Source organism: Megascapheus bottae, chromosome 16, assembly GCF_031878675.1.
Source record: "Megascapheus bottae isolate mThoBot1 chromosome 16, mThoBot2.hap1, whole genome shotgun sequence".
Taxonomy (NCBI): Eukaryota; Metazoa; Chordata; class Mammalia; order Rodentia; family Geomyidae; genus Megascapheus; species Megascapheus bottae.
The window spans coordinates 13,962,107-14,103,441 of NC_143524.1; the positions used below are offsets into that span (position 1 = coordinate 13,962,107).

Sequence of the window (141,335 nt, forward strand, 5' to 3'; positions counted from 1 at the left end):
TCGGCAGCACCCAGCCTTCTTTCTCTTGGGCTCCACGACTTCTGCCTTTTGCCATCACTGCATAGCTGCCAGTCTGGTTCTCCTACCCCAGATATCTTGTTTATTATTTTTCAGGCCTTTAACGTTAGGTCTTTTCTCCTCCTCTTTTTCAATGAGCGACATAATCTCTTTTCTTTGTCCGCTGAATGTTTTCCTAGTTGCTCTGGTTTTCGTGCCCCATGATGTTCTAGGTCTGGTGGCTGAACTGTGAAATGCTCCAATGCTGTTTGCCATTGTTTCCCACTAGAGGGCAGCAAGAAGTCGGACCTGCGCATTCCCTGCTGTGCTGTGTGATTCCATTGCACTGTTCCCTCTATGAGGCATAAGGGAGGTCATACTTCAGCCTTTTATTCGCTCAGCCTGAGTTTTCCAGTGGGCAAAATGAGATCCAACATGGGACAAGTTGTAGCCACAGAGGCCTAAATCACTTAACCAAAGACACTGCTCCCCACACCCTCACCGTCCGCGTCCCTCCCCCCCCCCCCCCAGCCTGGAAGGAGCCTGGCTGGAGCTTGAACTTGAATCTGTCTAACATCAGCCTTCAAGCTGGTCTTGACAATTGGAATTGACAGTTCAATTGCAGGATCTGGTCTTCCCCACCAGGAGCCCCCCTGCCCCTCTCCTTCCCGCAATGGTCCGAGAGAAAAAACAACTATTGTCATATCCTAGGTCTAGGATGAGGCAGAAGTGAAACAGCAAACAGGAATGCCTTTTCTAGTCATCAATTCCTAAAGGCCCAGAAGAGAATTCCCAAAAAGCAAACTCATATGAACCACTGTCCCCTGAATAACAGGCTGTTTAGGAGAACGTGTGACATTCTGACCACAAAACAGACTCCAGAGAAGGGATGGCAGCCATCCGAATGGGGTATCACTGTCTCCAGGATGCTGGAGCTGGGGATCACTCCAGCATTGTGAGTTGCATTTGTTTCCTCACTGTGCAAAGACTCACACCACAGAGAGGAGAGTGTGTACCCTGCCTAGACCAGAAGCCGCCAGTCTTACAGCTTCTGGGACTCTGGTCCCTTGGGCCTACTTCGGCAAGGCTGGCTTTCTTGTAAAGGCTCACTGTTGGTTCACCTAGTTTAAAAGAAAATAAGGCTGGAAATGTGGCTTAGTGGTAGGGTGCTTGCTTAGCATGCATGAAGCCCTAGGTTTGATGCCTCAGTACCACATACACAGAAAAAGCTGGAGGTAGCACTGTGGCTCATGTGGTATGGCACCAGCCTTGAGCAAAAGAAGCTTAGGGACAATGCCCAGGCCCTGGGTTCAAGCCCCGGGATTTGCCCCCCCCCCAAAAAAAGGAAAACCTTGAATTGCAAAGCAACTGAGTAAGAATTCCTTGTATTCCATGGGCTCAGAATGCCTTTTATTCCCTCTTTCAAGAACAGTTCCCACTTTCCCAGTGTAACAGTTTCCTCTTGAAGTGAAAAAGTGGATACCCCTACAACCAGGCCTGTGTGAGTCTGCAGAGCAGCAAATACAGAATACCCTGAAGCCACTAGGGAAGAGAGATAAGCACTGGAAAGAAATGAGAGCAACAGGTAGCTTTCATTCTTCAAACCCTAATGGACGTGAGAGCCTCCCTAATGGAGGCTCACTTGTCCTGGAAGAAGTAACTGACACCCACAAGGTTCTGTTGTCAGGTGTGATGGGGGAGAAAGGAATCTTGCAAGCACACAGCCTGGAACAAGATGGTATTGCTACTAACATGCCCAGAAAAAAAAAAAAAGAGAAAGCTTTATTCTTTCTTGCTTGCTTTGATTCCTTTTATGTCTTTTTCTTGCCTAATTGCTTTGGCTAGAATTTCTAGCTTGATCCTGAAGAGTAGAAGCAAAATCAGGCACCTTCTCTGGTTCCTGATCAAAAGAGCAGCATTCCATCTTCAGTCTCAACTCTGGTGGGAACTGTGGGTAGGGGGTTTCTAAGTGCCCTTTGTGGGGTTCAAGAACTCCCTTCTGTTGGATGCTTATAGCTCACACCTGTAATCCCTAGCTACTCAGAAGGCTGCAATCTGAGGATTATGGTTTCAAGGCCAACCTGGACAGAAAAGTCCCTGTCGGGGTGTGGGGGGGGGAGTGTCTTATCACCAATTAACCACTTTAAAATAAAAAGAGGAAGTAGTGCTGTGACTCAAAGTGGTAAGGAACTACCATTGAGTGCTTAGGCCTGAGTTCACGCCCCACAAATGAAAAAATAAACATAAAAGATTCCCTTCTGCTCTTGGTTGTCCAGTGATTTTTATCACGGATGGGTGTTGTATTTTGATCAGATGATTCCTTGTCTCAATGGAGATGATTGGGTTCTTTGCTTCTTTGCCCTAATGATGTGTTAGGTCGGGTCCCACATCCCTTTGTTACAGTGTGTATTACCTCTAATACGCTGCTGAGTTTGCTTTGCAGTGTTCTGTTAAAGTTTTGTTTTTGTTGTAGTTATTAGGCAACTTCTCTACCACTTAAGCCATATGCCATCCCTTCTGTGCTTTAGTTTGTATTGCACGTAGTTTATTGTACTTTCTCCTATGAACTAGCCTCAAATACAATCCTCCTACCTCCACCTCTCTTGTAGTTGGGATTATAGGAATGAGCCACTAAGCCCAGCTTTCATGGAAGCTTTCTGCATTTCTATCTCCAAAGGCAAACTGATCTGACATTTCTTTTTGTATGTGAGAGATCTTTGGTCTCTGGTATCAGGGTGATACTGGCCTTTTGAAATAAGCTAAGACATATTAACTCCTCTCCTATTTTTTTTTGCCAGTCCTGGGCTTGAGCTCAGGACCTGAGCACTGTCCTTGGACTTTCTCAAGGCTAGAGCTCTACCACTTGAGCCTCAGCACCACTTCTGGCTTTTTCTATATATGTAGTACCGAGGAATCGAACCCGGGTCTTTGTGCATGCTAGGCAAGCACTTTAACCACTAGGCCAAACTCCCAGCCCACTCCTCTCCTATTTTAAGGAAGACTTCCACATTGGAAATGGCAGAGTATTGCTGGAAGACGTTAATGGATTCTGGAACGAGCAGGAAGATGCTGTGTTATGGATTGGAAGATTCGTTTTAAGATAGCTGCAATCCTCCAAAAGGATCAAGCCGAGGCAGCCAGAAGCAAAATTCTATCTGTCTTTATATCAGCAAAGAAAAATCTTGTCCTAAAATCCATTCAAGTCACAGGACTCTCAAATACCCAACAACCTTTGTGTAATAAAGAACAATTTTCCCCATTCCTAGAAGCTGCTACAAAGTTACAGTAATCCCTGAAGGCGATGGAGTGTGATGCTGGGTAAGAGGCTCAGGAGATGAAGAGTCCAGGCAAGTCCCCTGCCCTGCTGTCAGCAAGTGGCCTTCGCAGTCCAGCCCGGCTGACCCTCAGCATGTTCAGTGATGGAGCTGCCACCCTTCCTTTCTTTACCCAAACCTGCAAACTCTCTTCTTTTTGCGCTCTACCATTGAAGCTAGGCCTCTGGCTTATTTGTTTGTATTTTATTTTTGCAAAAGGGTCTCACTGACTTTGCCCAGGGCTGGCAAAGTTGGAACCCACCATCCTCCTGCCTCCACCTCCTGAGTAGCTGGGATTCTAAGGGAGAACTCCACACCTGGAGATTCACTCTTTTATGATTCATCTATCCAGGACCTTCTGAACATCAGGACTGAGGGAAGAGAAGCACCTACCTCCACATGCCCAGAAATGACAGACAAGAAGGAAGCATTCACCCTTACAGCTTCTGAGACACCGAGGCCCTGTGCCCCCCAAGGCCTTTGAGGGGAATCTGGAATCCTCAGGAGACAAAGGAGCAGAGGTTGATGGGAGTGAGCCTTGGTTGGAGCTCTTGTCGGTGGGGGGAAGTGGGCGAGGTGGGGATCGAGCCCAGCACCTTGAGAAGGACGTGGGTAGACTTCAGCAGTGGGTTCTGCCATGTTGCCTGGCACCTGGCTCTGGAGTGGCCAGAGCTGGGTGCTCTAGGGGCTGCTATGGTGTGGATGTGCTCTTCCCCAGCCCCTCCCCACCCCGCGATGGGAGTGTGGCAGTGTTGGGGGCCAGTAGGGCCTTTAAGGGTGGGACCTTTCAGACTGTGGAAGGAGGAGCATGGCTCTCAGAAGTGCCTGAAACGGTTCTTGAGTTAGTTCTTGGGCAGCTCGTGTCAAGGCAGCCTGACTCCCAAATCTGCTTGGGCCTCGTCTTGTGATGGGATGTCTCCTTCCTTCCCACATTCCTGCCATGCTGTGCATACCCATTAGGAGATCAGCCTGGGCTCGCGGCGTGTGGACACCTGACAGTGGAACTTCTAGTCTCCCAAGAAGCCTGCCCTGGGTATTTTGTGACAGCCACAATAGGCTGAGTGATAAAGAGGAGGAGAAGAATCTGGGACCCTAATGAGAAGGGTGCCATGTGGTGAGAGAGGAATGGAGCCAAGTGAGGGGCTGACTGGACCTGTGTGGGAATAGAGGCCTGTGTTAGGGAATGCCCTGGCCCAGGAACTGTGTGAGTCCCCGAGCACCCAGCACCTGCAGCCTCATTACAGTCCCCCCAAAGCTCACATAGTCACTCGTGACCCACGGCTTGCAGCAAGGATCTTCCCGCAGCTGTAGAAAAAGCTGCCCATCCTAGGCCTTTGCGAGGCAGGAAGCACAGCTGAAGAGACAGGAAGAGTTGACACCCAATGCCTCACTGCCTCTTTAATCCTCTATCCCAGGACTCACCCTCCCTGAGGACTCCTGTGCCCCCCCACACACACTGCAGCCCTGGGCTTGCATAGCCATGTACAAAAGAGGGTTCTGGAAGAAAGAAATGAACCCCTTTTCTTTAAGAGAAATCAGGGCCCACACCACCTCAGCTTCTGGGCCACTTCTGTAAGGCAAAGCCTGGGCAGACCTAGTGGAGTCAGGGACCTTCCAGGAGACACATGAAAAAGATTCTTTTCAGGGGAGACTCCTGGAACATTGGCCCCTGAAATCCCCAAAAAGCCAGAAGTGGAACTGTGGTTCAAGTCGGACAGAGCTAGACTTGAGTGAAAAAAAAGTGCTCGGGGACAGGACTCAAGCCTTGAGTTTAAGTCCCAGCGCTGGCACTCCCAAAATAAAACATTTCCATAGATGGAAAGAAAGTACTTCCTGAAATGAATGAAACATAGAAATGCCAAACTTCATTTGGAGAAGGAAACATGATTTTTGTGTTCAGAAAGAAGAATGAATATTTAAGAACAGCATATACAAATAGTGAGCAGTACTGAGAGGGAACTTGCCCAAGCCAACATTAAAAGTTAGATCTTGTCAGGCTCACTTAATCCTTAATCCTAGCACTCAGGAGGCAGTGATCTGAGGATCACTGTTCAAAGCCAGGAAATCATTCAAACCCAGGCAGGAAAGCCCATGAAACTCACCATCAGAAAACCAGGAGTGGAGCTACGGTTCCAAGTGGTAGAGTACTAGCCTTGAGCCAAACAACTCAGGAACAGCACCCAGGCCCTGAGTTCAAGCCCCCCTATAAGTGGAAAAACAAAAACACAGTAATAATAAGTCTGCTTTTGGCACAAAACATAAAAATATACCACTGACCAGAAGAGAGTCCATAAAATAGGCAGAAATATACATGAAACTATTATACAGGACAGGTGATATCTGTTCTGTGAAATAATTCATTTATTTACTAAACATTGCATACGTGGCTTTACTCCTAGATCAAACAGGGTTAGATCCTTTTTGTGCAGTGCACACTGTAGCCATTTCCAGGTGAATTAGAGATTCAATGGAACAAGCAAAGAATTTAAAAGAGCAAAAGGCTAGTTCTCGCTACCTGAGGCCTAAGGCCGCTTCTGGCTTTCTGGGAGTTAATTGGAAATAAAAGTCTCATGGACTTTTCCTGCCTTGTCTGGCTTTGAACTGTGATCCATAGATCTCATCCTCCCAAATAGGTAGGGGTATAGGCATGAGCCACTGGAATTGGCTTGAGAGCTAGATATTTTAAGGGCACAACAGGCCTCAGAGAAAAGTGTTTCTGGGAAATGGGGTGAAGGCTCATTTCCCCTCACAGCCTCTAGATGGCAGCAGCTCCTCAGGTGTGTTCACTCCATTAAAAAAAGAAAGAAAAAAATCCCAACCTGTACCTCAATAAGAAGTCAAAATGGCACCCACACCTAATGTACACCACATTCTAAGGCAGAATTTTCAATGTCTTGCCCAACTCTTGATGATTAGAGTTCAATGTCGACTTTATTAAATACATTAGCACCAAAAAAAGAAATCTCCCAGCTTGATGGGCAGGAAATAAATGTCATATTAGTGCTATCCATACCCACAGTGCCGCCTTTATGGTTTCTAATCCTGTGTTCTTTTCAATGGAGGAAGAACTAGATATTTGCCTAGCCATCTGACGGTGTCATCCTAATATCTTACCATGTTCCCCACAACCTTTCTCATATACCTTATTGCTTGCCAACACCAGCATCTGTGCCGTCTACAAACAGCCACGAGCTTTGCAAAACACTCAGCTTAGTAGCCATAAAACAACTTCATTCCCACCCTTCTATTTCATATGTTGGCTTACCAGTGAATTGAAGTTCATACTTCAATCGTGAGAGCCATGAAATGAGAAACAAGGAACTGAAGTGACTATGAGACTCTGCTGAAGGGGAGAGGGCTGAGGGTAGCCGGAGTGCAGGCCTGGGTATGGTGGGCATTACCAGCCTATGGGCACAAGGCCAGTGCCCCACGGGTAGTGGAAAGCTGGGGCTACACTGGTTGTTTCGGTGGAGCACCGCTCAGAGTAGATACTGGCCACTTGCTGGGCTCTCCCAGTTCGATCCCTACACAGAGGCTCAGGAGTTGCTGAACTCATCCATCATTGCTGCTTGGGAGAATAGAAGTACCAATTAAAGCCATCTATTGTATACCTTTGAGGGCCTACGCTGGGTGCCTTACAAAGGCTAACGTTACCAACCTGTACAGTAATCCACAAAGACAGAGGCAGCACCTCCCTATTTGGCATGGAACGAACACTCAAAAACTTTGTGGCTTAAAATGACCCAGCATTGAAGGTAGCTCAGAGTTCAGTATATCTGCACTTGTCTGGGCTTGGCAGGGTGATTCTTCTAGGTTGGGCTGGGCATGGCTGGGTGCTGTGTCCACTGTGAGATTTCAGCCCACTGAGTTTCTGGAATTGGGTCTCCTGACAGTTGAGGTCACTGGAACCACTGGTTGGCTTGATCTCTCTCCTCCCCTGTGCAATAGTCTGGGATTCTTCCAGTGGTAATAAGCAGATTTTCGTGGTGGAAAATGGAAGCTGCTAGGCTAGCTTCAGGCACAATGCTATTTCTGCTCTTGTCAGCAAAATTAAGGCACAAGGAAAACCTACATCAAGGAGGGAAACAATAGATTCCACTTCTTTCTAAAGTCACATTGCAAAGGTGCCTGGACAGTGGAAAGGGAATCATTGCAACTGTGTTTGCAAACAACTTCCCCTGCCCTTCAACAAAAGGAGAATCTGACTTGTCGATTCAGGCTCTCCCAGACAGTCAGCCATAGAGCTGGAGCCATGGGTGCTACAAAACTTCTAAAACAAATCTGTTCACTAGGCTAAGTTGCCTCCTTAAAAATATTAAAAGATCCAGGTGCTGCGAGCTTACGCCTATTTATTCTAGCAATCAGGAGGCTGAGATCTGAGGATCATCCAATCCAGCTTGGGCTGAAAAGTCTGTGAGCTCCTTATCTCTAGTTTACCACCAAAGAATCAGAAATGGAACTGTGGCTCAAAGTGGTAGTGTGCTGGCCTATGAGTAAAAAGGTTCAGGGACAGCACCCAGGCCCTGAGTTCAAGCTCCATGATCGACTGAAGATGGAATTAAACTAAAATGAACGTGTATGAATTAAATGGGGCCATTTCTATTTTCTAATGACCATTATTTGAGGAGGGTTTTTAAGTGTGCATCTGTGCTTTAGGTCATCCTCACGGAAAAGGAAGCTGAGGCCCAGAAATGCCTAAAGTTGACTAACTCGATGTGGTCACAGTGTCTATACTGACAGAGGATTTGACAGAGGGCAGAGGGAGATTTCTAGTTGTTCTGTTAAATAAGTCTAATATTCTTTCAAGCATGCTAGAAACTCCTAAATCTGGGGTCCAGAAACTTCCAGAAGGCATCCTAGAGTCCTTGAAGTTGTACAGAGACCTATTGTAGTACACAACACATGCGGCATTCAAGCATTTTTACAGAAAAGGAAATGGCTTTTCTTAGATTCTCAGAGGAGTCTGTCCCTTCCATGAAACCAAGTAGCACATTTCTAGAAATGCCTTGACCTTGCTAGGCGCTGGGTGGCTCACACCTGTAAGCCACTCCGGAGGCTGAGACCTGGTACTCACAGTACAAAGCCAGCCCAGGGAAAGAAAGGCTGTGAGACTCTTACCTCCAATGAAACACCAGGAAACCGGAAGTGGCGCCCTCAGGTTACCTGAAACGGGGGCCCAGCACTGTGAACCCCAGTTTGGAGAACACACCAACCAAGGCAAAGGCCTCAGCAGTGCATAGGCAGGAGTGCGCTGTGCACCCCAACACCAACTTGGATCTCTGGGTCAGGTCCCCTGGGATCACCCTTTTCTCCTTTTTGCTCCCCTGTCATGGCCCCAGTATTTCCCGGCACATAAGTGACCTCTGTCCCCAGACTGCCCTGACTGATCCCACAGCCATCTCAGCCCTCCTGGGCTCTGCAAAGCCCTGCAGTGGGACCCCGAGTCTCCCCCAAGTCCATCCCAGGAATTTCCTCCCCGCGAGCTGCTTGCTTTGGGGCTGGAGGAACTTCCCCTTACCAGGGGTGATTGTAGAATTCCTAGACAACCTGCCAGCTCTGTGCTTGCCCTCTTCCCGGTCACCACTATGACAGCCCCAGACTCCTCCAGGGAGGTTTCTGATGCACCTGGCTGCCCGGTCCGCTCTGTTCTTCAGACCCCCAGCCAGCCACTTGTAATCGGGAGCCAGAGGGGTGTTCTCAAAGCACAGATTGGATGGAATCACTCCATCCCACCTAGAAATCTCCCAGGGCTTCTCCACCACCTCCTGTCCTCGCCTTGGGCTTCTCCAAGCACATGGCACAGCCCCCTCCCCCTGGTTCACAAAAGCCAACAAAAACACTTATTTACCAGTTGTGGGTTGAACTTGGGACTTTGCCCTCAATAGGAGTTTATTGGGAGCTAGAAATGGACTATGGCGGGAATATTTCCTATCAGAGAAGTCAGCAAATGCTAACAGTCAGAATTAGGGGAGAGAGGAGAGTCACTGGACCATTCCCCATGCCTTGCCCCTTATACCAGGCATCATAGGGCCCTTGCACATGCCACAGCTCTGCCTGATACCTGGTCTTCTCCTCTGGCAACTGTTCTTTCATATCGCAGCTCCATTGTTCCTTCTTCTGGGAAGTGTTCTGGCATCTCCCAGTCCGTGACGTTCAATCCTTGTTGAAACCTCTTTGCTGCTTGCATCAATTAATCACACTTAATTTCGCACCTGTGATGCACAATTATTACCCATTCCCCTCCCAGTGCCAAGGGGCCTGGTTTTGCTCACTACCAGTGCTCCATCACTGGCACAGTACCTGAATGAATGAGTGACTGCACTCACTAACATTGCCTGGCTGGCCATAATTCTCCTATATTTGCCTTCCCAGATCCAGGATTACAGGTGTGATCTACCATGCCCAGGTGGACTCTTGTTAACTTTGTTTTGTTTTGTTTTTTGGCCTGGACTGCCTTCCAACTGTGACCCTCCTGTAGACGCCACTATGCCTGGCCCAGAGAGTACTTCTGCACATGTCTTTCCAACTTGCTGTGGTTTCCCTGCCATTACTACATGTGTCAGCAGATTCTGGCCTGGGAATGGACTGTCCCGTCGCCTCTGTTTCTACAATGTGTGCTCGTTGGTGCTCCTTCTGGTTTCTGCACCGCTGCAACCTAAGGAGTCTCTGTAGAGGAAAAAAGTCCAGATTCCTGAGGCGCTGATGGGAGAAGGGCTAGGTGAGTCACCTGACCCTTTCTGAAGTAAGAAGGGGGAACAAACACAATCACTTAACTAAGCCCTCAATAAATAAGTTTAAAGCCTTGCTTATCACTGCAGCAGTAACTCACCGAACCCTGATCTAAAACACCTACTCAACTGTCACTCAACGTTGCTTCTCTGGGCCTCAGTTTCCTTTTGGGGGAGGGGAATGAAAGGATTACATGATATAATCTCTAGAATCCTTCCAGGAGTGAACTTGATTCAAATAATCTGATTGACTCCCTCTCATCTGGCAACAGATGCCTATACTATGGATATATGCTAACCTCCAGACTCTTCTATGGAGTCTGGGTACCACATAGACAAAGGTGGTCCCTGGGATTCTGATGTCATGGGGTGATGTCATGGTAATGCTGCTATAAATGTGCCTACCATACTGCCCCTTCTATCAAAGCATAGCAGTATGTATGCACAAGATAGACAATGCTTTCTCCTTTATTGATTTATTTTAAAATATTTTTGGCAGTACTTTGGGATTGAACTCAGGACCTCAAGCTTGCTAGGCAAGCACTTTACTAGTTGAGCCACATCTACTGCCCTGTTTCTATTGGTTGCTTGCTTGCTTTAAGCCCTGGGTGGTCAGTGCTGTGCTTCCCTATGGTGTGCTTCCCATAGCTGGCCCAGTAGTTGAGACAGAGTCTCTTGAGAACTGTTATGCCCAGACCAGCCTTGAATTCAATCCTGCCTCCCAAGTAGTCAAGCTAGCACTACCATACCGGGCTTCAGATGTGCTACTTGAAAATGAAAATAAACAACTGGGTTACTGGTTCATGTATTCACTATACTATAATCATTAACCTTAGAGTTCAGCCCTTTTATGATGTATTAAAAGTGAGCGCAAACAGTAGTTGTATTCACCTAGCAGAGGGCCATGGGTGTTGAGAGACCTGTTGCAGGTCTCTTGGTTTGTGAAAGTACATTCTATGATGTTTGCCCAACACTGAAATCTTAAGAACACACACCGTAGTTAAGAGACATTAGCTGGAATGGGTATCCTTTCTCCCAGCTGAAAGCATTTAAATACCTCAGGAATTCGGTGTGATTCTCTTTCAGACTATGTAGCCATGAACAAACACAATATCCATCAAGATACCAGCCTTACAGGCCTGCCCAGAACTTTGTCCTTGACTGCCCTTGGAAGCTGAGCAATACTAATATTCCCAATTATCACCAGGTCTCTCCCTCAGACATTCTCCACAGTTGCCCTCAGTAGACTCTCCCAACCACCTTTCTCAGTAGACCCATCTCATTTCTCAAGACTCCAGTGATACCTGTTCTGAGAGAAGTGCCATGAAAGACAATGACCCCCACATCAATAGTAAGAAGGGATCGTAGCCACTTTGATGAACTGTGTAAGGGTATCTTGTTGAGTATCAAGGACTCCTCAGTCCTGATCAGTCTGTTGGGGTCTGGCTCTTCTGGGGTCTAGTCCTGGGTCTGCCATGGGTTCTTTGCATGTGAAATGAAGGCTGCTGCAGCTGCTAGCATCTTAGTAACCATAGTAACCACAGAGCATGTGACAGGTGTCTGATCTCCATCAGACATTTTCTGATGGTAAGTGGTGTTCATCCTTCCCTGTACTCCAGCACCAGATCCTGTTCAGATTGGGGACACTGAGAATCCCAGGGGATCAACTTAGGCCTGGGAGCCCTGGAACAAATGGCATTCATGAAACTTCTTATTGCCCAGGAACATTTTGCATTGCCAGGTCTGGGAACCAAGATGTCTCAGGGAAGCTCTCCGGAGACAGATTGCTAAATCTCACACCAGAGACTGAGGTGCTTCCAGCTCCATACTTAGCAGAAGATGGAACATCATAGGAAGACATGCCTGGTGTACAGCAAGCACATAATCAATGCTGGTGAAAAAGAGTCAGCTTAATCAAGTGGAACTCCCACAGCAAATGAGATTCCTTCATAGAGTCATGTGAGTCACTCAACAACTATGGAGTGCCAGCTGGATGCACCTGGTGGTGGTGGTGGTGGGGTGATGGGATGAACTTCCTGAAAGAGTCCCGGCTACCAGGAGCAGGTGAAGTGCAGGGCATGCTGGGAAACATGCACAGAGAGTATGGAAGGGTTCACAAGGACTTTGCGTGAAAGCTTCGGATCTGACCTGTCCCTTGTGTTTCTCCCTGGAGAAGCTTAGAAGACTGCTGTTCATCCAACTGCCAGGATCACCTATGCATTCTAGAAACATCCTTTTCCCCGTGTTGTAGAGGAAGGGTGGAAGGGCTGGGACATATGAGGCCCTTTGTGTTTAGTCCATGACAGAACTGACATTTATGTTTCTTGCTGGCTTCTCATAGCCTGTCTTGCCGGTATTGATAATTTTGTATGGCCCTCGAATGAACAATGTTATAAATACCCAAATAGCTCTTGGCAGAAAACAAAAAGGCTCCTCACCCCTGGAGAGGAAGATATCACTTTAACCAAAGAAACAATGGTTTAGAACTTCTGGAAGCAGCCTTTGAAGGAACAGGCTACTTCTGATTCCTTTTTGTTAGAACCTAGTCCAGCCACAGAGAAAGCCCACAGGAGGGGACCAAAGAGTGCATGTTGACTGTCCCTCTGTGTTTCCTGATTGGACAGTCCCTGCTCAGGTGACTTATAGCCCTGGGAAACATCAACCTGAGCAGAAAACCCAGCCAGCTGAGCCCAGCCAGACTCTAGAGTCGAGTCAGTAGGAAAAAAAAGTCATTATTCTAAGCCATGAGGTCATGGTGACATTTTATATAAGTATAGGGAACTGAGACCCTAAATGGGAAGGAAGGAAGGGATACGGGTTACCATCAAACCCTCAGCTCAACAGAAAAACTTCGCTGGGGACCATAGACTTGAAGTTGTCACTAGCATTGGGGGTTGGGGGATGAGGGTGCTGAGGACCAGGATGAAATCCTTGCCACCCCTCTCTCCAGTGTGCAGCTCCCCTAAAGCACTGCCAAGTTGTAGCCAGTGTTCATGGAATCAAACACTCCACATAGCAGGGCACCGGTGCTTCACGCCTGTAGTCCTAGCTACTCAGGAGGCTGAGAGCTGAGAACATCAAAGCCCGCCCAGGCAGGCAAGGAAGTCAGTGAGAGTCTACTTGTTTGTTTGGGCATGGGGCTTGACCTTAGAGCCTGCATGTCGTCCTTGAGCTCTTTTGCTCAAGGTTAGCACTCTACCACTTGAAGTCACAGCCCCACTTCCAGTTTTCTCACTGCCTTTGGTGGACCTGGCTGGCTTTGAACCGTGATCCTCAGATCTCTGCTTCCCGAGTAGCTAGGACTATAGACGTGAGCCACTAGCGCCCAGGTGAGTGAGATTCTCGTCTCCAGTTAACCCCTGAAAAGTCGAGGGGTCCCTCAAGTGGTAGGGCGCTAGCCTTGAGTCCACGTCCCAGGATGGACACACATACACACACGCCCACAGTCTCGGGCCAGCGGCTGGGTCCAACCCTCTGCCTGCCCTGGTGGGCAGCGCCACCCAGGTTGGTGATCACAAAGCCCCCAGCGCACCCATTTCAGGCGCTGCTTCCAGACCTTGGGCCCAAGAAGAAGGTGAGCAAAGGATGTTTCCTGGCCTGATGAAGTGACGGGCTACCCAGAGGGAGCCCCAGATCCAGGGCGAACCCACTGCGTGCGCTCCACGGGCTCCAGTCCTTCCGGGACACCCACATCCATCTCGCCAGCAGGTAGAGCCCAGCCATCGGGGTGGAGGGGGGGCCCAGGCCAGGCCGGGCTCCGGAGGGGTGGGTCACGTGCTGGCGGGGAGGGGGGGGCCGGCTGACGTGTCTGGGGTCAGCCTCCTCCTCTGACGTCCTCCCTTCCCTCCTCCTCCCCTGCCCGCCCCTCTGCCGGCGGACGCCGCCGGCTCCGGTGGGGGGGGATCAGAGCGGCGGCGGGCGGCGGGACGGGGCCTCGCGGGCGCGGGCAGCGGGCGGGCGGGCACCGCGGGCGCGGGCAGCGGGCACCATGGTTCTGTCGGTGCCCGTGATCGCGCTGGGCGCCACGCTGGGCACGGCCACCAGCATCCTCGCGCTGTGCGGGGTCACCTGCCTGTGCCGGCACCTGCACCCCAAGAAGGGGCTGCAGCCGCGGGACCGGGAGCCCGACCCCGAGAAGCCTAGGCCGGGCGTGCTCGGGGCCGCCCAACAGGTGAGCGTCGGCGCCCGTGCGCGCCTGGTGGGGTCGCCGGAGTCTGGGCGAGGACGCGGGGCGAGGGCGGTGGGGACACGGGGGCCGCGGGGCGCGGCGGACTCCATCAGGGGTTCGGAAGGCCTGGGCGAGGGCCGTGGAGGAGAATTGGGGGTGATGGGGTGAGGGAGGCTTGGGTAGGATGGGCCTGATGGGGTGCGCGGGCTGGAGGAGGAGGAAGGGGGAGGGGACGGAGGGAGGGGAGCAGGAAGGGCAGAGGAAGGGGGGGAAGGAGGGGGAAAGGCTGTGACCCTAACGGGCCCTGGAAAGGGATGTGGGGGAGAGGGGCGGGGGGGGGGACTGCGGTTGGGGCGATGGTGAGCCAGGTGGGGGAGAAGCTTTGCTCCCGATTCCAATCAGGGTGCAGGGCGGTGGAGGTCGGCCAGAGAGGAGGGAGCTGGGGTAGGGTAGAGGAAAGGAGGGGGGTGTAGCTGGCTCCCCTCCCCCCACACATGGAGAGGGGCCCAGCAGCCAGCCGCTCCAGTTATGGGGGAGGGGGCTGTGGCAGCCACCTTGATGTCTCTGAAGATGTCCGCAGGGAACAGAAGGCTTTTATCCCTTCCATCTGCGCCTTCCCGAGCCCCTTGGGGGCAAAGCATGGGCTGGGATGTGAGGGGAGGGGGGAATACCCCCCTCAAGCTATGACCTCTATGATGCTTCTCAGCGGGGTGAAGTACCATCCCTGGAGAAACCTAAGTGGCTTGCTGGAGTGATTTGAGGAAGGTGTGTGAGGACGGCTTAGGCGACCCCTTCCTCCCCCCCCCCCACCGCCCTCTCTCAAGTCACCATAGATCTTAGGGTCCTGGGAGCCACACTGCTTACTGAATCCACCCTTTCCCTGCTGATGGTTCAGTAGCTTCCAGTGTGTGGACCTGTGTCCCTCACCACGCAGAGACAGCAGGAAGAAAACGGCACTTAGAATCCAAGGGAAGTGACATAGACCCTGGTAGAAAGGGGCTGACACTGGAGATGTGCCTGGGGGTCTATGTGGGAGAAGGGGCTCTCCCAGAACCAGGGGCCCTCCATGGAGGTGACGTGCTCCTATCGAGAAATTGTAGCCCACTGCCTTGAGTGCCTCAGCCTTCTCTCCTGCCCTGGACACCTGAGGGACAGATGGCCCCTGCTTGTGTTCAGTGGTGGCTCTCCAGGCGCTGTTTCCACCCACTTCCCAGAGTGCCACAGGGAAGCAGTGGGTAAGCCTGGCCTCCAGAATCCCTTCCAACCCCACGGCCGCCGTCTGTTAAACACACACCAGACTGAGGTTCTTCTCTGCCACCGTGCCAGGCTCTGTTCTAACAACCCACAGAAGAAGTTACAGGCTGATCAGAGACAGCCAGGGACGTGCCCAAGGCCACACAGAGAACGTCTGAGTTTTTTGGATCCTTGCTAGCAACTCTTCCACTCTATTCCCTCACCCAAAGCGTCCTGCCAAGCTCACTCCAGTGTCCCCTTCTGCAGTCTCAGTCCCTCTGGGTTTATCACCATTGTTCCAAGATACCATACTGTTTCTGTCCCTCTCTCTTCACCCACTGAATATCCCCACAGATGGCTTCTTCAGTTGAGGACCCTTGGAAATGACAGTTTTTCAGGGGAAGATTTTACTCTGTCTATATACTAAAGACACCTCCCCCAGTACACTCTCCATCACCATTCCTTCCAAACTCTGATAGCATTTGTTACAAACAGACATGACCTTTTCTATCCGCTTTCTCACATGGTCACTCCCAGTACCTGTTTAGCATCTGTGAGCTAGAAGGTGTCCTGAGAAATGTCTGACAAAGAAAGAGGTGTGCCACCATCCAGCTGGCCAGGATGAGATGATTTGTGAGTTAGCTCTTCACAACCCAGCACTACCTAAGTTAGAACACCAGGACGATGCATTGATACAGAATACCTGTCTGTCCATAGTTCCTCTCCTGGACCCTTGGGGAAGAGGAATCAGGCCTCCTGTGCTAGATGTATGGGTGTAAATGTAGTGACTGGAGATCTCACAATGGCTTGGTGGCCACTGTGCTCAGATTGGCTCAGCTCCTGACCCAGATAAAGCAAATAGAGGAAAGTCAACATGCTGATCCCAGAGGCAAAGGAGGTGGCAGGCAGGGTGGCAGTGGAGGGGTGTACATGGTACATGGGGACAAGAGGACCAGGGAAAGGCTCTCTGAAGATGTGCCCTAGAGAGGGAGGAGGGCAGTGAGGTGGAGAACAGACCTCTGGATGGTGTTGGTTCTCTGGTGGTTTCTGGGGCTTCTTTGCTCCACTGAGAATTTGGTGTTTATGGAGTAGAGAACCCCTGCTTGTCTCTATGCTTGTCTTGAGTACCAGCTCCGGTACCTTCATTCCGTCTGTCTGGCCACATGCAGCCTTTGAGAGAGGTGGCGATTCATTCTGTTATCCCTGGATCCTTTCTGACTCGGGCTGGATCTCAGAAGACACCCTATCGTCAGGCCAGTTCAGGAAGCATGGCTGCCATTACCGCTAGTGTGATCCAGTGGCTTGAGCAAGGACACGGGAAGGGAGGTGAATCCAGTGATTTGCAAGGGGCAACTGGACCTCCACCTTCCTTCCTTCAACTTTCTCATTCTGCCGCTCTTCTCTGAGAAGAAGCAGAATGGCTTCCCAGCCATTCTTGGGCCTTTCAGGTGAGATGGGCATTCAGGAGCGTCTGGCTGGGGGTGCTCCTGCTCCCTTCAAAGTGGGTCTCTCTCACCCCCTGTAAAACTGTCAAGAGGGATCTTCTCTGCCCACAGCTCAGGACCCTGAAGCCCCCTGCCTAGCAGGAGTTTGGATCTGTTCTCAGAATGCTTTTGCTTTGGGGTCCTGTTATTTTCTCCCCACATGGAATTTACGTGGTTGTGCATGGACCGTATCTGGATCAAGTTTGCAAGAGGTCTCCAGGGACCTGGGGCTGCCCTCTCATAACTAAGGAGTCATCAAAGGCTTTGATGAAGTCACTTGGCCCTCTGTGGTCATTGCACCTTCTCTCACCACACAGTCAACATCAACTTCGTTCTAACAAATGATAAAACCTTGTCTCTTCAATGGGGTTGGGATACAGAACCTGGTAGAGGGTTCCCAGTTGCTTTGTTTCTGTGGTATTGAGGTTTGAACTTGGGGACTTGGGCTTAATAGGAAGGCATTTGATCATGTGATCTATGTCTCTGGAACTTTTGACTTTAGTTGTTTCTCATTTAGTGTCTTGTGCTATTGCCTGGGACTGATCTTGGAATGTGATCCTCCAATCCACATGTTTGGCCTCATTTTATGTTGTTGGTTTGGTTTGGTTTGGTTTTTGTTTTGGGGGGAATCAAATTGGCCTTGGACTATCATCTTCTCAGCTCTACCTCCCAAGTAGCTGGGTTAACAGGAGTGAGCCACCGGGCCAAAGTCTTTGTGAAGTCGTGTAAATGTTAAATCTGTTTTCAACAATACCTATGGAGTAGAGTCTGTCTCCCCAAGGTCAAGAGTATGTCCTTCATGTTCTTTGTATGCCTGATAATTGTGGCATGGCTGGGTGAATGATAGCCCTTGAGTGCATTCTGAATAGCTCCTCACAAGGTGTGGGGCATTGAAGAGCAGGGAGGAGACACAGGAGGACTTACAGTTGAGGCCAATGTGGGGAGAAGGTTGAAGACTGAAGGGGGTGGATTGGGGCTCAGAGGGGTTCTATCTGGTCTTTGGTTCCTGGTCTTTTAGTGTGAGTGTTGATCATACTTGAGTATTCCCTTTGTGAAAATTCATCCAGCTTTTTATGATTTGTATACTTTTTTTTTCCTATGGAGTTATAATCAGTGAGGTTCTTTAGAAAAGAATCTATTGTAACTTACTGTTTGTGAATATAAATGAAGTATTAGGCCAGTATTTTTATGACAACTTTTTGATTATTCCAGAAGCTTAAGAGGCTCTCCTCTTGCTCTATTGTGAACTGCCTTCCAGGCTGTCTGGTTTTCATTGTTTCTCCTGTGACCACCTGCTGTGCCATAAAAGACTTGCCCTGGGGTCAGGGGACCCTGAGAATACCACACCTGTCCCCTTCCTGCTCTCCAGAGAGCACCCATCTCTAGTCTTTATTTTACCTGTGAGACAGACTGGCTGGGTGGAGCACAAGTACTGCATCTCACATTAATTCATTTGCTCATTAGAGGCTCTGGGCATTTAGTGTTATGGACAGCAGATATCTGCTCTTCCTAGGAGATGGGAAGACAGACAGCAAAGCAAGCAATTGCCATGAAGTGTGCCCTGGGGCCTTTCCCCTGCAGCCTGAGATGTGACTCTTCCTCTTGTTGTCCTGAGGGCCTCCTGTCTGTCACGGGTCATAGGAGGCAGCAAGACATGCCAACCCCATGCCAGGAACTGGGCTGCTGTAACGTCTCACCTCTGTGGAGCTTCCACTTTCTTGCCTTTTTTTCTCATTAGGGAAGTTTGTTTGTTTTTTACCTCAGTACCTAGGATATCTTTCATTTTATTTTATTTTATTTTGTCAGTTGTGGGGCTTGAACTCAAGGCCTGGCAGCTATCCTTGAGCTCTTTTGCTCATGGCTAGGACTCTACTTCTTTGAGCCACAGCTCCATTTTCAGTTTTCTGGTGATTCATTGGAGATAAAGAGTCTTATGGACTTTCTTGCCTAGGTTGGCTCAAATCTCAGCCTCTCTGAGTACCAAAATCTTAAACTCATCATCTTCTTGCCTCTGCCTTCCAAGTGCTGCGATTACAGGCATGTGCTACCAGACTCAGCTCAGACTTTCCCCTTCCCTCCCTCCCTCTTTTCCTTCCTTCCTTTCTTCTTTCCTCCCTTCCTCTTTCCTTCCCTTCCCTCCTGCTCTCCTTCTCCCCTTCCCCCTGCTTCCCTTCTTTTCTCTCTTGCTATTTATTTTGATTTTGGCCTGTTCGCTGGGGGTTGAACCCAGGTCTTCATATGCTAAGCACACGCTCTCCTGCGGAGCTACACCCCCAGCCCAGGTCTCAGCCTTTTAAACTATTTACTTCCCAGATTGCTATTAGTTGATCTTCTGCTGGGCAGACACTCCCATTTGTATGAACACCAGCAACGGAAGATCCATTTCATAGACTAGACAGTAACTTGGATAATACAGTTCATGAGATATGTGTGCTACTCACACTCACACTCACCCACATTCACTTTAATCCTCACAATAACCCCTATGAAATGTGGCTATTTGTTATTCCTTCTTCACAGATGAAAAGGAGTGAAGCAGAGAGAGCTTTAAGTAACTTGTTCCGTGGTACCACTGGGAATCAGGTTGAATGAGTCTGGATCCAGGCCATGTTTGTTTGTTGTTGTGGTTTTCTTTTTCTGGTTCATTGTAGGACTTGAACTTTGGGCCTGGCATTGTCCCTGAGCTCTTCAGCTCAAGATAGGCCATGTGGTTTTTTTTTGTTGTTTTTTTGACTACTGGGGTGGTACTCATCAAAATAAAATCCAAAAACCCAAAGCAATTGTTATTGGAACTGTCACCAGATGCAGGTAAGTGTTTGTGGAGTTTCCCTCTAAAAGTAGGGACTCTTCACTTAGACCATAACATAAGCATTTCTGGCTAGGAACAGGTGACAGCTGACACCTCTAATCCTAGCTACTCAGGAGGCTGAGATTTGAGGGTCACAGTTGGAAGCCAGACCCAGCAGGAAAATCCACAAGGCTATTAGACTCAATAACCTACTCAGAAAATGCTGCAAGTTTTACTGTGGCTCAAGTGGTAAAGAGCTAGCCTTGAGCACAAAGTTCAGGGACAGTGCCCAGGCCCTAGAGTTCAAGCCTCAGGACTTGCAAAAATAACTAATTAAGTAGACAAGTCACCGTGGTAAGAAAACTTGTCAGGGCTTTGTTGAGTAGACAAACAAGCAGGCAAGCAGAAAGGTAGGAGCGCACTCTAACAGAGCATGAGTGCTTTCCAAAGGAGAGAAAGATACCACACCACTCTTTGGCTATCAGTGGTATTCACATGATAAAGGAAGGGGGTCTGACTTCAAAGTTCTGTCAAGATAGGTGTGTCTTATCTTTGCTCTAATCACCCTTGGTGGCACACTTTTTGAGTTTCTGGATGTTTGGGGGGCATTTTTCCAGGTCAGAGTACATCCTGCCCTAAAATGGATGCTTATCCTTGAGATAAGGAAAGCATCCCTTCCTCTACATTTTGGGTGGGAGATTGCTTACGTTTTGAGGGAGTTTTTCTCTCAGGAAAGCATACATCCTACCAAACATGTTAATTTTGGGGATGAGAAACGCATCTGTCAGGAAGGAATGCATCCTGTTGCTTTTCTGTGGAGCATAGATGACACTTCTATGTTTCTAAACACCAAAGTTTCTGAGTTGCCTTCACTAACTCTCATTTTCCTCAATTGATCCTGCCTCATTGTTCCCTAAAATGACTTTGGTCCCTTAATTTTAAGGGAAATAGATAGGTGAATATCTTTTATATTTCCTCTGAGTTTGTGCTTTTGAATTCCTGCCAGTTGTTTACCAGGCCTCACTTTCCCTGATCTACCCTGCCTCAGAACCACTGTATTTCTCCAGATGTGAGCGCCAGTTCTTCTTTTGCCTGTCAGCCTCAGAAAACTCCTCCGACAAGGAGGCTTCTGTGTCTCCTTGTGGGTCTGACACGTTCTGCTCCAGGCCCTCCAGAGAAATTTTACACAGTAAACTTGTTTGGGCTGGTTGCTTAGCAACAGGGGAGCCAGTGTGCATTTATTATTATTTTTTATCATAAAATTAGCATAGACTATTTCAGGAAGATGAGCACACACTGACAATATTAGGTGAAAGAGGACAATGTGGCACCTTTGTCACTGTACCCTGTGTCCCTTCCAGGTCTGGACTGTCACATCTGATTACCTCCCCCAGAATGCCACCTTTGCTTCCTTACAGCTTAATGTCTTAACTTCTCTGTCAGAGCACAAATGAGGAATTTGCCTTTATGACTGATGTGTCCATGGCAGGGGGCACACATCTCCTCCAGATGTGGTTCATGAACAGCTGGTTTCACCGGACCACGGGCTGTTCTGACATTCTTGTACCAGTATTTGCCTGGTTCTTACCTTGATTCTCTTGGGTGTGTTTCCGAGTGGGATCCCCTACTCTCTTGCAGCCATGCTGTCTTCTCATAGAAGCACTGTAAGCTCCCCATCCCCCAGGAATGAGGGTTCCAGCTTCTCCTGCCCCTTCCCCTGCTCTTCTTGGTCTTGGTTGTGGGCCTCAGTCTTGCACTCAGGGCCTACATACTATCCCTGAGTCTTTTTTTTTTTTTTTGCCAGTCCTGGTGTTGGGCTCAGGGCCTGAGCTTTGTCCTTGGGTTTTCTCAAGGCTAGAGCTCCAGCACTTGAGCCTCAGCACCACTTCCAATTCTTTTCTATGTATGTGGTATTGAGGAATCGAACCCGGATCTTCATTCATGTTAGGCAAGCACTCTACCACTAGGCCAAACTCCCAGCATATCCCTGAGTCTTTTGCTCAAGGCTAGCACTCTACCACTTTGAACCATAGCATCACATCTGGTTTTCTGGTGGTTAAGTGGAGATGAGTCTCAGACTTTACTGCCCGGGCTGGCTTTGAACCATGATCCTCAGATCTCAGCCTCCTGAGTAGCTAGGATTACAAGTGTGAGCCACCAGTGCCAGGCTACTTCATTATTCTTTCCCTTATAACCATCTTAGTGGACATGAGAGACATGCTTTCTGGGTGTCTTTTATGCTTTCTATATTCAGATGTTTTAACTCATTTTAAAATTATTCCTATGCATGTATTCTGATATTCCTTTCCCCAGGTACCTAAGAAATATTTATTGAAAAGCAAAGTAAGTGACCACCTGCTGCTTCCCTCTCCAAATACCCTGCAGGTTGCCACATGCTCCTACCTTTTCTCCCATGCTTCAGCTGTGGGTTCTTGTTCTCTGAAGCAGCCTAGAAATAAAGGGAGGAATCACAGAAACTTGAACAGGAAAAGGTTTATTGCAAAGCATAAACCAAAGTCCATGCAGAAGAGCAAGTAGCAGACTAGAAACTACATTCTTATCCATTTAGGCTTCTGGTGGTAGGGTGGGAGAGGGAGAGTGCCTCCTTTTATTCCCTCATCTGAGTTGGAGACCATCCTGAAGACCTCTTGCTCCATTTGAATTAGGGCCAGGAACTCTTTTAAGCAGGCCCACAGGCAAGAGGTTTATTGGGTCATTTGAAATATAGAGAGGGGCTCAGCTGGGTTGGTGGGTAGTATTAGGTAGTTTTCCAGGAATTGAAGCCTTCCAGGGACTTCTGGGAAGGCTGGGTAGGGAGGACTGGTGAGCCTCCAGAACTGTTGATGGAGCCCCCAAGGACAGGGCCCAGCTGCAGTAAGGGTGCTGATGTGTTCTTCTCTGTCAATGGGGTTGGTCCCATGCCCATACTTGCCCCCAGAGCCCCCTGAGGTGGTATTTAGTACCTCTATGTTGCTTCCTCTGAATTACACTGCTGTGCTAGTTCCATGTCCAGTGTACCTTGTGTCACTGTGGGGTGGTGTGCATGCAGCCTCTTCACCCAGGACTTTGGCTAAGGTCTAATTCACTAAGCCAAGGGTTCCCACAGTTTGGACAATGCAAAGAGAATAGGGAGATACTCTGGGAAGTCGACTGGGGATTTGGATATTACAATTTTCCATGAATATTAATAGAACACCACTGACTGCCTTTGGAGACTTACCAGCCGTTACGTTTCCAGGAACGCATTAGAGTCAGGTAGTAAGGGTGCTTGAGGATATGAATAAGAGAAAAGGGCCAGGGCCCTGCGGGAATTCAGTGAGTGGGTCTGAGTCCACAGAATTGCCTGGCACAGACCCCAGGGCATTGTGATATACTTCATTGACTTCTCTGCCTGCTTCCACTCATTACCTTCAAGGCATCCCTTTGCTCCTTGGAAACAGTGCAGGATGAGCACAAAGCAGGAACTGTGGGGGCCTGAGTGGCTGAGCAATTACCCAGTATCTACATGGGGAGAAAGAGACCCTACACAGCTATCTCTGCTTGCAGCCATAGAAAAGAGCAGCAGGGAAGAGAGAAGGGCACTGAGTTAGCTTGCTGACCTCTGCCTCTATCTCTGGACAAGCATCCTGAGCTAGGAAGTTTGACCTGGCTGCTGATACAAGCATAGCAAGAGAGGTGTCCATTAGTTGAGGCAGGAGAGCAAAGACTTTACTCTTCCTATAGGGTGAAGAAGAGTGTCCTGGAAGAGAGGGTGTTTGAGGAAGAAGGGAAGATTAGAGAAGGAAGTTTGGTGAGGCTGGGAGAGATGCTGGCAGAGGCAGCTTCAAGGCCTCCAGTCTTTAGCTTTCCAGCCATCTGCATCTCACACAGTTTATCTTCTTCATAGAGCATCACCAAGGTTTTCAAATGCACTTCCATTTTCAGCCCAGTCTCTACATCTGGAAGGAGGGGGCTGGTGGGAGGAAGCACTCAGGAAATACTCTGATAAAGGCAGTAAAGCTGGTAATGTTACTTTGTGGGGTGTGTGTGTGTGTGTGTGTGTGCGCGCGCGCACGCATTTGCACGCTCCCTGAGCACTTCCCCTTAGATTTTCAAGGCTGGCAATCTACCCCCTGAACCACAACTCCATTTCCTGCACTTTGGTGACTAGTTGGGGATAAGAGTCTCACAGACTTTACTGCCTAGGCTGGCTTTGAACCATAGTCCTCAGACCTCAGACTCCTAAATAGGTAGGATGACAGGAATGAGCCATCAGCACCTGGCCGTTGTGATGTTACTTTAAGAAGAAACATCAGCCTGGGTTGAAGGACATTTTTTTTTTTTTTGCAGTCTGCAAATGCATCATCTAATGAGCGCTTGGAGCAGATGCTTGAAGCAGCCACATGACTGCCACCTTTTGTGTGGCACCCCAGAATACACACACACACACACACACACACACACACACACACACACACACACACATTCACGAGATAGGAATGAAAGGAGCCAAAGGAGAGCAAGGATCCTGACCTAATGCCATCTATCACCTTGTCTTGCATTCAAGTTCGGGTATCCACTAGTATTAGCATTAGCTTTCAACCTTGAAAGGACTGGCCACTGTTTAGGTGTGCCCCAACGATTCAGATGTGGGGAGCTTGCTCATCTGTGTAGCTGTAGTAAGAGGTGGTGACATTTTAAGAGGTAGGACCCAGTAGAAGGTCTTTAGGTCTTTGTTCTGAAAGGGTTGAAGCTATTCTGTGGGAGCCCAGGGAAATCTTCATGAGAGGGTCTCTAGAGAAGAATGGACCTGACTCTAAGCTACTCTCTAGCTTCTTGTCTTGCTCTATGGCCTGTCCCACTCCTGCATGGTGCCATTGTGATAGCTTCTGTTACAGGGGCCCTTGTGAGAGCTCAGAGAGGATGAGAGGATCCAGGTGATCCTTCCATTCTCAGGGAGGCAGGTAGGGGTAGGGGACAAACTGCATACTGAGAAAATACTGAATGAATCAAGCTGACAATGGCAGAGGAGTCAATAGCCTGTAAGCCTACAGTGTATGTGCTATGCAGCGCTACTGAAGCCATCTTTGCTTTAGAACTTTTCTAGATTTCCTTTGAAGAGGGCACCTTGGCTCTGTAACCTCAGAAACCCATGGTGCTGTCTGGCAGGGCCACTGGCACCTGGCCACTTGGCTTTTTGAGACTACTTTTAGGCCTAGGTGATGGTGGCTCAGGTCTATAGCCCTAGCTACTCAGAAGGCTGAGATCTGAGAATGGTGGTTCAAAGCCAGCCCAAGCAGGACAGTCCATGAGACTCTTATTTCCAATGAACTGCCAGAAACTTGGAAGTGCACTGTGGCTCAAAGTGGTAGAACGTTAACCTTGAACAAAAAAAGTTCAGAGATAGCACCCAGGCCCTGAGTTCCAGACCACACCCCTCAAAAAAAAAAAGTTTTAGAAAGTAGGGGTATGGCTTAGTGGTAGAGTACTTGCCTAGCACAGGGGTGGCTCTGGCTTCAATTTCTGTGGGTTTTTTTTTGCCAGTCTTGGGCTTAAGCTCAGGGCCTGAGCACTGTCCTTGGATTTTTCTCAAGGCTAGAACTCTACCACTTGAGCCTCAGCACCACTTCTGGCTTTTTCTAAGTATGTGGTACCAAGGAATTGAATCCGGGTCTTCTTGCATGCTAGGCAAGCACTCTACCACTAGGCCAAACTCCCTGCCTATCGCTAAAGAAAAAAAGGAAGATTACTATCTATACTTTCTTCTACTTATCTTTTTTATGTTTATATCAGAAATAACAAATCATTTTTTTCTTGCATATTAGTTTTTATCCATTGTTAGTGGCTAAATAAAACCGTGAGCTGGAAACACAGTGTCTCAGCTCAGGGGGAAACAAGTGTTTGATTGACTAGACATGTCTACCGTGAGCACACAGTCGAGGAGTTACATCAGCAGTGCTTCCTCCTGCCCACTTATGGACTGTCGTGCCTCTCCATGGGACAGAACCAATGCTGAGGGCAGGACTTACCATGGTATAAGAATTGAGTGAATCCATCATGGGCACCAAATGTGTGCTGGTTTCTGGTGGACTGAATAGCAATTTGGTGTAGAGAATAAAAGGAGAGTCCAGTGAGAGAGGCTCGGACCTATTTTGAAGCCACCCTGCAAGCTGGCCACTTGCTAAATCTGGGGTGGCTGTGGCTCTCTAGGCTTTCTCCCATCCCATGTGGTCTCTGCTCAGTCATCTCCAGGCTTCAAGAGTCTGTAAAACACACTGACAAGAGCTGTGCAAATGTGTAAAAAGAGGTATTGTTAAAGGGGTGACCTTGAAAGTCTCCAATCAATCTGTCTCTGAGTAAAAACAAAGCGATTTCAGCCTTTCCCCCGGCATTTGAAAGAAATTGGCACAATGACAGGGGCTGAAAATTATTACCTTAGAACAATCATCAATTAACTGAGCATGAAGGAATCAGAAAATCTCACAGCTGCTTTGGGAGAAGATTCTAAATTCAATTTTAAAGAAAGCAGACCAATCATCAACATTTTCAGCTTTCAGCGCCAACATAATTTTCTTAGGAAACCCAGCACGAAACCTACGACCATCACAAGTAAGAAATGGGGACAGAAATTTCTGAAGGATTCAAGTGAACACTGCTGGTCCATCCACCCAAAGAGGGGCTCCCCAGGCATCTCCCCACTTGTCTCTGTCTCCCCAACCTGTCTGCTCCCTTTTCCTCTGGGCCATGTGTGTAGTGGGAACCAACTGTATCTTGATTGCTGGCTTTGAATTAGTCATCTTATTTTCACACTGCCCTGTTGTGCCCCACCCCTCCCACATGCACACACACACTGTGTGTGTAAACAGGGATGAGCATCTGCAATGCTTTTGTCACATGGGGAAATGACCAGGCTAGAAGGATGGAGGTGAAGGCTAGGCCCCTTCACCCGGCCTGGCTTCACTCTACAACTGTCCTGACTTCAGACAGATACCAGCACACTGACTCTTCCATGCTTTGTTCTTTTCTAGGGCACCAGCATGTTAGGGCTCCAGATCCATCTCAGTATCTTATTAAGCTTGTGATATTGCACTAAAGCCCTCTGTGCCTCAGTTTCCTCTTCTGTAAAGCAAGGATAAACATGGTGCTGGCCCTACTGCATGTGATGTGATGAATGCTGGACGTGATCATTTGGGTTGGTGTTTTAAGTGTTCAGCTCCAGGGACCTAACTTCCCACCCTTCCATCCCAGACCGCTAGCCTCATTGTAATAGGGCTGATTTCATTCCCACCTAAAGCAGCCTTTTGGAGGCTTGCTGATTTTGTGTTCTGTGCACTGGAAATGTCCACCTGAAAGGACAATAATTAGACAGTGACGTTCCTATGGCTTGGAGATGAAATAAATGACAAACAAATGGCTGAATGAATGACTTAGGGCTGAGGCCTTGGCCTGAGACTGGCCGTCATTCCAGCGGTGTCAGTTTTACAGGGGCAGCAGAGGCTCCTTCACTGGGCTGACAGCCGCTGACCCTTCCACCGAGTCTCCTAGTCTGTTGCACTGATAGAGTAGGGAGGGGGGAAACCCGAGGTAAGGGTGGGTCCTGGGTCTACCACAGATGAGTCTTTGGAAGTCACAGAAGAGGAGGCGATCTGGTCGCCATGGAAACACTGCTAGGAAATGAGCTGCTAGACCAGAAGACCAGCTACTGCACCAACGTAGCTTTACCCAGGCTTGCCTTGGGTGGCTGAGGGTAATGCGCTATCTGCATCTTGGGAGGCGGTGGGGATCCCAACTGGAAGAAGCTTCCTGCCACGCATACATTTCTCTCTCTACCTTCCTGGACCCGACTCCCCTAATCCAGGTGGCTGTGTGAGCCACCAGGATCTCCCCACGTGTCTCTCTGCAGGGCAGCTTGGTTTGGCAAGGGAGAGCAAGTGGGGGAGAACAAGGATGGCTAGCTGTAAGGTTTGAGCCATCAGATCTCAGAACTCACCTCTCCTCACATTCACATGTTCTGTGAAGGGACATATTCTGTCCATTGATGTATGTGTGGTCCAGTCATGGGGGAGGATGTCACATAGAGGGTGTGCCCTGGTTGGCGAGGGCAACTGTCACTGCAGAAGGGCTTTCTGCTCTCATTTGGCTCACTTTGGTTTGGTTTTGCTCCAAGTGAGTGCTCTGTGATGTGAGCCACAGCTCCACTTCTGTTACTTGCTGGTAACTGGAGATCAGAGTCTCACAGACTTTCCTGCCTGGGCTGGCTTTGAACCGTGATCCTTAGATCTCAGCCTCCTAAGTAGCTCGGTACAGGCACAGCGCACCATTTGTGGATCAATGTCAAGCAACCCTTGTGGGATGTAGCCAGCTAGCTTCTATGCCAAGAGCTCAACAGGGGTCACCTTATCTAACTCTCAACCCAGCTTAGAAGAGAAATGTAATCATTAGCCTTCCCATTTCTAGATGAAGAAATTGAACTCAGAGAGGGTAAGTATTCAAATTCAAGACCACACAGCAAATGACTGGATGAATGTGCCAGGTTATAACCAAGCTGTCTTATTTGAGTGATAGACTGACCAGTTGGCTGTATTTCAGACCCAGACTCTGCACCTTTAGTGTGCGCAGAGCCCAGAGTGACAGGCTCCCGTCCCTCTCAGTGTCAACAACAGCCTTTCCATTGCAAAACTAATCATATCACAGAAAGGTGGCCTGGCATCTTTGGTTGGGCTCCGAGTTTGTTTACAGATCATTAGCAATGCAATTAATTCTGCTTCCCTGACATCACCCATCAGGGGGAAAATCTGCCCACTTTAAGCTCTGTTGTACCAGGCTCAAGGTGGCACTTTATTATTAGATGGAGGCAGAGGCCACCTGCCCTGCCCTGCGCCATCTGTCTTGGTGACTTCAGGGGACCCTGGGTGACTCCTCAGGGAGCAGGAGAAGGGCTGAACAAGCAAGTCTGAGCCACCAAGTGCGTCGCCTCCTAAGTGGCTGCACCTCTCAGTGTCTTCTCCATCCAAGATTCCCTGGGGAAAAGCAAGAAGAGGAAGAAGATTCCTGTGACTGGCTTCTTGCTCACTGGAGTTAAATGGTCCTCTGAAAGATACTGAGGTTTTCTTCTCTTTTTTTTTTGGTCCATTGTGAGGCTTGAACTCAGGGCCTTTATGCTCTCCCTGAGGTTTTTGTGCTCAAGGCACAGTGGTGTTCTTCCACTTGGTGCCACAGCTCCACTTCCAGTTTCCTGGTGGTCCAGTGGAGATAAAGAATGTCACAGGCTTTCCTGCCCAGCCTGGCTTCAAACTTCAATCCTCAGATCTCAGCCTCTTGTGTAGCTAGCCACTCACCTGTAATCCCCACATTCAGAAGCAGGGGGATGTAGAGTTTTAGATCAGTTTAAACAAAAAGGCAGGACCTTATCTCAGGGAAAACAAACAAAAACCAAAAGAAACAAAGTAACAGTGAAAAGAAAACAGACCAAAATCAGTCAAGCTAGAGTAAATCAGGAACTAAACCCAGACCTCCTCTAAAAATGACTGCGCTGGGATAACATCAAATATAAACACACACAAAATCCCCTAAACTCCTGAACTGTCCTCAGTTGTGGTTCCAATAAGTGGTAGACGGTCAACTCCAAGCCAGTGAGAAAGAAAACATGGACTGTGTTTAGCCTTGCTGTTGAAGAGGGAAGGAGCTAAAGGAAGAACTCTCCCCACTCCCTCCCCCCATAAAACAATATTAGATTGTCAGTGGCACTGCCATGGACGGACAGATGGATGGACAAAAGGATGGGGAAAGCAATGGATGCTTGAGTGACTCATGCATGAAAATGGCAGGTGACAGCCAGCAGGAATTCCCATTTTCCTAAGGAGCATGATTTGTATTTGCAGCTCAACATTAAGAAATCCACCGAGCCTGTCCAGCCTCGAGCCCTCCTCAAATTCCCAGACATCTACGGCCCCAGGCCATCTGTGACGGCTCCAGAAGTGATCAACTATGCGGACTATAAACTAGGGAGCACCGAGGAGCCTGCTGTGTCCACCAGCTCCCAAGCCCCGAGTGACAGCCGCCTCAAGAAGCAGGTCACAGAGGAGCTGTTTATCCTTCCACAGAATGGTAAGGAACGGTTAGTGTGTTCTAGGGATGCCATTGCTTGGCCTGGCTCTGCTGGTGTGGACATTGGGCAGGCCAGAGGTCACAGGGCCCACTGAATGGTGTTACTCAGCTTTTGTTCAAGTCCTTTCCTCCAGGAAAAACAAGATTTCCTTTCAACTCATACAAGTTATAGGGTCCTGGTTAAAACCAGGGGCTTCAGAGTCCTAGGTAAAATTCTCTTCCCTTTGACAAATTTGCTATGTGACATCAATACTACTAGCTTCTCTGGGCCTCCATTTCTTCATCTGTAACATGGAATCATATTAGTACCTACAAGTTAGTATTATTGAAAGTGGAAGTAATATGTTGCCTATAAAACACATAAAAAGTGTGGCTAAAGCTGTGCAACAGGAGCTCCTGCTTATAATCCGTGTGATCCAAGGATCACCGTGTAAAGCCAGCCTGAGCAGAAAAGCCCATGAGACTTTTCTCCAATGAACCACTAGAAAATTGGAAGTGGAGCTGTGGCTTAAAGTGGTGGAGAGCTAGCCTTGAGTGGGATAGATCAAGGACAGAACCCAGGGTCTGAGTTCAAGTTCCACAACAACAACAACAAACCTCAAAAGGCATGGCTATTGTTTATATATTTCTATTTATGACCATAGATGTCTATCTGAAAGGGGACAGCATGGGGAGCATTTTAGAGAGACACATAAAGCCATGCGGACACCCATGATGTTGTTTAGGTTTTATTCTATGCCATTGGTGAGGGAGGTGGTAGTGTAGAAACATCCTACCAGCTTTGGCATTGACCTTATCTTGAATGTCTTCTGACCTGGGTTCAACTGGACTCATGCCGGCTACTGGACAGGTACCCACTGTCCTGGCTCAGAAGCACAGTGGTCAGCTGGCATTTCTGGGACAGATTCAAGTCACACTACTGTGTGAACCAGTCCTGACTGACTTCAATGGGCTTTGCTCATTGACGCATTTTTTCCTCCCCCTTTTTGTTTTTCTACTAATGGAGTTTGAACTCAGGGTCATGCACTTGCTTTGCTTCCTTTGCTTGGATGGTTGATTGCACTCTAGCACTTGAACTATGACCGTCAGCCTAGCTGTTAGTTGGTTATTTTGGAGATGAGCTCTCACAGTTTCTATCCCAGCTGGCTTTAAACCTCAACCATCTAGAGCTCAGCCACTTGGATGGTTAGATTGAAGTCAGGCACCACAGGTATCACAGCCCATTTTTAAATAGACGAAAGGGACCCACTGAAGACATGAGGACTGCAAGGAGAACTGGTTCACCCAAGGATCCGTGGGGCCAGTCACTGCAGTCATGACCCCTTCTCCCATGAGTCCAAAGAAGTTCAAGGCTTGGAGGGCATCAAAGGGAAAGCTGGGTAATTTTTGTTTCCCTTCCTGTCAGGAAGGCACCAGCTTTAGTGTTGATCCATGGAAATCTCTTGTGAGTGGTGCCAGCCCCTGGGTCCTTCCTGATGAATGGATGGTAAGAGTCCACTTGCAGATGCTGACCTGAGCCCCAACAACCATAAGAGATCCAAGAGGAGAGGGGTTCTGTTCTGATGCTATAGGCTGACAGCTGCCTGAGAGCCGAGAGCCCCAGGACCCACTAAGATCCTTCTGCAGCTGCAGGTTGCAGGTGTCCAGGATGTCCTCAGGATGGAAGCCAATGAGGCCCCAGACACAGGTGCATCTCTTCACACTGGGACGTCCCCGCTGATCGGTTCCTCGGTTAGATAGATGCCTTAGGGACAATTTGGACTATTTGCAGGAGCTCCATAGTGAGACATTTGGAGGGCATTAATTGTTCTCTATAGTTGTACCCTTTGAATTTGTTCTGAGAACCAGAGTCTAATTCTAGTTTGCTTCAACGGACACCTGCTGTTAACTACAGCAGTTAACGACATTAACTACGTAGCGATGGAGATTGTTGTTGTTTTGTTTTGTCAGTTGTGGGGCCTGCATTTAGGGCCTAGGCCTTGTCCCTGAGCCTTTTTGTGCTCAGGGCTAGCATTCTATCACTAGAGCCACAGTGCCATGTCCAGTTTTTGAGTGTTCAGTTGGAGATAAAGAGTCTCACCAACTTTCCTGCCCAGGCTGGCTTTGAACTGTGATCCTCAGATCTCAGCCTCTTGACTAGCTAGGATTACAGCTGTGAGCCACAGGTGTCCAACTGCTACTGTAGCCTTTAATTGTTTTATTATGTTTGATTCCTGAGAATCTTGGGTGCCTGTTCAGGAGAGGGGCAGAGAGAGTAACACTGCTAGTTTTTAGGAACTTCCAAATTAAAGATGAGATCATCTAGTCAATCAGTAAGTATTGAGTATATAGTAAATACACAGTTACCAGCGAGGCACTGTTGGTAGCTCACACCTGTACTCATAGCTACATAGGTGGCTGAGATCTGAAGACAGGTTCAAAGCCAGCCCAGGAAAGAAAAGTCCATGAGACTCCAAGTGGAGACATGACTTAAGCGAAGAGCATAACCTTGTGCACAAAAGTGCAGAGACAGTGTCCAGGCCCTGTGTTCAAGCCTCAGTATTGGCAGACACAGACACAGACACAGACACAGACACAGACACACACACACACACACACACACACACACACACACACACTTTTGCCTTCATCCTGGTGTCCACTCCTGACTTGCTCTTCAAGGTCTATTCAAGGTCTGTTTCTGGGAAGCAGGAGGTGGTGACACTAGGTATCAGTTAGGGGCAGCCATGCTCACCAGAGCCACACAGACTGGGACAGCTTCTCTTTCTGAGAGCACTTACCATGAGCCAGGCCCTGGATTAGAAACCTCCCCTGCCTTTGTTCACTTCATGCTTACAGTGACTGTAGAAAAGAGGAACTCTTAACTTCTTCATCATAAAGATGAGGAAAGCGAGGTCCAGAGAGGTGCAGCACCACACAGATATTATGTAGCATCTCATGTCTGCCCACATCTTGACCACTGGGCTCTGACATCCTTTGAGACCCAGACCCCAGTGGCCCTGGTATGGCCACTGACTAGGGTTGTTTGGGTTTGTGGCTTAGGTGGCTGCTATGGGAAGAGTGTGACAAGGAACTCAGTGATGAGCTCTGCCTGTCTTACAGGAGTTGTGGAGGACGTCTGTGTCATGGAGACATGGAACCCAGAGAAGGCTGCCAGCTGGAACCAGGCCCCGAAACTCCACTACTGTCTGGACTACGACCAGCAGAAGGCTGAGCTGTTTGTGACTCACCTGGAAGGTACTTCTCTGCTATTGATTTTCAGGTGGATGCGAGATTCATAAAATACAAGAATTGATTTTTCTCCCTAACCATGCAAAATGAGGATTCGTATACTTTTATTTTAGATGCCAGTCTTGGGGCTTGGCTCTTTCACTCAAGGCATGTAATGCTTTACCACTTGAGCCACAGCTCCACTTTCTGGCTTTTTGCTGATTAACTGGAGATAAGAGTCTCATGGACTTTCCCATCTGGGCTGGCTTTGAACCCTGATCCTTAGATTTCACCTGCCTAGGATGATAGCTGTGAATCACTGGCTTCCAGCAGAATGGGGATTCTTGATTGGTAGACATCGCTCATCCCAATGACAATTTGAGGAGCAGGCCCCTTCCACCTGTATTGCTACTCCTACCTCAGCATCCTGTTACCACTGTCCACAAGTGGATGAAGGGATAGAAGCATAAGAGGGCACAGCTGCTCCCTAATAGTCTAAACTGGACATGGCATATGTCACTTTTGCTCACATCCCATTGGCTAGAACCCAGTCATATGCAAAAGAGCTTGGGAATTGGGGCCTAGTGAGCTGCCCAGGAAGAAGGGAAATAAGCTCTTTGTGTATATATATATATATATATATATATATATATATATATATATGCTGGACAAGAGGATTTTGAGAAAGTCAGAACCAGGTCGTCTTTCTGAGGGGCTGGGATGTTCTTTGAATTACTCGCCTGACAATTCACTTTACCATCAACGATTAAAGCCAAGACTTTGCAGAGCAATGAGGGCTGGCTGTGGCACCAGATAAGTTAGATTTCTGTGGCTGATTTTCTTTTGCTTCAGTGTTAGCTTTCTACCACTGGGACCAAATGCCCGAGGAAATTAAAAAGAGAAAAGGTATATGTTGGCTCATAGTATTAGAAGTTTCTGCCTGTGATTGCTGGACATGGGAAGAGAAATAGAAATAGCCAACAGAAATATTGGCTGGAGTCCCAATATCTCCTTCAAGGTCCTATCCTTTCCCTGGGATTATGAAAGTGCTGTCACCGCTGGGTGTGGTGGCTCACTCCTATAATCTTAGCTACTCAGGAGTCTGAGATCTGAGGATCAAGGTTCAAAGCCAGCCTGGGCACAGAAGGACTTGAAGCTTATCTTCAATTAATCTCTAGGAAACGGAAAGTGGGGCTTGGCTCAAGGGTAGGGTGGTAGCCTTGAGCTGAAGAGCTCAGTGACAGCACCCAGGCTGAGTTCAAGCCCCATGACCCACAGAAAGAAAGAAAGAAAGAAAGAAAGAAAGAAAGAAAGAAAGAAAGAAAGAAAGAAAGAAAGAAAGAAAGAAGAAAGAAAGGCAGAGAGAGAGAGAGAGAGAGAGAGAGAGAGAGAGAGAGAGAGAGGGAGAGAGAGAGAGAGGAAAGAAAGAAGGAAGGAAGGAAGGAAGAAGGGAAGGAAGGAAGGAAAGAAAGAAAGAAAGAAAGAAAGAAAGAAGGAAAGAAAGAAAGAAAGAAAGACAGAAAGAAAGAAAGAAAGAAAGCAAGAAAGAGAAAAGAAAATAAGAAAGAGAAAGAGCTGTCACCTCCTGACAGTACCCTGAGCTGGGGCACGAGTCCTTAGCCCAGAGACTCTGTAGGCATTTGCAATCCAGCTCCTCACAGTTTTGTCTTTGGTGCTGGAGTTGGAATCTGGGGCCTTACACATACTAAACATGTGTTTCGCCACTGAGCTACACCTCTAGGCTTTGGGCTCCTTTTCTTTTCTTTCCATTTTACTGTTTGTTTTAAAGATTTTTAAGCTCTTTCTTTTGCATTATCACACTTGGTCTTCAGCAAAGCTCCATTTTCCAGATTATGAAACTGAGTTGTGACAAGTCTTATGCATGGCTTGTCCAAAATGATTCCCACTCAGTGCTGGTAGAGGAAGCTCTTCCTGTGAAATGTCAACTCCCACTTGCTACATTTCCCACTGAGGTGCCAATCACCCAAGCTCCTCAGTGGGGCAGGGGGTAAGTCACACTGTGACTACACCTGCTAAGCGACTTGCCCAGGAGCCATAGCTTGGCCCTTCAGTGTTCCTCCATGACATCACACGGAGTAGTGTCTTTCTCTCTGCTGTAGCACTATGGAGGGAGGAGGGAAGGCTTTAAGAGCTGAGACTTAACTGGGTGCTGATGGCTCATGCCTGAACTCCTAGCTACTTAGGAGACTGAGATCTGAAGATAAACGTTCAAAGCCAGCCCAGGCAGCAAAGCCTGTGAAACTTTTACCTCCAATTAACCAACAGAAAATCAGAAGTGGAACTGTATCTCAAGGTAGGTGAGCATTACCCTTGAGCAAAAGAGCTCAAGGATAGCACCCAGGTGCTGAATTCAAACCCCACAGTGAGAGGGGGGTGGGGATGAATCCCAGTGGGAGGTCTTTAGGTCACTGTGACTATGTCCCTGAAGGGGACTATGGGTCCCTGGTCCTTCCTCTGATTCTTGTTTGCATTTGGGCCATCAATGAATAGTTTTGATTAGCTATTCACTTACACCATGACCAGCTGCCTGACTACAGGCTGAAAAAGTGGTGGGATCAACTGATCATGAAGTAGAAGATCCCAAATGGTAAGCCAGAATCAACGTCTTTTCTTTATAAGTTGATCCTCATGGGCTCTTGTGACAGTGATGGGAAGAACTGACAGGGCCCACATTATGACACATTGACTACACCCAGCCTCAGGCTCAGATTATACAACATCAATGGGAGAGCAGCCAAGTGATTCACACCACAAGTGGCAGTGTGGTAAATATACAAAGCACAGAACCTATGAGTCATAGTGTCCCCAGTGGCACTAATGAAGGTGGAGGCATCCTGGGCCCTGGTGCTTGGGGAAATTGCAGAGTCTTCCATCAAAAGGGCTCCAGGAAGCAGTGATTCTTATCACAGTCTCTAAGGAAGGTGGAGGGTGAGGTATACTGACAGTCGCTCAGGTGATCTCTCCCCTGTTCTCCCCTTCTTCCTTTTCTTTGTTTTTGTTTTTGGCAGTCTTGACTCAGAGCCTTCAACTTTCACATTGCTTGCTCACTTGGCCATTGCTTTATCATTTTGGCTGTGCTTCCTGTCCAGCTTTCTGCTGATTCATTAGAGAGCGAGTCTCCTAGACTTTTTTTTTTTTTACCTAGACTGCCTCAAATTGCCATCCCCTTTATCTTAGCCCCCCAAGTAGCTGGGAATTACTGGTGTGACCCACCTGCACCTGATTAATCTCCTGTTTCTAAATGCCTTGCTACAGCGCTGCTCCCAGAGGCCTTAGGTTGTTGCCCAGGGATCTTTCAACATGTAAAACCATTACTCTTTAGCTGGATTCTACAGCCCTGATCCAGGAAATGGTTCACCTGAGTTCCCTTGTCCCTTGGTCTGCAGCTGTGACCAGTGACCACGAAGGAGGCTGTGACTGCTATGTCCAAGGCAGTGTGGCCATCAAGACGGGCTCTGTGGAGGCGCAGACGGCCCTGAAGAAGCGGCAGCTGCACACCACCTGGGAGGAGGGCCTGGCGCTGCCCCTGGCAGAGGAGGAGCTCCCCACAGCCATCCTGACGCTCACCCTGAGGACCTGTGACCGCTTCTCCCGCCACAGTGTGGCTGGGGAGCTCCGCCTGGGCCTGGATGGGGTGTCCGTGCCTCTGGGGGTGGCACAGTGGGGTGAGCTGAAGACTTCCACCAAGGTAAGTTTGCCTTGAGGCTGGAAGGCCAGAGCCAGCTGGTACACTGCAGGAGGGGAGAGCTCCAGGCTAGGCAGAGAGGCCATCCTAGAGCAGAGCCAAGATTCCTAATGCCTGCGCTCGCAAGAGGACCTCCTGCTTGCTGCACAGACGCCCTTACTGTCATGTGGGGTGTATGCTCATGGGTTCCCATGCTCAGGTTGTATGGTTCCTACTGAAACCCAGTACTGTCTTTGTGTACCTACTGTATGCAGGCCTTACAGGAATGAGTACAGGGGGAGAGAGGGAAGGTGGGTGGGTGGGTGGGTGGGTAGAATCCTTCTGTTTGTAGAATTTCTAGACCAAGGGGCTAGGAGTGTGACCTAGTGGTAGAGTGCCTGACTAGCATGCGCAAAGCCCTGGGTTCGATTCCTCAGTACCATGTACGCAGAAAAAGTCAGAAGTGGTGCTATGGTTCAAGCGATAGAGCACTAGCCTTGAGAAAGCTCAAGAACAGTACTTAGGCCCTAAGTTCAAGCCCCAGGGCTGGCAAAAAAAAATTCCAAGCCAACAGGTGATCTGATACAGCTCACAGTGACAAGGACAAACGTGCTGAGCCTTGAAATACCCAAGAGGAACCTTGTCCAAAAGGCACTTGAAGAATTCTAGAAGGCCTGCTGGGTGAATGGTTTTTACTGGCTCTGATGGAGCCGCCTGGCCTGGGGGTGGACCAGAGCCCCATGCTCTAGGCTGACACTCATTCTGGATGATTCCTCTTGCCCTCAAGGTTGTGAGGGGCAGATTCTGTGGTGACACCACACTATTGAGAAAAGGGGTCCTGAGAGCAATTCCTCATCTAACCCCCTCTGCTGGCCAGGTCAGCAAGGGTCTGAGGAAGGCATGTGTGGGGTGTGGGGCCTCCAGTGGCCAGCTGTGTAGAGATGGTCTAGAGATTTTCTGCTGGAGCCTTCACAGGGGGCATTTGCAGTGTCCTGGGCTGAAGTCATCAATCCAGCCATCAGGGTGGTGTTTCTGAGCCTCCCTGTATCTCAGTGGTGACACTCAGGACTTTAGCTGAGTTTCCACACACACACACCCCTTCGCCCCTATTTTCCCATCAACCACACGGGGATGAGGGTCACCCATCCCAGTTATAGACTGAGCCCACCCAGATCACTCTGCCAGAGTTCAGCCTTGAAGCCAGACCACGCTGAGTCTAAATCCTGTACTACTTAGTCAACTTGACAAGCAAGACTCATGACTGGTGGGGGACTCACCTCCTAACATTTAGATTGCCAGATTGTAGGAAGGGAGAAAACAAATCCCTGGGGATTTGAATTCAGGGCCTTCTGCTTTCTAGGAAGGTACTCTACCACTTGATCAATGCCTCTAGCTCTTCTTTACCTTACTTTTTAAGGAGCACCTTGAGTTTATGCCTGGCTGACCTGGACCACTCTCCTCCTATTTCTACTTCCTGCATAGCTGTGATGACAGATGGTGTCACTGAGCTTAACTTTTTATTGGAATGGCTGAAATCAGATTTTCTGTTCCCATCCCCAACCTGGCCTCAGACTAAGATCTGCCCAATCTCTTGCCTCCCAAGTAGTCAGTATTACAAGCTTGAGTTATGGTACCTAGCTATATCTGGTCCTCTTTTTGCCATCATTCCTTGTTCTGTGTTTCTTTCTCCATCTTTGAAAGTTGCTAGGCAGCTCAAACATGCTTTTCCGATAGTGTGTGACTGGGGATTGAATCAGGCTGGGGTGTGTGGGGGTGTGGCTTGGGGGGAGAACTGCAGCTTGGGTTTCTTATATTAGTACACTGGTTTTGAAGGAGTAGAGGTTCCCCTCTGGGGCTTAAGGCTTGAATGGTCTCAGTAGGGTTCTAATGCAGCAGTCTCAGTCACCTCGATGACTTTCGGATCCCTTCCATTCACCCAGGGAAACCTTATTCTGCATTTCCCACAAATCCCTCACCTAGCTGCTACCATGTGCTAGGCACCATGCCAGGAGCTGGGGACCCAGTCATCTCTACCTGAGCCTTGCCCTGGAAGCGCACCCATCCTCATGACTCCTCATTTTCTCTGCAGCTGTCACTGCTCCAAAAATATCCAGTCACATCCACCTCCCCAAATGGTGTGTTAGGCAGGAGGGAGCCCCAGGCCCAGACAAGGTTTCTCAGTGGGGTGGAGGTAGGGGCTGATTGAAACTGGGGGAGAGAGTGGGGTGATGCCAATGGTACACCCAGAAGTGTTTCTTCTGCAGGCTCCAGCGAGTTAACAGAGCTGCTGCAGTGTCCTTGTTCTAGACGGAAAACACTCAGCCCACAGTGGCATGTGCGTCATCAGGGACCAGAGCACACTCCACTTCCAGGGCAGCCTCGAATGATTCACTGAGAAGCATAGGAAGGGGAGAGGGACTGCCCGGGAGAGGAAGGAGGAAGAAGGGTTATTCTTGTGGGCAGGTATTTTAAGCTATTGCATTATCTGCTCTCAGCACTGTAGCTGTAATAGGCAGGGCTGGCCCAGGTGCTCTCCCTACACATCCACAAGGAGCCCCTGGAGAGAGATAGGTGTAGTCTCCCCTTAGTCTGGGGGAAGCGAGTAGAGGTCTCAAACCTAACCCTTGTGTGGTCACAGTTAAGGCCAGTCATAGACCCAATATTGATAAATGGTAAGTAGGTGTCCATTCCAGCTCTACCACCCTGCTGGCCACCAGTCCTCCACTTTCATGAATTCATTGTGAAATGAGAGTATGGGCAGAGCACTGCGTCTAGGGTTGCGTTTTGTTATTGTTATTTTGTGCTGGTACTGGGATTTGAACTTAGGGCCTCATGCTCTCACTTGGCAATTTTTGCTCAAGGTTGGTATTCTACCTCTTGAGCCACACCTCTCCTTCTGGCTTTCCATTGGTTGATTGGAGAGAGGGGTCTCATGGACTATTTTTCCCAGGCTGGTTTTGAATCACAATCCTCAGATCTCAGCCTCCTTCGTAGCGAGGAGTACAAGTGCCACTGATGCCTGGCATATGCTCTTTCCAGGAGTATGAACTCTTTAAATTTTCACCAACCCCATGCAGGGAGCTTACACTATGTCCCTTTCATAGCTGAGGAAGCAGAATTAACCAGGAACTTGCCCAAGATCACACAGATGGTGTGGGGGGGGACCAGCCTTCCTAGTCTGTGCCCTCTGTGAACATTAGATCACCTAGCTTTAGGTTATGGATAATAATTGTGGTTTTATTAATCATCACTCAAATTATAATTTATGACCATTAATGAGGACTTGCTAATTTAACCAATTCCCAGGTGTCTGTTTTTCCTATTAGCTGATATCATCACTTCTGGTCTGTCGCCCCCATTGACCGCAAGTTTCCTGGAGGCTGATATTTTCCTCTCTGCTTTCATAGTAGCATCTAGAACACATTGGGTCCTTTATGCATGTTTGTTGACTAGACAAATCCCCTTTCTACTGACAAGTGACATTTGGAGACAGCAAGGACAGTGTTCTGTGTCATACGGTAGCTCTCAGTGGTGCTGGGCTGTGCCCCACTGTCTGGTTTCTGCGTATCTGCGGGGGGCTGGTCCCTGGGCTGGGGTTTGAATCTTGGTGTGGTGGCCCAGTACAGTGTGCAGAGAACCCCCTTGAACTCAAAGGATCCCCTAGTGGTGCTAGAAGCAGTTACCCAGTGGCCTCAGCTATACCAGGAGTACAGGATGGGGGAAGAGCTCCCCAAATTACTGTCAGTGTATAACAAGGAAAGACAGAGTTGGAAGGAGGGGGACAGAATTGAAAGGCTGCAGGGTGCACTGTCTGAGGTAAGGTCATCTGCTCTCCACTCAGAGGAGGGGCTGTACCTGGGTGGATTCCTTCCTACTCCCTTTTCCTACCAGGTCCCTTCCCTCTACCATGTTGCCATCTTCTGGAAGGGATCTCTTTTTTCTATTTCGTCCTTCATGGATTTGAACTTTCAAAGGAACTCTTGTAGAAGTTTATGAACACTCTCTGTAAATTGTGTGTGTGTGTGTGTGTGTGTGTGTGTGTGTGTGTGTGTGTGCTTGATGCTTCCTGGAGCTGTCACCCTCCTCCACTGAGTGTACTTATTGACATTTGGTTTTCTCCAGGGACCTGAGTGTATCATCTGCCATCATGGGTCCCCAGTCCTGTGTTGACATTTCTGGCCTCTCTGTTGACAAAGCAAACCCCTGTCCATTTGATCATGTCACTTTATTGGCTCGCTCAGTCCACAGCAGCTGGGCAGAGCGATCTCCTCAAACAAAGCAATGAATTACACTCCCCGCTCCTGCCCCTAGGAGCCAGACGTCAATGCAGTGATTCTCAGACTGTCTTCTTCAGAGTCCTGACTTCCAGAAGCACCCCAGGTCCCAAGGGGGCAAGGAGTGAGGGGTGATGGGGCCTCCTAGCTGTCTCTGCCCCTCTGCATTCTGAGTGGTCACTCTTTGCATTTTGTTTGTTTGTGCTGGTCCTGGAGCTTGGACTCGGGACCTGGGTTCTATCCCTGAGCTTGCTCTCCCACTTGAGCCACATCTCCACTTGTGGCTTTTCAGTGGTTAATTGGAGATAAGAGTTTTATGAACTTTGCTGCCTAAGCTGGCTTTGAACCAGGATCTTCAGATCTCAGCCTCCTGAGTACCAAGGATTCCAGAGGTGAGCCACCGATACCCAGTGTGTTTTTATGTTGGGTTTAGATACATGATGGGTAAAATCACCATCGTCCCACTGTGTCTGGTCATTCTTCTGCCTTCTGAAAAGATGAGTGAGCAGCTCGTGGGATGTCAATGGCACGCAGGCCACTGCCAGCACAGCTCCCTTCCCGAGTCTTGCTTGTGTTTCAGGAGCTGTCCACAGGAACAGGGGAAGTCCTTCTGTCTATCAGCTACCTCCCCGCTGCCAGTCGCCTCCTGGTGGTACTGATTAAAGCCAAGAACCTCCTCTCCAACCAGTCCAAGGAGCTGCTGGGCAAAGGTAAGTGAGGGGCAGAGGAGAGAACTAGGCCCCTTCCAGCACTGGTACAATTGTGGAGAGAGGTGGCACCTGATAGGAAATAAGGGCAGGTAAGCAGGTCAGGGAGGGGATAGTAGCATGTGATTGGATCTTCCCTCATCGTCGTTGTCCTTAAACTAGCTATAAAGGGTATGTATGCTCCTTTGGGTTCACAGCCGCCATTCAGTCCTGAGCCCATTCCAACCATGAGGGGCCTGGCAGGTTTCTCTGGGGTTCCTTGCCTTACAAATCAAACATGAGAACACTTCTCATCATCACCCTAGATCCTAGGACTCAAGGGGCAGACTGTAGCCATGTAGTGAAATCTTTCAGATCCAGGAAAATTCAGAGCTGGTTTCATGTACCCCAGGGCTAATGCCAATATGGGGGCCCTCACCCAGGTTCTTTTTCTCCTGTCACCCTCTGCTAACCATAACTGAACCCTTTCCAGTCTCTTCTGTCTTCTCTGCCTTGGTCATCTGCCACTCCAATCCCCACTGAGTGTGAGAAACAGCAGACAGTTTGGGAATAAGGGCTGAGGCATCCCCATCCCCAGATACATTACGTCTCTTTTCAAGATTCTGGAATCTCCGGGGTTCCTTCTGGATAACCTGGCACAGGTCCTGCTTCTTGGGAACCAAAGCAACATTTCCTATCGAAGCAGGAAAGGAGCCTGGGTGAACAGGATCACACCTAGGCTGAGAGCCAAGTGCTCAGAGCAAGCTATAAATAAATCTTTATTTATAGCAGAATACAAAGAACCACTACTATATTCAGAATCTTTAAGCAAAAGATTTGGGGCAAATGAAATCAGGATTGAGCTGCCAGGCTGATTTCTCAGCCAAAGATCAGAGTTCAATGCTTTCTCCTTGTTCCCTGAGGGTCCATTCTCTGAGGTCTTCCTTTTTCTTTATGGCTCACATCAGGACAATTACAGCACAGCTCTCTATCTCTCAATTGTCTCACTGAAATAACAAACTAACCACCCAGGGGTGATAATTATAGCAATAAATACAAAGTAACAATTCTTCTCATCTTAGCTTCAGGAACCTTGACTAATGAAAAAGCAATGTCCTGAATCTGAGCTCCCAGAGCTCATCTGCTGACCTGTTTGTGGGTTCCTGAAGGGGGGCACTGTGCAGACAGGACCATGGTTGTAGAGGGCAAGGCAATGTGTCTTGAAGTCAGGCCGCTCCAGAAAAGACTCAGTCAGCCAGCAGGAACCTGCTTTCTCAGTAATCCACAGGACATGAAGCTTTTCTTTTCTTTATTCTGATTGGAGTTTAAAATCAACCTGCAGGGCATCAAAGCCATTTTTCTGGAAAGGATATGAGCTGAGGAAATGACCTTTGGAGGGGTTCATGGCAAATGGTGGTTCCCTGGTGGCAGGGTAATCTGACCCCTAATGGGCCATCCATAGTTGAGTATTCTGAACCAAAAATCCTAGACTGGCAATGGTATCTCATAATCCTAGCTACTTAGAAAGCTGAAATCTGAGGATCCCAATTCAAAGGCAGCCTGGGTATATAAATCCAAGAGACTCTTTTGTCCACTTAGCCAGCAAAAAGCCAGAAGTGGAGGTACGGCTCAATGGGAAAGCTCCAGCTTGGAACAAGTAAAGCTAAGCAAGAGCTTAAGATGTTGAGTTCAAACCACAATACTGTCACAAAAACAAATGAACAAATAAGTAAATAAAATCCAGAATTTTCAAATCTGAAGCTTTCTAAGCAAAAGGGGAAATTTTCATACCTTAATTCTTAGTATCATGCACAAGAAAAGCAAAAATTACTACAATATTACATTCAAATGGGTGCCAGTGACTCATACCAGTAATCCTACTCAGGAGGGTGAGATCTGAGAATCGCAGTTCAAAGCCAGCCAAAGCAGAAAATTCTGGGAGACTCTTATCTCTAATAAACTATTCAGAAAAAGCCAGAAGTTGCACTGTGGCTCAAGTGACAGAGCACTAGCCTTGAGCAAAAAGAAGCCCAGGGACAGTACATAGGCCCTGAGTTCAAGCCTTAGGACTGGCAAAATAAAAACAAAAGACAAAAATTCAAGCTGTGTGTTTAACACCCACCCACACACACACACACACACACACACACACACACCCTGCATGCACGCACAAGTGAGCGCGCACACACACACACATAAAGCTTAAATGAAAGTCATGTTTGAGTCTTACTTCCAAAAATATTGCATTATGCATATGCAAATATCCCCAAATCTGAATGCTACCCCAAATCTAAAACACTCTGGGCCCCAAGCATTTCAGATGAGCGCTAATGAGCCCATATTGTTCATTTTCCACATTTGAGGCAGGATTGCCATTTGGGTCCCCCTTTAGAAAAGTGATTGCTGCTTGGTAGGTACTTAATTTCCAAGTGAATGTCTAGCCCAGTAGTGGGGTTGAGCGGGAACCTCAAGAAGTATTACCATTTTCAGTTGCACTTTCTCTTTGTCTCTCTTTCTTCTTTGTCCATCCTCAGATGTCTCGGTCAAGGTGACCTTGAAACACCAGGCTCAGAAGCTGAAGAAGAAGCAGACAAAACGAGCCAAACACAAGATCAACCCTGTATGGAATGAGATGATTATGTTTGAGCTGCCTGACGATTTGCTGCGGGCCTCCAGTGTGGAGTTGGAGGTGCTGGGTCAGGATGAGGAGGGGCGGAGCTGGGCAATGGGCCACTGCAGTCTGGGCCTGCACACCTCGGGCTCTGAGCGCAGCCACTGGGAGGAGATGCTCAAGAACCCACGCCGGCAGATTGCCATGTGGCACCAGCTGCACCTGTAAGCCAGCCACTGCCAACCTCCCTTCTTGAGCACAGCCCATTCTCCAACCCCAGGTGCCCTCTGCAATCTCCTGATTGTGTTCCATCCTCATTCCGACATTAGAAACATGGATGGATCAGGATTCTATTCCTCTCTCAGCATGTTTCTGATTCTAACAGATGTGCAAAGCCAGCAGGGCAGTGTACAAACATGGGACATTTGGGTCATATTAAAGCCTACATTTCTCTCAGTTGTGTTGTGGAGAGAGACTTCCCAGATATACTCCTGTCTAGGTTTTGCAGGTGAGCTGAGGCCAGATGCAGACAAAGCTCCACTGGGGAAAACACAGATGAAAAGAAGAATTTTTGTTTTTAACTAAGCATTTCAAAAGTGGCTAAAGAGTTTGGCACCAGGGGCTCATATCTATAATCCTAGCTGCTCAGGAGGCTGAGATCTGAGCATCCCAGTTCAAAACCAGCTCAGGCAGGAAAGTTTGTGAGACTCTTAACAAAAGCTATGGCTCAAGTGGTAGAGTGCCAGCCTTGAGTAAGAAAACTGAGGATACTACCAGGCCCTCAGTTCAAGCCCCAGGACCAACACACACACACACACACACACACACACACACACACACACACACACACACAGACGCTGAAAGAAATAAAGCATCCTGGATCAACTTACAGAATGAGAATGAGAGATGGGCATGGCAAAACAAGCCAGCATTCATCTTACGCTGCACACTACACAGCAGCCCCCAGAAACCTCAGTCTTCAGGCAGCATCAGCAGGTTCCAGGGCCAATGTGGACTTCCCAGACCAGTGCCCAACTTTCAACAAGCACAGGGGGCTTTAGGGCTGCTCTTGGAGAGACCCTTCTACAACATTCCACCACAGGTTCCTAGCCACCTATGGAGACTTTAGTACTAGCAGGGTATTGGCTAGTTCCAGTGATGGACACCTCAGCCACCAGCATGAAATTTGGGAGTCTTCATTTAAATATATATATATATATATATATTATATTCTTAGGTTTTAATTTGTGCCTTTCAGATCCAGTTTTTAGACTGAACTTGTGTGCTTTTTGATTGAAGGATTTGATCACATCTTAAAATTGGTTTGTATTATATTTGGGAAGACCTTCCCTAACAAGCCACAAGTGAAATGCCCTTGCTGATCTCTGAGGGTGTGCTGTCCTATTCTCCAGCAGCACCATGGAAACCAGAGGGACAGACCCAGGCCTATCCCTCTCGGCATCCCAGCCTCTCAGGAAGAAAGTTCATGATGAACCTGGTCTGTGCTATCTGCTCCAAAAAAAAAAAAGTAGCAACAGGGACAACCTTGAAGAAGAGAAGTGTCTTCCTCTGCCAGTTTTGAGACTTGAATTCATGATAACTGTTTCACCTTGTCACTCCCGTGGATGTCCCCATCATTACTTAAATCTAAATGACAAACCTGAATAAGTGGATATAATAGTCCCCACCTGGAAGCCAGAAATCCTAGGTTCCATCCCCTCTGCTCTCAGAGCTTCTGTTTGGCCCTCCGTTAACTAAGTAAGACCAATGCCATGGGGCACATGTGAATGCCATGAAGGATGCCATTATTCCCATGCTTGTGGGTATTCTTTGCCTGTTCCTAGGCTCCAGCAAGACTTCTTTAGGTTACAGTCTTTCACTTTCAAATATGGCTAGAAAAACCAAGAAAGTTCCTAAACCACCCAGATAGTTCCAGACCCATTGATTCTATAATATGGACTCTTCTAGGTCTACATCCAAACTCTGGGTCTTCGGGTAGTACCCCAGTTCTCTGAGCCAAGGGAGAATTTCTAGAGGAGATGGCTAAGGATGTTGCCCTTCCCATGAATTATGTCACTCTGGGCCTCTTCCTCACAAGTGGAGCAGGACGTCGTCACTTTTGGTCCCTGACTTGTCTTTTCTGCACAGAGAAACACGTTCTCTGAAGAGACAGAGTATAGAGCTTGTCTTCCATGGACAAACATTTTGGATCATTGGGAACTTTGATCATTAGAATTTTCCAGTCCTTGCTAAATTTCTTTTTCCCTTGGGGGGGGGAAGGGTACTTCTTTGTAGTCCCCAACATCATGTTTATGGGGTTTCTCTGTCTACCCTGGTCCCTTCTTTTTTTGGTTAATATAGCAACAAGGGAATAAAATATTTCCCGGAGAAGCTGAAAGCTGGCCAGCAGCTCTCTTCCTAATAACATCTATGATTCTAATCTAGGAATCTTTGGGCTCTAGACTTAAAAAAAAAATCAAGAAACCTGGGCCTATAAATCTGCATTCATCTGATAGTCTCACTGAGGGACATTTGAGGTGGGCTAGGCAGGGAGTCCTGATCCCAGAGTCCTCATGTTCATTGCTTTCTAGAATCCAAACTATACGTTTCAGATAGATGTAGTTCTAGTCCATTTCCCTTTCACTGTGGTCAAATATGGTACCACATCCTGAGACATCACCATGGGATGTCTCAGAGATCCAACACCACCTCAGCTAGCAGATGTGCAGAGAGGAGGCAGGGCTTGGTCTGCATTCCAAGTTCCTAGGATAAAGCTATCTCCTTGGAGCCCAGATGAATTCAAAGATGAAGACTAGATTGGGGAGGAAAGCGGTGAGGGAAAGGTCAAGCAAGGACATTGTAAATGGCTTAACTGGGAGAACCCTCGTGAATTATCTCAGGCACCTTCACGAGTTGCCTGGGAACTCATTGTAATATCTCTTTACTCCTGCTCCTCATTTACATGCAATGAGCAAGAGAAGACAATCTAATTATACTTTCCCACCCAAATTTCATTTGGGGCACATTTAAAATTAACCCAGAGATGTCAGACTGCCAAGAATCCTTGCATTCCCTTATTTCATCCCAGACATGTTTGTGATTTACCACCAAATGAGAGCAATTGAGTCTGTGCAAACACATATGATCGTATTTGAAAGGCACACTGTGTGTGTGTGTGTGTGTGTGTGTGTGTGTGTGTGTGTGTGTGTGTGTGTGCAGGGAGCACTTTGGAAGAAGAAAGACAGCCACAGGGCTGGGGCATTAGATGCCTACCCTTGTTCATCTGTGACCCCCTTCTTATATTGATCAAGTTATATTTGTACAGTGCTTCCATCAGGATCTTCCATACACTATCTGTTCCAATACAAGATGACTTCATGTGGATTCAATGACAAATCACCAAATCAGAGTTAGGCAGAGAGCAAGCATGGAATTCAGTCCCTTCTTCAGGGTCAGTTCCCCTCCGGAGTGAAAGAGTCCTGGTGGAAGGGAATGGTAGCCTAAACCACATTATCAAAAGAGAAATTTAGTCCTTGTGATTTGTTTCTGCCTTTTGTGTTTCTGGTGTCAAATACCGTATGTGTGTGTTTGTATGTGTATTTATTTTACAGTCCTGAACTGAAGCACAAAAAGATGCATGAGACAAAGTAGTCATGTCTGGTGTCAGTCTTCAGAGCAAAACCTTTATTTACCGTGGTAAATAAATGATTTCTCACAGTCAAGAGTTTGATGGTCCTCTTCTTTTTTTAATTTCCATTTACTTAATGTTTTCAACATCTAAAATGTGGGTAGAAAGCCCTGTGTAAACACTTTCTGCGCCACCATCATCACCTTTAATAAAACCTGACTACTTCTGAAGTTCTCTTCAGTGCCCTTTCTTCGAGAGACCAGGATCTTGAACTTGCATTCATGACATCGAACACTCATTTATACTTGGGCTACAGATATGTACAAGTAAACCCTCAACAGCATGGAGTATTTTGTGAGTGTTTTCCTATATTCAACACTGAAATTCTAAGCTTCATTTATGCGGACATATAGTTATGGTTCATTTCTCTTTTTGGAACTTCTGTAAGTCTGTGCAGAATGGTGGTGGGGCAACTGTGGTCCACTTAGTGGAGATCCTTTGTTCCTTCCTCCCCTATGCTCTTGGGAAGAAGAGAACCAGAACATTCCATGGGGCTATGGAGTACACGCACAGTGATCAAACAGGCACTAAGAAGGAAGAGGTGAGGAAAGGGGAAGAAGGAAAAACCACTGAGAAGAAGCTGGATGGGCAATGGTCTTAACATCTTGAGTTGAAAAAAATTAAGAACACATTATTGAATATAAGCCCATTCCCTATTGAAAACAATCTGGGCAAAGCTTCACTTATCCAGAGCATCTCACCAAGGCTCAAGCCTACACAGCCGGACACATGGGAGATGTGGAGAAATGTTTAATCTGCAAAGGCTGGGGGTGCTCCCTCAAAGAGTTTGTTGTGGGGTAGATACATATAAAGCAGAGTTTGGGCAACAGTTGCCTCAAGATGAGGCCTTTAAATCACCTGCTCGAAGTCAACTCCAGTGGTGGTGGAGGGATGTAGGGGGGAGTAGAGAGCAGGAAGCAGCTACAGAAATGTCTTCCAGTTCTAACCTGGCACCAGGCAGGCTTTTTCTTCCCCCTCCATTCAGGTGATAGGCAATGGAGTCATTCAGAACATGGACAACAAGGCAGAGATTCAACTTTGAGTAAATTTCAATGCTTTTATTAACAATCTTACAGGGATAATATGACAAAAGGAAAGTTTCTGCGTACATATTATGATAAACCAACATAGCTCTATTTGTATCCAGTGTTCTAGGCCCCCTGCCACACAGGTACTATAAAGCGTAGTCTGCAGAAATAATAACATTGAGAGATTTTTTTTATTTAAAGAAAGTATTAACATAGCAATAGGTATGTGATAATTGATTCCTAAATGGCTCCCTCCACCCCCACTTGATAGTTTTCCTTTGTGATTGAAATGAAAATGGTTCAGCAGCCAGGGGGTGGAGAGGAGAGAGGCCAGGTTGAAGAAGACAGAATCCGGCTGCTTCTTTTTCCCAAGAGACAAAAGTTTAGACTACAGGGTGCCCACAGGCAGCCTGGCTTTTGTCTTCTTGTGAGTAGCCTTGGAACTGGCTGTCCTCCTCTGCACAGAGGCCCTGTGGCCTCCATGCCCTGTGGCATACTCTCTCTCTGAGGTACAGTGCATTGTGGGATTGCTACTGGGGATGCCCATTCTCTGGCCAGACACTGACCTCCTGCAGTGGGAAGGCTCAGGTTAGGCTGGGGCTGTCTTGAGCCAGGCACTAGGGGATGTTCTGACCTGGATGGCAGCCAGCTGTGGCTCAAAGGAGATGGGCACTGGCAGAGCAGACTTGGCCTCCGACTGTAGTGCGGAGTGGGTCTGCTGGAGACTGAGGTATGTTGATGAGGCAGAGTAACACAGGGCCAGAGAAGGCTCAGGATAGGAGATGAGTATCTCCATGGAGCCCAAGGGCAGAGGCTGGTCTGGAGTGCAAGCCACGACCCTCAGGCTCCCTCCACCCTGCAGCCCATGCAACCCTCTCTTCTACCTCTGCGGGAAACGACGGAGAGGAACCTGAAAGTGAATGGGTTCTGACTCCTGTCAGGGCTGCATAAGCCCTCCGTCATGCTGCCATTTTACTGGGGCCACTGGGGTCTCCAGGCCCTCACCCACCCACCTACCCCCCAGTTCTGGGTGGAAGGTGGACAGGCTGAGGAAGTGCATGGGTTTGGGCATCGTGTCACAGAATGGGAACAGTGTATGTGAACTAACATGCTGTTGCAGCGGAGGTGGGGGCCACTGGGCCTCCGTGCCACACAAGGGGAACAGCTTTGTCCTGAGTACAGCCAGCAGAGGCCCCAGCTGCATTGCATGGGCTGGGCCAAGGCCCTGCTTCTGAACTTGAGTTGCCATTTACTTTCTGAGTATGTGGATACTGTCTCTCCCACCCTTCCCTGGTAGCAGGTGCCCCCTGCCCTGGCCAGGAGCCTCCGGATGGAGGGCAACATTGCACTCTTCATCTTCCCTGCCCTGTCGGGACAGCGGTTGAATGGGTCAGGGAGGCTAGGAACGGGTGTACTTTAGAGGCTTGGCCTCTAGGGGGCAGCGGAAGCATCTCAACTGGACCATTCTTGATTCCCAGGTGCACTTTTCTATTGGCATGGTTGCCAGTGCATTTCTGGTGGGGGAGGGTTTGGGGAGTTTGTGCAGTGGTCCCACCACCAAGGGTTACTTTATACCCTACTGCCAAGCAGTTATCACCTTATTTAAGCATAGGCTTGCGGGGAGGGGGGAGGGGGGACACTGCAGCTGGAGCTCTGGGGTCATCTCTTTCCAATCTCAGACCAAGCCTGTGGAAGAGAAGAGAAAGTGCACAAGAGGGCCAGGACCCAGCCACCCCCCTCTCCAACACCCTGGGAAGGCAGTCCCACTGCTCGCAAAGCCTGCTTGTTAAGCAACTTCACTTTCGGGAGAGCCCTGCATCCTCCCACTTTGCACACATAGCCCCAGGCTTTCCTGCTGCTTTCCAGCTCTATAGACTCTATTTTTATATCTATTTAAAACATAGAAATGTATAAATATATAGGATATTATTTATAGATATATAGATGTGATTTCATCTCTTACTCTGTGTGTATACGTACTGTAAATGTTTGTATATACAATATATATGCTGTAGCATAAGTATTATATACACTGCACCTACCCCTGCTTCCATGCGTGGTCTCCTGGGGAGACTGGGTTGCATAGGTATTCTCAGGGTGATACCATTTGAAGGGATGTGGGGAGGGGGAACTGCCAGATGGAAGAGGAGGGCTGTACCATTTTCCTCCCCAAAGGATACTTTTTCTCCATCTGACAAACATGCAAAGACCACCTCAAAAGTTCCTTAAAAATCCTAGTTCCGTCACCCTGACAGACAGAGGCAGAGGGAGAGCTTCACTTCAAGCTATAACCTTGCATATCTCTTGACATACCTTCTCCCCTGAGAACTGGAGGAGGCCAGATTAGAACTCCCCAGCAGAGACACAGGGAAAGGGCATTGGAAGCTGCCCTTTGCTCTGGTCCCACCTTTCCTACCTGCTGAGGCCTGACTTGCCTGCTTAGCTGCCCAGATTAGATTAATAAGGCTGCCTCTTGAAGGGACCTACAGGGTACACAGACCAAGGAAAAGCACAAATCCAACTAAGTGACCCACAACACAAACCCAAAGCAGAGATACAAACACCATGCCTATTCTTGGAGGTGGGAAGGGCTATGAGGAAAAATAAAGGCAGTGGGGATCCTGGAAAAGAGAGTTTAGATTTCAACCCATCAGGGCTTCTCCTGTGCCACACAGGCTTCAGGCACATAACATGATGCCAGTCCCCAGGTCCAGACTGGGCAAGTAAGTAGCCTATTTTAGTCTCTCCTATTGTGTCCATCTTTGGCTTGCTCTTCTCTGTTTCTTCCTTCTTAAGGATACCTCCAAACAAATGAAAAATATTCAATATTGCATTAAAGAAAAGGATCTTTCTCTAAACCCAAGAATCAGCATAAGCAAGTCAAAGGATGGAGGCTCAAAACCCAACTTGGAGCTGTGCAGAGGGGGCTGAGGGCAGAGGCCATTCCCAAGCCACAGACTCAAGGTCCTGGCAATGAATTGGTTTTCCAGGGTGTCTCGATCTGCTAACACTTTCAAGTGAAGATGGAGTCATACAGATGAGCTCAACATCGTGAGATGTCACAGGCAACCAATTTTTTTAAAAAGAAAGCAAGAAAGAATCTAAAAATGAACAATTTGGGTGCCTTGACTCTCCTGTCTCACCAGGCAGGCAGTGCCTGGTGATTTGAGGGGCACAAGCACTAGACAGGGTTGGGTAGGCCTCTTGCTTCACAGACACGAGTCGGCAATGGGTTATCATTTTTTTCCTCTCTTAAAGAGGTGTGCCTTTTGTGTGTGGGGGGGGTGCTGGGGCTTGAACTCACAGCCTGGGCACTCACAGTCTTTAGCTTTTTTGCTCAAGGCTAGCACTCTTCCACTTGAGCCACAGCTCCATTTGTAGCTTTTTGGTGATTGACTGGAGATAAGGTAAGTGGCACAGACTTTCCTGCCTGGGGTGGATTTGAATGACAATCCTGAGTCGCTTTCTATTTGATCATGAAGGTTTCTCCCCCTTCTAGGTCTGGAAATGGACTCACTTGGCACATCTGGCCACACACCTGAGCCTCAGACTTTACCTCATCTCTCATCATCTCCAGGTAACCAAACAGTCACCATGAGTACAAACAGGGCAGATCTCAGCCTAGAAATGCAAGCTGCCAGGGGCTGAGATACAGGGCTGTCTCATCTGAAGTGACCCCATGTAGGACATGGCCTGCCTCTCTCCACAGAATGCTCTCCCATCCAAGATGTAGGTGAGTGCAATGTCTGATTCCCCAAGGGCCCCATCATCGAAGCCTTTCTCAAGGAGGTATGTCCTGGGAACGCCTAGGGCTGACATCAGGGTCAATTGCTAGCAGAACCTATGGGGAAGGAGAATCAAGCAGGAGCCCTGAGCCTCTTGGGGAGTCTACAGGCCAACAAAAGACCCTGTGCACATTGCAGTGGCATGCCACGGATATGGATGCCACCTGTTCCTCCCCGCCTCAAAGCAAAGCCGTTCAGAGAGCACCTGCTGCAGCGTAGACCTGCCCGAATTCAGCACGAGCCATGAGCACCTGAAGTTTCAGAGGCACGTGGCCTAACTTGAGGCACCTCAGAGCTCAGCCTTTTAAGGGTCTGCAGGCCACTAGGAGCCAGCAGCCACATGCCCACCAAGGGACAACTTGTTTCTCTAGGCCTAGGGGTGTGTTCCCTTGCCTCGCTCCCTCTGGACGTCCACGGTAGGCAATGGCAAAGCATCTCTTCCTCCAGCTGAAGGGTCAAGCTTATTTGGGCTATGGACTTTTGGGAGGGAACAGGAGAAGAGCCCTGACCAATGCTCAGACACAGACACAGATTCTGGGCTAGGGTCTCCCAACTCCACTGAAGCCCCCCATGCAACAGGCAGGAGACACAGAGGGGAGCAGAAGATGTAAGGCCACTGTTGGCAAGAAAAGAACTCTGACCACAACTTCTAATTCCCATGAAGTCTGCCTTGCCAACCTCCCTTGCCCTCAACTCATTTCAGTCCCTCCAATGTTTGGTGAAACTTCCCAGGTTGCAGACTGTGTGTGTGTGTGTGTGTGTGTGTGTGTGTGTGTGTGTAGAGTTTATCCCCAGGCTGGGAGCTCACATGAGAGGGAGGGACTTTGTGTCTCCTTGACAACAATATCACACTTGACCTCATCTAGGCTTTGGTCTAGATGGGAGGAGTTGGGGAGGAGAGGACTCTAGCTCTGGGTGGCACACAAGCAAGGGAAAGGGTCTTCCCTTGCTAGTTCTGCTGACTCTCCTTGCTCAAAAGAGGAGGAGGAAAGGGTGTGTGTGTGTGTCACTGGGGCAGGTGGCGAGGGAAGGTCACCAGGCAGGGTGCATTGACTTGTTGAAGAAGGCAGTATATGAGATCTGGCAGTGGGACAGGTGGAGGAACTCAGGTTTGTTTGTTTCTTTGAACATGCTACATCATTGTTGAAAACAAATGAAAATATTTCAAAAATAATATAATATATATATTTATATAATGAAAAGCTATTGACTAGCAGCAATGATTCTAAAGTTATCTTAGCACCAAGACTGAGGGGCCTGAGGGAGGGATCTGCTGAATGGTTGACAGGCCAGACTGCAGGACCAGGAAAAGGATAGCAACGGGTTCAGTGTTAATGACATTTCTACTATGATTCTCCATGATGGCACAAAGCCTTGGAGGCAAGGAAAATCTCAGAAGAAAGGAAGGAAGTCATCATTGCCCAAGAGTGGGCCAAGAAGGTTGAGGAGATGAGGGTCTTGCTAGACTTGAACACCATCCACCCCAACTGCTAATGGGCAGAGAGTTCAGACCTTCCTCACCCCGTCCCTCAAAGACGACCTGCATCCCTATGACAGGGTCTCTGCACATAAAATATGCATAAATCAGATGTACAAACACAAAGAGAAGTTTTGAACAGCTCACACACACTTTTGAAAACTCCCTTGTGAGGTATACTGGAGGTTAAATGAACGAAAGAACATTTGATCAACTCCTCTAAACCATGGCCTGCCCCAGGGAGTGGGCAAATAGCCACTTCTAAAGCTTATCTGTGATTGTGAGGGGTGTGTGTGTGTGTGTGTGTGTGTGTGTGTGATCTTTGCTTTACAACACCACTATCTTGTTCAAGAAAGGAAGAGTTCACAGGTATCAGAACTTCGCTCAGTGCTCCCGCAACCTTCTGTCAGGTCTGCCTTGTCACATAAGGATCTCTCTGGCAACTCTCATTTTTGAGTTATGTAAAACCCAGGGCACAAGTTGTGTTGATACTTCTGTACCACATAGCAGATACATCACGATTATTAAAGGAAAACAAAATACCTCCGACACTCTGTAGGATTATAAAGACAAAGTATAAATAATTATATATATATATATATAAATTGGATATATTCATTTCATTTTACTTGTTTTTAGCCAAAAAAATCACTGCCGTATTGGGGGTCTGGATTTCTTGGCTCTTTGTCTCCCCTAGCAGCCCCAGATTTGAATGGAATTATTCTGTTTTACCCTCGACTTTGTAAAAACAGGAATGCAAATAGCTCCACCCTCTCCCTTTCCCCAGATTTCAAGCTTGGTTCAAAGGCAAGATTGCCTTCAGTGTAACCAGTAATAATAGCTTTAGTCCCTGGAGCATGAAAGGAAGAAACCAACTACAGGATGGGGAGGGTGGAAGGGGAGGAGCACTGGGGAGGGGTGATGAGTTCACAGTTTGGCCAACATTGATGTCTATAGAACAGTGAGAGAACTGTCATTAAAAATAAAAATAACAACAATAATAATAAGAGTAAAAGCCTTTCAAGTCAGTTGGGAGAGGGAGAGAAAAATCAGACACTCCAAACTCCAATCCAGACACACAACTCTCACCCTGATGCAACTGGACCAGAGTACCTAGGCAGAGGCTGAGAAACTATCTGCAGAAAGAAAAGGTTAGACTGTAAACCCCAGACTGCAACCCTAAACCCCTCAACTCCCAAATGAAAACATAAACAATACCAGCTACCAAAAGGCGACAGCAGAGTGCCATCATTTTAGCTTATGCAGTTGATTGACGGTCAGGTGGAAAAGTGAATGGCTCCCACACGTGCTCCTGTGAGTGGAAACGAGTTGCCTGGTTCGTTTTGAAGCTGCCAAGTGTAGACAAGAGTCAGTTGCCAACATTTTTCCTTTCTGAAAGCTTCCAGAAGCTTCCGGTGGACGTGTCACTTTTTGCTTGTAAATTTCGGTGTGAGTTTATATATAATATAATTATAATATAATATATACTTATATAATATATCAAAGCCTATGAGTCTCGATCAAAAAAAAAAAATATTCAACAGCTTAGTGAAGACCACTGCAGGAGCTTCTTACATGTCTGGATAGAATTCGGAGCCGGGGTCCACATTCTGTAGCGCTGGCTTCTGCTCCAGGGCTGACATTCGACTGAGGACCTCGGCCGACAGGGCGTAACTGTTGCCAGACTTTTCCTCAAACCAGCTGTCCAGGGCTCGCTTGGCATCGAAGTTGGCAATGGGCGGTCCATTCACGGCAATTGTCAATAGGTCGCTGAGCTGCTCCAGGGTCAGGCGGGAGCGGTGGTTCTTGCGGACCCGCTGGAGGGCGTTGCGGCCTTTCTCACAGCAGGCCGTGGAGGTGGGGAGGACTTTAAGGACCTGGATGATCTTGTTCAAGAGGGGAAATCTCTGCTTGTACTTGCAGATGTGGCTGATGAGGTCTTTGAAGCCGTTTTTGGTAAAATAATCAGCCTTCAGTTCCCTCCACTCCATCAGCAGGCTCCCTCGGGGATCCAGCCCTTCCCTGCAGATGTCCCGGGAGAAGGTGGGGATGGCTTCCAGGTGGTCAAATATCTGCACCATGTCTTCCTTCCCGAAGCTCACGAGCTCCTCGCTGCTCCTGGGCCAGGCGGCCAGGTCGAACACCTGGCAGGCCTTCACGAAGATCCGGCTGCGGGAATCGAACCTCTGGGCCAGGATGACCTGGGTCTTTTGGCAGATCTTCTCCCTGATGGACTGGAACTTGGCTTCGGCCACCCTGAGGTTCTTCACGGCGATCCCGTTGAAGCTTTCCCGGAAGTTCTCTTCAAATTCCTGCAGATACTCTCCCGGGGAATCGGCCAGCCGGCTGATCTCCTGAATGGCCTCCTCGATCTTGTCATCCACCTGGGACACGAGGAGGTACTCACCTTGGAAGATGTAGGCCAGGCGTGAGAGCACGGCAATCACATCCAGGAGGAAGTAGATGAGCTTCATGGACTGGTAATCCATGAGGAATTGCAACAAGGCCAGCGCGATGGCTGAGGCGTCCGCCCGCTGAGTCTGGCTGCTGACGTCCTTCAGGTGGGCCACTACCTCCAGGTAATCCTTGATGAGGGCGTTGAGGACGTTCTGCTCCCCGATGATCCACTTGACAGCTCGGATGTCCCCCAGAAACTCCGTCTCCTCACACAGGGTAGAGGCCGTGGAGCGCAGCTCGCACAGGAGGCGTGGCGAGTAGCGGTAGAAGCTGAGCAGCTGCTTCAGGTTGTTCTCCAGCTCCTCCAGGCAGGGCAGCTCCTTCCCACTGATGGCATCCAGGATCTCCAAGTGAGGCCGGTGCACCATGAAGGGCAGACACAGGAGCCAGGGCAGCGTCTTGCGGATGGTCATGAACATGCTGGCACGCAGGCTGGCGGTGATGTTGGCACCATCCACACCCAGGCCAACAGTGGGTTTCTCATCTTGCAGACGAATGCCCAGGGAAGCAAAGGCTCGGTCAAGAGCCTGGAGATAACTTTCTGTGCTGGAGAAACCCAGCTCCTGCAAAGACAGGAACTCGGTGGCCGGGGGCCCGTCGCTACTGGTGTACTGCACATAGATGGCCACGGTGTCAGCCAGCAGGTCGTCGCTCTGTCCGTCCAGAATGATGCTGAGGCACGGGGACTGTCGGATCCGCTCCACCAGGTCTTCTCGGAGCGCCCTGGCGATGTGGTGAATGAGAATCTGGCAGTCTCCCTCATTCATGTACTGGTCCACCACCTTGAGCTCACACTTGCGAAGCAGCTCGGCCAGAGGCCGGAAGTCCAGATAGGGTCTGCCCTCGAGGGCCAGATGGTAGGCCGTGTTGAACAGCAGGGTCATGTTCCGACACATCTCCTCCGTCTTCTCTGGGTGCATGCGCAGCTTGTACAGCTGCAAGCACTTCTTGTGCAGGTTACTCTGGCTGTGGAGCTTGATGGTGTGGATCTTGAACTGCTTGGAACCAATGATGAAGGCCGACGTGCGGGAGGACTGCACTGTGTACTGGCGGCAGACGTGGCACCACATCTCATTGAGGGTCGGGGAGTAGCGCAGGAACCAGAACTTCTTCAGCCACTCTTGCTTGAAACGTCGGATCCGGCGCCCGGTGGCAGAGGAGATCTTGGAGGGCTCGTCGGCCGTGGTCATCATGTCATTGGAGACAGATTCATCCGCTGAATCGACGTCCTGGTCATCGTCTTCCATGATGGCGGGGCCAGATACCATGCTTTCTGAGGCTGGAAAACAGATGGGAAAGGAATCTTTACACCTGGTGGGGAAAGCATAACACTTCTGCCACAGGAACAGGAAACACGACCTGAAAGGAAGTAGGGGCCATGTGAAAACAGGTGGATGGACTGAATCCCTGCCTAGCATTTGTTTACAAGCACTCTTGTGTGAATTTTCTTCCCTGTGGGTTATCCGTGGTGGCCTTCGGTCACTGCCCATGGGGCTCTGGGTTGCCAGCCCTTGCTTCCAATCCCTGAATGCTCAGGGACTGACATGGACCACAGACAGAGGGGGTGATCAGATGGAAGAGGCGATCAGAGGGAGGAAGACAGGGTCCTTGGACACTCTCAGGTTATATGTGAAGGACTAGGTGAGGGGGGGCTCCTCTGCCCACCGTGCACATTGTCCTCGAATGACAGGAGCTTGAATATGGCCCCAAGGGATTGTAGACTCAAAACCCAGCTTCACTCAGATGCATGCTTTGAATACCTGCACCAACTCTGTCTAAGGGTGTGGCTAAGGCAGGAAGTACTTACTGCCCAGCTCAGCTGCACTAGGGCACTTAAGTCTCCCTCCAACTGTTTTTTTTGGGAGGTGGGGGCAGTCCTGGGGCTTGAACTCAGGTCCTGGACCACTTGAGCCACAGCACCATTTCCAGCTTTTTCTGTACATGTGGTACCATGAACCCAGGGCATTGTGCATGCTGGGTAAGCACTCCACCACTATGCCATGCACCTGACCTCTCTCCAACTCTGAAGAGATCGAGGCTACCGGAAGTCAGGGGAAGAGCATGTGGATGGATGCTCCAGGTCTCTGACCTTGTGCAATAACAGGCTGAGAACTAGCATAGCACAGGCAGAACAGATCTGTGGAAGGGAAGAACAAGCCAGGATATCCAGCATGGCTTTGGGGAGCCATGAGAGCTCCTGGACACTGGGATTATAAGGAAAGAAGTCGAGCTGCCTTTGGGGTTGACAATGGGGAAGGGGGGCGTATATCAGAGAAAAACAATGGGTCAAGAACACAGCACACACCCCCTCCTGCAGTGGAACTTCCTTTATTGACCAGGAGGATACAGGGGTGACACATGAGGCCTTCCATCAGTGCTGGAAGTGAGTGGGACACTGGCACCTGAGGACATGGAACCCCACCCTGGGAGTGGCCCCTTCCACGGTGGACTCCTTTGGTCTCTCGACAGCAGGTGGCTACAACAGAGCACTCTGGGACACCCGCTACACTGCGCACCTTCCACTCTTCCCTCTGACATTGACCTCACTCTTCCCTCTGACATTGACCTCATCCACACTGACTTACCTGCAGGGTCTGAGAACTCGGGGAGCTCCAGTACCTGCGGTGGCAGAACAGGGGGCTCAGGCAGCTTCCCAGACTTAAGCATGTCTAGTTCTGCCTGTAGTTCCCGGACCTTCTTCTTCAGGCGGATACAGTTGGGGCAAAAGGAGGTGGTCGGGAGCTCATGAGGGTCTGAAGCCAGAGAGGCCTCTGCAGGACTGTCGGCTTTGAACGATGAAGGGTCTTCTTCTTCATCCTCCAATGGGCCTGATTCCTTGGCCACTCCGCGGGGGATCTTCCAGTCTTCTTCCTCCTGGGTCCGGCTGACATTCTGCCCACCATGGGCCATGGTTGCTGTGCTATAGGCATCATTCTGGTACTTGGGGACCTTCCTGATGACCAAAGAGGTACTCAATGCCAGCTGATGGGTTTCCACTTTCGAGGATTCTAGGGAGGCCTCCAACACATCCTTGAAAATGAGGTCGATTTTCTTCTTCTTGGCCTGGGGATGCATGTCCCCCTCGTCAAAACCGCGTTTGTAGGGCCTTTTGCCCTGTCTTAACACAGGGATGTGAATGGGACCTCTCAGGTCTTCCGGGCTATCCAGAGCCTGGTCACACTTCTCCCTCTGCAACCTCTTCTCTCCTAGGAAGGAAAACCAGGGTGTAAGGAAGAGGGGGAAAGCCCCACATGGAGAAAGCAACAGAAAACAGAACAGGCCTTCCATGAGTGAGTTGCCTGCTGCATCCCTTTGGTTTTGGCCTTCTGGGGGCAGGTGTAACAAAAACGGAGAAGTAGATCAGACAGTGGATTATGGTAGTTAGGGCCATTGGACCCCAAAAATGTTTAGATTAAAAAAAAGTCTCTTATCTTTTAAGTTGAGAGAATGCAACTGGGAATTTTTTTCAAAGGGCCTTGCATCCTGGACCCCACCCAGCCATTACATACCTCGGAGCCAATTATTGATCTCCCCCTCCCACCTTAGAGGCTTTTGTGCTAGCCAAGCAATTAGAAGACAGCTGCTTTGACTTGGTAAAAGGTACACATGAAATGTCATGAGCCCCACTCTTTCCTCTTCTACTGGAGGCAGGCCACTTAAGGGAAAATCCACTCTATAGCAACTGTCTTTGGTTGTTGTTCTCCTCACAATCAGAAGCACGGGAATGCATGAGAAAAGTTGGTCTCAACTTCTGTGGTTTGATGCAGAGGGATAACAGGAGTACCTGTGGGCTCCAAGATGGCTACCTCTGAAAAGATAAGGACCAGGTAGCCACAGGACCCAAAGCCATCTCAAAATATAGCTAGGTTTCCCTACCTGACAAAAGACTTCATTTCTTTCTTTTCTTTTTCACTCTATCTTGTGTATGATTTCAATTCATTTTGCATTGTAAGGACTAATAACTCATGCGTTGGCCTCTTTTTTGCCCAAGATATCAGCCTCCAGTTACAAACAACCCCTTCTATGGTAAGGCCTTAAGTGACCAGATCTCGTCATGGTGGCACCACCTGGCACTCTTTTCGGAGCAAGACTGTCTCACCATCTAAGGCACAATAAAAAAGGACCCAGAGTCTGCTAAAAGTGCAGGTTACAAACACACATACAGAATGGCTACTGGGCTTCAAGAGTGGTTCCAGGGGCTTCCTTCAGCACCAATATCCCCCCTTTCCCCAGAGCTCTGGTCCTCTCCTGATTGCCTTTTGGTTTCCTTTCTGTTGCCCACTACTCAGCCTGACCAAGGATAGAAGCCTTCTTTCAATGTCTTCACATGACCGTGCATCTCCTCTCTGGGTTCTCTGACACATTTTCCAGGAGCCTCCACTCCTGAAAGCTCACTCTCTCCTCTGAACAGCCCCTGTGTTACATGGCTTTCTGAGGATGATGTAGCTTGTGTTGCTCTGGAGAAAACACTGATGGACCAAAAGGCCCCCACAAATCCAGAAAAATTCAAGAAAGGATGAAACCTGTGTCCTCAGACAATGACTTTCTCTTGGTTTTCTTTTCTTTGGGTTCGAGTGTCTTTTGGAAACTTCTTGGCTGTCTTCATTTACTTCTTCTGTTATCCATTCAACAAAGATGTATTGAGCACTTACTATGTTTCGGGCACTTTTGCATGAGGCATCTCAGAGGTCAAATGGAAGCCACCACATCCTCATCATGGAAGCATGCCTTCCCAGGTGAAATCAGCATGGGCCCAACCCCCAAATCCGAACAAGAAAAGACATGAGCTGACTACTGGGGGTCCTCTCACTGCCCATCAAAATACCAGGTACCTTTTACCAAGCCAGACAGCCACAGACTTTTGCACTCAGTGTGCACAGCATGCTCTGTTCTGCTTTGTCTTTAAAGTGGGTTTAATGTTGATGAGTCACTTCTTTCCCAAACCAAGTCTTCCCCACAACCTCAGTAAGTAGATTCTGGTCAGGAACATGATATGATATGGCTAAGCCTTTGCTCCTAAGATCAGGTGGATTCTGTGCGTGTGATATATGACTTCAGTGCAAATAGAGTCCTTGAAAGAAGGACCTGGGCTCTCTAGTTTACCCTGGCTAGGCTGATGATGGAGTGAAGAGGTAATCAGCCAGGGGATGGTGAATACTTCAAACCACTTTCAAGTGACTCCTTTCAGTAAAGCCTGGATGGACTCTCCAACCCATCAGTCTCCTCATACCTGGACCATCTTCCTACCCCTCTCCAGCCCTCTCTATCTGATTCACAGAGTGTTGCTATATCTTCCAGGAATGAGACAAGGAAGAAGCAGAGAAGGAACTAGTTTCATCTGGGAAGCCACTGGAGGTTAGAACTTCCCCAGAAGTCAGACAAGTTCAAGTTATAAACCTAGCTCAGCTTTCCCTCCCTAACCATGTGAACCCGATAGGCCACAGTGTGATGTGGTTCATGCATCTGTAAGAGGAGCTAATAATCCACAAAGGATCATTAGTTTGAAAAGTTTATGATGGAGGGGCTGGGAGTTTGGCCTAGTGGTAGAGTGCTTGCCTAGCATGCACAAAGACCTGGGTTCGATTCCTCCAAACCATATACATAGAAAAAAGCCGGAAGTGGTGCTGAGGCTCAAGTGGTAGAACTCTAGCCTTGAGAAAGTCCAAGGACAGTGCTTAGGCCCTGAGCTCAAGCCCAGGACTGGCAAAAAAAAAAAAAATTAAAGTTTATGATGGAGGATTTCCTTGGTCAAGGCAGACATTGCTCTTTGGAATTCTCCCAGCAGTCTGATGTAGGTACCATTCCCATGATTCTATAGGAACGTGGACATTTCAAGGGACACACAGCAAACAAAGCTTAACAAATGTCTCATTATTGCTAATATTACGGAGGCATGAACAGTTTAAAACACCCTTTCATCAATGTGCATTGTGGAAATCAAGATTAGTGTTGATTCAATTTAATTGCTTGGCTGTGGGGATTTGGATTTGTATGTCTTGATGATGATCTCAAATATGTGTGGTGAGGGTTTCTGGGAATGCCGCCCAGGAAAGAGAAGGTTACAGGTGTAGAGCTTTGCTCAGGTTTGGAACAATCATCTGCTGCCCTGCCTTACCCTGCATCTTGGCACAGAGCATCATTCCTGGGCATTCAGCTGGGCCTTCCCTCAGTGGGCGTGGCCTTTCTGCCAGGGGTATAGACTTCCCTTAGCGGGCGGGGCTTTTGGTGGGTGTGGCCTTCCTGATGAGTGTGTCCTTCCCTAAGCACACACTCACCTCTGGCCAGGTTGCGGTGGATGGTTTCCTGGGACATGCTGTGTAGTCGCTTCATGTAGTCCTCACTGTACCACACCCGCAGTCGCTCCCCAGGTCTGATGTCCCTGCATGCCCGGAAGTAAATGCGCTCGCTGTGCTGGAATGCCAGGAGGTTCTGTTCCCTCTCCTCCCGGGAGATGACCACATACCTGGGAGGGCAAGAGGACAGGTGAGAAACTGGGCTATATTTGCTTGAGTGCCAGCTAGTACAAGACACAAGTGTAAATGGATGGATACCAGTCACAAGTAGGTGAGTAGGTGAACAGAGGAGGTGGCTTTCTGGAGGAAAGAAAGCCAGCTGTGGCTTATCTTGTGTGACCTCCAGAATCTGTTTTCTGAGACCAGAAATGACACCTACTTTGCATATGTAAGTGTAGCTGGGAAACAGATTACCTTGTCATACTCTCCTTGCTAACTGTTTTTGGACAGTTAATGTCTGCTATTTATTGCCAGAAAATGTTAGTTCTGAGAGGAATATGCAGCATATGCATCCTGTACAGCGTACAGAAATCATTGTAGCCCTCCAAAAATCTACCTATGATGGGTCTAGTAGTCATAGATGTAGTTTCTCATAGGAAGTCACACTTCTTTCTAGATTTTCATCTCCCATCATATCCAATCACCGGTTACTTTCTTTAAAACAAAAAAAGACAACTGAGATATAAAGTCTGCATATAATTATTAAGTACATTATAATCAGTCATTTCATGTATATAATGTATAATAAATCAAATCACAGTGACAAACATTTTCATTACTTCAATCAGTAATCCTTTTTTTGCTAACTTTTAACTGGACGAGTTCATGAATGTTCCCAGGCTTCTGACAGTGGTAAACATTGAGTCCTTGGGCAGTTGTCTTCCCCCATCTTTCACAAAGCTAACAGAAATAACCCATCCTACGAGGGTGCCCAAGAGATCATGTAATACATGTTAAAGATTAAAAGCTTTGCAGAGAGTCCAAGGGAATGGGAGAGTGGGCAAAGAAGAGACAAAGGCAACCACTGTTTAACCTAATTAAATAATTTCACATGAGGAACGTTTAGTCCAGAGAACCTAAGCAACTTGTCCTGGGCCACACAGTTCATAAATGACAGAACTACTTTGTAGCATGAACTTTTCCCCCGATACATCATGGTTTGTTATGTGTGGGCATGTAAATGCCCAGGTAAGCCACAAAGCTCTATTCGATTCCTAACCTACCCCCAACACACACCCAGTTTCCTTAAAATGACATTTGGACATCTAGGCTATCACCTTCTCCACTTCCAAAAGAAGGAGTAATGCAGATCAAGTTCAGAATCTATGCTATTATCAACATTTAAGTAACTGCACTCTAAAAATAATTGCATCTTTTGATTTAGAAGTCAAAGTTGGCTTGATCAGCATAGCCCAGAGAATTAGATCTGAAGCAGTCCAGGGAAAATACTGATTCACGGGAAAAACAAAACAACGTCAAGTAGTCAGCAATAGTAATCACCAGTAATTCACAAGCATAAAGTAGCATATGGTCTCACTGGTGCAGATTTTTTTTTGGGGGGGGGCAGTCCTGGGCTTGAGCTCAGGGTCTGAGCACTGTCCTTGGACTTTCTCAAGGTTAGAGCTCTACCACTTGAGTCTCAGTACCACTTTGGCTTTTTTCTCTGTATGTAGTACCAAGGAATTGAACCTGGGCCTTCGAGCACGCTAGGCAAGCACTTTAACCACTAGGCCCAACTCCTGGCCCCATGGTACAGATTTTTTAATGGTAATATCTTTCATTGGTAAGAGTGGTGGAAAGAGTGATTTTTCCATACTGATCTTACATAATGACCTGCCACAGAGCTTTGGGAAATGAACTGGCACTAGGGATTCCTGTGAAGTAAAGAATGCATACCATGCACACTTCTGCATGTTGCCTGCTGCACTTGCTAATGGTGCAGAAGGCCAACCATTTATTAGTGCTTAACGCCAGAGCAATGACATGGAATGCAACTCATCCATAGAAAAAGTGTTTTCAAAGACTCTTTCATGACATGGTGAAACAGTGTTGATGCAATGCCAAAGCAATTTGTACTATGGTTGTAACAATGTTTTAAAAACAAGCCTTGGCAAAACTGCTTAGAGGAAATACACCGATGTTTTTAACAGTGATTATCCATTAGATGCGAGTCTTTTTTGTCATTTTATGTGCCTTGCAGGTTTTCACAATAAGCAGTTGGTACTATTTGTCCCTCCCACACACAGAAAGAAAAGGAAAATACACAAAAGCCTGTTCCAGGATGAGGTAGCAGAAGCGACAGCAGAACTGAGAATCTACCTTGGCGATGCCTCAGGGACACTCATCACCTTCCCATCCATCCTGCCCTCATCTTCAATTTCCTAGACAGGCCTGCAGGAGGGGGCTACTGAGTCCAGGAAACAATCCATTCTGGCAACAGGATATATAATAGCATAGGCCACAGAGGAACTAAGGAAAAGGCAGATGGGAACGCAAACGTGAGCTCTGGTTTCTTTGTCCCCTGGAAAAGAATGACTCACAAGCTCTACCTTGGGAGCCAGATGCATGGCTGTTAGATTTCCCAGAACTTGTATCTCATCCTCGACCTCAGCATCTCATCATTGTCTGATAGAAGCATGGGGAGTGTCCCCAAGCTATGAAAGCAACACAGTCATTGCTATGTGTGCAGCCAGGATGCCAACTGGAAACTTGGGAAAGGAATGAAGAGCTGGGGCTACAGAAGCCATTCCAGCTGACTTTGCCAAATCTTAGTTCTCCACTGGTGCACAGTCAGCCTCTTCTCAAACTCAAGATTCTTCCTTCTAAGTGTTTTTGGTTTTTTTTAAATGTCCATTTCCCACTTCAACGAGAGCTTGGGATTTGACATCTAAAAATAATCAGCCTAATGGCCAGCACACAACAGAACTGAGGTAGCACCAAATTTCTGGCCCCTAGATATGTAATAAAGATGACCCCTTCCCATCTTTCTTCTTATGCCAATCACTGGACTTACAGAGATCAGTCAAAGGAAAATACCACCCTTTTCTCCTCGTTTTCAGTTTCTAAACACCCAGTAAGCTCTAAAGCCTATTTTCCTGTCATTCAACTTTAAGAGGGAAAGATAGATGAGGAACACGTTATTTATTCCAAAGAGTAATGTCTATCTAGAGTGTATCCAAAGGTTTAGAAAGATTCATATGAACCTCTCTTTCTATCTCTTGGTTCTTTTCTACCCAAGAACTAACAATTATACCACACCCAAGTCTTTGTATCGATCACAAAGTATTTTCAAAGGCCAATCAAAATCTGATTAGTGTTCTTGTGGGATTTGGTTGTCAAATGACCTAAGATCTACATGGTAACTCTTGTTTTTGTTTTTGTTTTTGTTTTTTGGCCAGTCCTGGGCTTGAACTCAAGGCCTGGGCACTGTCCTCAGACACTTTTTGCTCAAGGCTAGTGCTCTGCCATTTGAGCCACAGCGCCATTTCTGGGCTTTTCTGTGTATGTGGTACTGAGAAATTGAACCCAGGACTTTGTGCATGCTAAGCAAGCACTCTATCACCAGGCCACGTTCCTTCTCCCCTACATGGTAACTCTTAATGAATCACAGCTCATTCTCCTTGACATGACAATGTTTATGCTATTTAGTTTTTCCAGTAAAGCTCAATGGAGCCAACAAAGTCCCCACATCTGCCATCTTGTAGTTATATCTTACAATGACATGACATGTGGTGCTTGGAACCCATTTGCCCATTAGATCCCTTTAGCCCCGTTTACAGCATTGTCTTTACAAAGAACCGTGTCTGTCCCAACCCATGCTGTGATACCAAAGCCAACACTGAGGAGCAGCAGGGGTGCAGAGAACGGAAACACTTTCTGTTCATTGTGCTGAGAAGCTTCTCTGGGGATGGAGTAGATTGTGGGGGGAGGGGTCAGAGGAGATGGGAAGTCACTCTTTTGTTGGAGAATTGGCACCAAAGGGAGGGTAGATAATGCTTAGCCAAGACCATCCTGCAAAGTGAGTGCTCATTGGTCAGAACTTTCAATCCCACCCACCCCCTCAATTCTGGCACCTTTAAAGTAATGGAGGGTGAGTCACAGTGTTGATGAGGATGGGGCTTCTGTACTGAACCTCTCATAAAGATAATGCAGTAATAGCTGATTCTGGGTATGAGAGAGATAAGCACAGAGACAATAGTCAGACCTTACTCACTGAGACTTACCAAATGCATCATCTTTTCTAGCTGCGTCAGGAAATGACTACAAGGTCTAACTGGGGAAAGAAAGTAACTCACAGGGCATCTGCTATGTTAGAGGAGACCAAATAAGGCCAGGTTCAGCCCCTACTGTAATCCAGGGGAAAGGTTGCTGTCTTAGCCAGGAAGGAAGAAATTGGACCCACCAACCAAGAAGAGGCTGGGCTCTGTGGTCTCACGCGATTATGTGTTGGAACAGGAGAGACTTTGGGCCACACAAGCACCTACCAGGCATTCACCTAGCCTGGGACAGAGCACCACCCAGCCAACTTGGGCACACAAAGCTGGAGACTTGCCTTCATTCCTATCATTGGGCTGTTTCCTCTTCCCGCTTACCTTGCCAGATTCAGAAATGCAAGTCTTTTCCATCCCAATGGACTATTGTCCCTTTGTTCTGACCTCTCTTGGCCCCTTGGTCTCCAGGATGGGAAGGAGAGTTAGTCAGTCATATTGACCTTGAGAACTAGAAAGGACCACTGACTGGTATCATAGCATCCTTGGAAAGTCTAGACAGGTCTTGAGTTCCAAGGCCACACACTTTTTTTTTCTTTGCTAAGTACTGCATAGGATGGACAGTCTGATTCCAAAGTCAAAGGTTAGCACCCACACAGAAAGAGGAGTCCTGCTCAGGACTTGGGGATTTCTGTGTGGGAGAAATCTAATCTCTGTGGCTATTAATAGGCCCTTCACAGGAAGAGAGCCCATTCTTTGGGGTGGGGGGAGTCACTCCCAATGAGAGCCAGAGAAAGCTGCTTCTGTCCCTTTGAGGGCCTCAGGTATGAGCAGGCAGGGCCTTGCCTACTAAGACAGACACCAAGATCGGCGGGGCTGTGTGCAAAGAAAAAATGGCTCACGCCTCGGGATGGTCTCTCAAGTATACAGGCAAATGAATAGCAACTGGTTTTCGAGAGTCTCCTGCTAGAAAAGATGACTTTCCTCCCCCAACCCCCACCTCCAGGAATTCTAACTTCCATTTAGGGAACATAAGGTAAAATTCATTTAACACCATGCCACTTCTGATATTCAGAGAAATGAAATCAAGCCTATGGATACTTTGCCTCCTTTAGCTCATCTAGTCCTGTCCTTCCCTCTGAGGGCCTAGCATAGGGCTGGACATAGGCACATGTAGGCTTATGGAATGAGGGAAATGCCAGGGCACAAAACTTTTCTCACCCACATGCTTTCCCTCACCTAAGCCCTGCATTGGGCATCTCAGGTTTCCATTAGGAAGTGAAGAAAGAGAATACACACCAAAGAAAGATCCTGGAGCCTGGCTGTGTTCAAAGTGTGAGATCCATTTCTTTTTATTGCCATCGTAACAACAACAAAAAAATACCTGGGAAGGCAATCTGATTCCAGCAGAGGACAGGAGGGTAATTCCAGGCAATTGGCAAGCCACTGGGCTTTGGACAAGACAGTATTCAGTTTGCAGAGGGAAGGAAAGGGAAAGGAAATCCCCCAAAAAGAACTTCTAAGTGTAATCTGGGAGATGGAGTTGAGCACATGGGAGCATACAGATGCCCGCCCTCCACTTTCCCTGTGTGAGACAATGCATAGTCTGGGTTTATAAGCGCCCCCCCCCGAATGGCCTCGGCAGGGTTGGGGGACAGCACTGTTAAGGCTCTATGGGATGGGACAAAAGGGGAAGGATCTCCCAGGATAAGCCCCATACCAGGTAGTGAAGAAGACAAGAGAGAAGATGCACCCAGGTGGGAGCTAAGCTTGCGCCAGCCACCTGCCACCTCTCTCCACACCTCTCAGAACAACACACTCTCTCATCCTGAGGCCCACGATGCAACACGAAGCTAGGGGCATGTGTCGCTGGTGCAAAGCAAGCAGAGGCAAGGCATGCTGGGATATGGGCCTGGAGACACCCCTGCTGGGCTCTGAATTCTTGGAGGAGCTACCTGCTCCTCCCCAAGACCTGCCCCTGCCCCTTCTCAGTCAGTGGCTGCATACCTTAAGGCTAGTGTGTGGTACCTTGCCACCCCTTGCCCCCTGAAATTTCCATGGGGGAAGATGAGCTGAGGCAAGGACACAGGCATTGTGGGGAGTGGGGTAAGAAGCAAGACCCACCCCCCACCTCAGATGCTGCCGCTATATAGATTTGGCTTCTGGCAAGGAAATAGACCAATTGTCACAATAGACATTTGTCACCAATGTAATGCAGATGATAATAAAAAAGAAAATGCCAAACTTGTCTCCCTTCCCCATCTCCCACCCCTTTTCCCCTCCCCATCCTGAGAACCTCCTCCTGAGACCACCTAACATCCTCAGGTACCTGAGAAACGCTTACAGTGCACTAAGAATACAAGGCCATCTCCTCTCCCTTCCCCGATGTCAGCCCATTCTTCTCCCCCTCCACAAAAAGCAAGCACAGCAGCTGAGCACGCGGGCACTGCACAGGGGCAAGCGAGGGCCAAGGCTGGGTACCACCCAACTGAGGGGCTGAGCTCCCTCTTCAAAGGGCTGCACTGGCCCCGCCCACCCTTAGGCCACACCCCTGGGAAAGGGAAGACTTACTGAGGCCCTGAGATTGGAGGCGGGAATGCCATCAGATGCTCCCCACTCTTACCCCCCTGTCCAGCAAGGCCTGCACCACAGGATACAGACCAAGAGGAGAAGGACCCTTCAGGCCAAGCAAGCATCAAGCAGGTAGCTTCTCTTGCATCTTGAGTCTCTGTCAGAGACGAGGGAGTGGACACGTGCTGTTACACCACAGGCAACTCAGCCTGCATCATGAGGGGGTCGGCAGTGCCCCAGTGTCCCCCAGTGCCACTGGTCCTGTTCCTGGACCAGGAACAGAGACAGGACTGGTCCATCTCTCCTCCTCCTCATGCAGACTGCAGGTTAGATATTGTGTTTTCTCTTCCGAGATCTGGTAGTCCGTGCTGGGGCTGGTATTGGGGCTGCGTGTGCAGAGCCTGGCAGGGGTACTTGGGCCTGGGGAATGAACCCCGTGGGAGCAGCCCCTTCAGGCCCCCGCTGAGATGCCTGAACCCCATCCCGGATTTCCGTCAGCGTTTGGCACACCTGACCCACACAGCTGGTCAGCTCGGCCATAGCCTGGCCGATGACGTGCATGCTGTTGGCCATGTCTTGGTGCACAGTCACCAGCTCCTGGCAAAACCGCTGGAACACCTCAGTCTGTTGTGCGTGAACGTGGAGAAGCTGCCAGTCCAGGGTCCTAGGGGGTGAGCTGGGATGTGGCCGTGTGGTCCTGCAGGCCTGGGTCTGGGGTGAAGGATGTGGTAAGCCCTCTGACTTGGAGCCCACAGTTTCAGACTGGTCTGAGGAGGAAGATGAACGAAGCAGGGTAGGCCTGGCCAGGTGAGCATCTTCCTCTGGAGGCCGTGGCAGGGGCACCCGATGAAGCTGCCGAGAAGATCCCGGAACCTCCTCATCTTCATCATCTTGGGGGACAGAAGTAGAGAAGGGCCAAATGATTACAAAAGGGAGGAAGAAGCAGGCCTTGGAGTGGACCCACCCCTGCGAACCCCATAATGTCCCCCTCCCCTGCCACCCTTTGTCTTACACAGGCACTATGCATAGAGAAAAGCCTATTCTCCACGTCCCCAGGGGTGCCTGGACAGGGCATCTGGAAGAAGAGGTCCCTGTCCTCTTGCGGGGACAGCTGCACTGCTGGGAAGGAGCCCAGGCCAGGGGCGCTGGAGACCCTAAGCCCTGACAGCAACATGAAACTCAGCAGAGCGACAGCATGGTGGTTTTGCCTATTCCCTACTACCTGGCTGCCCAGCCAGATTAAAAAGAGTAAATAAGCCAAGCACTGACATCGCATATCTGTAACCCTATCTAACAGGAGGCTGAGGATTTGAGGATCATGGTTCAAAGCCAATCCAGGCAGGACTTTGTTTTGCTGGTTAACTGGAGATAGGAGCCTCAGGCAGAGTGGAGCTGTGTACAGGCTCAAGTGGTAAAAGCACCACCCTTGAGTGCAAAAGCTAAGGAACAGTGCCTAGGCCAAGTTCAAACCACCCCTCCCCCCACACACACACAGAGTAAATAAGATGCAGACATGGTGCTTTGCAGAACTGAGACCTGACACCTGCCAGAAAGCTTGTGGATGCTCTACAAGGCAGTGAGGCCCTTTCTGAGTTGCTACGGCCACCATGTGGCCCTACAGGACCCGAAACTTGAAATTACCACAAGGCCATGGTAACAGAAGAGAGAGAAGACATGGTACTGGAAAAGGTGGGATGATTCTCGGCAAGCCACCCTTGCCTGCCTTGATCCCAAGGTAGGCTGCCAGGTCAGGCTCCTTAGGCCTCAGCCCATGAGTTCTTGTCAAGCAGAACTCATCAGATAGGCTGCTACTTGGCACAGGATGTAAGGAGGATCCCAGCCCCTTCACAGAGGATCTCAGCTTTCTGGTGACAGAAGTCAAGGGCTAATCCCACTGTCAGGCAAAGGCAAGCACCGCCCTAATTCAGTCACCCCCTGGGAGATGACAGGGAAGACAGCCTGTTTATCCCGTGGGTGGGTCACCTTCTCTTCCCCCAAGGGTCACAGGATTTCCCAGGTCAGGTGCAGTACCAGGCAAATGCCTCCTGAGTCTGCTCAGCTGGTGCAGCCACAGCCCCTTAGGGTGGAAGAAACACCACTGGGCCACTGTCGTTCCTTTTTTCTGGCCAGGGTGCAAACAGCTGGTGACTCACAAGGGCTGGGGGCCTCCTACCAGGCTAGGTTACCTCTTACAATTTCATCCTCCGGAGAGAAGGAGGGGTGAACAGAACATGGATTCAGGGCATGGGTTTTACGGGGCGCTGTGCCTCAGCTGTTTTTCATAACTGAAGGAGACTCGGGGAACTAGGCCCACGTGGGTTCCAGTCCCCATTCTGACCTGAGCAGAGCAGGCTCTTTTTCTGCTGTCTAGCGTCCCCGCGTGGATAACAACAACAAAAAGTCAGACCCTCACAGGCTCCTCGTTCCTTTCCAGTCCTGAGAAGCTGACTCTGAGTGGCCACCTGTCAGCAGCTCCAGCCAAACAGGAAATGAGCACATCCCCAGGGCGAGGGCCCGGGAAGGGAGGAAGAATCCTGGGATTCTCCACCTTCTGCCTGGGTCTGCTGGGACCCTGACCTCCTCCCACTGTGCTTTTGGCCTCCAACAAGGGCAGTGAGTGAGGCAGGGTTGGATATGTGAGGTGGCAGATATAAATGGGGTACAGCTCTACACTGGGAAAACCTGACTTGCCCCCCTCTTGGTAAACCCCAAGATCTCTGCCTTGAAGTCCAATGGAGACACAGGAAGTGGGGGAAGGGTGGGGAAACAGGGACAACTGTATAAGGAGAAGGAAGGGAGAGGCAACATAGATGGAGCAGGGTGGGGGGAAAGCAGGACTGAGTGAGGGAACTTAGAGCGTCTGGGGGGGGGGCGCGCAAAAAAGAGGCAGAACCAGAGAAAAGAAAGAGGGAGAACGCAGAAAACAATACAGAAATAAAGCGATCAGGTCCAGACAGGAGAAAGCAAAAGGCAGCCACGGTCAAGGCTATGCTCCTCCCCCTGCTGGCTAGGCTAGGGCTTCCCTGGCTTCTGCAGTTCCTGGAACGTGCCAAGCTCCTTCCTGATGTGGGCCTTGTACATGCTGTTCTGGGCCTGTGCACCCTCCCCTCCCCTCCTCTTCGCCTGCCTCTGCTCACATAAGCCTGTTAACCCTTCCGGGACCTCTAGGTCCCAGCACGTTAATACCCTAAGTCCAGAAACTTCTGAAGAGCTTTAGACCCAGCCCTGTCCATTCAGCTCCTCAGCACAACTTCTGGCATAAAGATGTTCAGCAAATATTCTAGAATGAATGTATCTGAAGGATTGGAGGCAGGATAGAAGATGGCTGGAGGAGTGGGTGAAGCAGGGAGAGCCAGGAATGAGGCAGAAGAGGAATGTGTGAGGAAGCTCCCTTGAGCAAACTGCAGTCAGGTGAGCAATACTCACAGCTGGTGGAAGGGCTGTCGGTGCTATCCAGTTCTGCCCTGGGGAAGCTGTGTCCCGATCGGGCGGTGAGCAGTGCAGACTCGATGGCCCTCTCGTGGGCAGTGAGCACAATGGTGGGAGCCCGGCCCCCAGCTCCAGAGCCGGACAGTGACTGCTGCATGAGTGCCAACTTGTCCTTCGTCCTCCTCTTCATGTCATCCCATCGATGCTTGATGTCCTTGATGGAGCGGGGGACCTGGCTGATGGAGGTGATTTTCCGAGCTATGCCTTCCCAAATCTTGTCCCTGTCAGCATGGGACAGCCGCATGGTCTCCCTCCCAAAGAGAAGTGCCTCATGGTGGGTCACCTCTGTGACCAGAATGTCCAGCTCCTCCTTGGAGAACTTGGGTTTCCTCTTACGCTCAGCCAGGGGTGCCATGTTCCTTGGGTTGAATATCCCACAAAGTACAATTGGGTAAATGACCGTCAATGCAGGTGGTCCTCCTCCTTCCCAGGAGGCACCTGGATCAACTTGGCGCCCCCACCACCACACCCTCCTCTTCCTACGGAGAGATTCCCACCCTGGACTCCTTACTCCCCCATGGGGAGGGTGGGAGGAGAGGTGGAAGGAGCACTGGCCTCCGTCCATTACCTATGGGCTAGGACCTGCCTTACCTCTCACCAAGGGTGAGCACCAGGGCAGTTCAAGTTCAATGAACCATTTCCTCACCCAGAATGGGAACAAGTATACCAACCTCTCCCGGCTGGTTCTAAGGAGGGAAAGTCAAATGTACAGAATGCCCTAGAAAGGAGGTAACACAGCACTTAGACAGAGACACAACTGGATGGATGGCTTGGAGGAACACTGCTTGGAGAGGAAACCCCCCGCAGTGGGCAGCAGTGGCCTGTGGCATCGGCTGGAGGTGCCCAGCATGAAGATGTGATCACAGAACGCTTATACGTCACTTGTGAAGCTCACTTCCTTTTTCCACGTCCCTCAAGTCCCCAGCTCTGGGAGTGTGTATGCTGGTAGGCAAGCTCCCTTCCCTCAGGGATATCAGTGGCACTGTGGCTACCAGGAGAATGGCAAAGGCACACAGGCCACCTTGATGGATACTGGATGTAGCCCTGGCTTCCATCGCCACAGACAGAGCACACTGAGGCTCCAGGCAAGGGACACAGTGATGCTCTTCCAGCGAACAGAACATCCACCCTGACTCTAGGACCCAATTTCCCCACACTGTGGTTCTATTTGAACTTTACATTATACTTACAAGGTTCAAAAGGACCCCCCCCCCCGTTAGAATACCAGGAAAACTTGGGAGCAGGATTCACTCCTCTGATGGCTTCTAAAACTATAAGTCAGAGGCCAGTAGCATTAAGATCCTCCAGCCTCACCTTCCTACCAACACCATCATGCAAATGATGGGGGCCCAGAAGCCTGAAAGAGGAAAGGCAGAGAGTCTGACACCCAGCCCACCAAAGGCACACACAGGGTCCTTGTACTCAGACACCTGAGACTAGAGGTCGAGTCCTTTGAGGGAGCTGAGGGGCCTTGGTAAAACAAAACATTCTAGAGCTATTTCCTGGGGCTGCCAGGAGAACCAGACACCCACTGCTCAATCATGCCACAACGGACATTTGAGGTTGGAAGATTCTAGGTACAGGGTTGGGGGGGGGGTACCACAAAGAGTAGACTGTTTCCTCCTTAGCATTTTTAGCTTCTATCACATGTAAGCCAGTAGCACCCATGCACAAAAGCCCTACTCATCCACAGTTATCTCAGTATTGCCAAATGCCCATGGGAAAACAAGTGCCCAGCACAGGGTGGCCAGAAGGTCAACTAATGCCACCCTCTTCCTGCTCCACCACTTATTTCGCAAGGAAAAAGATCTGCCCCATCAATCCCAAGCCCCTAGGTTGCAACTATGCAATGAATTAACAGTGTCCGAATACTAGAAGGAGCTGCCCAAATACACATGACCAAGCCCCACCTGCTTAAGACTTCTCCAGCTGAGGTCCCACAAGCTGAGGCCACCCGGGCACCATCTTGGACCAGGCAAAACCATGCACATGAGGTGGGAGGAGCCCAGCCCAGCCCATCAATTGACCACTCATAAGCCAGGGAGCCACACTTCACCTGGGCCCCTTGTACACCAGGAGAAAGAACCTTGGCTTGGAAGTCCAGAATCACAAGCTCCAGTCCTTGTTCTAATGCTGTATGCATGGACTTGGAGAAGTCCTTACCATGCCCTGGGCTTCATATCGTTATGATATGAAGACTACTTCAGGGTCACAAGAATACCTGTGGAGAGCTCACAAAATCCCAGTGCCCTGGGCCCATTCCCAGCCCAGAAACTTTGGGGTGCTGGCCATGGTGGTTCAGATGTGGAAACTCCCTGGAAGAGCCTTGGCCCCAGGTGAAAGCTAAGAGCAGGTATGGAACAGGTTAGCTTGCTGGGCCAAAGCTTTTTCACCTTAAACAGCAGTGGTAGTAACCGTGCAGAAGCCTGGTGGCAGGATGCTGCAACCTCTCTCCCTTGCTTGCCTGGACCAGGCTGGAATGGGGAGATAGAAGAGCCCAGGGGGACTCTGTGCTGCCCATACTCAGCTGGTCTAAGTACCTCAAGCCCTCTTGCTTACAATGTTCTGGCCCTTTGCAGGCCCATGCCAAGACGCCCTCCTAGACCCTGGAGCACACTCTCCATGATGGCACCAATAACCATGTACCAGTCGTTTCTTCTTTTTTTTTTTTTCTGGGTTGGGGGAGGACAGTACTGAGATTGACTCAGGGCCTTGTGCTTGCAAGGCAGGCACTCCACCTCTTGAGCTATACCTCTAGACCTTTTTGAGGTTATTTTTGGTATTTGAGGTTCTTTTTGAGGTAGGATTTTCCTTTAATGCCTGGACCAGCTTGAGCTTCTCTCCTCTCTGTCCTTCTTCTCACAGCTGGCATAACAGGCAGGTAGCTGTAGTGTTCTGCCATTGGTTGAGATGGATCTTTGCCAATATGTATACCCTGGCTGACCTGGAACCCTGATCCCTGATCTTCGCCTCCTAAGAAGCTAGGATTACAGGTCTGAACTACTGTGCTCAGGCTGGTGGTAGCTTGAGTCAAGGGTGAGGGGTTGTTGGGGGGGGGGTAGATGGGAAGGGCTAGGAACCAGCCCAGAATCTGTTCAGAAGCAGGCAGTCAGCAGTTGGGCATGAAAAGCATGGTGGAGCTTGCCTAGCCCCAGGGGCCAGGAACAAGTCAGGGAGCAGTGTCAACCTATCTTCTAGGGGCTGCTTTCAGGAAATGGTTGGCCAGACCATGAAGGAGACAATGGGGAAGGAGTTCGCTCATTGCTGGGGGTCCCTGAATCTGTACCTCATTAGTGGCTGTGAGCTCTAAGTGCTCTGGGAAAACCAAGTGTATGTCAGCTAAACAGAACTCTGATGGATCACAGGGGGTACTGTGTCCATGGAGACTCCTCTGTGATGCCCATCTTCCATGTGCTTCTCCTCATTGGCTGGGACATGCAGCCTTTAACTGCAGCATCCTCCCTCTTAGAAAGTCCCTGTGGCCCCTCCCTTGTCAACTGCTATCCCCAACATCTACAGCTCATGGGCCTCCACAGACATGATATTGCCTCTGATGCACAGTGCTCAGCCAGAGGCCAGTCACTGAGGCCTTCCTTCCTGCTCAGCTCAGATCCAAGTCCCCAGCCAGTCTGATCTCCCTTCCTCCCCACTGCTCACTGCCCTGGCCTGCTCAGCAAGGCCACCTAGGGTGACCTGGGTCAGTGACCTGGCACAAATTTCTTTGCCACACACAGGACCATGATGACAACACTCTTAAAACTCAAGTGCAACAGTGAGTCCTTTGGGAAAAGGAAGTCAGGACCCCTGGCCCCTTCCACACTGCTGGGAGCTGGCCTGCAGGAGCTCTCCATCACTGTAGAGACTATCTGCCCAGAAGAATGGGGCCACAAGCCTAGGTGCAGGGGGTACTCCCCTTGTCCCCTGGAGTACTAGGGGAGACACAGGGTGAAGGGTAGCATTGGGTCCCTGTAGCCACTTGCCTGGCCACAGAGCCATCTCTAGAGTTCTCAGTGGAAGCCTCAAGTCACAGGAAGGTCCCTCAAAGCTGGACTTGGAAAACAGCAATCCTGCAGACCTGACAGGCCTAATCCAGGGGAACAGTCCCCCGGCCTGTTCCTGGGGCCCATGAGGCTCCTGGGACTGGCAGCAGGCAGGACTTACCTCATCCAGTTGGCCTTGGTGTCGTCGGAGCCATCTATGGACTTGTAGCGATTGTTCTTGTCCACAATCTAGAAGACACAGAGATAGTCTAGAATGGGCTGTAATACAAGCTCTCACCTCCCAGGGTTGCTCCATGGCCTAGGGCCTGGTCTACCAGGACCTCACGTCCCTCCCTCTTCCTGTGGGGTATCCATGGCCACAAGGATTAGGGATCCAGCCATTTCCTTTCTCCTGAGGCAGCTTTCAGAGCCCTGGGGTAGGGCTCCAATGGACTAGCCAGTATGAGTCCCCAGGCTCACACCAGCAAAATAAAACAAAACCCTTCAAGGTGTTTTGAATTCCCAGGAAATGAGAAGACAGAGATGGGAGCCTCTCCCCTCAGGTTTGATGGAACACCCAGCAATACTGCCAATGAGTGCCACTTTCCACACACTGCAAAGCTGAGCCTAGAGCTAGGCGATACTTGAGAGGCTGAGATCTCAGGATCCCTGTCTGAAGTCAGGCTAGGGAACCCATGAGGCTCTTCATCACTAATTAACTGGCAAAAAGCTGAAAACAAGCGTGGCTCAAGTGGTAGAATACCAACCTTGAGCAGAAAAAACAAGTAAGAATGCAAAGACCTGAGTTTGGGGCCCAGCGCCAACACAAGAGAAACAACAAAACAATAAAACCCATCCTTCCTCTCTCTCCATCAGCTTCTCAATATGTAAGATCCCTGCAGTTTGGGACATGGCTTCTTCTTTTCAGTGAAAATGTCTTTATCTTATCGAGGTCGACAAGCAGCCTGCTGGTAGTTACAGATATGCTGCTAATGCTCATTTTGCTCATGATTTTCTGTCATTTCGCTCCTTCAAAGAAGGAGAGCAGAGATTTATTTTTTTACAATTTTTTTTCATGATGTGACAATCACTTTCACACATAATTCTTGATTCTGGGAAATTCTGATGCTTTTGAATATAATTTCTTAGTCATTTTCTCCAACTTTCTTCTGGTAGAATTTCGATTAAACACAAGCCCTACCTCCATTTGTTCCCATCTAGATGAGACTGACTTGTTTTATCCTTCATGTCACTTACCTACTCTCCTTTTTTCCGGGCAGTTTCTGAAAAACTCTTCTAATTCTCTTTTTGACTATGTCCAGTCTAGAATGTCTTCCAACTATTTGGTCTATCATTTTTTTTTCCTTCACTTTCTTTTTAAAAACAAAGCCCTTTCATTTAACAGATGTTTCTTTTCTCCAAAAATTTCTTTTTTGGCAGGAGCTGGGGCTTGAATTCAGGGCCTGGGCACTCTCGCTGAGCCCCTATGAGCTTGGCACACAGCTGCTTCCCTGAGGACTAGGTGATTCATTCAAGATTAGATTCCCATGGACTTTCCTGCCCAGGCTGGCTTCAAACTGCAGTCTACCCTTCTTTTCTTCTTGATCTTGAGGCTTAAACTCGAGGCCTGGCTTCTGCCTCTGAGCTTTTCTGCTCAAGGCTAATGCTCTAACACTTCGAGCTACAGCACCATTTCTGTTTTCTGAGTTAGCTGGAGATAAAGAGTCTCATGGACTTTCCTGCCTGGGCTGAGATCCTCAGATCTCAGCCTCCTGAGTAGCTGGGATTACAGGAGTGAGCCACAAGCACCTGGCTTCAATTCACCATTCCTAACACCCCATCTATTCTCCCAAAGCAGCACAGCAATAGTTCATCAATGTAAGCCAGACCACGTTACTCAGCAGCTCAAAATCTTATCCATTGTATTCACTAGGGAATTTAGAGAGGCCATTGCCTTCCAGTCCTGTAGACCAAGCTCTCCCCTTAACTATTAGAAAATGACAACAAAAAAAAAAACAACTGTATTCAAAAGCCATTAGAATTCCCCAGCATCAAAAGAGATATGCTTGAAAGTGCTTGTGACATCGTGAAGAGAATTTTATGCGATAAATCACTGCTCTGCTTCAAACCACAGAGCAAAATGACAGAAAATCATGAGCAAAGGGAGAGTCCTCAAACGATCACTGACAGATTATCTATAAAGGACTAAAGTTAGACCAGCCTTTGGGTACTTGTGATCCTAGACCAATCTTATCCTCCATGGTCAAAATCCTCAAAGAAAATAAAAACCAGCCTAGAATTCCACGCCTGACGAACCTTGCCATTTATTCAAGAGAGTGAAATAAGACACTTTTTACTAAAGAGAAGTAAGTAGGGCCGGGAGTTTGGCCTAGTGGTAGAGTGCTTGCCTAGCATGCACGAAGATCCGGGTTCGATTCCTCGGTACCACGTACATAGAAAAAAGCCGGAAGTGGTGCTGAGGCTCAAGTGGTAGAGTGCTAGCCTTGAGAAAGTCCAAGGACAGTGCTCAGGCCCTGAGCTCAAGCCCAGGACTGGGAAAAAAAAAAGAGAGAGAGAGAAGTAAGTAGCCATGCCCATCTCTCTGCCCCATCACTTTGTTGTAGCCCCATATCTCTGCCAGTCAGCCTAGCCAGCATTAGTTCTTATACCTAGGACCACTCTTCTAAAACAAACAACAACAAAAGCACATACAAGCCTGGGGCTGGTGGCTCACACCTGTAATCCTAGCTACTCAGGAGGCTAATATTTGAGGGTCATAATTGGAAAACAACCCAGGCAGGAAAGTTCACAAGACTCTTATTTCAAACTAATCACCAAAAAGCCAGAAGTAGAGCTATGATTCAAATGGTAGAGCATCAGCCTTGAGCACAAAAGCTCAGGGACAGTGCCCAGGCCCCAAGTTCAAGCCCTACAAGCAGCATGAAAATTGATGACAATAATCATAACACACACACAAAAAAATCCCAAGCACTTGGAAGTGATAAAGGATAAAGCAGTTAACAGCACTGGATCCATCAGAGGATCCAAGCAAATTCATGTTTAGCTCAGAAAATCCCAAGTGGTAACCTTCCATATCTCCAACTCCCTCTCCATCCCTCTTTCACTTCTTTCCCTCTTTCCTGCCCTTTACCTCCCTCTTCTTCCTGCCCTCCCTTTTGTTAATGGAAACTGTAATCCTAAAGCTGGTAGGACCCTCCCCTCCTTTTTTTCATGAGAGTACTGGGATTTGATCTCAGGGCCTCATTGAAAGCTGGTGCTCTATTACTTGAGCCACAGCTCCACTTCTGGTTTTTTTCTACTTAACTGGTTGAGAGAGTCATATGGACTTTTCTTCCTGGGATGACATCAAATCAGGATCCTCAGATCTTAAAACTTCCCAATTTGAAGAACTATGTATAACACTGTTTAGAAAGTTTACAGAAATGACTCCTAAGTGGATACATCTTTTCTTAACATTTTTTCCCCACCAAGTTTTTAATGCCTGGTCACTTTTCATTTCTTGGATCTCATCTGACCCTAAGGTGAGTTCTCCCCTGTCACAGTCCTGGTTGCTCAATGCACTGGTTCTATGACATCCTGCATTTTCCTTCAAAATCTTAAAATTTTTTTTGCCTTGTTTTTTGTCGATGATGGTGTCTGTCTACTTGTTGTTTATGTAACAGACCATCTCTCCCACCAGACCTAAGTGAACAGAGGCAAAGTACATATCTCTTTCATTCACAGCTCCCTAGCACAGCATGCAATATATGATAAAATACTGGGTGGATGGATAGATGGCTGAATGAATGCATGAGTGAATGGGAAGCCTGTTAGGTGAAAAAGCAAGTTAAAGGAAAAGAGAAGTCTGTAGTATTACTGTTCACAGTAACAAGAAATGAATGGTAGCTGGAGCTGGCTTGTAGTGACTTAGTAAGTGATGGTTAGCTAAGCGCTTGTGTTCATGCCTGTAATCCCAGCTACCCAGGAGGCTGGGACTTAGAGGATCAATGTTAGAAGACAACCTTGAGCAGAAATGTTTGTGCAACTCCATCTCTAATTCATCAGCAAAATGCTGCATGGCAGCATCAGCTGTGAACAAGAAAGCTGAGCAAAAGCACAAAGCCTTAAGTTCTAGGCTCAGCACCACCATCTCCCCCCATAAACACAAAAGAGTCAAATGTTAAATTTTCAAGATTTTTAGAAAGTAGTTGTTAAACATAGATATTATTTTTAAAAACTGATAGAGCCTGGCACGATGTCTAAAGCCTATAATCCTAACTACTCAGGAGGCAGAGATCTGAGGACTGCGGTTCAAAGGCAGCCCAGGAATTAAAGTCCATTGGACTCTTATCTCTAATTAACCACCAGAAAATTTGAAGTGGAGCTGTGGCTCAAGGGGTAGGATGGTAGCCTTGAGCTGAAAAGCTCAGGGACAATGTCCGAGCACTGGGGTAGGGTGGTAGCCTTGAGCTGAAGAGTTCAAGGACATCGTACAGGCCCAGAGTTCAAGCCTCACGACCGACCAAAAAAAACCCAAAAACACCTGATAGAAACTGGATGCCAGTTTCTACTGGCTCATAACTGTAACCCTAGCAACTCAGAAGGCTGAAATCTAAAGATCATGGTTCAAAACTCCCCTGGATAGGAAAGATTCTTACCTCTAATTAAGTACTAATATTCAGAAGTAGAGCTGTGGCTCAAGTGGCACAAAAGTTCAAGGCCCTGATTTCAAGTCCTGGGGTATTCCCCTATCCACACACCCCCCCACACACAAAGACAGAGATTTACAATTCCAATGAACCACATGTTCATTAAAGTAGTGGAGTACCTGCCTAGCAAGCCTAGGCCCTGAGCTCAAACTCCAATAAAAAAGAATAGGTGGGAGCCAAGTATTAGTGGCTCACTTCTGTAATCCTAGCTATTCAGGAGGCTGAGATCTAAGGATCATGGTTTGAAACTAGCCTGAACAGGAAAGTCCATGAGACTCTTACCATCAATAAACCACTAAGAAGAGACAGAAGTGGCACTGTGGGGGCTCAAGTGGTAGAACACTAGCCTTGAGCAAAAGAAACACAGGGACAGAGCCTGAGGCCCCTGAGGAAAGAAAAGAAAAAGGAAGGCTGGGCCTCGAGGGTGGGAAATAGGGGGAGGGGCAAAGTTACTGGGGACATGCCATTGAAGGGCTGGAGACCTGGGTCTCTTTCCCTGCCTGCCTTATTTTGCCAGAAGCCAAATAAGACTATAATCACCCTAAGTGTAAGCCAAAGTAAGCCTTCCCTCTTCTAAATGAGATCGTCTCAAGTATTTTATTACAGTCACGAGGGCTGGGATGTACCTGAAGTGTACAGCAGCTGCCAGCTTTATGCAAAGCCCTGGCTTCCAGTCCCTGCACTGCCCAAACCAGATGTTGGCCATAGCCCTGGAAAGCTTGCACCTCAAAGACCATCAGGATGCCCCGGGCCTTGGAAAAACCACACACCAAAAACTAGGGCAACCGAATTATTTCCTCCCATCCCCACCTACTGTGATTGCAGGAAGGGCTGGAGCCAACCCTGGAGAGACACTGACACGTGTGACGGCCCAGCAGCCCGGCTCCTTTAGGAGCACAGGGCCACACCTGTGTTGGCATGGCTGTGCCAAGTCTGGAGGATATGTTTCAAACTCTCCACTCTGGTTATCTCTTTGGGGGGGGGGGAATGGGGATATTTAGACTTTGTGTGCTTATTTATGTGACCTAACTATCTCTGTGCTGAAAATTCTCAGAAAAGGCAAAACTTAAAGCTCAGGTTCCTATCCTCTCATGGTCTTCCCAAGATGAAACGCATTCCAGTCTGCTGAGACCCTCCTGTCTTTATTCAAGCATTCTCAGAGTGATATCTGCTCCCCTCTGGACAAAGGAAAAGCATCTCTGGTCTGTCAGCCAGGGAGTAGTAAAAGTCATGGGGTCCAAGGCAAACACCTAGAATCTCAGTTTTGCCATCAGAAGTCCAATGGTATTGAGTAGGTGGCTTCAGGGCCAGCCTGTAGCATGGGACACAAGGCCTTTCTTTTATAGGCAGGTGCTCTACCACTTGAGCCATATCCTAAGCCTTCTTGCTTTGCTTTTTTTAAAAAAGTAGTTATGCAAAGGGTTTTCAACTGAATAAGTTGATCATGAGTACAGTACATCTTAACCCTGCCCCTACCCTCAAGTTACAGAGTGCTTTGGTTATGTCTGAGATATTATCTCTTACTTATGCCTGAGTTGTCCTGGACCATGATCCTCCTGTTTAAGTAATCTATGTAGCTCAGGTGACAAGCCTATGCCACTGTGCCTAGTTTATAATAGTTAACTTGGGGGTCTCTCATTTTTTTGCGCAGGCTGGCCTCAAACTATGAACCTCCCAAATTGTATCTCCTAGGTAGCTGGGGTTACAACCATGCCTGGTTAACAAGTTATAGAACACAGACTCCTTGGTCACAGTCAGTCTCTCTCAAGATCATGGAGCAGGAAGAGCAAGGCTACCTCTGCAGTATTTTGTACAGTTGAGCTCTGATGTTCAGTGCAGCAGGTGGATTAGAGGCACTTTGGACTTGAGATATTTCCATGTGTGTCAGGTTAACAAAAACATCTCTATATAGTAACAAACTCTGTATGTCCATAAAACCTATGATCATTAGCTGGTCATTTCCAGAAAAAGAGTGTGTGTGTGTGGTAGGGTTTGAACTCAGGACCTCACCCTTGATGGGAAGGTGCTCTATCAATTAGGCATGCTCTCATTTATTGCTTTAAGTATTTTCCATGTAGTGACTCAGTTCATCCAGGTGTCAAACTAAGATCCTTCTCTTACTCAGACCTCCCACATAGCTGGTATCATAGGCAAGAACCACCACATCCAGCGGTGAGTTGAGACCGGATCTTTAACATCCCCCCCCATCACCACAGTCTATCCTCAAACTGAAATCCTCCTGACCTCTACCCCCCAAGTAGCTGGGATGACAGATATGAGCTACCACACCCAGTAGATCCCTTTTGTTTACCCCCAAATGCTGAGGGCAGCTGGTCTCCGGGTAGTTGAATATCCATTTTCAGTTATCAGGACTTGTGTGAGCCAATGAGAAAGCAATAAATGAGAATTTCTTATATACATACTGACTCTGGCAAGGAAAGGTGAGGTCACTTGGTATGACATGATGTATTTGCCAACAAACATTTCCCAGTGTTTCAAATCCAGACAGATTGCCAGGAAATAAAGACATCACATAGTATGCCAAAGAACCGGTGGTTCCAGCCCAATAGATTTGGGTCCAGGACTCAGTTCTATGGTCACCTCTGAATAGCTGTTTGTGATGACTATGACATGATCCATCACACCAAAATGACTTTCTTTATTACAGTCATGTAGGGGACCTTGCAGTTACATCCATTCTGTATTAGAAAATCTGGTTTTTAGCCAGTTGGTTACAAGTTACAAGACAGCTTCTGTTTACCTAGCCTATATGTATCCATCTCTAAGCAAGATTAAAATAAAATGAATGTCACATTGAGACTCCACAAACAACCGATGGAATGACAGACTGAGGAACTATAAGGTATACAGAGAAGACTGGAAATACTGGACCACTCAGATGAATTCTTCATGCTCTATTTTTCTTTCAGTAAGAATAGATTTTGAGAATAACAGACTCTACTCCAGCCAGAATGAGTTCATTAACATGTTATATTTTAGAGGGAAAGATTTAACTTGGTTTGTGATTCCGTGACCCAATGACCAATGACTACCATTCATAAAACACTTGTGCAATGCTACAGCTGGTGCTTCTGATATTAATAATGAGAAATCCCAGGATCATGGTATAAACGTCATATGTCCGGAGATGATGAGGTTGACTTGACATTGTTTACAATGTACAGCATCTGAGAACCCAGGAAGAGCAACTTTTCCTGGCATTATTTCTCTTTATCTCTAAGTCCACTCTGTACTTCTGATATACGGGTGACCGGCCATCCCACCTTAGCCTTTGGCCAGCAGAGGGGGGGCGGGGGGTAAGGCTGGGTCTTTGCTCATGCTTTGGCCCCTCTGCAATGCCCTGGATCCTCAGTCTCAGATGTGGCAGGTGATTTGCTTTAACTCCCCCCTCAAATCCTAGCTCAGGCTCAGAAGTGAGAGACTACCCAGTTACCCCAACTGCTCACTGAGGGCCTAGACATCATGGTTTCTACACAATACTTCCACAATATTAGAAGAAAACAGCTCCAAAGAGATGGCTGGAAGATGTTTGTGCACCAGAGAGCACCAGGGGCGGACTACAATGCACTGGGTAAGGAAGAAGACAAGACGAACTGCCACCATGCCTTCTGACAGCGAGAACGATACAATAGGAGGAAGCAATCAGAAAAGTGGAAACCTCCGAACATTCTGCACGTGACTGGCTGCACTCTTCAAGTTCAAGTGTAGACACTGCCGAGTGCCAGTGGCTAACATCTATCAGCCCTAGTCATCTACTCAGGAGGCTGAGATCAGAGGGTCAGAGTTATAAGCCAGCCTACACAAACAAATCCAGGAGATGCTTATTTCCAATGAATCAGCAAAAAGAAGAGGAAGGATGACTCAAGTGGTGAAGCACCAACCTTCAAGAGGATGAGTTCCTGAGTTCAACACACTAGCACTAACACATATCGTTAATAGAAATGAACAAGCACACATGAAATCCCTTGCTCCTCTGTATACACGCATGTACATGTACCCCTAACCTGTGTCAAGGCTTCTTTGCCTTCTGCAGAGCTTGTTATGCCACTTTCCCTGAGCTCTCCAAACATGGCAGAACCAGCCTGCTTCTATCACATCTGGGTGCTGGGCCATCAGCTTACACATCCTGTGTAACCCAGATACTCAGGGTCTCCTAGACTCGGTCCTGGAGTGAAGTCGTGAACGTTCACACATTGAAGCTCAAGTGTTAGAAGAGACTCCCATCTTCCGACGGAGGCTGAGGTGGTGAACACTGAGATACTGCACCACATCTGCTGCTCCCCACTGGCACAGTGGGGAAGCCCCTATGCAATCCCAGCATGCAGGGCACTCCTCAAGGCCCCATCCAGGGCCAGTGTCCAGAATCACTGCCCTGCTTGTGACCTCCCTGCACTTTTCATGTTGAGAACAGCCAGGTGGCCTCTCCCTGTGGCTGCCAGATTTGACCCTACATAGCCCAAATCCCACTACAAAAGTCATTATGTCATTATGCTTTGCCCCATTCCTGGCTCTATTTGTTTGGGATCTCCATCCTCCCCCCCCTCCCTGTCCCTCCCTCCTCTCCTCTCTCCCTCCTCTCTGGTGGAAAAATGCTACCCTGGTATGTTTTATGTATCCTGCTAAGTTAACTGAACTCCATTCTGGAACAAGACAGGGTCTGAATTAAAAACGTAAATAGAAACCCTGTGCCAATTCCTCTTTCCTTTGCCTCTTCATTAAAGCACATTGCTGCACAGCAGCCCCTGGCACCAGCGCCTGCAGTTCACCCCAGCCTAAGCGTCTGTGGCTAGCCTCGGTGACCTTGGCAATGGATGGTGCCGTTTATAAATTCAAATGGGGGAAAAAGCAGAGAAAGAGGCATTTATTTTCTAAACAGGCAGAAATGAGTGCAAAGCTCCTCTCGGGGAAGGGAGAGCAGACCATGAAGGAGAGTTGCAAAGGGAAACAAGCCTGGGGTCCCTCTAAACCCAGGCCTTCGCGTTCACGGTGCACAACATGATCAGCTTTCCTCCAGGTTGTGTGGAGCCAGACTCAACCAAGGGCAGGGGATGGGAAGAGGTCAGGAAGGGATATGGAGAGGACTGAGAGGCAGGATGAGGGTGGGTTCTGGAAACTGACAGCACAGGGCTGAAGCACCACTCAGCTACTTGCCAGTTGCTCAGCTTTGTGTAGAACTGAGGCCCCTGGGCCGAACAATGCATGCGTCCTCGTGCCTTTGGGTAGGACAATAGTACGAAGAACGGAGCACAGCCCCAGACAGGTGCAAGGTCTCAATAAACATCACCACACTCATGTGACCACCATGGCATCTCCCCTGAGTGTAGTGCACAGAGATTATCTGGGCCTTCCTGGATGCAGGCCAGGGCTCTCAAAGCCAAAGGAAAGGTCAAGAAAAGACAGCAGCGGGGACAGCTCCAGATCAGGATTTGACAAATGAATGCAGTTCATGTAGGCTATGGGGTCCCAAGTCAGTGCCACAGTTCGGCTCCCCTTTTCTCTTCCTCTCCCATCCATCACTTACATAGGTGAAGCTGTGACTCCTGCTAGCTTTTCCCCAACTAAGGCTCTAAAACCTGCTCTCAATACATACACACACACACACACACACACACACACATCTGGGCATGCACACACAACACATACCTGCGCATGCACATGCACACACACCCATATGCATGTATGCACACTTGCACATTCGTGTGCATACAACATACGCTACGCCATTAAGACATACAGGATATTATCCTGTGATTTAACTTTGAGAAAGTTATGTAATTATTTTACTAATGTCTAATAGAGAAAGACATGTTGGTATATGAAGCTGGCTTGAAACTAGTTTTAGGGGGGTTTAATTCCTTTCTTTCTTATTTTAAAATGATTTAATAAAAACAGGTTCTCAAATGTATGGAACACACATTTGCGCATATACACATATGCATTCAGACATTTGTGCATGTATGCACATACACGTATATACATGCAAATATATCACAGCCCCACCCAAACACACATCCTACTTTGGGCCATTTTGATCATCCAATCTGTTCAAGCATTCTGTTCTCCTCATCTCAGGAGGTCAAAGCCTCCACCTGGTCCCGCCACTGCTCTCCACTACCCTGCACATCTCAGCAGATGTGTCTGCCTTGCCCACCTCCAGTCCCCCTCCCACTCACCTCTACTCCTACTAACTGGTCAACTTACTGTCTTCGTTTCCTATTGCTGCATTGATAAATTGCCACCAACAGAGTTGCTTGAAACAAGACAGATTTTATTCTTTCCTCATTCTGAAGGTCAAAATTCCCCCAATCAAGGCAACTGTAGAAAAGAACCTGCCTCCTTTTCTCTTCTTGGTGTAGAAACTTCCTGTCCCCCCTTCAATCCTAGCTTCCTCTGCCCATTTCAAGCAGTGGGTGCCAACCTCTCTGTCTCCTTGACTCTGACCCTTCTGCCTCCCTCTCAGATTTTTTTTTTGGTGTGGGGGTCCTGGGGCTTGAACTTGGGGACCACTATCCCTTAGCTTTTTCGCTCAAGGCTGGTGCTGTACCACTTGAACCACAGCTTCACTTTCTGAATATTTTGATGTATAATTGGGAAGATAAGTCTCCTGGTTTTTCCTGCCTAGATTGACTTTAAACTACAATCCTCAGATTTCAGCCTCCTGAATAGCTAGGAGATAGGCCTGAGTTCCCATGCCTTGCTAGAAAAATCTTCGTAATGACATCAGGCCCACCCAGACCATCCAAGAAAGCCACTGCATCTCAAGATGCCTGACTTAATCCTACCTGTAAACCTCCCTTTGTCACAGGAGACAACCTATTTCCAGTTCTCCTTGGGGTACTGAGATACCGGGGTTGTGACTTGGCCTACCACATCTCCATCTCAATCTACTATAATCCTCTGGTTATCCCTCCACTGTTATCTACCCAGAGGCTTCATGGGAACCTTCCAGAAGTGACATGAAAGCGACATAAACCTGTCTTCCCTACAGCAGGATGATTTCTAATACCAAATCCCCCACCCTTCACCCCTCTTGACCTCTTCTCCTCTTTTACCTTTCTCTCCTTATTCTGACCTGGACTCCCGAAGCATGGTCTTTAGATACCAGAGACTCGGCCACTCAGCTGGGGCAAATGAGCAACCCGATCCATCACTCATAGGTCAGAAGTACACGTAAAAACAGTTCTCTGGCCAGTTGATGGTGCCCCCTGCTGGTTTGTTTCCTCATCCATTAGCAAACTATCCTGTAGAACAGTTAAGGAGACACTCACCAGCCAGGAGAAGCCAGCTGATCGGTCCTGGGTAGAGATCTGCCCCTCATAGGGGCCGAAGATGTGGCCCTTAGGGATGACCTCATTTATGCAGCGCACGTCACTCTCTCCACTGGAGTCCTTCACCACCTCCATACCCTGTGGGATGGTGAGGGCTGCCCGGTCTGGGATGCCCACAGGCACTGGTGTGTCAGACACAAACACAGGTGGGCCGTGGTTCGGGCACTCATCCACAAAATATTCCTGGCAGGACTCGCAGACTGGAGGAATGCAAAGAGAAGGAGGCCTCAGTTGTGCGGGATAGGAGGCAGAAGCCCCATGGAGGAGGCTGGGGGGCTGCAAGGAAGCCCACATCCAGGACTGCTTGGTGCAGCAGGAATGCATAACACATGCACCTTTGGAGGCCCCAACCAGCTAGTTGCAGACCTGTGAGCCATCAGTTATCATAGCCCACTACTTTCTCTGCCAAGGCCAAGGCTAAGGCCATGTTTACTTCAGTCATGAGGTTTGAACTCAGGGTCTGGGCACTGTCCCTAAGTTTTTGTGCTATACTACTTTATGCCACAATGCCACTTCCAGTTTTCTGGTGGTTCACTGGAGATAAGAGTCTCACAGACTTTCCAGTCTGGGTTGGCTTTGAACTGCGTAGGAACCTCAGATCTTAGCCTCTTGGGTAGCTACGATTATAGGCATGGGCCACCAGTGCTCTGGCTTGGCTAAGGCTTTCGACTCAAGTTTGAAAGGGGGAGAAGAAAGAGCTTTAGGATCCAATGGGCTGGGTTTGAATTGTAATCACACATGTGGGCCCTTCCATGTCTCTCCTTGAAAAATCAGCCCAATGATAGCCACTTTCCTTGCTCACAGGTAGTTCACTGACACCAGGGCCTGGCCTAGTGGACCAGGGCTAACTGAGCGCCTCTGGCTGCAGGGACAGAGCATAGGGTGCAGGGAGGAGCTACCTGGAGCCCCCAGCTCCACTTACACCAGAAGTCCACTTGCTGGAAGCTTTTGGTCATGATGAGGTCACGTTTTCCCTTCAATTTCTTGGGCTCAATTTCCATGGATGAGGGCTCGGGTCTCCTAGAGCTGGCCACCACAGGGGCCATCAAAGGAAGCAAAGAAGTGATCAGTGAGGGCCCGGTAGGGAGAGAGGCCGAGGATATGGCCAGCTGGCTGGGGAAAAGTCCTGGGACCTGAGCCGAGGCCTCCCTGCGCTGCTGCTCTGGTTTTTTGGGGCGCCTGAGCTCACCTCTGCCCCAGGAGCTACCCCAGTAGCCTTAAGGGAATGGGAACTTTCCTATGGATTCCAATAGACTCAGAGGACCCCCCCCCCATACACACACACCCAACCTCTTTCCACTGACCAGTCCCCGCCTGAGGGTCTCACCAGGGCTGGCCATACTCCTGGTCTCGGAGTGGTGAGCAGACCTCTGTCTTCACCACTGTCACCATGTCCCCTACAGCAGCCTTGGTGTGGGCCAAACACTCCTTCATGTTCTCGGTCATTCTGTCCTAGGGACACAGCACAGGAAAAGGATCAAAGAGACAAGGGAAGAGGGGTAAGCAGTGGAGAGGGTAAGCAGGGGTCTCTTGGAGTCTAGTTACCCTCCCTGCCATCCCCAGAGGAAGCGCTTGAGAACACACACAACAAAACAGCTGTAGCCTAGCCAAGAGGAAATGACATTTCTATCCCAGGCTGGTCTTGGGGACGACTGGAGCCACCAGCCCCCATGGGGTCAAGAGACTAGGGCAGCTCAGGCCAGGAGACAGAGCTGGGAAGTGCCGCCTGTACCCCAGCGCCAAGAGGCAAGAGCATAAGGAGGCCCCAAGAGCCTGGGGACTTTAAAACTCTGCCATGGGGGAACAGGGAGGGGCTAAATCCAACCCGGGCCCTGGGTGGGGGTTGAGGGGTGCAGAGACAAAGTGGGCCACCGGGGCTGGCGGCGAGGCCCCGACTGAGGGACTGCCAAGGGAGCGCGGCCAGGCCTCTTGGCCAGCCTAGAGCAGGTACAGGCGGGGCTGGGGGAGTGGGGTGGGGGGCGCCTCGGCTCCGCACCCGTCTGCGCCCCTCCGTCTCCAGGGAAGCCTCCGCAGTGCACCCCTGCTTACCGCCCTCCAGCCCCGCGCCGGGTTTCAGCCCCTCCCGCGGCGCCCCTCGCTCCTCATGCCCAGCCTGGGGACACGCTCAGGGGGCCAGGGCCAGGGCTCAGCCCGGGCTGCGATCGCGCTGGGCCCCGGGACTGGGCGAGCTGCGTTCGTGTGTGACTCACTACCCGGGGCCCCGCTGGCCACACCCCTGCTCCTCGGCTAATCAGCCCCCTGCTCCCCACCGGGGCCCCAAAGCCGGCGGAGGCAGGGAGGGGTGTGGGGAACAGGACGGCCGGCCCCCTCCTCCGGGCCCGGGGGCGCGCGGAGGGGACTAGGGCTGCCCAGCCGGGCGCCCCGCCCCCAGCCCCGGGCGCCCGCGGGCCCCGCTCCCCGAGGACCCCCGGGGACCCCCTGGCGGCTCAGGCAGGCGGGGGGAAGTGTGAGAGGAGGAGACGGCGGCGGCGCGGGGGGCCGGGCGGCTGCGCCCTCACCCACCTTCCCGGCGGGGCGCTCGGCCCGCCCGCCCGGCAGCCCGGCATTCCTTGCGGGGGCATGTGGCTTCTTGCCGGCCCCGGGGGCACGCAGTTGGCTGGCAGCCGGGAGGGGCTCGCCGAGCGCGGGGAGCGGGCGCCGGGAGGGGCGGTGGCCGAGGGCGGCGTTCCACAGCCCCCCCATCCACCTCCCCGCCCCGATTCCCGCAGCCTCGACCTGGCCGGAGCGCACACGCGACCTCCCAGCCCGGACGCGCTGCGGGCCTTCCAGACCACTACCACCTCGCCCAGCCGGCCTGCACCACGCAGGATGGGGGCGCAGTAGCGCCCACCCGCCGGGCCTCCCCCCCCCCCGCGCCCCGCCCCGAGCAGCGTCTCACCCCGGGCTCCACGCTCTGCGCTTGGGGCTCAGGCCGAGCTCCTAGCCCCCCCCGCAACCCCGCGATGGTCCCAGCCTCCAATGAAGGGACCACCGAGGCAAGAGCTGGGGCCTTCGAAGCAGTCCAGTGACTTGCCCAAGGTCATGTCGACCATGCCTGAAGGAGTGGTTGGAAACAGTCTCAAATCCAAATTCAGGTTTCAGATGTGGTTCACTTGCATGTCTTCCTTGGCCCAGATCCTTCCAAGGTCAGTCTCTGGAATGGGGGTCAGGGATTGGCCCACGAGCCCAGCATCAGGTCGACTAAGTCTAGGATGACCCCTGTGAACACCCAGGGGTGACAAGGCATGTCCCAGGGTGAATATTACCTATGCACAGTGCCTCTAGGGAACCAAAAAGTCTTGGGGTTAGCAGCCCTGTTCTGAGAGGCACTAATCTGGGTTCAAATCCCACCATCTGGCTGTGCTACCCTGGAGCGGTGTTTGGGATTGAACCTTTGTATATCGCTACCCCCAATTTCTAAGTTAAAACCCTGGGTCCCAGGGTGACTAGTTGAAGACAGGTCTGTGAGGGCAGGAGAAAGATGAATGGAGATGTTAAGAGAAACAAGCACCAGGATGCTCCCTCTGCCCGAGCACTGTGCAAGCATGCCTAATCTGAGGCAGGGTAGACTCAAAGTGAGGCCTGGTGAAGTCAACTCCGAAAGAAGGTATTCAGAAACACAGAAGCACTATCTTTGCTTCTAAGACAGACAACCAAATGCATTCCTCACCTCAAGAATGAACATCTGTTTGGTGCCCCAGGATTCCTTCTTGAGAGAAAGGCCCCAAAATTAAAGAGTAAACCAGAGCCGGGAACTTACAGCAAGATAAATATCTTACCCCTTTGCCATCTTTTTGTTGTTGTTAGTTAGTTAGTCATGGGGCTTACACTCAGGGTCTGGCCTCTGTCCCTGAGCTCTTTTTCTCAAGGCTAGTACTCTACCATTTTGAGCCACAGCACCACTTCTGGTTTTCTGATGGCTAATTGGAGATCATCTCATGGACGTTCTTGCCCTGGCTGACTGAACAGTGATCCTCAGATCTCAGCCTCCTGAATAGCTGGGATTACAGGTGTGAACTACCAGTGCCCAGCTCCCCCAGCCTTTATCATATTAATACCCCTGATTTCAAAGAGCTCTTTCTCCCTTTGAGAGGACCCACACTGTCAGAGTGTGCTTCTGCTTTTCTGCTTGTCTGTTTGCTTTTTGCCTGTCTGCTTGCCTGCTTGCTTGCTTACTTAATAAAGCTCTGCCAGGTTTTCTTACCACTATGACTTGTTCAGAAATTCTTATTCTGCCATCCAAGTCAAGGACCCTATATGAAGAATCCCTACTTTTAGAAGGAAATGTCACAAACCCTCACCTGCATCTGGAGACCATTGAAGCCTCCTGGGTCTATGGTGTTTTGCTATGATAGCCTGAGCTTGCAGTAGACAGTTACTCCTCCTGGCCAAGGGACTTTGCAGTACCCAGCCACAGGAATGTGGCCCCCACCCAACTGCTGGAAAGGTGAGGCTGTCTGAACTCATGGTGCGTGGGTGTGGGGGGAGCCCACAGACATTACTTCAATAACAATACAGAAGAGGTAACCATAGGATATCCTGATTTCTGCACAGCTAGAGAGGAATTGCCCACCTGGTCCAAAATTGAGGACAGCCCTCCTGACCTTTTGTATACCTGATTTGTGTGTATATACCTAGTTCGTGGGTAACCAGTTCCCTGGCTCTCCCCTCCCAAGGGATCTTTCTGGCACTAGCATGGTTTGGGTCACAGGCAAGGGAGTAAACTCCTTGACCCTTTCTAAAATGTGGTCTAGAACTTTGCATGTCTATAATACCACATCTGCGCCCCATTTCTTCATGTGCAAAACATGGTCAAACATAGGTCCATCTCAGATGTGCTGCAGGACAGAAAAAAGATGTGTATGGGAAAGGAGGGGGAGGGGAGGGAAAGGAGGAGGGGCGCCACGTTCGCCACACACCTTTGGAGAACATTGATCTGAAAGATGGAGATGGGTGACATCAAGAAGGGGGAGGGGACTTGAATTCTGTTTTTGTTTATTTTTAAGTCCATCATTGGCAAATGTGGCATTGTATTAGATCATACTACGTGGGATAAATCACTTGTGTAGGGCTCCCCTATGGCAGGCCTTTCTGCTTCCTTCCCCAACCCTACCTATATTCTATTCTGTGCACAGTCCTGCCACAATCTCACTTACCTACCCTTCCATCCCAATGCCCCATTCCGCCAATATACAATGCTCTCTAGGACATAGTAGACACAGTTCACTGCATTATAAGCATTGTTGCTAGCATAAATAATTGATCATTTCCTATAATACAAACTAACAAACCAGATCAACCCCAATGGAGAGCTGAAGTGGAACGCCATGGTGACCAAAGGAGGGCCAGAAGATGAGACATGAAAACACAAGGAAGTGTGTCATGGTACCTTGTGTCATGGTACCTGCGCTGGTACTGGTCTAAATAGAGCCAGGGGCAGGAGGCAGAGTCACGGGAAACTCTCAAGTTCTAGACCCAGGACTGACAGATCCAGTAACCTATCATCCAAGTCCCCAATCCTGCCTCTGGAAATTCAGGCACACCCCATTATCTGGGCATGGAACTTCCCTGCCTCCACCATCGAGTTAAAATGGTGCCAGTTAAACCAGATTCCCCATTGTCCACCACATGGCCAAGATGGTGCAGGTTAGATCCACTATCCTTATTTCAGTACTAAATAACACAGTTAAGAAGCACTAGATCCAGGCATGGTGGCACATCTGTAATTCCAGCACTCGGGAGACAAAAATAGGAGAATCATGAGTTCAAGTCCAGCCTGGGTTGAATAGGGAGACAGACTGTCTCAACAACAAAAACCACACACACACACACACACACACACACACACACACGAAGTAAAAGAGGATAAAATCATTAGAGTGTTAAGGGGCCTCAAGGAGAAAGAGTAGGCAATTATACCAAGAATTTGTTGCAAGACGGATAATTAATTATAGTTTTCCATTTTGAACATCCTGGCAACCAAAGTAAAAAAAAGAAAATACAAGCTGAGTTACTGCTTTCTCATTATTTGACACCTATTTATTGACTGTGTAATTCAATTCTCTCCTTTCTTTCTTTCTTTCATTCATTCATTCATTCATTCTTTCTTTCTTTTTTGTTGTTGCTGTTGTCAGTCGTGGGGCTTGGACTCTGGGACTGGGTGTTGTCCTTGAGCTCTTCAGTTCAAGGCTACTGCCCTACCCTTTAAGCCACAGCGCCACTTCCAGTTTTCTAATGGCTAATTGGAGATAAGAGTCTCAAGGTCTTTTGAACCTTGATCCTCTGATCGCAGCCTCCTGTGTAGCTAGGATTATGGGTGTGAGCCACCACACCCAGCCTCAGTTCTCTCCATTCTTGAGAGGGCTCAGCTGCCTGAAGTGCCAGGACCAATCCAGTCTTGCTTACATGACAGATGACTGTTACAACTCTGAAAGAGACCATGGACATCTTTTCTCTGAAATAAGACTATACAGAGGCTGGAGCCAGGTAAGACCTGGGCCAGGCGAAGTCAGTGGCCTTTCTTGCAGATTGCTCTAGGACTTGGGACCAAGTGGTAGGCAGACCTGGGGAGGACTCCGGGCTGCTGGCAGTGCTCCTCGGGCTGGCTCCTGGGAGTCTGCACTTGCAGAGATTAAGACTGTGGCAAACCCAGCAATGAGATGCAAACCCAGAGGAGGGGTAGAGAGCAGCCCGGGGTGGCCCAGCAGCTCTGTTTTCGCCTTTGGCAGAGGGCCAGAGTCCTGGAATGCCTGGCAGCCAGTGGGTCAGGGGACCCTGAGTCTGTGCCCGCTTGCTTTCCCTACAGCCTGGCTCCATGGAGCCTAGTGAGTCTGTTTATACACCCTCTAACATCTCATATCGCCCCCTTGGATAGGAAAAGAAGGCAGCTGGGCACTGGTAGCTCACACCTATAATCCCAGCCACTCAGGAGGCTGAGATCTGGGGATCCTTTGTGAACCCAGCCAGGGCAAACTAGCCCTGAGACTTTTATCTCTAACAAACTACTCAGAAAAAGCTGGAAGTGCCACTGAAGCTTAAGTGGTAGAATACTGGCTTGAGCAAAAGAAGCTCAGGGACAGAGCCCAGGCTGAAGTTCAAGCCCCAGGATTAGCACAAGAAGGGAAGGGGATGGGGCCGGGAGTTTGGCCTAGTGGTAGCGTGCTTGCCTAGCATGCACGAAGACCCGGGTTCGATTCCTCGGTACCACATACATAGAAAAAAACCGGAAATGGTGCTGAGGCTCAAGTGGTAGAGCTCTATTATTGAGAAAGTCCAAGGACAGTGCTCAGGCCCTGAGCTCAAGCCCAGGACTAGCAAAAAAAAAAAAAAGAAAAGAAGAAGGGAAGGGGAAGGGGGGAAAGGGAGGCCGATGAAAGAGGGATGAAAGGGAAGGGAAGGGAAGGGGAGGGTGGGAGAGGGGAAAGAAAGGAAGGGAAGGGAAGGGAATAAGGCTAGGGGATTAGGGATGACTGGGATCACACACAGCCCTGCTTCTCAGCTCTGTTGTGCCATAAACTTTTTAAGTGACCCTGAGAAAGACCCTATCTTGATCTAAGCCTCAGTTTCCCTCCAAAGAACCAACTAATGGTTCTGAACAGTAAATCAAGGGGAGCAGAATGATGCATTCTTGAAATTCTTAAAGGAAATACTTCAATTTACTTATACATTCAGCAAGTATAGCCTACAGAGAATACATTGCAACTGGTGGCTCACATCTGTAATCCTAGCTACTCGGGAGGCGGAGATCTGATGATTATGGTTCAAAGCCAGCCCAGGCAGGAAAACCTAGGAGACTCTCATCTCCAATTAAATCACAGAAAAAGCCAGAAGTGCCACTGTAGCTTGAGTTGCATAGCACTTGAGCAAATGGAGCTCAGGGACAGTGCCCAGGCCCAGAATTCAAACCTCAGGACTGGCAAGAGGTGGGGAAAAGGGACAGAGAGAATATACATTGTAAACCTTACTGTAAGGCAGCTCTGCAATGCACATAGATACTTCTGTGATATTCAGAGAGTAAGTTTAGTAGAAACATAATTGAATTCACAGAAGCCCTCTATCATTGTACTTCTTATTTAATCAACTCATACCAGCACAGCCATTCCACAGCTGTGTGATCTAGAGAAAATTAATTAGCCTCCCTTATATTGGTTTCTCCATTTCTCCAGTAGGATTGAGGTCAGAATCTGTCTCATATGGTTGTTTGACTCAGCATCAGGTCTGGCCTATTGTGAGTATTTTATGAGCATTCATATTAATTATCACCCATTTTATTATTATGCAAGGGTATACTAAGTCAGGTAGGTACAATGTTGGTGTTCACTTGTAAATTTCAGCTATTTGAGAGGCCGAGACAGGAGGATGTTGAGTTCTGGGCCAGCCTGGGGAACATAGCAAGACCCCACCTCAAAAAAAAAGAGACAGTCCATTAGAAAAACGTTGGCGCTGTGTCTCACTTCCATCCTAGTACTTAGCAATCATGCTGAGGGAAAGCTGTCCTCTGCAACCTGACCTCTACTACAAAGCAAAAACTGAGAAACAACCAACTTCCAACAGTAGAGGAGTCAACACATACCATAGAATAGCAAGTCACACCACTACAGGAGATTATTGATACACAAGACCATGTTCAACATATTATTAAGTAAAAGAGAAAGTACGTACTAAGGGAAAGAAGTCAGTGGTACAGGAAAAGCAAACAATGGAGATAATAAAAAGATAAGTAAGGCCAGGCTGGGTGCAGTAGTTCACACATACTTCTCTGTAACCTCCCAGTCAGTTACCTTTGAGCTTAAACCTTCTCTCAAAAATATAGCCTTGGGCCAGGAGTTTGGCCTAGAGGTAGAGTGCTTTCCTAGCAAGCACAATGACCCAGGCTCCATTCCTCAGTACCACATACATAGAAAAAGGCCAGAAATGATGCTGTGGCTCGAGTGGTAGAGCCCTGGTCTTGAGAAAAACTAAGAACAGCGCGCTCAGGCCCTGAGTTCAAGCCTTAAGACTGGTGCACAAATATATATATACATACATACATACGTATATATATATTTAAACTGGTCATGGAGTTTAAATGTTTCTGGACTGTTTCGCTCAGTGCTAGTGCTCTATGACTTTGAGCCTCAGGGTCCCTTCCGGTTTTCTGGTGGTTGTAAGAGTTTCACAGCCTTTCCTCCTAGGGCTAGTTTTGAACTGTGATCCTTAGACCTCAGCCTCCTAAGTAGTTAGGATTACAAGCATGAACCACCAGCACCCGGCAATTTTCATTGTTTATTGTTATTATAGATATGATATACAGAGGGATTACAGTTACAGAATTCTGTGTGACTATTTAATAAACAACTAAAAAAAAAAGCCAAAGTTAAGTGGTAGAGCACTAGCCCTGAGCCCAACATGCACTAAGCTTCTGCTTTTTTGTTTATTTGTTTTGGCTTTATTTTTAGAAAGGGTTTTTCTCAGTAGCTCAGCTTGTCCTGTAACTTGCTATCTTTCTACCTCAGCTTCCCTACGTAGTGCTGGGATTACAGGAGTGGAACACTGTTCTAATTTTCACTAAGCATCCTCACATGTAACAACAACTCCGTGGATGGGATGCGGTGCAGAAATGAGACTAAACCAACAGCAACTGTATGCTATACTATGGCCATGTTATAATACTAAGTAGAGTAGAGTCATGCTTGGATGGCTGGAATCCATCAGGTCATGCAGTGGTGCTTAAGGGTAGGACGCCAAGGACTCAATGTCAGTGGTCCTACTGTGTGCAGCTCATTACCTCTTTAAGTCTGGGATTCTCCCTTGAGGTGTGTGTGTGTGTGTGTGTGTGTGTGTGTGTGTGTGTGTGTGTGTGTGTTGTATTCAGCACTGATGAAGCTTACTTCTTTTTAGATAGGAAATGGAGGTTCAGAAACATTAAGAATGTTGACCAAGGATACACAGCAGCAATCTGCCCAACTCCAAAGCTTTTATCTTTTCTAGTTCTCCAGGTTGACAGTCTAGTATGATGGGTGACACACTGCTATGAAAGGGGTCCCCCCAAGGAATACAGGGTCTTAGGGAATAATGACCATAGCGCTCTGCTGTATCCACCATCATAACAGAAGACCGGATGACAGGTGGCAAATTGGTGACTGGTCTTTTCTCCTTTTAATTTTGCCGACCTTACCCACAGATGTCATGTGAAAGTGTAGCTGTTCAGCTTTCCTGGGAGATTGGAGGTGCTAGCAACACCATGCAGGGTACCCCCACGGTGACAGCCAGGTGCCAGAACATGGTGGTGGCTCTGCTCTAGTGCACCTAGGTGTCCAAGCTGGTGACCTATGTGGCAGAGACCAGGGTGCTGTGTAGATTTGTCCTCCCTGTGGTCCCATCCACACACTGGGTGGGAGATGAGGAGGAGAAGGGCCCTGCATGTAGCAGGATTCCAGCTTGTCAGCAAGACAGACAGCCATCCCAGAAGAAGGCATCCTGGCCCAAGAAGCAGCTGGGTACACAGGCACTGGAGACTCCCCTAGCCTCTGTGCCCCTGCCATGCTTGCCATTGAATAACAGAGATACCAGTTGACCTGGATGGTGGCAAGCAACTAGGAAATGAGTGTCCTTGAGTCTGACCTCTTCTACTGATGTGCTGGCCTTGGATAAATCCTTGGCCCTCTCCGAGCCTCACTTTACTCATCTGTACAGTGGGTTTGACTTCCCATCCTAGGACTTGTGGGCTTCCACATTCTGCAGCCAGGAGGGAGATCACTCTTTGTGCTGACTCGCCAAAGCTCCGGCCAGCAGGCCTCAGGGGAGATCTCTCTGCCAAACTTTCCCACCATAAAACCACTAGATTCCAAATCCCTTCATAATGCAGCCCAAGTAACAGCCCCAAAATGTGCTGTGGCTCACATATGCCACATCATGATAACCTTGGGGCATGGGAACCTGGCTGGAATGGAGCTCTCTGGGCCACAGGTGCCCTGTCCCAAGAGGGGACCCAAGGCAGACACCACCATGGCTGGCTCCTGCATCCAGCTTCCACTGACATTCCTCTCACGCTCCCTCAAAGGGAAATGATTCATGAAAACCAGGAAGGTAAACTTAGCCCAAAGGCCTGCCCGAGTCATTTATGCAGCCAGAAGCCCCAGGAGGGAGGCAAGGCTACACTGCCAGCTCAGAGGGGACCTCCCGGGGCTGGCAGAGGACAGCCTGGCCATCGGGAGTCCCTATCTCTGAGCTTCCTGGACTGTTTGGCCTGACTTCTGGAACTTTCCCAGTCCCCTCCCTATCCTACTCACAGACCTTCTATGCACTGGGTCAACACGCCAAGTGCCTGACTATGTGTGCCTCAACTCAGCCTTGGGAGGAGAGCGTCACTTCTCCCATCCCACAGGTAAGGACCTTAAGTGGGCAGTCCCAGGTGAGTGAGCATGGTGTGACCTCCATGGGTTGTGGACACTTCTCTGCCACCTCAAGCCCTCAGCTGGGGTAAGAGGAGGGAACTCAGGCTGCCCCTTCACCCCCTCACCCTGCCATAACTATCCAGTCTTAGGTCAGTATCAGAACCTGGCTTCAATGCCAAACCCAGGTGTTCCTACCAGCAAGGCAGAGAGTCCCTACTGTTGCAAGGTCTTTAAAAGACACAGAAATCTTAAGTGTGGATCAGGAGGCCCAGTTCCTATCCCAAAGGAGGAGGAGGACACACCACAGGCTTGCGTCTCACAGGAAGAGATTGTATATCAAGGCCCAGAGAGGATGGGACTTAGATAAAACCATCCATCCACTGTATGGCTGCACCTGGGCTAGAAATGAGTCCCACTGTGGATGCAAGTACAGTGAGCACATATGGGGCATACAGGGGCAGCTGAGGTGGGTCACAGGCTGAGCCCAGTGGGGTTCAGATGATGGAGGTAGTCCCACCTCAGGTACCCGCAGGGGACCTGGGGTCCATGGAGGAGCTTCTCAGAAGGCAGGAGGCCAAGCAGACTGGGATCATGTGGGAGTCCCCATGTTCCTTCCTTCGTTGGTTAAAGATGGACTCCTGGGGAGAGGCATGGCTCAGTCAGTAGAGTGACAACCAGTGAGTGAAAGTGCCAGAAACAAGAGTTTGAGACCTGATCTTGGACTTATGGAACCAACTAGAAAGCGCATGGGTACATTTGTATACAAATGCACATGTATGCATTGAGTATGTATGTGCGTGGCCTGAATGCATATATGCACATGATTGTATTGTGTGCACATGTGGAGTGTGTGTATGTGTGAGGGAGACAGAAAGAGAGAGGGGGGAAGAGGGAGAGGGAGAGGGAGAGGGAGAGAGAATCACCTGCAAAACCCAGAGTATTCAGTGAGGACCTGGGGCGGGGGAGACGGGGTCTGGCATGCAGGTGGTCACACAGCCTCCCCTGAGCCCCTTAGGCTGTCCTGGCTCTGTCAGCACACAAGACTACACACAGCTCTTCCCGGGCCCTCATAGAGAGAGCGGACCTCCATTCGGGGACTGTGAACGAAACATGTGCGAACAGCTGGAACAGCTCCACCTTGTCCCCAGGACATGAAGTCAGAGGGCGTCAATGGCATTATCACCCAGAGTGACCACAGCTGCCATAGCCAAGCCATCACATAGGACCCATCCATCAAAACCAACAGCCAGAGAGACTGGTCCCAGATCACAGTCCCCACTCAACACTGCAGCTTGAGTAATTACAAGACACTGTGTGCAGGAGCATGGGAGGCTGTGGTCCTTTATCCCAAGGTGGCAGAGACACAGCCACGATCTGTATAACCTTAGGAAGCTGCCTGGCCTTCAATGCCTGTTTCCTCACCTCTAAAGGTGATCTTGATGGCTGAGTTCAATGAAGTAGCAGCTGGCATGTGAGGTCAGTAAATACAGACAGTTACTACTGAGTCAGATGGCCAGCCCTCCCTCACAACAGGCCTTCACTTAAAGCAAAGCAAAGCTCACCCTTCAGTGTGAGCCAGCTGAGGGTCGAGGGCAGATGGGGCTGCAGAGGCCCTCCCTGTGGCCCCCACCACAGGCAAACACCTCAGCCTCCCTGAGACTCACTTCTCTACTCTAAGAACAGGTCCAAAGCCAGATGCCAGTGGCTCACACCTATAATCCTAGCTACTCAGGAAGCTGAGGATGATGGTTCCAAGCCAGCCTAGACAGGAAAGTCCATGTGACTCATATCTGCAACTAACCACCAAAAAGCCCAAAGTAAAACTGTGGCTCACATAGTCTTGGGCACAATGGCTCAGTGCTTAGACCCTGTGTTCAAGCCCAGGACTGGCAAACAAACAAACAAAAACAGGTCAAATGGTAGCTGCGGTCCTGACTCCCTGGTGAAGCCTCAGAGTGCCCAGTGTTACTAAAACATCCTTTCGTTGGCCAGGACAGGCTGACAGCAAAGTCCTCTCCCTAGCAGGGCACGGGGGCCTCCGAGGTAGCAAACAGATGGCTGCTGGCCACCTTGGCTACCCATGAGGGTTTGTGGCCAGCACGAGGGAGGTCTGGGCCAGGGCCAGCTGCCCCATGTCTCACCTCTTGGGAAGTAATCCCGGCTGGCTGTGATGGCTGACCACACAGGCCACTGCCCACAGAGGGCAAGCCAAGCAGAGCCAACCAGCCAGACACTTTCTGCCAAGACCATCTCATCAGGCAGCTGTGTGAGAAGGAACTGGATGGGGAGCAAGATGGCCTGGTTTCCACCCCTAGGCCCTGCCAGTGGCCACCTGAATGGGTTTGGGAAAATCACTTAACCTCTCTAGAGCTTTAGTTTCTCCATCTCGGCACAGACAGGGGACAGACTAGATGTTGCTGGTCAGACAGTGGCACAAAGGTAGTTTGAAGCCCAAAAGCTGGTATAAGAACAAGAGCCAGGGCCAGGTGGCTCATGCCTGTAAGCCTAGCTACTCAGGAAGATGACATAGGATTGTGGTTCAAAGCTAGCCTGGGCTGGAAAGTCCATGAGACTCTTATCTCCCATCAACTATTAGAAAATCAGAAGTGGTGCTGTGGCTCAAAGCACTAGCCTTGGGCAGAAAAAGTTCAGAGACAGAACCCTGAATTCAAGCCCCAAGACTGACAAACAGAAAGAGAAGGTGGGGAAGGAGGGAGGGAGGGAGGGTGGGAGGGAGGAAGGGAAGAAGGAAGAGAGGGAGAGAGAAAGAGGAGGAGGAGGAGGAGGAAGGAAGGAAGGAAGGGAGGGAGGGAGGGAGGGAGGGAGGGAGGGAGGGAGGGAGGGGAAGCCAAAAGGCTACATTCCAGCTTTAAGTGACCAGTGGCAGGAGTGATATGTCCCAGGGGCTGAAGCTAACCCCACAACTTGGCCAGCCAGCATGGCCCAGAGGTACCCAGGTTCCCAGGGGAAAGACTGGCCCCAAGGCTGCTTTCTTCTCCTGTCCACCCTGTAGGCCACAGGAGATCTAATCCACAGCCACAACGGCTCCATTGAGAGCCAGTAACTCTGCCTGAGGTGTAGGGTTACGTGACCAGGCTCCTGGCCACCTTGCCTGAGCAAATGGTGGGCTGGACCTCTTTCCCTCTGTACAGGCCCTGGTCCAGAACCTTCAGGGCCAAACAGGGGAGAAATCTGATCGTCCACAACATTCCCAGGCAACAGCCTTCTCTGGGACCCGTGGACTGGGGGAAGACATAGAATTATAAAGGCTGTAGCCAACTGGGGATGCCCACCAGAAATGCAGTTCCTGGGCCCTGGCAGAGGGTTCAAAGCTAATCAGATAATGGCCCAAGACAAGAATGTTCCTGAGCTTCCCTGCATCAGAGACCAAACTTGGTACTTTGGAGGCAATGGACTCCCTGCACGACCCGCCCCTCACGCTGCAATTTCAGCTGTGTCTACTGGCCAGAGACCAAGGCAGCCTCAAGACCAAGCAGCAGAGACCAAGTGTGCCTCAGAGGAGAGACGAAGCCACAGAGATCGTGTGGTTTCCCCAGAAATGCACAGCTTAGAAGGGGCTGAGCCAAGGCTTGAATAAAGTATGTTGATTTCCCTGAGACATGGCTGGAAATTGTGCTGCTTACACAAGAGCTGAACACTCAAGTTTAAAGGAGGGGAGAAGGCTGGAGGGTCTGGACCATTGTTCTCACCTCTTGAGGAGCTGGCAGGGGTCAAGGGATCACCTCACTCTGGCTCCAAAGAAGACAACCAGGTGTAATAGGGCACCCACAAGAGGTGTTTTGTTCTGTATAAATTCTCAACTGACAAACTGTAAATGCTGCAGGATAATTTTTTTTTAATTTGAAAGAAAGAAAACAATGGTAACTATATAAGAACAAGGCTGGATTTCTTAGATTGGATGTTACATGACAAGAGCAATTTTCAGAATAATCTTGGCTATGTGAAACTTATTGTTTAAACACACATGCATCCCCACGCAAGTGTCACACACTCATTTACAGTATGTGTGTTTCAATGGACAGAAAAGAAATCTAGAAGGCTATACCCAGAGTAATAAATGGATGTCATGTTTAACCGGGTGGAAGAATCCAGAATATTGTGATGGCTAGGAAAGACCTTAGCTTGCTAATGTTAAGAGGTTAGATGAGATAGCCGCCCCTTGCTTAGTGTGGCGAAGGTCAGTGTCAACAGTAAAGAACCCTAGTGACTCCTGCCTGGCTGGCCATGAAGCCTGAGCCTACCCAGCTCCAGTCTACAGAGACCTGGGCGGTGACATCCTTGCTGGATGGCAGCCAGACGCCACCCTGCTGCCAGGACCCAGCCTGTTTGAGAACCCTCAGGAGAGAGAAGAGGGCTGGGTAGCTTGAGCTGGGGCCCCAGTGGAGGGGGCCAGGGTGAGGCTGGTGGGGAGATGTTCCCCACAGTACTCTCCCAGGCATGTCCGTGTCCCCTGGGCTTGTGGCCACATGCAGGCCCAGACACACCTGGGCTTGTTCCCAGAAAGCTCAGGGTGAAGTGAGTTGCTCAGCTCAGGACAGAGGCTGAGGTAGAGCCCAGGGCTGTGCAGCAATTCCTGGCATGATGCTGTGTTCCCACCAGCTGGCACAGGCTGGCTGCGTCTTCCACAGACTCTATGGGTTGTAGCCTGAATGTCACTTGCTATCACAGTTGGGTGTTTATTGGCTTTTGAGTCCACAAACCCAGGCCTCAGCCCTCCTCACTAGTAGGTCCACACTGTCTACCACTGAACTCCTAAACAGGCCTCACGCCATCAAAGCCCAGGCAATCCCAATCTCTACCTCCCACTCCCACCCCTCCCCAAACACAGCCTGGCAGCACCTGAGCCAGCAGCTTGCCTGGCCAGCCAGGATGGCCACAGGACAGGCAGAGGCCTGATTCCTAGCAATCTCTCATGCTGGGCCCCAGATCAGACTTTCTGACAGCCGAACACTTAAAGGAGAAACATACCTGAGTGGCCTCTAAATCTACCAACCAACCTCTTGCCTTCTGCCATCAGGAGAGAACTTGTAAAACACAGAGCTGACTATCTCCATTTCTCTCCTACCACGAAACAGCACCTCCAGGGCAAAGTCCTTACTCCTTTTCCAACAGCATCAAGTCCTTCAGGGTGTGTCTCTAACCTTGGCCTCCTCACCTCTAGGGCCAGCTCCACCAAACAGCAGACACCACCTGCCATTCCCTGAACCACAGAATCCTCCCTCTGCCAGAATACTCTTCCTGCTACTCTACCCAGGACACTCCTCTACTTCCTTCCTCTGGGATCCCCCACATCCTCTCCTCCTGGATGCCCAAGGCAAACCTCTGTGTCTCTCCTCTCCTTCACCTAGAGTTCCCCACTTCCTGCCTTCCACCACAGTTAGAACCTGAGCCATCGCTGCTCAAACGATCTGTGGCAAAAACACTTCTTTTCTGGGTTTTCCAATCTGATGCCAAATGATGCTTTTATGAAACGCAATACAAGTGGAGGTCTGCAAAGCTGGCTCTCTATGGAGCTGGCAGGATCACTCTGTTTCTGATGCCAGAGAAGACTCTACATGTGGAGCTCACTGACTATCCCAAGCTTGTGCTTGGCCTCTCAGTCATCTGCTAACCAAACAAGGAAGAAAGATTCAGCAACCCCATACCTTTGAGTAACCTGCACCAGAACCCCTATCCCCAAATTTCTAGATGAGCCTGTAGAGGCAGAGAGTGATTGGCCTGAGCCCCAACTGTCCCCATTCACCCCAGGGCCAGCAACTCAGAAGGCTTTAAGCTATCCTGAGGAACACACTGCCAGCATTTCTCACGGTGACAGTAATGGGGGATGAACCTGGCTCAGTCTCTGTGCGGGGATCTATGGGAAGTCCCTGCCTTCGCTGCCCCTCACACTGCAATTTCAGCTGTGTCTACTGGCTCTACTAACACCGACGTCATGCGTGCCTCAGATCAAGAAAAGAAACATGCTTGGATAGGGTCTGCTCCAGGACCCTTAGCAAAGCTTAGCTGGGGTCTCCTAGCCAGAAACCTAGGTATGGTTCCTCTCCTTCTCCTCAGCCCCTAGCCTCTCAAGGCTGTAGATCTTTTCTTTGTGGTAAGGGCTGCCCTGGAGGTTGTTTGTTGATTGTTTTGCACATTTCCCCTTCTATGCTGGGTGCGGAAGCTCACAAGTGTAATCCTAGCGAAACAGGAGGCTGAGATCTGAGGATGGAGGTTTAAGATGAGCCTGGGCAGGAAAGTCCGTAAGACTCTCATTTCCAACCAGCCAGCAAAAAAAAGCTAGAGGTGGAGCTGTGGTTCAAGTGGTAGTGTCAGTCTTGAAGAGGAATGCTAAGAGACAGCGCCCAGGCCCTGAGTTCAAGTCCCAGTACACACACACACACACACACACACACACACACACACACACACACACACTCTTAGAAGAAGTGGACTATGTCACCTTGAGGAAGTCACTGAACCTTTTTGAATCCCAACTTTCCCTCCAGTACAAAATTATTATTATTAATAATAATAGTAATAATAATAATAATAGTAATTCCATGACCTGCCCTTCTTTCTCTGGAACTGAGTCTCCTCCTGTCTTATGAATCCCTCCCTGTGACTCCTGGAGCCTCTTCTTCCATATGCCAGCCCCCTTTTCCCCCCACCCCTGTCCCTTCCTCTCTGGGACCCATCTGGTCAGGGGAGGGGCTGTGCATGCTTATGCACACACACACACACACACACACACACACACACACACACACACACGCAGGGAAGGGATCAGGGACAGTGCCAGTCTGCAGCCCTCCCTTCCCTGAGGCTATTTATGCCATGACAGTGGCACCGCAGTGTTCACCCTAGCTGGGTCCTAATCAGCTGTCCCCTCCCTCCCTGGACAAGCTCTCCCCAGGCTGGGGCTGAGGGTCCAGTGGCTGCTGTCCCTGTCTTTCAGTCAGCCATCTCCATGTGGGCAGCAGGCAGTGGGATCCTTCCCTGGCCCTCACCCTTTCCTTTGGGGGTGGGGGGTGGGAGGAAGGGCAAGATGCTGAGGGGGGAGTCTTTTTTCAGTGACATCACTCACAGAGCACTGAGCTCTGTCCTCAAGTCACACAGATCTTCCTGTCTGCTGTCCCCACTCTTGCCCCTGATCTGACCAGAGCATGGGACAGGAGCCCATTGTCACTCTGCCCTGGGGGGAGGGGGGTAAGAGGGGGCCTGTGAGCTCTGTCCTCAGGCAAGAAGCAGGCTCCAGGCCACCCAGGCGTTTAAGCAGCCACAAGCTCTCCACTTGGTAATAGGTTACAGATGCTGGCCAAATGGCTCTAGGTCCCCATTGGCTACTTTGGGTCTGGGAAAAGTGGACTGGGGTGCAGAGGAAAGACTGCTAGATTTGGGGTTCAAATTCAGCTTGGTTGCTCTCACCAGGCCTGCTTTTCTGAGCTGTACTATGGGGGGGTCCCAGGGCTGGCCTTGCTACCTCAGGGGTTCAGGAGAAAGGCCTTAGGTAAAAGCAAAGTTGGAAGGAGAGTCTTGGACTCTCAGGCTGGGGAACCTCAGAAAGCACAGAAGGTTCCAGAAACCCAGATGGGCCTCCCTGCAAAGATCAGCCCTCAGTATGAGCAGCCACTCCTGCTCTGAGGCTAAAGCTGGGAGGTGGGGGGGGGGGGGGCAGTGACTCCAATATCCACTCTCCGTACCCCTTATCACTTGATTGGAGGCTCCTGGTCTATCTAATCATGTCTCTAAGTCCTGGCCCCATGGTTTTCAAGGAGGCAGGGTCCTGACACCTACTATGGAAATCAAACCCCACTTTGAAGGGAAATCTGCTGAGGATTGTCAGGTAAGAGAAAGAAAAAGAGGCCCCAGATCTTCCTTTATTAATGTGTGTCCTCAGGGCGGCCAGAAAGATTAGACTATGAAACTAGGTGCTAGTGTCCCATGTCTGTAATCCCAGCTACTCAGGGGGCTGAGATTTGAGGATCGTGATTTAAAGGTAGCCTGGGCAAGAAAGTCCCCAAGATTCTAATCTTCTCTAATAAATGACCAACATCGTGGAAAGTGGAGCTATGGCTCAAGTGGCAGAATACTAGCTTTGAGGGGGAGCTCAGAGGTCAAGCCCAGGTCTGGTGCATTCACCACTACCACCACTTCCACCCCCGCCACACACGCCATGCAAAGATGTGTGTGTGTGTGTGTGTGTGTGTGTACAGATTAGAACATGGCTGTGTGACTTTGAGGTCCTCACTGAACCCCACAGAGCCTCAATGTCCTTTTTCTAAGTGCCCACGGAGATGTGGGCAGGAGTCTCGATATTCCAGAAGCTTCTTACCCCAGGGAAAATGGGATTTTCAATCAGGTCCAGAAGATGTGAGGACTGTGTTGTATGTACAGAAAAGGAAACTGAGGCATGGGCAGTGTCATGACTGGTCTTCCATCTTTCACACAAGCCAGTGACAGAAGAAACGTGTCTAAGGATGCAGCCAAGTTAATTTTAACCCCAAGATCACTGATACCCCCTTTCCCATTCTCAGGCTGTCCCCTGACCTTCTATCAGGCGATGCAGCCCTAAGCTGGCAGGACACCCATCACCAGCGCTCAGGGTGTCTTTCTGAAGGCTGTCTGGCTATCTCTGCAGCCCTGAGCCAGGCACTCGGTGGGGACAGCTGTCCCAGGAGAGGTAGCCTCATGTCACATCCTCAGCGTGTCAAACAGCAGAGTCAGGAGGGAACTTCAGGACCTTACCAGCATGCTCTGCTGGACCTCATTTGGGGGTGCTGGTCCAATGAGGAGCAGAGGCCAGCCACATTCTAAGAGACCTCGGACACCCCTCCCCCCCGGGAACTGAGCCCCCACTGTCCGCTCTGACCTGCTGTATGGTGGGCCAAGTCCCTCTCTCTCTCTTTTTCCCTTGGCATCTCATCTTCTTCCTCTCCTACCTCAACTACTGCATCAGTCTCTTCCCCATTCTCCAATCTCCAGCCTCCAGTTTTCCGGACCTTGGATTTGCTTCTTCCTTATAAAACCCTCTGAGACTCCCTGATACTCACAGGATGTAAACTCTTGAGGAGCTGTTACAATCTGGCTGGGCCAGGGCCTGGGGTTAGGCAGAGGGCTCAGGAGTCATGAGGATCTGAGTTCAAATCCCGAGTTGTGCTGTTTGCTGCCCATATTTCTGAGCCTCAGTTTTCCTGAACTGCACCCGGGCACTGCTGGGAAGTGTGGGTACAACACAATGCACACGAAGAGCCCCTGTTCAGTCTCATTCACTATTCACACAGCACTGAGGGCAAGTGACATTCTATAATGACGAAAAGACACAAAAAAGAAAAGAAAAGCAAACGCCATTCAGCACCATTCCAATCGGAAACCAGAAAGTGCTCATGATTTGGGAATAAATATCTCCAAAAGTCTTAGTGCTAAAGTCTTAGTGGAGGTGAGAGAGCCTACCATGGGAGGTAAGTAGAGAGGGGAGCAACCAGTGCAAAGGCCTTGAGGCCAGGGGCCCCTGCTCCAGCTGCTAGGCAGCCCCCCCCCCCCCCCCCGCCTCTCTCTCAGACCCACAGGACTAGCAGACTGGGGTGGGGGGAGGATATGGAGGGAAAGCAACAGCCCAGCCAGCTTCATAGCAGCTGTGGTGCAAAGGTCTCCAGATCCCCCCTCCCCCGGGCCCAAACCCCAAGTGAGGTGGCTATCACTGTACCTGAGGATTGTCACACAGGGCGAGCTTTGTCACCCTGCATGACGCTTCCAAAGGGTGCCTCCTGGTAGTTCTCTGCCCCACACTCTGAGGGCACCCCCCCCCCCAAGAGGGTGGCATGGGACCAATCTCCCTGGATACCTCCCCTCTCCTCGCACCTGTCTCCACTCCCCAGTGCAAGGTGGGAGTTAGGGTCTGGATGGGGTTGGTGTGTTTGAAGCCCAGGGCTCTGTGTGTACAGGGTCACTGGGTCATGGCAGGTACTGCCCTGGAAGAAACTAGTTCTTCTTAAGATCCTGATGCGCTCTGGAGAGGGAGTTATGGTAGGGAAGGCAGCCTGACCTCTCCATGCCTGCTGGCTTCCTGTCTTCACACATGACCTCTTCCTGTCACTCACTCTGGGATGACCTGACTAGGGCAGGGATGCCTCACCAGAACCACGCTGTTTGCACTTTCACACTCCCAATCAGCTCACTAAACCTTCGGTTCCTTATAAAGACCTCAGACTCGGGTGAACTGTTGTAGCAATGGAAAATGGACCTGCCTCATATGTGGCATGCATAGTACTATATCTGGCACACATAAGCCCTCAACAACCTTTAGCTGCCACTGCCACCTTCGTTATCCCTGGGTTGACTCTGCAGCCATTTGAAGGAAGTATATCTTCCGTAGATCAGTGGTGACATCGACAGTCTTGCCCCCTCACCCCAAGCCTCTCCTCCTGTCCTGGAATATGGCCCTTGTAGCATGAACACTTCTAAAGGTTAGGATTTCTTATCTGTCCGGGGCCTTCTCTGTCAGACACCTCCCTCCTGCAGCCCACCTGCCCACACCTGACTCCACCGGCCCACAGCTCAGTGGTGGCCCTGCCTCCTGTCCAGACTCTGCCTAGTAATGTTCCACCAAGGCTAAGCAACTCAGGAGAAGCCACTGAGGGAGCAGTGGACAGCGGACAGAGCTGATGGAGGCCAACAAAGCAAATGGAAAACAGCAACAGAGAGGATGGGGAGGCCAGGATTGGCTGGAATCAGGGAAGGCTTCCCTGGGGAAGTGGTATGAAGTTGAAAGACAAAGGGGGAAGGGACCTCAGCAGGAGAGCAAGGAACCAGAATGCAAGGGGCAGAGGGAGAACATGCCATGAACAGCAGCACATTGCCATGGAGAAGGATGGAAGACTTCCCCACAGGGACTACAAGGTAGGGAGCCCCTGAAGATTTTGTAGACAGGAGGTCACATCAAATCTGATGTCAAGCTGGGTGCTGGAGCTTCACACCTATACTCCTAGCTACTCAGGAGACTGAAACCTGAGGATCACAGTTCAAAGCCAGCCCAGTAGGAGAGTCCTTACAGCTAAAGAAGTAGAGCGCTCAAAGTGCTAGCCTTGAGCACAAAGACACCAGGGACACCAGGAGTCATGGTCCTTCCCCTGTGAGCACGAGCTATATGCAGATACCACTTGTCTCTCTGCCTGTCAGCTAGTCCCTGCAGCAGTCAGGACAGGTAGGGAGATGCTCCTGTAACAAACAACCTCAAGTCTTCTCACTTGGACTACCTGCTCATCACAGGCTTTCAAGAGGCTCTGCTCAAAGAATGACATAGAAACCCCAGTTGGCAGGACAGCCACCATCCTGCCTACTACCAGATGCCTCCAGGAAGGCAGGGGGACAGGGGAAAGGGAAGAGATCACATCCAAGCCTAGAAACAACCTAGACACAGCGCTGTAGTTCCCAACTGGCTCATCTGTGCATGAGGGGACCTCCAATTAACCCTGCCAGTACCTGGAAGAACTGGAAATCTCTGTTCTCCAACCCACCAGCCCACTCCCCGCCCCATCTTGCCCTTCTCTAACCTCCATCTATTCACAGATGACAAGGGGTCTGCATTCCAGGGGGAGGGGCCTGCCTGGCAGAAGGTTTGGTGCACTGTGCAGAGATGCCTGGGAGGGCAAGAAGAGAAAAGGGCGGGGCAGAGAAGATTTCAGGTCATCTAATAACTTGATTTTATCTGACATGGACTAGGAAGCCTATGGGGACCCTTCCAGGAGCAGCTGCAATGGTACTGAATGTGGAGGGAGGCTGCAAGGTGGTGGCAGTCCTCTCTGTCCTGAGACCCCATGCTGTTAGCTAAGATCAGAGTCCTAGAGGGTCTACAGGAGGAAGGCTGTGGACAACTTGGGGCCTTGTGTTTATCCTGATTCAGGACAGTCAAGAGGGTAGCCCAGGAAGTAGCTGCACAAGCAGGTCTGACCCGTGACTCCCTGTCCAGTGCTCTTAAGATTCCATACCTGCTGATAACTCAAAACCAGGGAAACCCAGGGAAATCCAGGAGAGGGAAGAGGCAGCTGCTAAGATCCTCCATAGCAAGGAGAACAAATGTGAGTGACCGAATCGCAGTAGTTCCCACAGCTTAAGCCAACATTGTACAGAAGTAGGTGTGATTGCTGGTCAAGGGCTTGTGGAACAAGCCAGGAGAACCCCTCAGCTTTAGAATGACACCAAGAAGAGGATCTGAGCCTGCACCAGCTGCTTCTTGGGGGAGGGGGGAGTCTGTCAATCAGGGACGGCCTGGGGCCTGTCAGGCAGTTCTGCTGTTCCCAGAAAAGCACCTCCAGAGTGAGACACAGATTATGAATCCACAGGCCTGGATTTGACCTCTGCCTGTATGTAACCGTCCAGTTGCCTGCAGACTGGCTGGCTGCTCTCCTTCCCGCGCCCCACCCCTGCCTTTAAGGAAGGGAACCTGAGTTCTGAGAGGGCAAAGGTAACCATGAAAAGTCTGAAGTCACATAGCTGTTCAGAAGCAGGGATTCCAAAGAAGTCCTCTTCAGGAAGCTAAATAAAGCAGGGGCCCGGGCTGTGTTCCCAGAAGGGAAGGTTTGTAGACACAAGTCCCCAGTGCCTTCCCCAGCAGGGAGAGACATAACAGCTTGATACTTTTGGTCCATAGGCCCCCTCGCACCTTCAACCAGGACCCTGGGGGCTGTCCCCACCCTCCTTCCTCTGGAGCCAACACAGGGAGGGCGAGCTTGGGTGCCAGAAGCACTGTGCTCATGGAAAATTCTTTCACTTCAACCCAGACAAAACCCCTAAAGTTTATGGGGTTTCATCAAGAGCCATCTCACTTTACTCGGCCCCTCCTCCCCTCTCCCCCCCCTCAAAGAACTGGGTGTGCCTCTTTTCAGCCACTCTAAATTACAACTCCACAGCCTTTAGCCACATGGAGGGGAAAGTCTGAGAAAGAAGAGCTTTCATGTTTGTCTCCTCTTAAGTCCAGCCCATCATCGGTGTGTAAGCTCCACCCCGCTTCTCCCTAACCCGGCTCAAGACATACAAGCAACTTTCCACGGGAGGGCACCTCTGCATTCTCCCGGCGGCCTCTAGCCGGGGGCACGCCGGCCTGGACGGAGAAAGGTCGTCGGCCCCCAAGTTCTGCAGTTTCTGCTTCCAAACACCTTGGGATTGCGGGGAAGGGGGGAGGTGTCCACACTGCACCCCGACCTGTCGTCTACCCCGCCACCGAGACTTTAAAACAGACTCAAGCCACGCTTACGGGGTGGGCCGGGATTAGCCGGGAAACCGAGGGGTGAGAAGCAGGAGACCCCACTGCCTGCCGCAGAGCGTCCCTTCTCCAAGTCCCCCATCTCCATCCCCCGACCCCCAAGCTCCCCACCCCCACCTCCTCTCCCCAAGTCCCTACCCCATCTCACCAAGCCTCCCATCCACACCCCAAGCTTCCCCATCCCCCCCTTCCCAAGCCCCCTCCCCCTACCCCCCCACCCCGTACCCCGAGAACTAGGCCGGCGGCCGCGGCGTGCCCTCCCCACTTGGCCCCGCCCCTCCCCTGTCACCGCGTTCTAATTCCGAACGCTCGGGCCCGGGCGGCCTCTCCCATTGGTCGGCGGCCACGTCCGTCAGCGGGCGGAACGAACTCGGAGAGAAAAGGCTACATTGTAACAAGGCGAGCGAGCGAGGGGGCGAGCGAGCGCTCGCGGAGGAAGGAGGCGGAGGCGGCCCGGTCCCGCGGCGGCGGCTACCTGCCAAGGGTTAACCCACCTCGGGGGGCCGATCAGCCGCCCCTCCGCCCGGCCGGCTCCCCCCCCTCATCCCGGCCCCCTCCCCCGGGCCGCCTGCCTCCCGGCTCTCCCCCCTCCACCCCTACCCCCGAGCTCGCTGGCAAACTGCCGAGCGCTTTCCGAAGCCATTTTCAATGGCCACATTGGCTACCGGGCTGACTCACCTTCCCCGGATCGCCGCGGCAGCCGCGGGGCCCGGGCGGCGCGGGCGGCCCGGAGGCCGGCTCGGAGGAGGCGGCGCGGCCCGGCGGGCGGCCCCCGGCGGCGGGAGCGGCCGCGCTGCGGGCGCGCGGTACCCGGCGAGGCAAAGTTTCAGCGCCAGCCTCGGCGCGGCGGCGGCGGCTCTCGGCTGCTCTCCTCCCCTGCTTTGACCACCATCTTATTAGTACAGGAAATGACATGGAAAACGGAAGAAAGCGGCGTTTGGGGCAGACGCGGACCCCCCAATTCAGGGGCCGGAGCCGGGACTCACCAGCCGCGTCCCAACCCGGCCCCCGGAGAGAAGTCCGGGGGACCCCCCTCGGCGGCCCCGCGCCTTGCGCACTGGGGGGACCCCAAAGGGAGAGGGAGAGCTTTATAGTCAGTCCGTGGAGAAATCGAGAAAAAAAATAATAAATGGGAAAGGGGGGGAGAAAAAGGTTGAAAGAACTTTCCAACCGCGGTACTTTTGGGGGTCGGAATTAAAAGTTGTCAAGGTTTGGGGAAGTCACTCCGAGGGGGGCTCCTTGGCGCTCTCTGTCCTCCTGATGTCCTTTTGGGGACAAGTGGGGGGGGGGAGAAATAAATGCGCTTATATTATTAACCCTTTCGGGTTCCAAAGCCGGTTCCTCCCAGTCCCCTTTAACTCTTCGAATGCCCAGTAGTGTTAAGAGGTAACAAGAAGAGCTGTAACACAGAGGCGCCCGACCAAAGTTGGGGGGAAGGAGTAGGGGGGCTAGGTGGGGGGGAGTAGAAGGGAATGTTAACCATTTACTGTGGGGCTGGAGTTTTAAAATTGTGAACCACACACAAGTTCTCAAACTATCCGTGGTAGAGCTGATCAGCTGGACAGGCTGGTTGTTGGCAGGCTGTGGTGGGGAGGGGGGGGCCGGGCGGGAGATGTTTGGGGCTGCTCTAATTTGCCTAGTGCCTCAGTTTCTCCATCTGAGAAATGGGATCGGACCTGGTGGAGAGAGGAAGGGGGCTTAGGGGCAAAAGTGGCCGAGATTTTTCTGGGAGAACACGTTTGTAGAAGTCTGCTAGGCTTCCTCCCCCCCCCCCACCAGGACTGTGATAAAGCTGGGGAGGAGGGTGAAGCCCCACAATCACCCCCACTCCACACCCCTTTCACCGTGCACAGTCTACGAGGGAAAGCTCCTGATGCCCAGATCTGCCCTCCCAGGAAGGGGCACTTTCTGGCGGGGGGGGGGGTCGGGAGGGAGGAGGGGACTGTTTGCCCTAGCCAGGGTTCTACCCAGGTGGGGGACGCCCTTGCCCCAATACCTGAGGATGCCAGGCCAGAACTGCCCTCACCCAAGAGGCCTCCTCGCAGGAGCTCCGTGCCCACACCTGCCCCCACGAGTCTGATTTGGGTACATCTGGATCCCCTTGACTTTGGCCCCAAGGACATGTCTTGGATCTGCCCAGGTTCTTACTTGCTCTGAGGTGTTGAGCGCTTTCGTCCGAGGCTTGGTGCCCTCATCTGCAGTATATGGTAGGTCGATGCCCTGCACTAGCTCAGCTCGGGGACCCCACACCTGCCTTTAGAGCACCCAGTCACTGCTGAAGACACAGAATAGCACCGTGTGGCAGGGGTCCGGCTCCAGGTGTGCTGAGGGGCTCTGCTGTGTGCCAGGGGGCTAGGGTATGGATAAACTAGACTGGCATTGCCTTCTTCAGGGAGGCTTGAGCTGGATCAGACTCGAAGATCTTCATGGCTGCTTCAGGTTGACACAGGTAGGTAACCCACATTATCAAGGACAAGACCAGGAAACAGGGCCCTGAAGGAGTTAGACACTATCCCTTCTGAGGAGGGGAGACCTGGATGTGAAAGGCAGAGCCATGACAGGAGGACATGTGGCTCCCCCAAGGCCTATGTGCTGGACAAGCTAAGTCTTGTGAGCCTTGCCTCAGCTTCCCTGTAGGTGACCTAAGATGAGCCTGAGACCCAAAGGTGGGGTGTGTTGGGAGCTGCTGGAGCCCCCCTGAGAACTAAGGAGCCTGGGATCCAAGGGAGAAAGCATCCCTACCACCTTTCCGCAGAATAACCATGGCCCCAGAGCTTAGGGACTTGCCCCAAATCACACAGCCAATAGAGGCAGGGTGAATTCCAAGGCTGGTCTGCCCAACTCTGTGACTAGGGGTCTTCTCCTCTATCATTTCTGCTCCTTGTTCAGTTTCACAGTTTGTGAAATGCTTCCCTAATTTTCCCACATGTGGGCATATCACACACACACACACACACACACACACACACACACACACAAAGCCTGAGCTAGGTGTCAGTGGCTCAAGCCTGTAATCCCAGCTACTCCAAAAGCTGAGCTCTGAGGATCATAGTTCAAAGCCAGCCTACACAGAAAAAAAAAAGAAAAATCTGTGCGATTCTTATCATACTTAACCAGCAAAAGCCAGAAGTAGAGCTGTGCTCACGCAGTAGAGCCTTGAGTGAAAAGTCCTGAGTTCAAGTCCCAGTAGCAGCGTGTGTGTGTGTGTGCTTCCTTCCATTCTTGGTGCAGATGTTCAGGTGTTCATGCTTTCCCACCAGTAATTGTACCCAAGCAACACAGGAATCCAGTGGGAGCTACGGGTTCTGGAGGAAGGACCCTGGGAATGCATTTCACACTTCTTGTAAAACAAGGACCTTGTTTATTTCACCAATTAATCCTTCCCAAAACCTCAAGGGAGACATTTCACTCAGGATTTACTGTCTGGCAGAAAAAAAAAATTGAAATGGACGCAACTGACATCTCCCCTGAGGAACCCAGCAAGTATCTTCCTTGCTAAGAACAGAAGCTCTGTAACTCATCAGGCTTCCCTTTTTTTGCACTGGCTGCCAGGAAACTCCAAGCCAAATTCCACCCTCCTTTGGACTTTGGCAGTGGCTTCCTTCTCATTCCTGCTTTTTCATCCACTTCTGAACCCTCAGCTTAGCCTTTTATTAAAGGATGTTCCCTCCCTCCCTTTTAAATAGTAAGAAAATAAATCCGCAGAATAAAACCACATTAGGAATAGCTGCTGGAGGGACTTGGATTCCACAGTCCATGTGCTAAGCCAGACACGGTTGTGTTCTGGTTCTGTCTACTTGCCCAACAGCTGGGCAGTCAAGCTCTTGGATGGAAGGAGGGACTGGCCATAGACCAATGGGTTGTTCACCGGCTGCAGCCAGGGCATAAGATCAAAATGCCCACAAGCAGCTCCCCTCTCTCCAGCCTGTTCCCTGGGAGCACAGCACAGACCAGTGACCCTTTCCTGCTCCCCAAATAACTCCTCCCCCTCCAGTATCCCTCTGGTCCAGACAGGGAGGGAACTGGGTTTTGTCTGACATCTCCGTTCTGCCTGCTTGAGGGTGACTTTTTTCCATGAGGAGCAGGGGATGGGAGTACCTCATTGCTTCCCATAACTTAACAGGCACCCCTGGATCTAAATTCTGTGACCAGTATTACTTCCTATAAAATTTAGAAGTTGCAGACCAAACACTTCCTGTTGTGCTCTGGGCCTGTGGCCGTGCACTGTGTGTCACTGTGATGGGGGTGTATGGAGAAGGGAGCTGCTCACCTCATGGCTGCCAGAGAGCAGAGAGCGTTGCCAGGTGAGGGCCTGTGTCCCAACACCCCTTCCAAGGTCCCTCCAGGGACCTAACTTTCTCTACTTTGCTCAGCCTCTTCAAGATTCCATGACCACCCTCCCAGTAGCGCCTCGGGCCAGTGACCAAAGCTCCAATACATGAGCTGTGGGGGAGTAGAGGCGGAAGTACATTTAAGCTGTGTTTCCATAGCTCACACCTGCAATCCCATCTGCTTAGGAGACTGAGATCTGGAGAATGGAGGTGAAAAGCCAATGAGAGTAAAAAAGTCTAAAAGATTCCATCTCCAGTTAACCAGCGAAACAAAACAAAACAAGCTGGAGGCATGATTCAAAGGATAAAGCATTCGCTGTGAGCACAAGGCCCCGAGTTCAAACTCCAGTACCAGCAAAATTAAATTTTAAAGAACATCCCAGAAAAAGAAGGTACTACAGAGGGAAAGTGATGGATATTTTCTAGACTGCTTTTCTATTATAGCTCATCCAAGGCTTTGTTCACATTTAAGCTGGATGTATACATTTGAAGGAAGAAGCCTTTTTTTTTCTTTGCAGTACTAAGATTTGAACTCAGGACCTTGTGCTTGCTAGGCGGGTGCTTTCCCATAGAACTACGTCTTCAGTGCACCAGTGGGATCCTGACGGGAGTGCTAAGAAGTTGGTAGGACCCATTTCACACACCAGCCCCATCTCACATTGTTTTAGTTTCCCTCCTGGATGAGTTTCTTCTCCACGGTGTTCAAGTCTATGGTACTCTTAGATGAAGTTTGTCCTGTGGTTTTATTCTTCTATAATATTTCCTGTGCGTTAGTCTAGGTCTGTTATGACTCTTGTTGCTGTTGTGGCTGGATCTTTTTCAATTAGATTTATTCCCCAAATTATCTCTGCTGCTCTTCTAGAAAGCTATTGATTTTTATAAATTTATATTCTGACCTGCACTTCTCCCAGCTTCACATACTGCTTCCGTGGTTTCTGAGTTGAATCTCTTGAACCAGAGGCTCTCCTGCAGAAAATTACTTTGCCTAATCCTTTTGACTGTATGTGAATATTACTTCTTTTACTCTGTCTGATGGCAGGTGTTAGACACTCCAAAACAAGGACAGCGCTGGTGCTTTTAGTTGGCACTGGCTCAGTGTTTTCTGTTCTCCTGGTGTTTGCTGTGGGCTTCTGAGTATCTCGTTAATCCATTTCAGAAAGAAATGTCCTTCTAGCTAGGTGCTGGTACCTCTTGTTTGTAATCTTATAATCTTAGTACTTAGAAGGCTGAGATCTGAGGAACACTGTTCAAAGTCAGCTGAGGCAGGAAAATCCGAGAGACTTTTAGCTCCAATTAGCTACCAAAGTGTCAGGAGCAGTGATTTGGTTCAAGTGGTTGAGCATTGACCTTGAACAGAAAAATGCCAAATGAGAGTGTGAGGCCCTGAGTTCAAGCCCAAGCACTGGCACAAACAGAGAAATGAAAACAAAATGTCTTTCCAGTCTTAGTTTCGCAGGAGTTTATACGTATTAGGATTTAAAGTGGATTCTGTCAAACGCTTTTTATGGTATCCATGAGTATCCACACCTACGTTTCCACATTAGCTTCTAAATGCAATAATTATTGCTCTGTAATGATTTGGAAAAAATGTATTCCACAGGTTTTGATAATTATTTAATCAGCCTTATGTTCTTAGAATTGATTGTATCAAGGTGAGTTCTTCAGCTTACTGATTGCTGCAGTTATTGGCTTCTAGGTAAGTGGGTTTTAGGGATTTAGAAACCAATTGTATTTTGGTGTCTGTCACTTTTTCTTTGTTCCAGTTGCAGTAGCCTATAAGTAGTGTGTGTGTGTGTGTGTGTGTGTGTGTGTGTGTGTGTGTGTGTGTTCCAGTCCTAAGGTGACTCAGGGCCTGGACATGTCCTTTTTCATTCAAGGCAGGAGCTTGAGTACTTGAGCCATAGCTCTACTTCCACCTTTTTTTTTTTTTTTTTGGTGCTTAATTGGAGATAAGAGTTTCATGGACTTTTCTTCCTTGGGCTGGCTTTGAACTGGGATCCTCAGATTTTATCCTCCTGAATAGCTGGGATTTATAGGCATGAGCCACCAGAATTATCTTGTTGTGAGCTATTTGGATCAAGAGATGGGGGAGAATGGGGCCAAGAGTTTGGCCTAGTGGTAGAGTGCTTGCCTAGCATACACGAAGACCTGGGTTCGATTCCTCAGTACCACATACATAGAAAAAAGCCGGAAGTGGTGCTGTGGCTAAAGTGGTAGATCACTAGCCTTGAGAAAGTCCAAGGACAGTGCTCAGGCCCTGAGCTCAAGCCCCAGGAGAAAACCAGATCTATTTCCAGTTTAAGGGCAGGAAGCCAGAGAAGAAGGTAGCGAGGGAACTTCCATGCTCTGGGGGAGGTGGTGCTGACGACGCTGCTCCTCTGCTGTGATCTGATCCCTGAGTGAATCTCTGACATGGGTTAGGTGGTGGAGATGGAGATTTGGGGTGATGAACAGGTTGTGTGGGAAGGGGCCTCAAGAATGCAGTATCGTGCTCGCTGGAAGAGGAGCTCTGAACAGTCTTAAACCACCCAGAGCCGAGGTGGAGGCCCTGGCTCAGAGCTGGTTCCCACCCCTGGGGTGATGGCGATGGGGCCAATGCTGTGGGTTGCCCATCAGTGCCAGGACCCCCTGCTCCCTTCCTTCTTGGTTCCTTACATGGACTATTCAACTTCCTGTGGCTCAAGACTCAGGGAAAGTCCTGCCTCCATGACCCAGAGACAGGAATCCAATGATCACTGGTCACAGACCATGTGCTTTGCACACGGACATATGATCTATACGCTCCTCCACCTTTCTGTGATACTGGGGTTTGAACTCAGGGCCTGGTGCTTGCTAGGCACATGCTCTGCCATTTAAGCCATTCCCCCACCTCTTTTTGCTGGGCACTGTCCCTGAGCTTTGTTTCTCAGGGCTAGCACTCTAGCACTTTGAGCCACAGCAACACTTGCGGTATTCTGGTGGTTCATTGGAGATAAGAATCTCAAGGACTTCCTTGCCGGGGCTGGCTTTGAACTGCAGTCCTCAGATCTCAGCCTCCTGAGTAGCTAGGATTATAGGTGTGAGCCATTGGGTCCTGGCTAGAGTCTCACTTGTTGTTTGGGCCAGCCTGGATTGTGGTCCCCTTTTTATACTTATAGCTGGCATGACAGGCACATGTCTCCATAGACTTCATTATTTGGTTGAGCCTAGTGTGGCTTTGAATTGCAGTCCTCTCATCTCATCCTCCAAAGCAGCTAGGATTACCGGCCTGTGCTACCTACCCTGCCCAGCTTTTACTTGAGTAAGAGGAGATCCTGTGGACTGTTTGCCCAGACCAGCCTTGAGCCCGACACTTCCTCCTTCTCTGCCTTCTGAGTCGCTAGGATTGCAGATCTGAGCCACTGGCACTGGCTTGCATGGATTACTTAATTTCCAGACATCCGGAGACTGTCTAGCTACCTTTCTGTGATTGTTTCTGATTTTATTCCACGCTGGAGCTCATTCTGTATCATTTTCAAGCCTGTGAAATTTTTGTTAATTGCTTTGTGACTAATCGAGCCGATGTTAATTGCCAATCTAGTCTATTTTATAAATGTTTTGCTAGCACTTCAAAAGAAGATTCTCTCGGTGGCTGTTCAGGAGGATTGTCAGTGTGTGTTCACCAGATGAATGGTTAATCACATCGTTTACATATTCAGCAGACGCTGCCCACCAACACAACTGGGGTCATGGAAGACCCTGAGGTAGCGGCTATCCTATCATGTCATGCCACTCACCATGCCATGCCAAGTACCTGCATAATTGCAGTCTGTGGGGGATGGCTTGGGCTCCAGAGGGGCTGTGCGGTCGGCCCACTGTCAGGTTTCTGCCCCGGGAGGGAGGTCTTCATGTGCTGTCACACCCCAGGAGTGGTGTCTCTCCTTCAGAGGGCTGGCTCATCACATTGATTATTGGTGATTGCTCTGATCAAGCACTCTGCCCAGCTCCCTGCCTCACCCCCAGATAACTTACTGCGCCATTAATTTCCTTTAGTGTGAACTCGGACATTTACTTTATGATTCCATTTTGTCCACTAACCCTTTGTTAACTTTATGGCTCCCCTGCCTCTTTCTTAACCACTGGACTTTGTGCCATGGATTCCTATTCTTGGATGTGATTCAACCATGTGTGGGCATGCTTTTCCTCCTGAGTCCTTCTTGACTTTCTAGAACTTTCTTTCAGAGTCCTTTCTAATTTTCTAGAACTTTCCTCCTAGTCTTTCTTGACTTTCTTTGGAGTCCTTCCAGGCTCTCTAGAACTCTCCTTTGGAGTCCTTCCTGACCTTTGACAACTTTCCTCCTAAGGCCTGCCTGGCTTTCTAGAACTTTCCCCCTGAATCCTTCCTGACTTTCTTTAACTTTCCTCTGGGCCCTTCTTAACTTTCTAGAACTTTGGTTTCCTTCTTGATTTTCTAGAACTGCCAGATGTTCCATGCTCCACGCATGGCATGCTTCCTTCTTGGTCCTGGAGTCAGGAGCCCAGCTTCTTTACTGGAGTACAATGCACCACGCGTGTGCATCCTCAACTTTACAGATTGTACTCTTATATATCGAGTGTATGGAAGTAAAAAAAATGCTCTTATCGGGGCTGGGAGTTTTGCCTAGTGGTAGAGTGCTTGCCTAGCATGCATGAAGACCCGAGTTTGATTCCTTGGTACCACATACATAGAAAAAAGCTGGAAGTGGTGCCAAGGCTCAAGTGGTAGAGCTCTAGCCTTGAGAAAGTCCAAGGACAGTGCTCAGGCCCTGAGCTCAAGCCCAGGACTGCAAAAAAAAAAAAAAAAATGCTCTTATCACCCCATCCTGTGAAACACCACAGTTTAGTCTGACCTACGTCCAACATGCTCAGAACTCTGCTCACCTATAGTTGGAAAAAATCACCTAAAAGTTTACAATAAGATGTGATTTATTCAGTATCCACATCGAAAACAACAAAACAAAAAACCTGGTCAAGGGCATAGCATGGGGATAGCTGGCTGTTTTCCCTGGAGTCCATGTGAATGGCTGAGAGCTGTGGCTCAGTGCTGCCACCCAGAGTCAGGAGTGCTACACTGCATGGGCCTCCAACCTAGAGAATGAGCTGAACTCGAAACTCAAAATGTGGTTTCTACCGAATTCTTACTACTTTTGCACCATCGTCAAGCCAAGAATTGTAAGCATGTGGCAGGGCTTCTGTAATGGCACTGTACATCAATGCTTAAACACGTTTCTTTCCTGACAATCCTGGAGGAGCAGTCCACACTCTGAATATTGTGTTGTCACTAATTGTACAAAATCCTTGACACTCCTTTCTCAGTTTCTTCTTTGGTCAGTGGGTTAAAGATGGGCAATTTAATGTCTTATCATTCAACAGACTGCGGTCTATCTCATTATTAATGACCTCTACTGTTGATGCAGAATACCTGCTGAAAGGTTCTAATCTAACTGTGTGTGTGTGTGTGTGTGTGTGTGTGTGTGTGTGTGTGTGTGTGCCAGTACTGAGACTTGAACTCAGGGCTTTGTACTCTGGCTTGGCTTTCTCCACTCAAATCTAGCTCTCCACAGCTCTACTTCCAGCTTTTTAGGAGATAATTGAAGATAAGAGTGTCAAGGACTTTGCTACCCAGGCTGGCTTGGAACCACGATCCTCAGATCTCAGCCTCCTGAGTAACTAGGATTATAAGCATGAGTCACTGGCATCACACAAATTCTGCTTTTGAATTGGAGTGTTTAATCCATTTTCCTTTAACATAATTTTGACATTGTTGAATAGAAGTCTACCCACTTTGCTAATTGTTCTTTCTTTCCTTTACCTCTTATACCTTCCTTCATCCTTTCCTATCTTCTTATAAGGTGAAATGTTAAAACCACCCTTCCTCTGTGTCACAGGACAGTACTCAGCACACTAGGTACTCAGCAAATGACTGGCCATCACCTGCTTGTCCATCAGCCATGAAATCTGTTATTGTTCATTGACAGTTGTGTATTCAACCTGTGCGACCAAACTTGGCCTTGAAAATTATCTGTTGAATAAATGCAATGTGGAAAAGCAAAACAACAACAGAAAGCAACAACAACCCAAACACTCCTCTTTTAACTTTTTAGCTAACAATTAGCAGGATGCTTACATTGTTCTGAAGCATTTCCTCTGGGTGTGTCATCATACAACCTGAGCTTATCACAAACTGTCATTTCCCAGTAAGGTAAGAGATTCCCAGCAACCCCCTCTTCTGTGCATTATTTTATTCTCTATGCTACAGCTGGGCAACTGCTCAACTCCATACCATGGTATCATTTTTGCTTCTAACAAAACGTACCTTTTCAATAAATTAAGAGGATAGGAGGTTGGGCTAGGTGCTAACAGCTCACACGTGTAAACCTTGCTAACTCAGGAGGCTGACAAAAGAAGATTGTGAGTCAAAGCCAACCCAGACAGGAAAGTTTGTGAGAGACTCTCATCTCCAATTAACCACCCAGGGAAGTGGTACTGTGGCTCAAGTGGTAGAACACCAGCCTTGGGCAGAAAAGCTCAGGGGCAGTGCCCAGGCCCCCAGTTCAAGCCCTAGGGAGAAAAGGAAAATAAAGTTGAGTTTTATTGGGGTTCTGGTGTGTGTGTGTGTGTGTGTGTGTGTGTGTGTGTGTGTGTGTTGGTACAGGGGTTTGAATTCAGGGCCTTGAGCTCCCGCTTGGTTTTTTCACACAAGGCTGGCTCTCTACCACTTAAGCCATACCTGTACTTCCGCTGAAGGAATAGGAATGTGGAGTTAAGGGAATCAAGGGTCAAGGGACATGACAAGGCTGGGAGGAGGAGCGAGGAGGGGATGAGCAGGTAGGAGTGGACCATCAGCAGGACGTATCTGTATCTTCTACGTACGGAGTCAAAGATGGTGTCAAAAATACAGAAATCAAGACCCAGGGTACTTGAGCTGTAGAGTACCTGCCTAGCAAGCTCCAGGCTCTGGGTTGAACCCCTGGTACTTCCCCCAAAAGAAAAAAGACACCCAGCACGACAAATGGGTTATTTTACAAATAGATAAAAATATAAAAGAAATGGTGCTAGAGTTTGATGCGTCTTCTTACAGTTGTATGTGGAAATCAGACCCAGGGCAACTGTGTAAAAAAATAAGTGGGACTTCTGGTTGGGTTCCTTGCTCCTTCCTCCCTTGCCTGCCCTCAGCTTCCGTCCACCTAGGGACAGTGGAGCACAGACACCTCCTCCCGTGCTGGAACCTCAATCTTGAACTTCCCAACTCCTTCCTTCCTTCCTTCCTTCCTTTCTTCCTTCCTTCCTTCCTTCCTTCCTTCCTTCCTTCCTTCCTTCCTTCCTTCCTTTTCTTTCTTTCTCCTTCCTCCTTCCTCATGCCAGTTCTTGGGCATGATCTTCAGATCTCAGCCTCCTGAGTAGCTAAGATTACGGGCATCAACCACCAGCACCCAGCTCATTTCTTTTCTTTATAAATGACCCAGTCTGTGGCAGACTGCTTCCCGAGCAAGGAATGAATCCGTGAGAAACAGAAAGGATTTTGCAAGTGGCTGCCAGTGAGGCTGGGTGGAGAGATAAAATGGGAGCTCCAGGGAGAATTACTGAAATATGTATTATTTTGATGAAAAGAAAGGTATGAAATTAAGGAGAAGGGATTGTGCTTAGGCTTGATTGTGGAGAGGTGATGGTGGGCTGTCTACCAACCTTTCTGTGGGCCTTTTGTTTGGGACCCTTTGCCGCCCCCTGCTGTACAGTGTGGGAACTACATAAGAAGGTGGTTCCCAAACCACAAGCACCAGCACCCAGTAAAGTCGTGCAAGCAGGGCCAAACAATGTGCTTCTGTCCTCTGGGCCATCCAAGATGCCCCTGATCTCACCAGCCCAGATCTGGGATTCCACTGCATCTGGCTTTCAGGGTTGGTCTCTAACCTGGGCTTTTTAAATTATTATTATTATCATTATCATTATTATTATCATCCACCATGGGGCTTGAACTTAGGGCCTGGGCCCTGGTAAGCTTTTTTTTTTCTCTCTCTCTCAAGGCTAGCGCTCTATCACTTTGAGCCACAGTGCCGTTTCGGGTTTTCTGGTAGTTCACTGGAGATAAGAGTCTCACGTGCTTTCCTGCCAGGGCTGGCTTTGAATGGTGATCCTCATTCAGATCCTCAGATCTCAGCCTCCTGAGCAGCTAGGGTTGCAGGTATGAGCCACTGGTGCCTCACACAGCTCCCCCAGGTTTCTCGATAGCAAAGCGGAGGCATCGGTGACGCCTCAGCAGAGTCGGCATCTTCTTGGAGTCAGCTCTCTGGGAGGGAACAGGCTTCCAAGCACTATTTTTGGATTTACATGAAAGCAGAAACATTACAGAATCCAGTGCAGATCTTGATAAGACCCAAGAATTCAAAGAAATGTCATGTTTCTCTCAACCACGCGGGCTGGCCACCTGCCTGCCAGGTGAACGATTCCTTCTTGCTTTGCGTTAGCAGAGTGTCTTGGGGGGAGACCCTGGGACCCACAGTTGGGGGGGTGCAGTGCCCATATCTCCACTAACCTCCAAGAAGCCACTCTGGGTGGGCCCCATGGTCCCCACTCTCTGCCCTGTATTAATGCACCTTCACTGGTGCGGGGGCCAGATACCCGGTCATGGCCCATCCAGCCCAGAAATGCCAGCCAGAGCCTAAGCAGGAAGTCAGAGCCCCCACCCCCACTAAATGTCAATTGAGAAGGGCAAAGCATGTGCCAGGCCTTCCACAGAGCAGTGGGCATGTGGTCAGGGATGACATTTAAGATATTTAACCCTAAATGTTCACATGATCCACCATGAGGGCAGACTCCTGCCTAGCATCTAAGCAGAGTCTTAGGCTGTCATGAGGCCAGCATCACCCCCAAAGCATGGGAGATGACATCATGCTGTGGGGAACGCCTGCAGGAGACAGGAGACAGGACAACGCACCTTGAATGACACACACTGGGTGAAAACAAGCCTCACTCCTGGTCTGGTCAAGCAAGGGCCAGCGTGAAATCCAGCCCAGGTGTACTGGATGCATGCCATGTCAGCATCAGGGCGGAGCCTCTTGGGAACCAGCAACGTACCCTTTGGCCTGGTGCTTTGTGAGTGACACGGTGACTTCAGAGGGTCAGCTTGCCCAGGTGATCAAGTCGCCCTGGATATGCTCTGTTCAGGCTGGCTTGAGGATGATGCCAAGATGGAGATGTGTAGGATGTGGACTTAGATAATGGAGTGATAGTCACCAAGGCTGTGTCTATAGACTTCTCCACATCCGTTCATGTTCAGGGCCGCTGCAAGCTCAAGTCATGGCTGCAAAGCCTGGGACAGAAGGACATATATTTTGGAGCTTCTATCCTATGCAGAGTTATGTTTATATTTGTTAACAAGCACGAACCATGAAACCCTGCTCTCAACTTGCCAGGGTAGACTCTCAGAAGAAGGGCACAGGGATCTGAGCCACTTGTTAATCTCCAAGAAGAGAAGATGGGGGTGGGGTGAGAGATCAGAGATGGAGTGGCAAGTGCAGAAGCCTCCCCGGCCAGCCTTTGGAGAAGGAAGCTCTAGGGCCTGCTAAAGCCAAAGCATTTGAGCACTGTTTCATCCACTGGAGTCATTTCCAGGGACCCCCAAGAATATCAAGATCTGTAGGCGCTCAGGGTCCCGTGTATAAGATGGGGTAGACTGGCATACAATGCTCGCACAGCTCCTTGTACACTTTTGCTGTTGTTGGTTGAGGGGCTTGAACACAGAGCCTGGATACTGTCCCTGAGTTCTTTTGCTCAAGGCTAGCACTCTACCACTTTTGAGCCGTAGCTCCATTTCCAGTTTTCTGGTGGTTCATTGGATCCTCAGATCTCAACCTCGAGTAGCTAGGATTACAGGCATGAACCATGGGCACCCAGCTTTCCCACCCTCCCTTGGACACTTAACTCATCTCTACATCACGGATAATACACATGTATTACACTATCATAGAAATGATAGGGAATAAGGACAAGAAGAAAAAGTCTGCCCACGTTTGCCAGGTTTTCTTTGTGTGGTCACTATTGTGTTTTGTATTTTCTATCCGCCTTGGCTGAATGTGAGTGTGGAACTTGAGGATACAGAGAGTAAGCTATATGCACAGTGAAACACATAAGCCTTAGTAGACTAGCTTGGTGACTTCCAAAGGAGTCACTGGGGAGAGATAATGGCAGGACTTCCCAGGTCTCATCAGAGGTAACACTCACTCCCTCACCCCAAGTGCAAAAAAGGAAATGGGCTGGGAGCAGGGCAGGGCAGGGTGGGGCAGGGCTGTGAAGGGCCTGATCAGGAGCGTCTCTCCCTCCCCCAAACTCGTGGTGGTTTTGGTTCTTCCTTAGCTTTTCTCATACACATTGTCAGCTCACAGCTCAACCACCAGGTGGCACCATAGGACCAAATACAGATTCCAGGTTGGGGCTCTGAGGTCCTGGAGGTCAAATTGGGTCTGGCCAGGGATCAGGGTTTCTGGGCTTTGTAGAGGGAAAATGGGGGAGGTTGGTGGTGGCCTCTCCCCTTCCTCTGGTCCCTGTATAGCAACCACAGAAGAGGCTTTTCCTATCTGAGGCTGTAACCAGACAGGTTAGAGGCCCCGCAGCCCTTTTGCTAGACTGAATCAAGTACTTCCCACTTCCCAGAACTGTACTACGTCCAATCAAGGCTTTCCCACTCTCTTCCAAGCTTCACGACTTTGGACAAGTCACCAAGTCACCTGACAGAGGCCCCACACCTGCAGAATGGAGCTAACCCCCCTCCCCACCACACACACACACAAACACACACACACACACACACACACACACACACACACAAACACAAGAGAGAGAGAGAGAGAGAGAGAGAGAGAGAGAGAGAGAGAGAGAGAGAGAGAGAGAGAGAGAGAAATTCCCTCCTTGCCTCCATGCCTGGCACGCTGGCAAACACTGAATATGTTTGTTCATCTACCTCCTAAGCAATTGGTCTGATGATAACCTGTTACCCTAAGCTTCTCAGAGGCAGTCAGGCCTTCCATTCATCTGTGACCCCCTCCCCCTTTTTCAGCAGGGCCCCATACAGTATGGACAGGGATCTTTGCAGCACTGGGGGAGAGGGTCCATCTGCAGCATGGTAGAGTCTTCTCCTTGCACGTGGGTTGATCTTGCTTCTTGAACTTGAAGGGAAGTCCTGACCCCTTCTGCAGGCCAGCCACGGAGGCACTGAGGGCACTTGAGACCTGGAAGCAGCAAGGGGCCAGCGCCCTGGCGCTGGCCGTGGTGCTGAAGAGCACTGAGGAGTGACTAATCCTGTCAGAGCCGGCTGTGGGGAAATAGAAGATTCAAGACAGCCAGGAATGAGAGTTTTTCATTTGCAGCCGCAGCCAGCACATTCTGTGCTGACTTTTCTCTGGCACCTTCGCTGGTGGTGAGAGACTGCTTGAGTGGCTCTTTCCCCTGCTCCAGGCTCTCTGCAAATTGCTTGTCCTGACCACAGTGGGAAATCCCCCTCACACCGCGCCCCCCTACACACCCCAGGAGTCTTGCCCTTAAGAGAAAGGAAAGCAGGCTTCAGGCCACAGGGAGGGAGGGAAGATAAACTCAAGTCAATTGGAGTCAGATAGCTTAGGAATTTGGAAAGATACCCTGAGTTCAAATTTTACCACTCCTGTGTGAATGCTGGGAGATTTGTCCATTTCTGATCCTCAGTTTTCCATTTGTTATGTGGAAGTAATAATAATAATAATAGTAATAATAATAATAATAATAATAATAACGGCACAAGGGTAAGATCAGACAGCACAATGCTGAGCAGCAGGCTGCTCAGTTCTGTCAGCCCAGCTACTCAGGAGGCTGAGATCCAGAGGATGGAAATTCAGAACCAACCAGGACAGGAATTAACCAGCAAGATCCTAGACTGGAGGTGTGGCTCAAGTGACAGCAGTCCAGCTGATTGAATGGAGCAAGCTCAAGGTCCTAAGTTCAAACCCCAGTACCAGACATATAAATATATATAATATTGGTGCACATATGTTTTATATATGTATATATATATTATGCAGCCTAGATAGAGTGCTGTGGATTCTGCCTGGCTTGTAATAAATGCTCACAGCAGCAATTATGACTCAGATTTTCCTTTGATAAAGACGCCTTCAAATTTCAACACTGGAAGTGAATTTAGTCTAGCTTGCACTAGTCTAGCCAGCCTGGCAGTGATGTGTTCAGAAATGGCAGCCTTGTTTCTCCTCTGTTTTGGAGTTGGAAAAGACCCCACTGTGGGTCAGCACAATCTCCATGGGAGGTGGGTGAGCCAGCAGGGAGGCCGGGTGACAGGCTGAGGGACAGCCGAAGGCGCCTTTTATGTCCCAGAATGTGTGCCAGGCCGACTAGAATAACGAAAGCCACTGGACTTGATCTGGGCACCTAGGTTCTGTGCTTTGAGCCACCTGTAGTCCCCTTGTCCTTGCCTTCCATATTAGAGGCAGGAGGAATAAGGCCTCCAGCTAAGAATAAGAGGACTGCCATGTCCAAGTTGGGGTGTTCAGTGAACCCGTGCCTGCTCTCTGGAATTTGTTGGTGAGGGGTAGAACAGTAAATAACACACAAGAGAATTTTGGTTATCAACCAGTGTTACACAGAACTTTGGACTTGATGTGGTTGAGTGAAAGGTGGCATCACTCAGGAGGATGGGGACATTGGGAGGGGTCGTATCAAGAGAACAAAGGATGAGTAGAGGTCTGAGTAAAGATCTGAAGGGGGAACATTCTAGGTAACAGCAAGTGCAAAGGCCCTGTGGTGCCTGGAGCTTTGGAAAGGAGGAGAGTGCAGCTGGAGTGATGGGAAGATAGTACTCAGACGATGGGGGGAAAGGTAGGCAGGCCCGTGGCCTTCATGAAGTCTTTTTGCAGGGGTCAAACATAATATCTCTGCTTTCACTCATTGGCTGGAGCTCTACCTACTGAGCCATGCCTCTAACTCCATCATGACTCTTTTAAAAAATGATTTTCTCTATGTTGATAGATCTGTAACTGTTGGTATTCTTTTAACTTTCCAGTCTTGTTGATCTACAAAAGTCATTCCACTAGGTAAGGCTTTTAACCCCTGGATGCCAACTTTCAAATATAAGATCTGAGGGATGGTGGTCTGCAGAGATGCTCAAAAACTGCAAACCCCACAGATGTTCAAAAGGATCAACTGAGACTCAAGACAGAGGTGATTGACCCACATGACTGTCAGTTTAGAGATGCTATCAACCAGGACTGCAGACATGAGCAGGAAACCCCCACTGGGAACTTAGGCAAGCTAACTTTTCTCTCTAGGTCTCACATGTACCAGCACCTTCTAATACACCTGCTGTCCCTATCATATGACCCCCCCCCCCCACCCCATGGTGACGCCATTATGTCTGCATTCTAGGATGGAAAGCAGAAGGGCTTGAAGAAGCCCAGGCCCACCATTACATGTTATTTCACTGGCTAGGACCTAGTCACATGACTATCCTGACCGCAAAGGATCCTGGGAGATGTAGTTTTCAATCTGAGTAGCCAAGTGCCTATCCATGTACCTTCCATTCAGCAGGAAGATGGGGAGAAGACACAATGGCAGACAACTGAGCATCTCCACCCCAGTGATGAGGGCCCTACTGTGTTACTTCATATAGTGCCTTACTCTTATTTTACAGTTGAGGAGGTTGAGGCCCACATAGGCCCACTTGCTTCAAGTCATCCAGTGAGCTGTTGGGATGGATCAGCTGCTCCATGTCTGCTCACAGGCTCAGCTCTTCCTAGCTGACTTCTCCAGCCAGCATCCAGTCCTAGGGCCGTCTTCAGCCAGTATCGCAGGGGTGGGGCAGGCTTGCTTCCCCTGCCTCGGCAGAGCCCTCTTCCCCCAGGCAGACATTACCTGAACCTTTCCAGACCTAGCTGAGGTCCCCTGGGATTCATCTCCCTGTCTTTGCAAGTAGGCATAGCTGGCTTTTCTTCCTTTCACTGTCCCTAGCTCTTGGATGGCAGCTCCACTGAGTGACATTCACGTGACTTAGGCAGAGATTGGGCTCAGAAAGCTTTCTAAGGCATTCTGACCTCTAATTCTATGCTATTTCCTAATTCCCTTCTTTTTCTTTTTTTTTGGCAGTCCTGGGCTTGAGCTCAGGGTCTGAGCACTGTCCTTGGACTTTCTCAAGGCTAGAGCTCTACCACTTGAACCACAGTACCACTTCCAGCTTTTTTCTATGTATGTGGTACCGGGGAATCAAGCACTCTACCACTAGGCCAAACGCCTCCTCCTCCTCTTCCTCCTCCTCCTTCTTTGTCTCTGTCTTCGTCACTATTTCCTAATTCTAAAGCATCCTAATATCTCAGGCTCAGGATGAGCATGCAAACCTCCTTTTAGTGATTTTTTTTTTTGCCAGTCCTGGGCTTGAGCTCAGGGCCTGAGCACTGTCCTTGGACTTTCTCAAGGCCAGAGCTCTACCACTTGAGTCTCAGCACCACTTCCGGCTTTTTTCTATGTATGTGGTACCGAGGAATCAAACCCGGGTCTTCATGCATGCAAGGCAAGCACTTTAAACACTAGGCCAAACCCCCGGCCCATTTAGTGATTATTTTATCAATCAACATATTCTTTGGGGGGGGGGGCATGGGGCTTGAACTCTGGCCTGGGCACTGTCCCTGAGCTCTTCAGCTCAAGGCTACCATCCTACCCTTGAACCAATCCCAGCTCAATCAACATGTTCTTTAAACTGTACACATGTTGATGCATTATTTTATATGCATGTTTCATAATTAAAAAAATAAAGCAAAACAAAAAAACCCAGTAATATAAGAAGTGCATTCCAAGCTGGGTGCTGATGGCTCCTACCTGAAATTCTAGCTTCTCAGAAGGTTCAGATCTGAGGAACACAGTTCAAAGGCAGTCTGGGGAAAGTGTGTGAGACTCTTGTAATTAATCACCCAAAAAGCTGGATGTGGAAGTGTGCTTCAAATGGTAGAGACAAAGTTCTGGGATAGTGCCCAAGCCCTGAGTTCAAGCCCCAGTACTGGCACACACACGCACACACACACACACACACACACACACACACACACACACACACACACTCATGCATGCATGCACACATGTGCACACATACAAATAAATAAATAAATACATACATAAATAATAACACATGCCTGCCTTGCCAGGCACTCTGGGAATGGCACTGACCTATGACATTAGAAGGCCCCAGGGGTGGAGAGGAGATGGCTCATAGCTGTCTGGGGCTGGAGGACACCAAAATCCCAGAGGAAGACTGGAAACTACAGGAGGAGGAGATTTTGATGAGCAGTTTCCCCAGCCCTTCCTCTCAGGGTTCTGTCTGCCCACCCAATGCATGTCTCTGCTCCCAGGCCTACTGCCACCTCCCTTGGGGACCCAGTGCAGGAGAGTGGCTTTGAGTGTTTGTTTAGAGAAGAGATTTCCTTAAATGGATGGGTTTTAAAATATATATGTGACTACAGCTAACCTCAGGTTCTCAGTATCCTGGCATGAGGCTGGCCTGGAGAGGGGGACAGGACAGGACAGGAGCCACTCAGCTTGTTGCTTGAACTTCCTGAAGATGCCTCAAGGTAGAGGCAGGGGATGTAAAGTCCATGTGACAAGCTGCTATTCCCAGAGCAGGGTGGGGACATAACAGGGAGTCCAGCTTGTTGATTGGGCTTGGCTTTCTATTCGGTCTTGTCCTGCCTTCTCAGCCTTTGCGTTTGCTGTTCCCTGTGCTTAAAACATCCTTTCTTTGGGTCATTTGGTGATCAGCAGTTTGTTGTGCTTCCAGAATAAACACCACCTGACCTGGGCTTTGCCAGCCTCAAGGTTTCCTGGGCTAGCCCTGGCCAATGTTGGTAGTGAATTCACCCTGTCCACTTCAAGGTAGATTGCATTTTGAGAGGTTCAATCACACTTTTAGGCAGAGATTTGTTGTTGTTGTTCTCCTTTCAGTTCACTTTTGTAGCTGCATCAGAAAAAGCAAATGCTGGCTTTCTTCTTTTCGGTGGAGTGGAGGGGGCAAGTTAGTCGTGGAGCTTGAACTCTGGGCCTGGGTGTTATCCCTGAGCTCTTCAGCTCAAGACTACCACTCTACCCCTTGAACCACAGCACCACTTCTGGTTTTCTGGCAGTTAATTTGAGATAAAGAGTCTCATGGACTTGTGTGCCAGGCTGGCTTTGAACCTCAATCCTCAGAGCTCAGCCTCCTGAGTAGCTAGGATTACATCAGCGCCTGGTTACATTGTAATTTTTTTTCAGATATTTCATGCGAACACTTTTTTAGTCTGTGAATTGCTTTTAATAAGCTAATCATGGCTATGGAGAACTATTTAAATTCCCCAGAAAAAAATGTGCCATTTAAGCAAAAGCCAAAAAAATAATAATAAAGCTTTGGCATTTTTGATGAATCTTTTTCCTTCAATGAAGCATAGTATTATTTTAACAGGCATGAGCTTTGCTTATTAAATCTTTAACCTTTGGACTTGCAAATATGAAATGGAGTCATTTTTAGACTAATACTGAAGTCAGAACCATTTCAGTTTGGGCAATGAGAAAGTTGGATTTGGTGGGAGCAGGGGTAGAAGGTTAATTCTGTTTTCATTTTCTTGGGTTCCCATCGCCAAGTAAAACGGTTTAAGATTTTCCTCTTTTTAATTTCCCGAGTGATTTGGAGTCAGCACTCTACTTTGTGGGGAAACACCAGAAGGAAAGAATCTTGCTTATATTCACAGAAGAAATTCCGATAGGCATTACTCAAGGGCCAGTCTCTCTCGGCTCCTTATCAGGTTTCTTCCGGCTTCAAATCCTTCCATGCCGAAGCTGAGTATGGACTCCACAAAAGCCAGTAAGGTGGGCTCCTGTCCTCTGCCTTCCTTGCTCCCCAGCCCCGCAACCACGGAGTCCAGGCAGGTGGGATTTCTATAGTTTCTCAAACAAAATCTGCCTCTGGGACCCTGGCACAGGCTCCGTTTTCCTCTCCCACTCATCAGTCTCTCCCTGCACAAGTGCAACTTCACTTCTTCTTGCCAGCTCCAGGCAGCTACCCACATGCTCCCCCACCACAGCGCACATCCCACGGCATCAGCACAGAAATGCCTGCTGCTGCTTGTCTGTCTGTGCTAGACAGATGAGACAACCCACTGTAAGAGGTCAGGGACCACCTGTGTCCCTGTTGGAGCCCAACGATCTTCCACTATGAGAGGCAGGATGGAGGTAGCTGCTTAGCTTGTGCTAGGTAAATGAATGAATGTATTGCCAGAATTTGACTGAGGTCATGCAAGTCTGGTTATCACATCACTTATACATGTCTAAAATGATTTCCTTTGAGTTATTCATTTGATCCATCCAAGCAATTAGCTATCCACCCATCCAACCATGCATCCATCCATCAACCCACTCACCCATAACACATCCACCCATTCAACATCCCTCTATCTGTCCATCCACCCACTTACCACAACACATCCAGCCAGCCAGCTAGCAACACATCCACCCATCTGTCTACCCACCCATTCAACATCCCTCTATCCACACACCCACAATCCATCCATCCATCCATACATACATTCCTCTATTCACATATCCATCCATTCATCTAACCATGCAACATCCCTCTGTTCATCTATCCATCCATTTATTCACCCACTCACTCATCCACCCATCCATCGACCCACCCACACATCTATCCATCCTTCCATCTTTCCATCCATCCACACACTCACCCATCCACCCACATATCAAACAATCCATCCATCCATCCATCCATCCATCCATCCTCTTCTATCAATCCACAAATTTACCCACCAATGCATATACCCATTTATATTCATCCATCTACAATGCATGTGATGGGCCCAGTAATATCTCCTATCCCTCCCTCTCTCCTCCTTCCCTCATTAAGTCTTCACATAGACCTCTCTCTGGGACTGTCCCCATCCAGAGGACTACTGAATCAGGCCCAGACTTCTAAGATGCTCTAAGTTCTGTGCAGCCATGAAGAAGAATACAGAAGCGACAAAGTAATAGGTGCTATGGAGATGCCCAGACACTGGGCAACTCTGAGCAGCTGGGCTGGGAGAGAAGGCAAGAGGTACATCAGGACTGGCTCTCCATGGATGGAGAATGAATGGGGCGTACTCTAGAAGGGAGCAATTAAGGGAGCAGAAGGGCATGGAGTAGGAGGAAGCCAGAGAAGTTCAGAGGATGCAGCCAGCTGTGGCCAGGAGGGAGACAAGGAAAAGTAGAGACCAATGACAGCTTCTTGTCATTGGTTTGTAGCATAGCAAGGTCCAGGATATGCGCTGGGGACCAAAGAAATGTCAGTCTTTCCCGGATGGCCCTAAGTCTGAGAGTTATTTCTGAGTGTGGAATTGGGACCTAGTCACATGAACTGGGGACTCTTCCTCAGAACCTTTCCCTCCACACGCAGAGTTCTGGGCATCTCTCTCTGGCTGCTTCCATGTTAGGGCCTGTGCCCTCTTTGCTGAAGGTCTGAAGCAGTAATAACGTGCTTGGCCTGCCTCCAACCCCGTTTATCCCCATAAAGGTGACTAGCACGATGGCCCTCCCCTGCTTAAAGCTTTCCATGATTCCCCAGGGCCCTGGAGATCATTTCTAAGCCCCTTGTCCTAGACTTCAAGTATGCTCAGAACTTATTGATCGTAAGTTTCTCCTCCTCAAGGTCTTCTGGGATGTCTGCTGACTCCTTGAAGTGCCCTGTGTGTTCTGCTCTAGGTGTTTTCCATGGAACCCCTCTGAGAAGACTGCATGTGTGTGGGGGGGGGGCTTTGTTCCTCAGGGGTCTTTCCTGGGCTCCTCAGGCTGACCTGCCTGCCATCTTGCCTGATTGGTTATCAGGCTTCCACGGGGGTGAGACCCCTCACCTGGCCTACTGGGCCTTTTTGGCCCTGGGCTCAGGTGAACAGCACCCAGTATTCTAGAGCATCAAAAGGCAGGTGACAGCTGGGTTTAGTAGGCTGAGACACACGCCTCAGCTTCAACAGCACTCTCAATCGGTGGTAGATATGTGACCCAGAGGGCCTGAAGGTATGAGGTGGGACAAGTGAACTTGGGATTGGACACCAGGGAAGCCCTTGGCCCTGGGGACACCTTCCAGGCTTGCTCACCTCAGGACTGCCACTAGGGGAGAGAGGTCCAGCAGCTCTGCAGGCCAGGGTGTTGCCAGGGTGTTACCAGGTTCCAAAGCAGGGCCTGGGTGTGGAAGAGCTGCAGGGAGCCCCCCTCCACCACAGGCCAGACAGCCTTGTGGAGACTTTGGACTCTGTATTTCTTCTCTTGGTCTCTGTGTGTCTGTCTGTCTCTCTCTCTGTGTCTCTCTCTGTCTCTGTCTGTCTCTGTCTCTGTCTCTCTCTCTCTGCCTCTCTCTGCCTCTCTCTCTCTCTCTCTCTCTCTCTCTCTCTCTCTCTCTCTCTCTCTCTCTCTCTCTCTCTCTCTCTCTCTCTCTCTCTCTCTCTCCCCAGCAAGGCCCGCCTGGGGCTATTTTTGCTTTCTTCTTCTTCTTCTTCAGTTGCCTGAGCAGCCTTGTGGCTTTAATTGGCCCATTTTCTCCGAGCTTTAAAGCTGGCTTTCTCCTCATCTTGCCACCATCTCCCCCTCCCTGCCCCACCCGTGGGGCCTGAGAAGAAGCTAGCTAGACCTGTGGACAGAGACAGGAGGAGAAAAATACAGGGAGGAAAACAGAACAGGTGGGAGCATGTGAGCCCCTGGGGAGATATGGCCAGGAGCGCAAGATTGAGGAAAACACAGAAAGACAAAGGAAGAGGCAGGAAGCCAGCAGATGGGACCGCAGGAGAAAAGCAGCCAACATCACCCCACCAGAGGGCAGAAGAGCTGGGCTGCTCCCCTGCTTCTCCGGGCCTTTGGGTCTTTAGAGGGAAGAGGCAACGGGCCCCTGATGTGTCAGTGGCCCAGAACCTCACAGTGCTGGGCCAGAGGCAGTGTTAAAGAAATTCACCTGGAAGTTGGTGTTTCCACGTCCCTCCCACCTGCTAAGCTTTTGAACGCCCCCTGACCAGGAGCTTCCTTTAGCAGCCTGTAGGCTCTGTGTCTGGTAGCTGGGGTGAGTAGTAGCAGATGATGGGGCCTGAGGCAAACTGGGCTGTGCCTGGATCAGATGCTGGGGCAAAGAATCCCCTGGCCAAGTCTGTCTCTCAGGTGTCATTAGTTTGCGACTTCTACCCCTGCTCCCTCCATTCACTGGGGGAAGCCCAGGGTCACAAGAGGCTACTCCAAGTCCACACAGAATGATGACACCCCAGGCTGTGCAGATGAGGAGACAGAGGCGGGGCGTGCTGAGGGACTGGCCCGAGCTCACGCACGCAGCTAGTGCCTCTCAGACAGCAACATCTCGTTTTAGGAAAATGAATCACCCACTCTCTGTGCACCAGAGGGAGGGGAAGTGCTAATTGCCTGATGAGATCTAATTCATGTGGGAGGGGAGGGCGGCTTCATAAGAGGGCTGGGGTGGGTGCAAAGCAGTGAAACCCAGCAAGGCCCAAATGAGACCACCTTCGCCCCGCCCCCCACGCCCGCCCTGCAAGCAAGATGCTGGAGCTCCTGGGCACAGCCTGCCAGCCAGCCAGCCACCAGACAGAAACTGGGAGAGGGTGTTCAGCCTCAAATGCCCACGTCCTCCCACTCCCTCCCCATCCTGGCCACTAACTGGGCTGGCTGCATTGCTCAGGGCAGAAAAATGCAGATGCATTCTTATACTCTTCATTGCCATCCGTTACCCCTGGCACCACCAAACACACACCCAACATGGCAATCCAGACCTAGAATTCTCCATCAGCCAGTTCAACGCTCTCTGTGTTCATTCTACTTCAAATGTCAACCTACTCCGTCACCAAGCGCCAGGCCTTCTGCCCTCCTGTGAGGGCACCATATGTGAAGAACAAGTTCCCAGGCATGTGCCAAGCGTGTTGGATCCTTGATCTTAGACCCCCACCCTCCAGGACCCTGAGGAGCCGTTATCTGCCGTGTCGAGATCCCCAGCCTCTGGTGTTTTGTCACGGCAGCGTGGGCAGACAGCCTTCCTCGGTTCCCTCAGTTTCCCCTCACACACACCATCACTGCCGTTTTCTGAGCTGCCACAGCGGACATCACAGCAAACGAGGCGTCTCTTCTCTAGCTCTTTTTCACTGGGGAAGCTCCCTGAGATCAAAGAGGCTAGATCCCCCGGCGAGCCCCAAGTCCTGCACATAGAAGGTGCTCAAGAAATAGTTTGGAGGTCAGAGGCTTCCCCCGACCCCGAATAGAGAGAGGCAAACTCCTAGGGAAGAGTTAAAACAGCCCTCTGCCCACATGTCTGTGCCTCCATGGGCATGTCTGAGTGACACTTGAGGGATCACGTGTGTCACAGAGACTGCATGCTCCCTTTGCCTTGTGTGTGCACCTGAGTTCGTGTGTGTAGTGTGTGGATGTCAGTGTCATCCCGCCTCCCTCCTCCATCTCCGGTGCTGGTAGGTCTGCGTGTGTACAGCTGTCTGTGAGTCTGTGGCTTGTGGGTAGGTGTGTGTGTGTGTGTGTGTGTGTATTTATGTAGGTGTAGTGTTGCGTTGAATCGGGTTGGAAGATGAAGTGGGAGGAGAAGAAAGAAGAGACACAACTTGTGATCATTAAATGCCACATGCGAAGAACAGGAGCACAGAGAAAATCCTAATATAGACCCCTCCCCCCGACCCCGAGCCTGCAACTCCCACATCCATCCTCAGCTGCATTCATTCACTCATTCATTCATTCACTTCAGTACTGGCTCCACTGTGCCCCTTCTGGCAGAATGTGATACAACAGTGAGTAGGATTCTTTCCTGGGGTCACAGGGTGCTGAGGCTCTGCTAGCTACCCACCTTGGAAGGCCTGGATCAGCTCCCCCACACACCCCATTTTCCTGTCCCCACTCATTCTCACTGTCGTCGTCTCCAGAAAGAAGCTATGGGGAGATGGAGAAGCCTCCAGTGGCTAAGCAGGATCTACCCAGACCCTCCCTCTCAGCAGGGCCTTGGCTATGTGTTCCCTGCAGCTGCCAGGCTGGTGGGAGAGGCGGTGTAGGCTTGTCTGTGCCTGTCTAGTCTGTCTGGCAGCCTGGAAGTCCCTGGAGGCCAAAGGAACAGTTGTTCACAGTTTCCTGGGTAGGCCTGCGATTCCTTTTCCGTGAAGACACAGGCATGGTGGAATAAATGAGATGAGAATGAGCCAGAACCTTGAAGACTTGCAAGTATAGCATGTGTCATAGCCCATCATGGGCTTGCAATGTGGCATAGTGAGGTTTGGGGGTACAGCTGTCACGTAGACCCTGGCCTTGGGCTCCAGATAAGGACAGGGCTGTGTTTAGTGGAAGAAGAATCTGTAAGGACTTCATGGAGGAGGCGCTTTTTAAGAGTTACTTTTGGCCTCACATCAAAATGCTGGCCAGCCCAGGGTATGTAGGAGGTGATATGGAGCATCCAAAGAGAGGAACCTCATTCAGCCTTGGGCTCCAGCCTTTCACAGCATTCTGTGTATCCTGGCTCTGTTCATGTCTGCTTTCTTGGTTCTATGGTTTGTATGTGTCCCGAGAACTTCTGGAGTTAGAAACATAATCTCCAAACCCCACAAGTATGTTGGGAGACAGGGATGGGAGGAGACACAACACCGTCACACAGGCCTGCCTTGCTCTGTTGTTCCTGGCCACTTCTTTCACCAGCCGAGCCTCAGCCTACTGGACTGGAAAATGGAGATACTTATGCTTGCCTTATGGTATTGTGGGAACCTAAGTGATTAAATAATTGTGAGTGTGTGTGTGTATGTGTGTGTCTAATGGGACTTAAACTCATAGCTTGCCTGCTGTCGCTTTGCTTTTTCACTCAAGACCAGTATCCTACCACATGAGTCACAGCTCCATTTCTGGCTTTTTGGTGGTTGATTGGAGATAAGAGTCTCACCAACTTTTCTGCTCGGCTGAACCATAATCCTCAGATCTTAAACTCCTGAGTAGCTAGTGATTTCTAAATGGAACTAAAAATTTTACGTAAATCTTGCTACCCTTAAGTATCTGCAGGGCCCTCACAGT

General features: G+C 49.5%; 2 protein-coding genes across 3 annotated transcripts; one reads left to right on the forward strand and one right to left on the reverse strand.

Annotated features, from left to right (window-relative positions):
* Positions 1-13,942: 13,942 nt before the first annotated feature.
* On the forward strand, positions 13,943-47,986 carry Syt13 (synaptotagmin 13). Its single transcript, XM_090347852.1, has 6 exons — positions 13,943-14,210; positions 29,573-29,798; positions 32,901-33,035; positions 36,416-36,717; positions 41,548-41,677; positions 44,188-47,986. The coding sequence occupies exons 1-6, from the start codon at positions 14,028-14,030 to the stop codon at positions 44,490-44,492; spliced, it is 1,281 nt and encodes a 426-aa protein (XP_090203978.1). The 5' UTR covers positions 13,943-14,027; the 3' UTR covers positions 44,493-47,986.
* A 7,734-nt stretch (positions 47,987-55,720) lies between these two features.
* Positions 55,721-114,876, reverse strand: Prdm11 (PR/SET domain 11). Of its 2 annotated transcripts, XM_090347853.1 has the most exons (9): positions 114,659-114,876; positions 92,048-92,081; positions 90,626-90,750; positions 90,221-90,324; positions 89,239-89,498; positions 77,422-77,489; positions 62,975-63,162; positions 59,285-59,905; positions 55,721-57,978 (listed from the first exon to the last, which is right to left on the reverse strand). In XM_090347853.1, exons 1-9 carry the CDS (start codon positions 114,844-114,846, stop codon positions 55,814-55,816), a joined length of 3,753 nt encoding a protein of 1,250 aa, XP_090203979.1. In that variant the 5' UTR covers positions 114,847-114,876; the 3' UTR covers positions 55,721-55,813. The 2 variants fall into 2 exon arrangements, with proteins under 2 accessions (XP_090203979.1, XP_090203980.1); XM_090347854.1 differs by lacking the exons at positions 92,048-92,081; positions 114,659-114,876 and adding an exon at positions 114,610-114,638.
* Between the last annotated feature and the right edge of the window lie 26,459 nt (positions 114,877-141,335).

Coding starts and splice junctions, on each gene's coding strand:
- Syt13 (XM_090347852.1), top strand. CDS start 14,028: ATGGTTCTGTCGGTGCCCGTGATCGCGCTGGGCGCCACGCTGGGCACG. Junction 14,211..29,572: donor TGCTCGGGGCCGCCCAACAG/GTGAGCGTCGGC, acceptor TTGTATTTGCAG/CTCAACATTAAGAAATCCAC. Junction 29,799..32,900: donor GTTTATCCTTCCACAGAATG/GTAAGGAACGGT, acceptor CCTGTCTTACAG/GAGTTGTGGAGGACGTCTGT.
- Prdm11 (XM_090347853.1), bottom strand. CDS start 114,846: ATGTCATTTCCTGTACTAATAAGATGGTGGTCAAAGCAGGGGAGGAGA. Junction 90,751..92,047: donor CGGGCTGGGAGGTCGCGTGT/GCGCTCCGGCCA, acceptor CTGTGTCCCTAG/GACAGAATGACCGAGAACAT. Junction 63,163..77,421: donor ACCAAGGCCAACTGGATGAG/GTAAGTCCTGCC, acceptor TTGCCCTCCCAG/GTATGTGGTCATCTCCCGGG.